Source organism: Phyllobates terribilis, unplaced genomic scaffold (assembly GCF_046119375.1).
Source record: "Phyllobates terribilis strain yellow unplaced genomic scaffold, ASM4611937v1 Scaffold_2__4_contigs__length_985480577, whole genome shotgun sequence".
Classification (NCBI taxonomy): domain Eukaryota; kingdom Metazoa; phylum Chordata; class Amphibia; order Anura; family Dendrobatidae; genus Phyllobates; species Phyllobates terribilis.
The window spans coordinates 885,262,658-885,371,560 of NW_027362762.1; the positions used below are offsets into that span (position 1 = coordinate 885,262,658).

Consider the following 108,903-nt stretch of genomic DNA (forward strand, 5'->3'; position numbering starts at 1 on the left):
GCGACCGTGCCCTCTGCAGAAGGCCATCTAGTCTGGGATAGTGGGCTAAAAATTGCTGGACAACCAGGTTCAACACGTGAGCCATACAAGGCACGTGTGTGACATTGCCCCGGCGAAGGGCCGCACCCAGGTTTGCAGCATTGTCGCACACGGCCTTCCCTGGTTTCAGGTCCAGTGGAGACAACCATTCATGAAATTGGTTCTCCAGAGCTGACCACAACTCCTCAGCTGTGTGACTCACATTTCCCAGACATTTCAATGTAAAAACCGCCTGATGACGTTGAGCCCTACTGCCAGCATAGTAAGGAGGTGTGCAGGATCCCTTCTGCGCAGTTAGAAAGCTTGTGGCATGACCAGACAGGCTTTGGGTGCAGGTGGAAGACCGAGAGGAGGTTGAGGAGGCAGAAGCAGTGGAGGAACTTTGACATAAAGAGGATTGACGCACAACTCGTGGGGACGGCAAGACTTGGACAGCAGCCCCTTGTCCTGCTGTCACCATAGTTACCCAGTGCCCAGTCAGCGACATGTAACGCCCCTGTCCATGCCTACTCGTCCAAGTGTCTGTGGTGAAATGCACCCTGTCACACACAGAGTTTCTCAAAGAAGCGGTGATGTTGTGTGCGACATGCTGGTGGAGCGCAGGCACACCTTTCTTTGAAAAGTAGTGCCGACTGGGCATCTGGTACTGGGGCACTGCGACGGACATAAGGTCTCGAAAATCCTCTGTGTCCACCAGGCGGAAAGGCAGCATTTCTGTAGCCAAGAGCTTGCAGATGGTGAAATTCAACCTCTTAGCTTTCTCATGGCTAGGAGGAAATGGTCTTTTACTTGTCCACATCTAAGGGACCGAGGGCTGGCTATTGTGCTTAGACGGGGTTGATAAGGGTGTCCCCGGCAAACTGCCGGTCTGTGAGGAAGATGCAGGCGGACATGTTAGGTTGCCTTGATCCAAAGGTGGTGCTATCGATGTCGGACAGCGCTCAACACCAGCTGCTGTTACCACCTCCAAAGAAAATGATGACCTGCCAATCACGCTGGCTGTTGCGGGTAAAGAGGTGGCAGGTCTGCGCCCCAAAACAGGTGTGACTGCTGTCCCCCCAGTCACAGAGGATGAAGAGGCCGCGGATGCACAAGATATGGCAGACGGTGGTTGGCCCGGCCGGCTAGGCCGCATTGTAGCACACTGAGCTTCCCACTGCAACTTATGCTTCATGTCCATGTGCCGGTTCATGCATGAAGTACTCAAACTATGTATTTTTTGGCCTCTACTTAGCTTTTGCTGACAAATGTTACAGATAACACGAGTTGGGTCATCTTTATCGATCTGAAAAAATGCCCAGGCTATGCAAGGCTTAGCACCCATGCGACCTGAAGAGCCACCACGACTTGTGGTGAGAGGCAGAGTTGTGTTTGAGGATGCAGTTGTTGACGTGCTTCCAGTACTACGTCTCTGTCCAGAAAGGCGCAACCTGACCTCGTCGTCACTAGCATCTTCCTCCACCTCCTCTGCTGACCTCATCTCTTGGCTGACTGTGGGTTGACAGTAAGTGGGATCTCCAACCTCATCATCATCACCCTGTGTGTTATCACACCCGTCGTCCTCAGAGCCAACCTGTTCCTGCCCTGACAAAAAACTAAAGTTGTCGCTCCAATCAGGTATTTGAGTCTTACGATCGTCTTCCTCATTGTCTCCACCAACAGGAGTTACAGTTTGGGAATGAGGGTCTACATTATGGTCAGAACCTTCTGCGTCTGGTCCTGGATCCGACTCATAAAGATTCTGGGCATCAGTGCAGATCATTTCCTCGTCTGGATTCACAGAAGCGCTGGAGTCGACCTCTGATTCCCAGGCTATAGTATGAGTAAACAGCTCTGCAGACTCAACCATCTGTTCTACCTCATACTCAGACGGGCAGCTGGAGATTTGGGAGCTGTGAGGAAGCAAGTGCGATTTGGGTGACACCTTTGAGGACTGGAGTATTTGTGATGTTGAAGTTGATGTGGAGGAGAGCCCACTTAAAGGAGCACTTGATATCCGTTGAAGCACCTGCTGTTTTTGTGCCTCATCTGGAATTTGTAGCGATTGGCGTGGCCGTAAGAAAGGGATCTTATCACATTGTCCGCTAAAAGAAGTAGACATTTTAGTTTGGCTGGAAGATGGTCTTTCTTCTGCAGATGTTACTGTTGCTTTAACACCTACCCCACGGACACAACCTTTTTTCCCCTTCCCAACACGCCTATTCCCCTTTCCACCAGCAGCAGGCCTTTTTCCACTCATTTTGGTGGTTAACTAATTCACAACTCTGGAGTTGTTTGCACAAAAAAACAATGGATGGTAACCGAGCAGAGCTGAGTGGCCAAACTGTGGTATTAGGCCAAAACTATTGGCTGGGTTAGATGCAGAAAAAAATATATTCAGTTTGCAACCTGATGGAGGTCAGTATAGATGGACTAATACAACAAGTCCCACACACAGCTAGAAGCCCAAATATTTTTTCAGAGGTACTGTAGATGCAGATAAAAATTATTTTTAATTTGCAACCTGATGGAGGTCAGTATAGATGGACTAATACAACAAGTCCCACACACAGCTAGAAGCCCAAATATTTTTTCAGAGGTACTGTAGATGCAGATACAAATTATTTTTAATTTGCAACCTGATGGAGGTCAGTATAGATGGACTAATAGAGAAAGTCCGACACACTGCTAGAAGGCCAAATATTTTTTCAGAGCTAGATGCAGAAAAAAATTATATTCAGTTTGCAACCTGATGGAGGTCAGTATAGATGGATTAATAGAACAAGACCCACACACAGCTAGAAGCCCAAATATTTTTTCAGAGGTAGATGCAGAAAAAAATATATTCAGTTTGCAACCTGATGGAGGTCAGTATAGATGGACTAATACAACAAGTCCCACACACAGCTAGAAGCCCAATATTTTTTCAGAGGTACTGTAGATGCAGATAAAAATTAGTTTTAATTTGCAACCTGATGGAGGTCAGTATAGATGGACTAATAGAATGATGCTATGCCCAAAAGATTTTACTTCACTAGGTGCAGTAAAAAAATTGGTATTCTATACACAGGTGGTATATCTTGCAGCACAGATAGGCTACTCCACTGACTAACACACTCTGCAATATGCCAAAAAGGATTAGCTTTGCTAGATTCAGCCAAATGCTGTGAAAAAAACTTGCACAGCACTGGCACAGACCTGCCTGGCAAAAACTGATAGGAACTGATGTAACCTAGTCCTGAAAAGGACTCCAATTACAATTAGTCTTTACTCCCACAACCTATCTATTTAAGAGCACAGACCTCCCTGATAAAAGTCGTAGGAAATGCTGTAACCTAGTCCTTAAAAGGACTGCAATCACAACTATTCCCTACTCCCAAGCTATCTGTATATTTGTGCGAAAATTGGCTTGAAATTAACAAGGTATAGCGCACACAGCAACAGCGGTGCCGTCTAACACGCAGCTGCAGCAGTGAGAAAATGGTGGCGACGGGGAAAATGGCTTGGTCTTATAGGGCAAGGACATGTGACATTCACTGCCAATGACACATGCCCTTGCTTGTGTGAAAAAAAGCACTTCGCTCCGTGTGTGCGCTGCTGATAGGCTGACAGATTGCACCTCCCCACTGCAAATGCGGGAAAGAGAAAAAAAAATGGAGATCTTCATTGTTCCTGCAGAGATCCATCCCCTGCCCCTCCCCCCACCCCGCTGTACACTCAAACTGCGTATTAACATTAATTTTCATCATTACTGAGAAAAAATCCAGTTATGATTTTGGTGCACGAACAGTTATCGAACATAACCTCGAACAGCCGAATTTTTATCAAATTGTTCGTGTTCGCCGAACGGCTCGAACACCGCCCAAAACAGCTCGAATTTGAGATTGGCGAACAGTTCGAGTAGAACAACGCTCATCTCTACCTGTAAGCTGGGCGGGTGTCAGAAAACTGTCCCAGAACGTTGACAGTGTTCCCCTGCCTCTGCTGGATTGGAGTTGCATCTCTCTCGCCTGTACGCCTTGGTTGGGCAATGAACTGTGACCTCTGCCGCTAGCGTGTTCAGATGGGAATTTTTTTAAGAGTTCTGCCGCAAGGGCCTTCTGGTATTGCCCTATTTTTGTAGACCTCTCCACCTCAGGAATAAGAGAGTGAAAGTTCTCCTTGTAGCGGGGGTCTACAAGTGTCACCAACCAGTAATGACTGTCACCCAACATTTTGACAACGCGAGGGTCACGGTTAAGGCAGCGTAACATAAAGTCAGCCATGCGTGCCAGACTGGTAACGGGCAAGATTTCCGTGTCCTCACCAAGATGACGACTGACCATGCTCTCCTCCTCCTCCTCTTCCTCCTCCCCCCTGTCCTCAGGCCACCCACGCTGAACCGACGGTATGACACTTGTACAGGTACTACCGTCTACAACGCATGATAGCAGCTCCTGTTCTTCCTCCTCCTCCTCCTCCTCTCCCTCATTGTCCCCCAATGCACGTTGGGATGAGATGAGGCTGGGCTGTGTGTAATCGCCGCTACGGCTTCTTGATCCATCTCATCATACTCTGGCTGCAATGCCTCCTCTTTAATTCTCTGCAGAGAGCGTTGCAAAAGACAGACAAGTGGTGGGATGCTGACACTAATGATGGCGTCATCGCCACTCACCATCTTGGTGGCCTCCTCAAAGTTTGTCAGGATGGTACATATGTCAGACATCCAGGTCCACTCCTGAGGTCTTATGTGTGGAGTCTGACCTGAATATCGACGGCCTTGTTGCAGCTGGTACTCCACAACTGCTATCTTCTGCTCACAAATCCTTTGCAACATGTGGAGGGTAGAGTTCCAACGTGTGGGGACATCACACACCAGTCGGTGTGCCGGAAGCTGCAAACGCTGCTGCAACACAGCAAGGGCGGCGGAAGCTGTAGCCGACTTGCGAAAATGAGCTGACAGGCGGCGTACTTTCACAAGCAGATCTGGCAACTCGGGGTACGATTTAAGAAACCGCTGAACCACGAGGTTAAGCACATGAGCCAGGCATGGTACGTGTGTGATCTCACCTCGCCTCAGAGCCGCCACCAGGTTACGGCCATTGTCACACACGACCATGCCGGGATGTAGGTTCAGCGGTCTCAGCCACAGATCTGCCTGCTCTTTCACAGCTGTCCACAACTCACAAGCAGTGTGAGGTTTATCACCTAAGCTTATGAGTTTCAGCACAGCCTGTTGCCACTTGGCGGAGGCAGTACTGCAATGCTTCCAGCTTGTAACTGATGTGGTGATATCTGAGATGGAGGCTGAACATGAGGAGGAGGAGGAGGATGCGCAGGAGCTGTACACTGTGGGGGCAACTCTGACTGACATAGGGCCCGCAATCCTCGGTGTGGGGAGGATGTGTTCCGTCCCAAGGTCCGACTGGGTCCCAGCTTCCACTATGTTCACCCAGTGTGCCGTCAGAGAGATGTACCGTCCCTGGTCACAAGCACTTGTCCACGTGTCCGTTGTCAGGTGGACTCTCCCAGTAACTGCGTTGTTGAGGGCACGGCAGATGCTTTGGGACACGTGCTTGTGTAGTGCGGGGATGGCACACCGGGCAAAATAGTGTCGGCTGGGGACCGAGTACCGAGGGACGGCCACCGCCATAAGTTTGCGGAAGGATTCCGTCTCCACCAGCCTAAAAGGTAGCATTTCCAATGCAAGCAGTCGTGAAATGTGCGAATTTAGGACTGTGGCCTGTGGGGCGTTAGCTGCGAATTTCTGCTTTCGTTCAAAGGTCTGGGATATGGACAATTGAACGCTGCGGTGGGACGTGGACGTGGATGCTGTTTCTTGAGAAACTGCCATAACAAGTGAAGACTGAGAGGAGGGGGCATCTTTACATGCAGTATGGACAGGGGATTGCCTTGCACACACAACAGGGGGTTCTATTGCACGCACAACAGTGGAAGAAGCAGTGGTGACACCCGCTGACACTGGTCGTGGACCCTGGGTTTCGCCCCACAAAGTCGGGTGCTTTGCTGCCATGTGCCTGATCATGCTGGTGGTGGTCAGGCTGGTAGTTTTGTCACCCCTGCTGATGCTGGCATGGCAGGTGGAACATATGGCCTTTTTGGGGTTATCAGCAGTCTTTAAAAAAATTCCAGACTCTGGAAGACCTACCGCTTGTACTGGCAACGTCCCTCGTGTTGGTGTTACGGGGAACGGTTGCCTGCCTTCTGTCTGCGGCCACCACACTGCTTCTTCCTGCCTGTTGGGGTACTCTGCCTCCTTCCCCCTGTGTGCTGCTGGCCTCACTCTGCATGTCCTCCTTCCACGTTGGGTCAGTTACTAGATCATCCACCACCTCCTCCTCTTCCACTTGTGCACCACGATCCTCCTCCTCACTTCCTGGCAATTGTGTCTCGTCATCGTCCACCTCTTGTGACAGATTGCCAACGTCGACTTCCTGTGGCCGTGGCTGTTCAAATATTTGGGCATCGCAACATGGGATCTCCTCTTCCACCACTTCAAGCGTATCAGGCGAGGGGCCCAAATATGGAAATGGACCAGTGAACAGCTCTTCAGAGTGTCCAAGTGTGGGATCACTTGCTGTCTGACGACACTCGGCATGGTGGGAGGAAGGAGCATCAGGGTGAGGAGGAGTATGCGGTCGAGACTCACGGCTACTAAGAGTTGACCGTGTGGAAGACAGACCGGAGGTGGTGATGCCCAGGTAACTGGAAGTATTGTCTGCTATCCAATTAATAACCTGTTCACACTGATCAGTTCTCATTAATGGTGTTGTTCTGTGCTTCCCTAGTAATTCGGTCAAGAAGTGGGAACGAGAAGATGTGGCTGTTGGTTGTGGCACATTTTCACCTTGGCCACGGCCCCGTCCTCTGCACGAACCATCACCAGAACGTCCACTTCCACGTCCCTTGCCACGCGCCTTGCCCATTGTAAATGAAGTAAAATAGCTTACACTTGCACTATCAATGGAAAAAGGGTAATAAAGAGTAGATTAGAACCGTGGAAGAGGAAAACCACAGTTATTGTTTACTGGGGTATACCACACTTTTTTAAATAGAGATATTTGCGGCTGAACAGTGAGCGACACACTCAAACTGCTTTTTTTTTAGATACCAAAGGCCCAAAACTGGATAGTACAGCGACTTGACCCGTGGAACTGCGAAACCACACTGGGATGTCGGGCCTACACAAGACTATTTTCAACAGATATATTTTTGTGTCACAACAGTCAGGAGACACTACTGTTTTTCTTTACGGAAAAAACTACCAAAACCTGAATAATAGTGATGTTTTACCGTGGAACATCAAAACTACAGTAATAATTTACTGGTGTATACCAGGCTTTTTAAAATATATATATATTTGCGGCTGAACAGTGAGCGACACACTCAAACTGTTTTTTTTAGATACAAATGGCCCAAAAGTGGATAATACAGAGGTTTGTACCGTGGAACTGCAAAACCACACTTGTATTTCTCGGGCCTACACCAGACTATTTTCAACAGATTTATTTGTGTCTGAAAAATCAGGGAGACACTATTTTTTTTTTTTTACAGCAAAAAATGCAAAAAGTAGGATAATAGAGATTTTTTACCGTGGAACAGCAAAAGCACACTTCTGTCTCTCTGGCCTACACCAGACTATTTTCAACAGATATATTTGTGTCTGAAAAATCAGGGAGACACTATTATTATTTTTATACAGCAAAAAATGCCTAAAACAGGATAATAGAGATGTTTTACCGTGGAACATCAAAACCACAGTAATAATTTACTGGTGTATACCAGGCTTTTTACAATATATATATATTTGCGGCTGAACAGTGAGCGACACACTCAAACTGTTTTTTTTTAGATACAAATGACCCAAAAGTGGATAATACAGAGGTTTGTACCGTGGAACTGCAAAACCACACTTGTATTTCTCTGGCCTACACCAGACTATTTTCAACAGATATATTTGTGTCTGAAAAATCAGAGGCACACTTTTTTTTTTTTGGGGGGGGGGCACCAAAAGGTTAATAAGATGGGTATTTGTACATTGTGAAGGAGGAAAAAAAAAAAGAGGATTTAGATAAAAAAAGGATTTTTCCTGGCCCCCGGGACCTGGAGCTAAGTCCAGCAATTTCAGCAACAGGAGCAGCACACAGGACTGTAATGCAGCGTTTGCTGGTATAACCACTGCGTCTCCTATACAGCCTGCCTGCCTGCCTGCCTGATATACCTGGGATGGATATTAGTCCTGAGAAGGACTGTTTGTTTGATCTGGCAGCCTTTACAGACCCTACACTAACTATTTTGCAGGATATATCTCTCCCTAAATCAGCAGCGCTGTCCCTACACTGTCTGATCCGGAGCGACTGTGTCCAAGATGGCGGCGCCCGGTTTTAAATACTCGAGGTGACGCTGTGCGGCCAGCCAATCACTGTAATGCCCACAAACAACATGGCTGCAGCATTACAGTGACTGGCTGGCAATCCCTGCATGTTCATTGGCTCTGTAAAGAGCGCCAAACATGCAGGGCGGAGACCCGAGCTCCCGCCCGAGTAACCCGGAAATGCTCGGTGCTCGCCGAACATCTCGAGTAGCGTGATGCTCGGGCGAGTACCGAGCAGTGTCGAGCATGTTCGCTCAACACTAGTAGGGACCAGTAAATTACTTATCTCTGCATAATCCAGCACTGTTCTATTGTTCAGTGTGGTAAGCCAATCTCAGGTACCATTATTGTTACAATAAGCTAGGATAGTATAGACATATGAAGCCAATTTGTATGAAAGTCAGGTGTAGCAAAAAAAAATAGGTTTAATTTTTAAAAAATAACTTTTATTGAAAGTATTAAAAAGTTTTCATATAGAAGAAAAATGAAAGTGCTATAAGTGCCGTGCAAAGCGCTATAAAAGGGAGCAAACAGAGAGGTTGCTAGTATCATATGCACTAGGACAATCCCTTATATAATATTAGACAGGGAAAATGACAATGACAAAATCCAGTATCTCACCTTAGTATATGCTGGAAGCTGTAAATACAGATTCCATCTTTAAACTAAATCTGTATAATAAAGTACAATCATGTTAGGGATATTAAGACCCAATTCAGATGCATCATAAAGATATACAGACATAGAAATGCCCTGGACACCAATGCCAACCTCACTGTCTATGAATATCAAACACCATGTAGATACCATAAACTTAAATAAATGTCTATCAGTATAGTTATCAAAAAAAGGAACAATGGGTGAGGTTTTGTCCCATTTGCTTTGGATGCTGTACCCATTCTTTGGTGATATATCCTGTACTGTTGATTAAGTGCATATCTAAGATTTGCCTTCAGATCGAACAATCACTAACAACTGTACTTAATCAGGGCTGGAATCATCCAGGCCAAACATCAATATGTCAATGAGTGATATCTGACTTTTCTATAGAGGTCATATCTATTTATTTTTATAATTATTTATTCCCTGTAATCCTTTATTAGACTATTCAGTTTCCCTCTAGGTCATTTTCCCTGTCTAATATTATATAAGGGATTGTCCTAGTTCTCGTGCATATGACACTATCAACCTCTCTGTCTGCTCCCTTTTATAGCACTTTGCATGGCACTTATAGCATTTTCATGTTTCTTCTATTTGAAAACTTTTTAATACTTTAATTAAAAGTTATTTTTTAAAAATAAACCTAATGTTTTTTGGCTATACCTGACTACCATAAGGCTGCGTGCACACGATGCGTTTTTCATGCGTTTATGCAGCGGAAACGCATAAAAAACGCATGGTAATCCGCACCCCATGGTCCCCAATGGCATTCCGCAATGTCAATGCCCATGCTGCGGATTTTTGCGCAGCATTTCTGCAGCGCTCATAAATCCGCAGCATGTCCATTAATTTTGCGGAAGCGCAGCGGAAGCGCCGCCATTGACTTGCATTGAGACGCATAGAATGCGCGTCTGTACATTTGTACAAGCGGATTCTATGCGTCTCTATGTGCGGATGGTACCCAGGAGAGAAGACTCTCATCCAGACCTGGGTACCATTGTACCTGTAAAAAAAAGAATAAAATAATAAATAAAGTTATATTCACCTTTCCGGTGGCTTCTCTCTGCATGCCGGCAGCGCTGAAGGACCTTCGGTGACGTCACAGTCATGTGACCGCAGGCCCTTCACCGCTGTGTCTCGCGATCTGCCGGCAGCCGGGAACCAGACAGGAACGAGCGCTGCAGCACACGCCGGGGCATCGGGTGTGAGTATAGCTTTATTTTAAGCATTGTTTTACAGTCACACTATATAAATCCATGCTGTTTGCATGGATTTATATAGTATGACCTAGTTGTCAAGCATTTTCCAAGTGATGCTAATCGCCTGGAAAGCGCTTGTCAATCTGCATGCGGAAACGCATGTGAATCCGCATGTATTCCGCATGTATTCTGCAGGAAAAACGCATGTACAATCTGCATGCGTTTTTTCTGCCAGGGAGATGCAGAAATGCTGCAGAAATTTTCTGCTTCATTTCTGCATCGTGAGCACATAGCCTAAGTGTTAGGCTTAGTGCCCACGATGCAGAAATGAAGCAGAAATTTTCCTGAGCATTTCTGCATCTCCTTGGCAGAAAAACACATGCGGTTTTTACATGCGTTTTTGATGCGTTTTTCCAATTCATTGTATAGGCAAATACGAATGCAGAAACGCACAAGAATTGGTCATGTCCGTATTTTTTCTGCGAGTAAAATCAGAACTTGCAGAATGTCATAGGAAGTCATGGGATAAGGTATGCAATGCGTTTCTGGAGCTTTTCAGCGCTGCAAATTTGCACCAAAAAACGCATCGTGGGCACACAGCCTTAGGTTAGTATTATGTCAATGGATAAATGGGCTTAAGCATTAAGAAATATGGCCTTTAAAGGGTTTTCAGTCTATAATTTTTTCAACTCCAGCTCCAGCACCATATCTCTGCCATTGCTTCATGAATTTTCTGATAGGATGCAGCGGTGAGATCACAACTACAGCACACGTGACTGCTGCAGTCACTCACCATATACAGCAGTAACGCCGATGTAGATAACACAAGCTGCAAGTTATTGGCTGCAGCAATCATGCACACTGTAGTAATGAAGTCACCACTGCAGCCTATTGACTAAAATTGGGAGAGGCACAAGAAATGTGGTATTAGGGAAGGAGCTGGTGAGCATTGCGGATTTCATTATTTTTATCTAGAGTTAGCTATAGGGTTTATAAAGCGATAGATGGAAACCCTCTTTAATGCTTTATTCACAATTCAGCCTTTGATACATATCTTCAAGACAAACCAGGAGTAAATACTTTTAATTTCTCTGCAAATCTGGTGAATTTTGATGCAATTTGGCAGCAAATTTGCAACAAAAGTTTTCTGTTTATTTCACACTGCATTGAAAGGAGTGAAATCTGTAGTGTAGACTCTACAAAAGAAATTGTCATGCTGCGGATTTAAAAATGCAAACCACAAATTTACAGCATGTGTAAGTTAAAGTGTTACTCCTAAAGAGGAGGTATCCCATGTTAAGAACTGTGGACTCCACCTGATCAATGCGCCTTACCTAATCAAAAATCATGAAACTTGCTGCAACTCTTCTGACATTAAAGAGACTAAGCCCATCAAGTGCATGAGTGACCAGCAAGCTGTGTAACTCCTCAGGAACTGTAACCATTAAGCTTGTACTACTTAAAGTGAACATAACCACTTGAGATGATTGAATTGATCCACGAAAAATCGACTTTGAAAACGATTTCCTGAAATTTACTGGTCCCTATGGATTCAGTTTGCTATGTAAATGCTGTGGATCAGTCATTTTATTTTTTTACAGCACAGGGATAGAAGGTCTGAGAGCACAACTCATTCACATAGGGACTGAAATTGGATTGCATTGCACTACCGCACTAATGTTAAAGTGCATTAAAAATAGGTGCGGTAATCAGTCTGTGAATAATAATCCAAAGATTAAATTAAGATAGGGAGGCGCTGTACCGGCGTATTCAGTGTGATTGTGAATTCATTGATCCGTGATATACTGCAGTAATATCACAGCTCTTTAATAATAACATTTTTTTTTAGTCTTTGGTGAACAAGACCTGAGAACCAGACAGGGATGCCGAGGAGGCGATGCCATCACAGGTGCAGAGTGATGGGCTCCAAGATATACAGCGTAGGCGAGGTGTTGCTAAAGATTCATTGGGAGGGAGGCTCTGAAAAAGAAAGGTCTCGAAAATATAGGTGTTGCTTGACTTAATGAAAAATAGAATAGAATACCCCCCTAAAAACTTTATCAAAAATATTTAAAAACGCTCAATGGCGTTCCCACACATCATTAAATATAACACGATAATTTATAGAGGGATAGTATAAGCAAAAATTGGTTAAAATACACCTGGTTTTGCAGCACCTCAAAAGCCTGTTGGCGGTGGTGGCAAGTCATGCGTGTGGCATCTCCTGTGTTGGAGTACTTTTGACCATTGCCACCAGACAATTCTTTGGCCGTCTGCAGGCTTTGCAAGAGAAAAATAAATCTTGAACAACCCAGCGTGCATAGCGTAGGAACTACAGCTCTCCATTGGCACATGATGCTACATCACTTTCTCATTTTGGAAAAACAAAGTGGCCAGCAAGTTGTCCTCCTCTACCTTTTCATTATGCTCATCTTTCTGTTAGCCAACCTGAACCCTTGTGTAGTTCCTGGTTTGTGTCATCATCATCATTGTCATCCACCACTACTGCTTGTCATACTTCGAGTATGCCTCCTCCTTTTTCTTTGTTGCACCAGCTAGGATCCATTCTCGATTTTTGTGTTAAGGAAACAGGTGTATGTTACCAGTCATCTACTGGTTTGCGAATGAAACCCTCAACTGGTCATGTTCCTGGTGACGAAGTCGCTGCTGTACCACCTTGTTGAGTTGGCAACCTTTCAAAAGATAATGGTGTGCACTCAGTCTTTCTGGAAGATATCTAGCTAACATTATTTCTCACAGAAAGAGGTGCTTGCTATCTGCTTTCATGTGCAGGAGAATGTAGGCCATTCTCTTGACTTGCCTTTAAACCCCAAATTGCACTGCACTAAAGACATGTACGTGGAGCTGTAACTATGAGCAGGGACAGTACATGACTTTTACGGCCCACTGAATGTCTGCAGTGACATTAATGCACTACTGCAATCCGAGACAGGTGGTGAAGCTTTGGCAACTTGGAGCTATGTCTGTTTCCACCGCCAGGTGGAGGTTATCTGTCTTCTCCTACATCGTCTATGGATCCTACTCAACAGTCATAACCCCATACCAAAAAGCCACAGGGTACAGCAGTGATTCTACACACACTTTACTCATTTTGTTCATGCATTGTTAAGTGCTGCCAAGCTGTTTCACAGCTTGAAAGGCTGGGAGAGAAAATCCATACAGTGGATGAGTCGCTGCTGTGCATCAAACTGCAACTCTCATGGAATCATAGAATGTTAGAGTTGGAAGTGACCTCTGGGGTCATCGTATCCAACACCCTGCTCAATGCAGGATTCACTAAACCATCTCAGATGGGTGTCTGTCCAGCCTCTGAAGACTTCCATTAAAGGAGAACTCACCACCTCTCGTGGCCGCCTGTCCCACTCATTGATCACTGTAACGGGTCTGGGAGGCGGAACCTCTGAGCAACTATATAAGGGGGCGGTCCTTGTAAGGAAGCGGGTGGCTCCCAGGGAAGACGGGCAGGTAGACACGGCAAGGACAGGGACAGTCTCTGGGTAGAAGGGCAGGTAGTCACGGCAAGTGACAGGGACAGTCTCTGGGTAGAAGGGCAGGTAGTCACAGCAAGTGACAGGGACAGTCTCTGGGTAGAAGGGCAAGTAGTCACGGCAAGTGACAGGGACAGTCTCTGGGTAGACTAGCAGACAGGTAGCAGGTGGACGCTCCCAGGTGAGCGGGCAAGAGTCTCTGGACGGACAGGTGGTCACGGCAAGTGACGGCAGAGCCTCCAGGTAGGCTCCAGGTGAGCGGGCAAGAGTCTCTGGACAGGCAGGTGGTCACAGCAAGTGACGGCAGAGCCTCCAGGTAGGCTAGCAGGCAGGTAGCAGGTGAGCGCTTCCAGGTGAACGGGCAAGAGTCTCTGGACAGGCAGGTGGTCACAGCAAGTGACGGCAGAGCCTCCAGGTAGGCTAGCAGGCAGGTAGCAGGTGAGCGCTCCCAGGTGAGCGGGCAAGAGTCTCTGGACTGGCAGGTGGTCACGGCAAGTGACGGCAGAGCCTCCAGGTAGGCTAGCAGGCAGGTAGCAGGTGAGGGCTCCCAGGTGAGCGGGCAGGCTGGTCCATAGACAGACTGACAGGTGTCGGAAGGCAGACCGTCGGACCGCAGGCTTGCAAGCAGGTAAGCGGATATCAAGCAGGTATCAAGCAGGAATCTGGCAGGTGACTGGCAGGTAACTGGTAACGGGACCTGAGGGCTGAAGCAGAGTGAAGGCTTTGCAACAACATTGCTCGGGCACCTCCATTTTGGAGGAGGTGCCTTATATATGGAGAGGTCCTCCGGCCATTGGCCGGGGACTCCTTAGGACGGCACGCGCGGCCCCTTTAAGAGAGGGAGAGTGCATGCACGCCCTAAGCACAGAGGCCGGGAAGCAGCGCGCGCTGCCAGCAGAGCGGGAGGAAGCCGCCGGGCACGGAGCGGAGAGGTGAGGGAAACGGCGTCCCTGCCTAGCAGGGGGCAGGGACGCCGACGCTACAATCACCATCACTGTCAAAAATTTTTTTCTAATATCTAATCTGTATCTTCTCCCTTTCAGTTTCATTCCATTGCTTCTCGTGTTTCCATGTGCAAATGATAATAAAGCTGATTCCTCTACACTGTGACATCCCTTCAGATATTTGTAGACAGCTATTAAGTCTCCTCTTAGCCTTCTTTTTTGCAAGCTAAACATTCCCAGATCTTTTAACTGTTCCTCGTAGGACATAGTATGTAGTCCACTCACCATCCTGGTAGCTCTCTTCTGAACTTGCTCCAGTTTTTCAGTGTCCCTTTCTGATATTGCTCATAATAATATGTCCCTGTGCCCTGGACCTTATGAACCAGGTATTATTACAACACGGCGATCGCACGTGCGCACCAGCTGTCCGGTGTAACATCCCTGGTGGCGTGCTTTCATGGTGCACCACCTCCCACCATGCAAGACCGCAATCTTACCTGTAAGTCCATGCTGCACTCTTTGCTCCAGTACCTGCTGTGTCCATGTCTCTCGTCTGATTGCTTAGGGCGTCGGCGCAGCTTTCTGCTTGTTTCTTATAGCTACTGTGTGCACAGTCCTAATGCGTCCCCAGCCTATTGCTGTGAGTCCCTGGATACTTAAATCCCCTCCACCCAGTAGGAGGTGCCTGAGCAACACTTTCACTCAGTTTGTCTTTTGCAACTGAGTTGCCAGGTCCTGTCCTGTATCTAGTCTGTTCTGCCACCCTGGGGGCTGAATACCACATATTTGGTATCGCCATATGCGGCACGACCTGACCTATGACACTGTCCCACTAGTTAACCCTTTTTGTGAAAAATAAAAGATAAAAAAAGAAGCAAAAAACAGTGCTTTATCAACATACCGCCAAATAAAAAGTGGAATAAAACGTGATCAAAAAGACGAATTTAAAAAAATGGTACCGCTGAAAAGGTCATCTTGTCCCACAAAAAATAAGCCACTCTAGAGCTCCATCAGCCGAAATATAAAAAAGTTATAGCTCTCAAAATAAAGTGAGGCATGAAAAAAAAAAAAAAAACAATTCCTGAATTGTTGGTTTTTGTTTATTCTGCCTCCCAAAATTTGGAATAGAAAGCGATCAAAAAATGTCACATGCCTGAAAATGGCATCAATAAAAACGTCAACTTGTCCTGGAAAAAACAAGCCATTATGTGACTCTGTCGGCCGAAATATGGAAAAATTATAGCTCTCAAAATATGGAGATGCAAAAACTAGATTTTGCAAAAAAACCCGTCTTTTAGTGTGTGACAGCAGCCACATATAAAAACTTGATACAAATATGGTATCACTATAATCGCACCGACCCAAAGAATAAAGTCGTCTAATCACTTATACGCACGAGGAACAGCGTAAAAAATAAAACCAATTCTTCACCTGCTGCTGATTTGTTCATTTGCCTCCCAAAGATCCATGTGTCATCAGTGTGGGACGTTTTGCGGCCCGTGCAGCGCGAAAAAAAATGGACATGTCAACCTGTTTTGCCCACAGACACATGGTCCGTGGAAATATACTGACATGCGTGAGTATGTGTCTCCGGTAAGTGTAGAAACTGTCACCGCACGTACCGGACACACTGACGTGTGAAAGAGGCCTAACTCTGCTGCCTCATTATAGTGAATGGATCCAGTGGGGGTTCATCTGAATTATGTAAGAGCTATGTATATGGAGTCTGCATACTATTCTAAGAAAATCTGCACGCCAGGAGGCAGATAGCACTCCGTCCGAGTCTCACCGTGTGGCTAAGTCATACTGTACAGCCACATATGGGATATTTCTACATTCAGCAAAAATTGTGTGACAAATTTTGGTGAGATTTTTACCCATTTCCCTGTGTGAAAATGTAAAATCTGGGGCTAAAACAAAACTTTGATGGTAAAAATGTAATTATTCTTTCTTCACAATGGTGTAAAAACCTGTGAGGCATATGGGGTGTCAACATGCTCACTGCACCCCTAGATGAATTCATTGACAGGTGTAAGTTTGTAAACTGTGGTCTCTTATGGGGTGTTCTACTGTTCTGGCACCTTAGTGGCTCTGCCAATGTGACATGGCACCGTCAAACCAGCCCAGCAAAATATGAACTCCAATATGGTGCTTCTTCCCTTCTGAGCTTTGCACTGGGCCTCAAAACTAGTTTTTGACCACAAATGGGGTATCTGCGTACTGGGGCTAAAAGATCATTTTTGTGGAAAAAAAGTGATTTTTTTATTTTCACAGCTCTACGTTATAAACTTTTGTGAAACACTTGGGGGTTCAAAGTGCTTACCATACACCTAGACAAGTTCCTTAAGGGTCTAGTTTCCAAAATGGTGTCACTTGTGGGGGGGTTTCCACTCTTTAGGCACATCAGTGGCTCCCCAAACGCGACATGGCATCTGCTAATTATTCAAGCAAATTTTAGATTCAAAAAGTCAAATGGCGCTCCTTCCCTTCCAAGCCCTGCCGTGCACCCTAACAGTGGTTTTCCCTCACATATGGGGTATGAGCGTTCTCAGGAGAAATTGCACAACAAATTTTGAGGTCTATTTTTTCCTGTTACCCTTGCGAAAATCAAAAAAATTTGGATCTAAAATAAAATTTTTGTGAAAAAAAGTTAAATGTTCATTGTTTTATTCTACATTCCAAAAATACCTGTGAAGCACTTAAAGAGTTAATAAACTTCTTGAATGTGGTTTTGAGCACCTTGAGGGCTGCAGTTTTTAGAATGGTGTCACTTTTGAGTATTTTCTGCCATAAAAGCCCCTCAAAATCACTTTAAATGTGATGTGGTCCCTGAATAAATGATTTTGTTAAAAAAATTAGAAATTACTGGTCAACTTTTAACCCTTATAACTTCCTAATAAAAAAAAATTTGGTTCCAAAATTGTGCTGATGTAAAGTAGACATGTGGGAAATGTTATTTATTAACTATTTTGTGTGACATATCTCTGATTTAATGGCATGAAAACTCAAAGTTTGAAAATTGTAACATTTTCTAAATTTTTGCCAAATTTCCGATTTTGTCAAAAGTAAATGCCAGTCATATCAAATAAATTTTACCACTATCATGAAGTACAATATGTCATGAAAAAACATTCTCAGAACCACTGGGATCTGTTGAAGCGTTCCAGAGTTATTACCTCATAAAGTGACAGTGGTCAGAATTGTAAAAACTGGCCGTCATTAACGTGCAAATAACCTTCAGGGTTAAAGGGGTCAAACTGTGGTGCCCAGAACTGGACACAGTATTCCAGATGGGGTCTGACCAAGGAGGATTAGAGGGGGATAAATTACTTCACGTGATCTAGACTGTATGCTTCTCTTAATACATCCCACAACTGTGTTTGCCCTTTTTCCTGCATCATCACACTGTTGACTCATGTGCAGTCTGTGATCTATTAGTATACCCAAGTCTTTTTCACATGTGCTGTTGCTTAGTTCTATTCCTCCTATTCTGTAGATGGAATTTTCATTTTTCTTGCCGAGATGTAGAATCTTGCATTTCTCCCTCTTAAACAACATTCTATTAGTCACTGCCCATTGTTCAAGCTTATCTAGATCCTTCTGAATCCTTTCTCTGTCTTCTCTAGTGTTAATGAGATCGCTAGCGAGATCGTTGATACGTCACGGTTTTTGTGACGCAATAGCGATCTTGCTAGCGATCTCGTTATGTCTGACAGGTAGCAACGATCAGGCCCCTGCTGTGAGATCGCTGATCGTTACAAAGCTTCCTGGATCATTCCTGGGTCGTTAGGCTCCCGCTGGGCAGTGTGCATCGCTGTATTTGACACCTTATCAACGACCTCGCTAGCAATTCAGAACTGAGACACGTAGGCGTGCATAAATTGGACTTTTCCGCGCCCCTCGTCCCCGATTGGTGGTCACTACAGCGTTCTCATTTTCCGCCGTGCATAAAGAAGGCAACAGAATAGAAATCAATGTGGAGTCACAGCCGAAGAACACTACTACAATCCACAAACCAGAATGCTTGTCAGGAACAAAGCCCAGATGAATGGATACAGAGTCACAGCCGGAGAACGCTACTACGATCTGAAACCAGAACGCAGTCAGGAACAAAGGGACAGAATTGCTACAACGTGGCCTTCTTTTAAACCAAGGCCGCCCAATCAGAAGGCAGTAGCGTCCACCAATCGGAGATGAGGGGGCGCGGAAAAGTAATTTTATGCATGCCTTTGTGACACAGTACAGTCCCTATCAAGGTGTGGATCGTTGAAACAGCTGCTGTGTGAAAGTGTCCCAACGACCGCCGAGATTGTTAGTTAGATCGCTGGGGCGGCCGAAATCGTTGGGAAGTTCTGTATGTTTGACAGCTCCCCAGCGATCACGAAACGACTCCCCAGCGATCCCAAAACCGTGACGTAATAACGATCTCGCTAGCGATCTCGTTATGTGTGAAGGGGCCTTTAGCTATCCCTACTAGCTTGGAATCATCTGCAAATTAGATTAGTTTACCTTCAGTTCCCTTATCTAGATCATTTATAAAAATGTTGAACAACACTGGGGCCAGGCCTTGTGGTATCCCACTTGAAACACTCTTGCAATTGGATGTGCAACCATTTATTACAACTCTTTAAGTACGATCACTGAGCCAGTTATGAATCCAGCTAGCCTTGTCAATCCCATACTTGGTCATTTTTTCAATAAGGATAGTACGAGATACTTTATAAAATGTTTGCTGAAGTCGAGACATACTATATCTACTGCATTTCCCTGATCCACCCAGTGATTCTCTGGCTCCTTGTCAAGGGCAGCTGGGAATTGTCATCAGCAACAATGCCTGGATCATCCTCACTGGCTTACAGTTGGGCAAAGTAACACTTTCCTGTATGGCTCACATGCTGAATTTAATAGTCCAACATTTGTTTAAAAAAATATACATGTTTAAGGAGAGTGGTAGCACATACCCAGAGGACCAATCAATGGATTTCTGGGTCAGTAAACTCCACCAGTGGCTAGAACTGGCCCAGCTTGCTATTGGCATACTGTCATGTCCAGCCTGTAGTGTAATGTCAGAAAGGGTATTGATCATAGCTGTTGGCTGTCACGCTCAATTGGAACATGTTATCCGCCGCAAGAGTGGCAAGCCTCACATGTCAAAATAAATCAGGAATGGATCAGTGCTGACTTTCATTTACCTACTACTACTGCTGCTGCCAGTGTCGATGGTGCACGTTTAGCCTGGCATCTACTTCCTGTTCATCATGTCATCTACAATGTACTGCTGTTGCCAGGGTTGCCATTGCTGGCCTACATTGACAAACGTAGACTTGTCTGCCCATTCTAATGCTCTACGCGCGTCTTCTGCCACTGCACAGCCACGCTAGCCACACATCTCATGGCTGCCTGCCTACTGTGTTTTAGAGTGCTATATTTGTACTGCTGCTGCCAGGACTGCTGTTTGCTAGCCCTACACTGCGAAACATCTTGCCTACCTTCCTAATGTTCTACCGTACAGGTTCTGCTGCTGCCACTGCACAGTCATGCCAGCCACACATCTTCTGCTTCACCACTGTGTTTTAGAGTGCTTTGCTGAGATAATTTTTGGAAGGATTGATAAAATATTTTGTAACTAGCAGCCCAAGCTAGAAAAGTGTGCTCTACATAATAAAAATGAACTCAAATTAGCCATATCTATTTACGTTCAGCCTTTTTACACGATAAACAACAAAGTTGTCATAGTTAATAAATTAGTAAATGGCATTACGGAAAACAAAAATAAAATTTAGAAGATTACAGAGACGTTCGCCAATTCAAAAAGTGAATTGCCCAGGGCAGATCGCGTGGAAATCTCTCTGTATGCTGCCCCTCTGGCCTTCTGAAGTAATAGCAGCTGATGTTTTTCTCGGCCTCACCTCAACATTAACCTCTTTATGTATATAGATTGTGTTTTCTGATTTGAGAAGAGCAAACCTGTTGCTAATTCTAAAAAAAGAAACTATTTTTTCACTACTAGTTGAGAAGCCATTACTGCTTCACTTTCAAAATAGCTGAGAAGACCTGTTTCTGCTCCGTAAAGGGATAATTTTTGGACGTCATGTAAAAAATCGTTTGCTTCTTCATTTAGCACATAAAAACTCCCCAAACAGCGCTAATTTTTGCACCAACCCATGTGAAAAATGGCCTGTCTATAAACAATAAATACGTTGTTATTTACAATTGGATACCATCAGTTTTCCCCTAGCCAGATGGGTTGAAGATCACTTGAACCTTAATAAGACTGTGGTTGAATTAAAGGGTTCGATACAATCCTAGGTGACCTCCGAGTGTTATACATCTTTGTTCAGGGCAATTAAACATTTTGCAGCATTGAGATTCTTGGCAAATTTATTCACCACAAATCAAGATTTGGTGAAGTCAGTGAATTAGAATTTGAAATGGATCGTTCAACCCTAATGACCACTAAGCGTCTGTGACTCTAAGTGATAAAAATAGTTGTTTCTACCAAAAAATGGGTACAATACCCCCCAAACCCAGGTACAATTGCTTCTTTTACATCCCCTATAGTTGTAACCTCTTTGGGTTGTGTCATATCAGACGCTGATGGCACATTATTGTGATCGCCGGCCATTGCTAGAATATGCCACTAGGATTTTTTTGGGCTCTGCTCGGCTTTTGAAGCAGCCATTCAGTACAGCATCTCAGACAGACACAAAGGCTACTAAAACCACTCTCGATGGCGAGGACCCCATCAAACAACTCTTTGCATATTAACTTTCTGTATTCTTGTAAGTATGAAAAAGTAGAGGAGCGAGGTAATGGTGTACCTGTAGTAAAATCAGAATTTGCAGGTATAGTGTGAAATTAGGCTCATGGTGATGGTGTTTGGTTCTCCACTTGGCCAAATGACAGTAGATCAAGGATTGTAATTATTTTTTACATTTTAAAATCAAATTGTACAATAATATACAATAAAAATGTTTTTCGATAAGGAGGATTTTCTCCAATAACTGCGAAGAAACTAATCTTTGAGGATTTGAGAACTAAATGTTGAGCTTGATTCATCACCCAGAGTGGGAAGTAGTAATGGACTTTACTAATGGTTATGTTTTTTATGATGATTTACAGGCTGTATCATGGAATGGACAAAGTGATTTAACAGGGACAGAGCCTGCCATTTTATGGTAAAAGCTCAATCTTATTCCAGAGACAACCTGCATAATGAAAGATCAGCGGTGACTGATTAGCATCATGGTGAGGAAAACACGATAATGATATCAACATGGAGAACTGTTCATACTGAAAAATGTGGATTTATTTCAGGTACAATACGTTTTGCCCATGCATTCACTAAGGATGGAGACACTACAATTTACATGTAATTACACTTTTTAGATTATTGCAACTGAACATAACATTCTACCCTGAAAAACGAGGATCATTCCAGAACCATGTTAAGTTTAATGGCTTCAACAACGACATGCTTTCAGATATGGGATTTCTATTTCTGAGAGACTCAATTTCCATCCTATTAGCATGTTGGAACTATTTCCAAACAGATGGGACTTTTTGAGATTTATTCTGATCTGCTGCTGTCAGAGAGCCTTCGATGTTGGATTAGAAATTCATTCACCCTACAGAACTGGCCTTCGGTGAAATGCACACTGCGTTTCTGTATTAGCTTTCACATACACTCCAGGAAAACTTACACCAAGGGTCCTTCCGGCCTCTGAGTGTCTGGTATAAGCATGAATACCAATTACTAAATTACATAGTAAAGCAGAGCAGACAAAAAACTCTTTAGTACTGTTTGTGTGACAGCGTGGTGGCTCAGTGGTTAGCACTGCAGCGCTGGGGTCCTGGGTTCAAATCCCACCAAGGATAACATCTGCAAGGAGTTTGTATGTTCTCCCCGTGTTTGCGTGGGTTTCCTCCGGGGTCTCCGGTTTCCTCCCACATTCCAAAGACATACTGATAGGGAATCTAGATTGTGAGCCCCAATGGGGACAGCGATTATGATGTCTGTAAAGCGCAATGGAATTAATGGCACTATAAAAGTGAGTAAAACATATACTACTTGTAACACCCCTTTAGGGCTACCACGGTACACTGGGTGTTATGGGGAGTCTCACCTCTCTAGGGCGCAGTGCCTCAACCCGAATCTTGATTGGAGCTCTCTCTCTGGGACTGCAGAAGGACGGTTATCTTCTGCCAGGGGCTGATTCGGGAAGCCCCTGCCACAGCTCAGTACACACACAGGGAACAGGAGTAAAACCGTTTAACAGGTTTATTACTATGCAGCAGAATTGAGGTGGGTGTAAAGGAATAATATACAATACAAGTAACGGTGCCCTTTAAAAGTCATATACACATCACATTCTACTTCTACTCCGACCCTGCAAATATAACGTAGCAGGTTTTCCCTTTTTGTATTAACTCAGTCCAAACGTTGGGGCCCAGTTGCCGCGGATGTTGGCGCGCAAATTAGAACCGTTGGTGCACTTAGATGAATATTAATGTCAATAGTCTGGGTTGTAGTGTACTCACTGTAAATAGCGCTGGTAGAACCACAAGTATCAGAAGGGCACTCACTGTGAGTCTCAAACGGTGGTATGGTTCCCTGGACACCAGCTGGGGGGGCAGGATTCAGGCCTTTAATGGTGGGAGTGCCGGCAGAACTCTCCGAGTCCTTGATGTCACTTGCTTCACAGGGTGACAAGGCCGCGCTCTCTCCAGCAGCGCGGGTATATCAGAGGGGACGGCAACACTCTGCAGGGTAGAGGAATACAAATCCACAGCACTCCGTCTTTCACAGTAGGCTGCCACACTCCTTTCCCTCTGAACTTTTACTTTCACTTTCTGCTCAGCTTCCTCCCCCAAGTCCCTCCTCATCCAATCCACTCTCTCTCCTTCATTCCTTCCAGACTGTGTCATCTGACTGAAACAAGGGTCCCTGGGAATTGTAGTCCACTGCAGCTCAGGGGAAAAATGATTAATGTCTGTAGGTCCCTGTTTAACAGCAGCTGCATAGCTCTTCTTAGTGTCTGTAAGTCCCAGTATACCAGCAACGGCTCTAACAGTTCCCGGTGCAGGTGTTACATTCTCCCCCTGGTGAGCCATTGAAAGTGCCCCATCACGACATGAGGACTCACCACCTGAAACATTAATGGGGGTTAAGGCATCCTGACTAACACCAAATTTACATGCACACAAACCACCTTCTGGACACATGGGAGATACCGGGAAATAAGGCCAAACAGAATTTGAATTAGGGTGTATCAGCCTGGGGACCTCAGTGGTATGTCCCATTCTATCATAGGTCAACATCATGGGTGGCCTAGTGTCCCGTTTGAGACAAGTGTGTACTGAGGGGGCCCCCTCCTCAGCCCCCGACTCTTGTCTCTCAAGAACTGGCTCCTCCAGGTGGATCTCTTCATTCAATAAATGTCCCTCTTCTGAACTTTCCCCCAATTATGGGCAGAGCGCACTCGCCTCCTGGCAAATGTCCTTTTTCTTTGCTTCCACTTCAGGAGTCTGGTTTACAGGGTTCGCGCCCATGGGGCCTGGGTCCTCGGTCCACCTGTGGCTCCATTGACCCCATTCATCCCCAGACTCGCTGTCACTTCCTCCTGAGGCAACCCCAGGCTGGGGTGGTTTTTGACACCTACAACTTCTCCTATTGCACGGAAGGGTTGTATGACCTCCTTGAGCTGGCAATGGGGGTAAAGGGATGTTTTTTCCCACAGGCAACAGATGGTGTTGATGATAGGTTTTGACAGCTCTGCCCCCTTTCTCGGGCTTCACTCTGTAGGCCGGGACCCCGGGCAGCTTCTCCATCACCACATAAGGGTCAGGACACCACCGATCAGCAAGCTTGTGCTTCACAGGAAGGCCCAGAAGTTGAATAAGGACTCTATCTCCAGGCAGTAAAACTTGTTCTCGAACTCTACAGTCGTAGCGAGTCTTATTGCGCTTCCCTGACCGACCAGAGGCCTGCTCTGCCAATCTGTAAGCTTTTGTAAAATCTTCTTTTAGCTGGGACACATATTTTAAGTAGGTCTTCCCATTAGAGCGGTCAATGGATGGCCCAAAACTAATATCCACTGGTAGCCGGGCTTTTCTTCCAAACATGAGGAAATAAGGAGAGTATCCAGTTGACTCATTTGTGGTGCAATTGTAGGCATGAGCCAACTGGCTCACTTGCCTGCTCCAGTGTCCCTTCTTCCTGGGATCCAAGGGGCCTAACATGTTCGGAAGGGTACGATGGAATCTCTCAGGTTGAGGGTCCCCTTGGGGGTGATATGGTGTGGTTCTGGATTTCTTAATCCCACAGAGAGTGCATAGCTCCTTGATTAGTCTACTTTTGAAATCTCTTCCTTGATCAGTATGGATGCGGGCAGGCAGCCCGTAATGTACGAAGAACTTCTCCCATAGTGTTTTTGCCACAGTAATTGCCCTTTGATCTTTAGTGGGGTAGGCTTGGGCATATCGGGCGAAATGGTCAGTGACCACTAACTCATTACTGACATTGCTTTCATCAGGCTCGATGGAGAGGAAATCAATGCACACTAGCTCAAGTGGGCCATCACTGGTAATGTTCACAAGGGGGGCTGTTCTCAAAGGCAAGGTTTTTCTCAACACACACCGGGAGCATGATTTGTAGTATTCTTCAATATCCGCTTCCATGCGAGGCCAGTAAAATCGGTCGGCCACAAGACTTGTGGTCTTTTCGATGCCAAGATGTCCATGGTCATCATGCAGGGACTTCATGACCATCCTCCGAAATCGGGTGGGTAACACCAGCTGTCTGTGGACTCCTCCCTTCTGGCACTTTGCCTCCCGGTATAGTAGTCCATTTCTTACTACTAGAGACTCTAGCTGCCGAGTCAGCAGGACAGACTCCTCTGTTCTTAATGCATTCTTTTCAGGCCTCCAGCCCCTCTTAACCCACCATTGGACTACCCCCACTGATCGATCCTCCTGCTGCGCCTTTCTGACTTGATTAAGAGTCAGTTGAGAGAGAGAGTCTGAATTCACATTTGTCACTCGGCAGTACAACGGGAGCGCTTCATTGGATACTCCTAAGAATTTAGCACAGCACTGCATAGGGAGGGTATTAGTTTGATGTCTATGGTACAGAGTCTTCACCTCAGGGGCAGGGACCTCTATCCATCCTCCTTCTTCTTCCTCATTTAAGGGTTCCCTAGGCAGGCGAGAGAGTGTGTCTGCATCAATGTTACTGATCCCTGGTCGATATTTTAAGCTGAAATTGTACAAAGAGAGTGCGGCAAGCCACCGGTACCCCGTGGCATACAGTTTTGCTGTGGTCCTCAAGTAGGTTAATGGATTGTTGTCGGTATGAACCACGAAGTGTACCCCATAGAGGTAGTCATGCAGCGTGTCCACTACAGCCCATTTCAGAGCCAGAAACTCCAGTTTGTGAGCTGGGTAGTTGCATTCACTGGGAGTCAATCCTCGACTAATGTAGTAAACGGGACACAGACAGCCATCATGGTCCTGGTAGAGAATCCCTCCTAGTCCATCGAGAGAAGCATCTACATGTAACACATATGGTTTACTGGGGTCTGCATATGCCAACACTGGAGTTTGGGTCAAACTTCAGTTTCTCGAATGCCTCATCGCATACAGGTGTCCATCTTTTCCAAAAAATTTCATTAACTCGGAAGTAGACCCTCTTTCTTGACCTTGATGAGTGGGCTGTCCTCCAGGAAGGGGGATACCCCTGGGTAAGGGCAGTTAATGGCTTCGCAATCCGAGAGTACTGGGGTACAAATCTTCGGTAATATCCACAAAATCCTAAAAAGGACCTAAGCTCCCTCAGTTTGGTGGGCTTAGGCCAGTTTACAACAGCCTCCACTTTGGCGAGGTCGGTGGAAATTCCTTCTCTGCTGACTATGTGCCCCACATATTTCACAGTTGTCTGGCAAATCCGGCACTTGTCAAGGGACAACTTCAACTCAGCCTCCTTCAACCGATCCAGCACCTTGAACAACCGCTGGTTGTGTTCTTCCAGAGTCTTCCCAAAAACAATAAGATCATCTAGATAAACCAGGACCTCAAGTAAGTGCATTTCCCCACTACTTTGTCCATACATCTCTGAAAAGTGGTCGGAGCACCTGTCAATCCTTGAGGCAGTCTCTGAAACTCGAAGAACCCAATGGGGCAGATAAAAGCGGTCTTCTCCTGATCTTCTTTTGACATGGGTATCTGATAGTAGCCACTCCGGAGATCTAACACAGAAAACCATTGGCTCCCTTGCAGGTAATCTAAAGCTTCATCTATTCGGGGCACAGTGTACTGGTCAGGGACCGTAGGTTTGTTCAAGGTACGATAATCCACACACATGCGAATAGCTCCATTTTTTTTCGAGCTATCACGATGGGGGAAGCATAGGGGCTACTAGACTCTATGATGACTCCAGTGTCTAACATACCGCGTACACGCTGCCTGACATCTTCAATATCCGCAGGGGCCAATCTTCGGATCTCTCTCTGAAAGGCGTTTGATCCTTCACCCGAATGCGATGCTCTACTCCTTGGGTGAGGCCCATGTCCCATTCGCCTAAAGAGAAAGCTGCCCCCCGCATCATCATGCCATCGATGACCAACCCCCTCTCTTCTCCTTTCAGCTCACTTTCTTCAAAACAAGGGTCAAAGCTTTCAGGCTGCAGTTCCCTCTTCTCCTCCTCCGCCCTCACATAGGCTTCCAGACACTGGGTGGATGGATAGGGTCTGCGAGTAATTTTCTCCCCCAACTTCACGACACCACTGAGCTAACATACGGAAGATGTTGGCATTTGTTCCCACTATGACAGGTGTTGGTCTCTCATCTGCCTCTGCCTCCGGGCAGATTAGCGCTATGATGGGTATCTCTTTATCCACTCCAACAACAGTCTTTGGGAATCGTAGTGTCACGGACACCTATCCTCGGTAGGGGTAGCTGTGCTCACTCAGTCCCTACACCACGAGTCCAGACAATGGTTCCAGAGGCACATTGGATAAATATCTCTTATACCATCCTTCAAAGATGATGGACACTTGAGATCCGCTATCCAGCAATACTGAACAAGGTTGACCATTGATATATGCGGGGACATGTGGGGCTGGTCCCACTAACCCTTCAGGCAGTGTTTTCGATGAGGCACTATTGGATGGGGAGGTAGAGTAGGTCTTAGTTGCTGATGGGGGCTCAGCATGGGGTTCTACTGGCCCCCTTTCCCGTTTCCCGACTGCCTCTGAGGGTGATGGGGAAGATGTGAAGAGTTCTTTGAGCTCCACCTCTTCGGACACTGACGAGCTATATGGCCTGGACTCCCACAGGCAAAGCACCCTTCAGGTTTCCTACTCTCCACTCTACAGAGGTCATCATTCTCTCTTCCTGAAGCCAGGGTTTGCTTCTCGGCTACCTCTGCAGCACTTTGTAGCCGCTGTATTGTCTTGGCTTGGGCACTTAACAATTGTGTAACCTGCTCCCCCTGTTTCTCGATGACTTTCAACAGTTCTGTCTCTCGGCAGTCGGCTGCTGGCTTCAGGGCAACAGTAGTCAGCCGAGGGGATGTCTTCTCTCTAGCGGCCAAAATAACCTCCTCCTTGCGAACTTCCTTAAACAACTCATGAAAAGAACCAGGAATCTTCTCCCTATCACAAGACCTCATCCGCTGGCCAATTGGATCATGAGTGAGAGCTCCTCTGAGTACTTGTTCCAGACGACACTGATCAACTTCTTTAGGGCTGACTTCACCTTTAGATACTATTCTATGAACCAGCTTATCTAGTCGGTATAGATAGTGGGATATCTTCTCATCTGGCAGTTGGTAGGTGGTACGGAGTTTATAGAGTAAATCAGTAGCATCTTCAGGGGATCCAAAAGCATCTTCTGAAGCACTCATATAATCGTGATAAGTTGCTAGTGGCTTGCTCCGCCAAGCAGCCTGCACCACTTCCATAGCAGTACCCTTCAAACTTTCTACTATTCTCTGCTTCTTTACGGCATCAGTGCACTGCCACTTCTAAGTACAGTAAAGTGACATCCCTCCAAGTATCATATCCTTCTTCTCCAGCAGGGGTGGGGAGGGCACCCGAGAAAGTTCTTAGACGACGGTAGTTCCCTTCTGGCTGCATCTTTGCAAACTGACTGACTAACTTTTCCATAGCTGTCATAAGCACATCAGCAGGGGTCGCTGTCTCTTCAGGATTGACTCTAAGTGGAGTAGAGGGCGGACATATATTAGTCTTTCTAGGCTGAGTGGTTGATTCCTGTTGCGGGGTCTCAACTTCGGACTCAGTAGGCCAAATGATCTTCCTTTGTCGACCATACTCTGGGGACACGGCTACCATGGATGGGAAGTATTTTTTCCTCAAGACCTGCCCGGTTGAGATCAGGGCTGTGGGTAACTGTCCCTCCTTTTCCTTCCTGTGGTCGACCACTTTAGGGTGGGCAAGTTCAGTGAGTCGGTTAACTATTATCAGTATCTCTTCATCAGACGCATCACAGAGCTCACCACTCACTGCAAATCTTTGTTTGGCTGTAACATCCATCTCTTCACACCACAAATACGCTTCTTGTTCTGTTAAAGTCTCCATAGTAAATACTCTTGTGCTAGTTCTGAAACTCAGCAGTGCCTCCACTGTAACACCCCTTTAGGGCTACCACGGTACACTGGGTGTTATGGGGGGTCTCACCTCTCTAGGGCGCAGTGCCTCAACCCGAATCTTGATTGGAGCTCTCTCTCTGGGACTGCAGAAGGACGGTTATCTTCTGCCAGGGGCTGATTCGGGAAGCCCCTGCCACAGCTCAGTACACACACAGGGAACAGGAGTAAAACCGTTTAACAGGTTTATTACTATGCAGCAGAATTGAGGTTGGTGTAAAGGAATAGCATACAATACAAGTAACGGTGCTCTATAAAAGTCATATACACATCACAATCTACTTCTACTCCGACCCTGCAAATATAACGTAGCAGGTTTTCCCTTTTTGTATTAACTCAGTCCAAACGTTGGGGCCCAGTTGCCGCGGATGTTGGCGCGCAAATTAGAACCGTTGGTGCACTTAGATGAATATTAATGTCAATAGTCTGGGTTGTAGTGTACTCACTGTAAATAGCGCTGGTAGAACCACAAGTATCAGAAGGGCACTCACTGTGAGTCTCAAACGGTCGTATGGTTCCCTGGACACCAGCTGGGGGCGGCAGGATTCAGGTCTTTATATGGTGGGAGTGCCAGCAGAACTCTCCGAGTCCTTGATGTCACTTGCTTCAGAGGGTGACAAGGCCGCGCTCTCTCCAGCAGCGTGGGTATCTCAGAGGGGCCGGCAACACTCTGCAGCGTAGAGGAATACAAATCCACAGCGCTTCGTCTTTCACAGCAGGCTGCCACGCTCCTTTCCCTCTGAACTTTTACTTTCACTTTCTGCCCAGCTCCCTCCCTCAAGTCCCTCCTCATCCAATCCACTCTCTCTCCTTCATTCCTTCCAGACTGTGTCATCTGACTGAAACAAGGGTCCCTGGGAATTTTAGTCCACTGCAGCTGAGGGGAAAAACGATTAATGTCTGTAGGTCCCAGTTTAACAGCAGCTGCAAAGCTCTTCTTAGTGTCTGTAAGTCCCAGTATACCAGCAAAGGCTCTAACAGTTCCCGGTGCAGGTGTTACATACTTTACATCGATTCTTTTCATATGTTTTTTTGTCCTGAAGAATTATAGTACTTCGAAACGCGTAGACAAAACAGAAGAATGCATATTATCTCAGTGTAGACCTGGATTTACTGTGATCTACCAGCAGCATGGATTTTTCCACTTTTTCCTTTCCACATAATACAATCCTTCATCAGGCACATGCACTACGAAATGTGTGACAGTTCTCCCCCTCTCACATCCAAAATATGTGCCATTCATAATACTGGCGTTTTCCTATGTGGCAGAGAGATTTTTGTGCTGTGTGAGATCTCTTGCCGAAGTGAAAATCTCTCCAATTCACTATTAACCTTGAATCGGCTGAATCAATGCAACTGACATTACATAAAAGACATAAGATAGAGAAATTCAATAAACCAGTCACCTGGAAGCAGGGACTTGGGCACGACCTGAGACGCCTGACCCATAGCTACTGTACATGCCTCATAATATGGGCCTTGAAAGCGTGACCTGCAAAATGCTATAATGTTCTAGTGATCTACCATGATATGCCAATAAGATGGTTCTACATTACAAATTACTAGTTATGGTCACTTGACGACCTTCTAGTAACCTATCCTCCTCTTTTATTGGGTTCCCACTTAAATCAGTTACATAATTAGTATTAAAGTATATTTGTCATTTCAGGAAGTTCAGAATAATCTGTGATGCTTGTTCATATGGGAATTTACATTATTTGTGGCCATTATATGGCAGGCTTCACAAGTTGCTTATTTGGTGCATTTTTCACGTGGGTAAGATCTTCAGCATTTTACCGTACCATCAAAAGTGAGCGAGTTTCAATTACAATTCTCATACACATATTGCATTTTTCCTGGTGTGGAATTCATACAGAAATTGGCTTTTGTTGTGTTTTTTAAAGTCACAGCATGTCACTATCAGGTGCAGAAAAGCACCTTTCTTTTTGGTGCAAATTTCACCATTCATTTCAATAGGACCTCTATATCTACAGGTTAAACCGCTGGTCTGGACTGTTTTCTTGCAATTTTGGTGTTTCCGCAACAAAAAATAACTGCTTTAGTGAGAAAACACACGTGAACTTTAGACACAGAAATGCTGTCAATTTCAGTGTAAAAAAATCTGTGCATAAAAGTTAAATTCACACAATAAATTTTTGCTGTGAATTTTCAGAACAGAAAATTCCCAGTGGATGAGTTTTAACTCAATCTTATCCACATGCTACGCTTTTATTTTTTGCGGGGGACAGAATCCCCATCAAAATAGTTTTTGTTGGCGGTTTTTAAATCCACAACATGTCAAATCTTGTGCAGGACCAGAGCGGATTTCAATTTTCAGGCTGGAGACTAGCGAGTGGAGACTAGCTGGTATGCTATGTCTCCTGTATACAGCCCTCACAGAGATATGAGAGATTCCTGATTCCTTGTCTCCATGTTGCAAGTTCAGAAGCTTCAAGAACATGGAGAACATACAGAAATAGTAAGCAGTGTAGCTGAGAATCCAGCTTTGGGTTGAGCTAAAACACAAACTATAAAGCAGTAGCATGGATCTTCATCACTCTAACTATGCTTCTCATTGTTCCACCTTCCTGCAATCCACTTGAAAGCAAGAAAACAGAGTAGTAACCTGAGTACACACAGGCCTCACATCTGGCCTATATTCACTGGAGAGACATTCACTCGAGAGAAAAAACGGAAACTTGAATCACTAATTTGTATATCGAGACGTCTAAAATTGAAGATTGCAGACTGAAATTGACTACAATTGTTTGAGCTTAAGATGACTACTAGCGATAAGCACAAGTGCTCGTTACTCGAGTTTGCCTAGGGTACTCGGGTATGCACAGATTATCGCGGGTACTTGAATGCCATATTCGAGTCCCTGCGGCAGCATGTTTCACGCTGTTAGACAGCCACAAAACATGAAGGGATTGCCCGTGTTTGTCAGGCAATCCCCACATGTTTTGTGGCTAACAGCCGTGAAACATGCGGCCACGGGGACTCGAACACCCGCAAAACTCAGTGCATACCCGAGCATCTTATGCAAACATGAGTAACGAACACTTGCGCTTATCACTAATGACTACTAACATGCGCAATAATGATTTTTTCCTGTCAAAGGTTAATATGAACCTTTAAGCTTCCCCCATTTGTGGTTGAAAGCGCCTGGAGTATTACTATATCATTCTACAGTGGGTATGGAAAGTATTTAGACCCCTTTAAATTTTTCACTCTTTGTTTAATTGCAGCCATTTGGTAAATTCTAAAAAGTTCATTTTTTTTTTCTCATTAAAGTACACTCTGCACCCCATCTTGACTGAAACAAAACAGAAATGTAGAAATAAATTTTTGCAAATTTATTAAAAAAGAAAAACTGAAATATCACATGGTCATAAGTATTCAGACCCTTTGCTCAGTATTGAGGAGAAGCACCCTTTTGAGCTAGTAAAGCCATGAGACTTCTTGGGAATGATGCAAAAAGTTTTTCACACCTGGATTTGGGGATCCTCTTCCATTCTTCCTTGCAGATCCTCTCCAGTTCCGCCATTTTCAGGTCTCTCCAGAGATGCTCAATTGGGTTTAGGTCAGGGCTCTGGCTGGGCCAGTCAAGAATGGTCACAGAGTTGTTCTGAAGCCACTCCTTTGTTATTTTAGCTGTGTGCTTAGGATCATTGTCTTGTTGTAAAGTGAACCTTCGGCCAAGTCTGAGGTCCAGAGCACTTTGGAAGAGGTTTTCATCCAGGATATCTCTGTACTTGCCCGCATTCATGTTTCCTTCAATTGCAAACAGTCGCCCTGTCGCTGCAGCTGAAAAACACCCCCATAGCATGATGCTGCCACCACCATGTTTCACTGTTGGGATTGTATTGGGGCAGCATCCAATCAAGACAGAGAAGTATATATGCGAATAAAATTCTAGTTTATTCAAAAATTTATATTAATAAAAGGTTCTAATAAAATTACATAAAGGAGAAGTAAAATATGAAGGTACTCACAGTGACAATCGGTATATATAAAATAATATAAACATATGGACACAATGAAGCCACAGTTCATGTATAACACATAAGTTAACCCAAAAATAAGGTGACTAGTGCTCAGTGCATATGAATAAAAAATTCTACAACAAGTACAAAAAATATATATGTTTCATTAGACCAAGTGGTACAGTATAATTATTCTAGGGCTGCAAATGGGTTACCACATTACAGAACAAAAGTTCTAAGACAAGGCTAAACTAAGTCCAGAGTAGAAGCTTCAAATTATCCCAATCCCTAAATCCCACTATTTGCTGAAAAATTAATCCAATCCTAGTAGTAGCAGCAGATAATAAAGACAAGTGTCCGTTATAGAAAATTAGAAGGCTAAGAGAGGATGCAAAAGGCTAACAAGTGGGCAGGAGGCAGGGGACAAGGAGGGAAGCAATACAACCTTAGTCACTGGAGAAGAGAAGACCCCAACGGGCGTTTCGCGTTCCACTTCTTTTTTGTCAGACCAGAGAATCTTATTTCTTATAGTCTGGGAGTCCTTCGTGTGCTTTTGAGTTTTTAAGGATTATGGAGGCCACTGTGCTCTTAGGAACCTTGAGTAATGCATAAATTCTTTTGTAACCTTGGCCAGATCTGTGCCTTGCCACAATTTTGTCACTGAGCTCTTTGGGCAGTTCCTTTGAGCTCTTGATTCTCATTTGGTCTGACATGCACTGTGAGCTGTGAGGTCTTATATAGACAGGTTTTTGCCTTTCCAAATCAAGTCCTATCAGTTTAATTAAATACAGCTGGACTCCGATGAAGGTGTAGAACCATCTCAAGGATGATCCCAAGGAAATGGACAGCATGTGACTTAAATATGAGTGTCTTATGACCATATGATATTTCAGTTTTTCTTTTTTAATAAATTTGCAAAAAATTCTACATTTTTGTTTTTTTAGTCAAGATGGGGTGCAGAGTATAGTTTAATGAGAAAAAAAAATGAACTTTTTAGAATTTACCAAATGGCTGCAATGAAACAAAGAGTGAAAATTTAAAGGGGTCTGCATACTTTCCGTACCCACTGTATGTCTATGTATGGGAACTAGAAGCTTGCATATGAATAGTGAAGCTTCAACAGAAATGAATATATACTATTTGTATACAGTTTATACAAATGAATCAGACTGTTAAGTTCCTTACTCAAGGATGACATATTGCCCACCGCGAGCGCTGATCGATGATGATACATTTCCAACTATTTATAGTGTGTCAAGGATGGGACCAGGAAGCACAGATCCGTGGGCACCAAAAAGCAATGGAAAAGGATGAGGAGGGCATCAGTAAGAATAGATTTTAATTTCATTAGTTTTAACAAGTCTGTGCCCCTATAACCATAAATCTCATGGCTGAAAACCCCCTTTAAAAGTAATCTGTCATGTTCTCAAACGCTATTAAGCTGCAAATTTAAGGTAATCTGCAGTTTAATTGCATTACAATGCTGTCCAGCCGCCTTCCTGAAAGTGTGGCTACAGGGAGAAAGTTAATTTTATTCCTCCCAGGAGGCACCAGCTTTCATTCATGGAGGCGTACCCAGACCAGCTGTAAGCACACCTGGCACTTTGACAGCTCGCTCTGCAAATATACGCTGCATGGCGTGCTTATAGCCGCTGCTCACAATGCTGTTAGCGGTGGCTGTAATGGCAATGTCCACGCCTCTAGAACTGAAAGCCGGTGGCTTTTCACGCGGCAGCCATGCTTTCAATATGAAGTCCAAAGAGCATTTTAGTGCTATTGACCTGCAGATTTACCCTACATCTGCAGGTTAATAGCGTTTGGGGACATGAGAGGTTCTCTTTAAAGAGGGTCTGACATCAGATTTCCCACTTCAAAGTGCACACATTATAGGTAAGACCTCTTAGACCTGATGAGACTGGTGTACTATTTTGAAAATCCATGTCTTGAATGGCTGCATGATCCTTATATTGAGATGAGCATGAGTCCAGCTAGAGAGTGAAATTGTTCATGTGAGCAAGCGTATTATTAAGTCTCTGCACACAGAGGCTGGCTGACAGCTGCAGCTTGTACTGAGCAGTGTGAGATCTCGACATGGAGGAGGGACACTGAGAAGCTGTTTATCAGGCTAGATGGGTGGAGATTGAGTTAAACTTTCATAGGATTATACAGCCATTCTGATGTGAATTTTCAAAGTAAGTACTGCATCTTCATCAGGTCTAAGAGATCTATTTAATAATGTATGCACTTTAAGTCCCTCATGAAGGCTGCCATAATTTGCTACCATCCAGGAACTGTTGAGAAAGGTGATATTCTTAATACAGAACTGATCAACATGTTGGGGCTTTATAGACAATTGGAAGTAAATATTTTAGTTGTCTGCGATATCTATAGATCAAGTCTATATATATTGCAGTACGGTGGCTCAGTGGTTAGCACTGCAGCCTTGCAGCGCTGGGGTCAAACCCCACCAATGACAACATCTGCAAGGATTTTGTATGTTCTCCTCGTGTTTTGAGGAGTGGGTTTCCGCCGGGTTCTCCGGTTTCCTCCCACAGTACAAAGACATACTGATAGGGAATGTAGATTGTGAGCCCCAATGGGGACAGTGATGATAATGTTTGTAAAGTGCTGAGGAATATGATGGCGCTATGTAAGCAAAGCATTATAATAAAAAATAAAAAAAGTCTAGAAAAAGTACATTGTATATGGAAAAGGGCGATGCGATGTGCTATAAAACTATAGCCATGTAATTACAAAGGGAAGAGATACAGACTATAAAGCGTTCCTCATGCTCGGAGGGTTTTATATGCAAAACACAAAGAACACAAAACAATTATTGCTACTAATCATCTTTGGTAATTCAATTTACATCCTGGTACAAAGCGACTCCTTAAAAAAGCAAGAGGAGGAAACTTCAAGCTGTTTTTTTGACATAGTTTAACCTTTCAATTCCTATTTAGTAAATCTGGAAGAGATGAAAGGCAATGTCAATAGAGTCTCTGACCTTTGCAGTAAACACAAGTCTCTCGTTACCAGTAAACAACTTAGCAACTAAGGCTTTTTAGGCTTCCTATGACAGCACCTGAATATAAATCATCATTCGAAAATACAAGTCTTTATGAATTTAAAATGAAAGAAGACTTTATGTTCATGCATGAGTTATACTAAAGCATCTGCAGTTAACGGTAATGTATAAATAAAGCTTTCATTGCTTATACATTCTAAAGACTGGAAACAAGAACGGTAATGGCAGATGGAGACGACCTCTTTGCCGGGCCCCAAAGTGTCATTGTACTGGGGATACAACGTGCCAAGACAGTGTACCGCACCATCTTGCGTAAGTGCCAGTCTTGGTATACACACTGGATTTAAGACCACAGACAGCGCACTCATTAATAAAGGACAACAACCGGCAATTTATACTCATTAGATCCGTATTCGGAAAAACATTTTATTGCTGAGTATTTTAGTTGGTGTGAATTGATTCGGAAGAACCAGTCCGGTGGCCACGTAAGCAATATGAAACCGCTGGATGGAAGCCAAGAGAACTACCTCCTGACACCATCCGTGGCTCTTCATTTGATTAGCCGGCCCGATGCAATATCACGTGCATAATGCTACAACAATGATGTCGCGCCAGGCCGGCTAATCAAAAGAAAACCTGCTGTCACGCAAGGTGAGGGAAGGAACAAGTGTACAACGACGGGAAGAGGGGGAAGGGAGCCCAACAACTAGGGAAAGGGGGAGTGGAGACCACTAGGCAGATCTAATATCACCCTGACTATCCTATTGTCCTTATATAGGTTCCGCATCTATCGCCGAGCAGGAAACCTAATCCCTGAATGTCCCTAGAGTTAGGCCCTAGGTAGGGAGGGGACGGGGTGAACACTAGTCAGGCCCCACTGTAACTAAAGACAACAAGGTAAAAAAACAAAGGGGATACACTTAGCTAGAGAAGACACCAGAGAGATAAAGCCAACTCTCCTCCAAGGGAAGTCCAAGAAGAAACTAGGCAACTACTAGTACTCCAGGCATGTGACGCGCCCCCTGGGCCATATTCTTTAGGGGGAATATCCGGAGCCGGATCAGATGGGAGTTGTAGTCTTCCGAGTGGCTGTGACCCGGTCCGTGCCCAGGGTGTCATACTCAGTTGTATGTGGCAGTCCTACAGATGTTATAAAGTTCTTTATTGTCGACTACGCCACCCGTTGTATTGCGGTCACTATGGCCGCCGCTGCAGCAGGGTCCGCTGAGGCTGATGGTGTAGGTGCAGCTTTTGATGGTGTAACCCCCAACGGGTGGGGTATAGCCTCAGGGGGTCAGGTGCAGAGGATGGGGGTTGTGGTGGTGCAGCATAGATGTTAAAGGAAGACAGAGTCGGGTTATGCAGTTTAGGGTATTTACTCACTGCTGATGTTCCGGTCACTCCAGCTTCAAGTGACCTCCCGAGCCGTGCTGCGTCCACCAGGTCCTGGATCCAGCCAACCCCCAAGCGAGTCCGGAGCGTGACCCTGAGCTCTCCTTCTGTCCTTTCTCTGGCCGTCCCCACTATTGATCCACCCAGGTCCAGCTCCCTCGGGCCTTCTGTTGGGAGACCCTTGGCCTTGGGTTCCCTGACCCTCCACGTGGTATGCCTTCGTGGTGGATGTGGTGGGTGGCCGTGGCAGACGCTGCCCACGGCCTCCGGTCTCTGGCTGGGGTGTGTTTTTGCCCCCACCAGCTTGGGTTCCGGTACCCTGATGCCGACTCTTCACCCGTAGCTTGAATTTGGGTTCTCAGAGTCCTCTCTTTGTCCCCTCTCTGGGTCTTTCCTTCTTTCTCCTCTCTCTCTCTTTGGATCTGCTCTGCTCCTCTTCCTGACTCTGACAGACTGACTGCTCTGCAAAGACTGACTCTGATCTCTGATGGTGCCCACCTTATATACACCCTCTATGTGTGAGCTCAGGTGACCAGCACCCAATGAGCTCCTATCTTTACCCAGGCTGCTCCCCCTATCTGCCCCTACACTACTTGGGATGTACCACCCCCCTCCCACTCCAGCCAGGAACAGACTCGGTCGTACCTGCACATTTCTAAGTGGGAGTACCGTCGGTCTGCTCCTCGGAAATGGGATGTGTGTAGTGCATGCAGCCTACCGAGCTCAGATCCACACTCCATCCTTACCCGGGAGTGGAATATCACACCTCTGGGTTGAGGTGCAATACCCCTGTAGCAGCCGAATCCTCAGGGTGCTACACATGGACAGAGGAACATAGAACTATCACCGGCGACTCTCTGGAGACAGTGAGAGTTTTTAACTACCAAGCAAGGGTGTCAATTAGCAGCAGAAGGTGGAGGTCGCTGCTGGGTCCTAAAGGAAGGATATCACAACACTACAGAGATGAGAGGATCAAGAAGGCGTCAGCAATGCCAAGTGCAGTGACCTTCTACAGCCGGATCCAGAGTGACTGTCTGGTCTGTCACACTTGTTACACCCGTGACACCTGCGGATATCATCATATAAAAGATGAGACGGTTCTCACGGCTCCCGTCTATTGGCCACAGATTACTGACATTGGCCGATGGACGGTGACCTGCGAATTGATTCATACCAACCCAACTTGAGTACCTTCGTATGACAAAGCATACAGTAAATACAGTATAAAAAAAAAAAACATACCGACACACACTGCTCCCCAATTGTGTGACAAAAGGACACTTGTTGGTGTGATTGGACGAATCAATGGCGTACCACTAATAGCGGCAGACACAGCGGCTGCTATTAGGCTCATGAATCTGGGGAGCCCAGTGCAAGCGCCGCCACAGCCTGACTTTCAACAGTATCCGCATCCTGGATGCAGATACAGGTGAAAGCAATGGTGGAGGAGGGAGCCATCAGCTAATGCTCCCTACTCAGTCATTCTCCCTGTGTGTCTGACGTCTCAGCTCTGCGGGGGCGATGATGTCATTACATTGCAACCGCTGTGCTGAGCAGTGCAGGCCACACGCTGCAGAGACCAGAGCAGGTGGGGGAACATGGAGAGATGAGTATTTTTTTTTTAATCAATGAGTACTTTATGGGGCCATCATACTATGTGGAGGACTATTTGTGGGGCATCATACTATGTGGAGAGCTTTTGTGGGGCCATCATACTATGTGGAGGGCTATTTATGGAGCCATAATACTTTCTGGAGGGCTATTTATGGGACCATCATAATAAGTGGAGGGATATTTGTATGGCAATTATACTATGTAGAGGTCTTTTTTATGACTATCATACCATGTAGATGGCTATTTATGGGGCCATCATACTATGTACAGTAAAGGACTATTTATGGGGCCATCATACTATGTAAAGGACTATTTATGGGACCATCATACTTTGTGGAGGGCTATTTATGGGACTATCATAATATGTGGAGGGCTATTTATATGGCCATCATACTATGTAGAGGACTCTGTGTGACCATCATATCATGTAAAGGGCTATTTATGGGGCCATCATACTATGTACAGTAGAGGACTATTTATGGGGCCATCAAATTATGTAGAGGACTATTTATGGAGCCATCATACGATGTAGAGGACCTATTTATGGAGCCATCATACGATGTAAAGGACCTATTTATGGAGCCTTCATACTTTGTGGAGGGCTATTTGTGGGGCCATCATACTATGTGGAAGGCTTTTTATGGGGCCATCATACTATAAGAAAAAACTCAAAAGAAGATTTTATATATACATATGTAGGTAGTATATAATAACTGTAATTCACATAGATACAAGGAAAGTTACCTACTACCACAACATTTGTACATAGGATGAGGAATCAAGACTCATCGGCAAAATTACAAGAACTCAAAAGAAGAAAAACCGAGATTGAGAGCCCATGATATATGTGCAATATAATAATTTTATTGGTCAAGGATTACACAGAGTGGGGGTGGGAAAAAGAAAACCAGATAAAACAAGCGAACACAGTTCCAAGTGACAGTCACAAAGTCACAATATAACTATATATATAACTAATATATATATATATATATATATATATATATATATATATATATATATATATATACAGTAGAGACCAAAAGTTTGGACACACCTTCTCATTTAAAGATTTTTCTGTATTTTCATGACTATGAAAATTGTACATTCACACTAAAGGCATCAAAACTATGAATTAACACATGTGGAATTATATACTTAGCAAAAAAGTGTGAAACAACTGAAAATATGTCTTATATTCTAGGTTCTTCAAAGTAGCCACCTTTTGCTTTGATGACTGCTTTGCACACTCTTGGCATTCTCTTGATGAGCTTCAAGAGGTAGTCACCGGAAATGGTTTTCACTTCACAGGTGTGCCCTGTCAGGTTTAATAAGTGGGATTTCTTGCCTTATAAATGGGGTTGGGACCATCAGTTGTGTTGTGCAGAAGTCAGGTGGATATGGCAGCCACTAAGTATGTCAGAATAATATCACCTGTTCATATAGAACTATGGTATGGCGGTATAAATCAGTCATATTGTGGCACAATGGGGTCTAAGTTCCAGTACCTGTATGGAGGGTCAAGAGTGATTACCACAAGGATGCGTCCAGTAGAGGACGATTTATGGGGCCATCATACTATGTGGAAAGCTTATACATACAAAACAATTACAATGATATTTACAAGGCCATCAAGTTTGAACATGCCCCTTGGTGTGTTCACACAGGTTGGATCTGCGTATTTCACATCTCTATGCACAGCTTGTAGGAGCTTAATCATTGGCAATTATAAGGCTGCAACAACAAAAAAAAGAAAAAAAATGTTAAAACTGTTAAAGGAGTGACTCTCTGGTGGGCAAAGAAAAAAAAATCTGGTGTGTATGTAATACTCTACCACATAAAGGCAGAAAACTGGAACACACGTACAAAAAAAAAGGGTTGGGCATCTTAAAAGTTGTTATTGCATAATCATCACATTTTTATATATAATGTTTATATAAATGAAATAACAACACAGGACAAAAAGAAATTCTGACTTTTACTTAAAAAATGCAAGTAGATGATAAGATATGGTGCCATCTTTGTGTCATGTTTGAGAAAATTCTACAAGGAACTACAGCAGGAAGGAAGAATTTATAGAAAAATAGTAATACTGTATGTCTATAAATCGTTAGTGTTTAGCAACCCCCCTAAATAAATGCATGAACAGATAATGCAATAGCAAATAGCAAATTGGAGGCAAAAAATAATAATAAAAAATAGCATTGTCACGGGTGTATCAGGTTTGACAGTCATTCTGGATCCAGTTGTAGAAAGTCGCTGTGCTTGGCCTTGCAGACACCTTCTTGATCCTTTCATCATCTCTCCCTCTCTAGGACCCAGCGGTGATCTCCACCTTCTGCTGCTAATTAACACACCCTTCCTGGATCTTTAAATACTCTCAGTTTCTCCAGAGAATCGCTGGTCATAGAGTAAATTCCTCTGTTCAGTCCTGGAGTTCTAGCAGTCAGCTGGATTTTCCTTGGAGTTCCTTTGTGGATTGTAGTCGTGATCTCTCTGGTGTCTTCTCAAAGCTAAGTGTAACCACTTGTCTGTTTCCCTTGTTTGTCTTTAGTTGCAGTGGGGCTGACTAGTGCTCACCCCTCCCCCTCCCTTCCTAGGGCCTAGCTCTAGGGACAGCTAGGGTTAGGTATCCAGCTCTCGATAGGTGCGGAACTCATTTAGGGACAATAGGAGAGTTAGGGTGTTGCTAGATCAGCCTTGGGGTCTCCACTCTCCCTTTCCCTAGTTGCTGGACTTTCCCCCATTTCTCATCGTCGTACGCCGGGTCCTTCCCATACCTACCATGACAAGTATGCGACATAATTGCCACATGAAAAATATAGTTCTTGCAAAGTCAATGCAGGAAGATACTTCCCACGCGTATTTCCAAAGAATGGCTTCATCAGGGAGTTAAACGTTAAATAAATTCAGCTAGCTGCAAAAAATGTTTTAATTTTAAAATAAAGTAAAAAAACACACACAATACTTACCTGTTAATTCCTGTATCGATTTTCTGGTGTTCCACAGTCATATTTATTACCTGCTAGCAAAATTGTTAAGTCCGGTCATTGACTGCAGCAGTCACGGAACCCTACATCACGTTATGGTCCCAAAAAAGTAAGCAAAGTAAAGGGGACCATCAAAGCATTGACAGGGATGGGGGGTTCTGGTGAGTAATGTTTTACTCTACTTTGCAACATTTTCTACTTTTTAAATTTCCTAGTTTATTTCTTGTTAGACAACCCCTTTAAGTCAAAGTGAGTTGAGTGCACGTAATCAATTTATACCGACTACGGGAGGCTTAACTATAGTTTTATTAACTTAGATACAAAAATAGGTCCCCAGGCTTTTCCTTTATGTGGAAGAACTAAAAGTCCATGAGTTACATGTGCTGCAAAGGTGAACTCGTGAGATAAGGTATTGGCCATGTCACTCAGGTCCACGGGGATGACATCTCTGCAAGAGTTCAAGATATTGGAAACCACGGCACTGTTTTCTGCCTCCGATAATGTGCATGTAGAATACACTACTGATCCTCCGGGACGAAGGGCATGGATCGCAGACCTGTGTGTAATTAGAAACAAGAGCACAGACAAATTAGTGTTATAAAAAAGAGATTACCCTGAACACAAGGTCAGGGAGGAAATTCCATTATTTGACAAATTCTCAAACATTTATGCTCTAAACTGAAATGGTGGAAGCTTGACCCTCAGTGACCGCTGACCTGGTGCTGAATGTCCTTCAATTTAGAGCAAAGAACTTAGCAAGCAAATAGTGTCATCTAGACACACCATCTCCAGAGAGGATAATGCTACGTCCTTCTCCACTAACTGAAAAGAAACTATGCTGGGACCAAATGTGTAAAGCAGAACACTTCCCGCAGTATATATGCAGCAAATATCAGATAATATTCTCTCTTGGATGGTCTAGCCATTGTATGGAAAATCTGACCAGTGAGATTGAGCTTAAAGGCTGCATCCAATCTGAGCAAGCAGATCTTCAGTGGAAAGTTTGGGCAGGGACCGGATATAAAATTCAGTCTAGAAATATGCATTAACTCCTTAGCGGCAGCCACTGTACATGCTGTGCATCATCACTAAATGGAGCAGGCTCAGGAGCTGAGCCAGCAGCATGAAGTATGGATGCCGACTCTTTTACACAGTCGGCATCCAAGAATAATTGAGGCTCTGATGGCGACAGTTTATACTTTTAAATGTCACTGTGAGCGTAACAGCAACATTTAAAAGGCTTTTAAATGGCAGCCATCACTTCTGATGGCCATCGACCACTCGTGCCTACGGCTGGGCTTCGTGCCTATGGGGTGTCAATTTCGCAATACACTGCAATAGTACAGTTGTCACGGGTTTACCCCGACAGAGGGGAGCCAGAAGACTGCAGTGTCTGATTTCACGTACTCCTGCACTGATTAGAAGCACTACTCCCTCATGTTAAACGGTGCAGGTTTCTGTCAGCAGTGCAGGGGCTAAACTGTTCAGCTTGCAGTCTCTGAAGCTTCCTGCTTGGATGATCTCAGCTGTTCAGTATTGGCCACTCCCCTCTCCTATATATTCTCACCCCTGGCAATCTGGATTGCCAGTGTTAAGTCTTCTACTGCCTGGTGAGGAGTCGGTGTTTGGTAAGGGCGTTTTTGAGAATTGTTCTGTTGCTTGGCGTTTTGGCGGTGTGCAAAGTCCCCATCTTCTCCTATTTTGTTTAACTTCCTTATCTCTCCTGTGTTCCCCTCTGTTGTCTGTGAGTACATATTTGTATGATTGATATTTTCATTTATCCCTGTACGACCTTCCTTGCTTGTCTGCTTTGTGTATTTACATACACTATTACTCCCCACTTCCCTGAGTGGGGGAGGGGACAGATAAGGACTGATTCAAGATTTCAGCAAGGTACGTGGCCCCAGCATCTTCACCATCAGAAGTAACCTGGGGAGCAGGGATAGCTAGGGTGCCCCTGGCATTAGAGACAGGGAAGGAGACCCTGGCACCCGGGTTATCAGACAACAGAATCGTGACAATAATATTGCAGTGTATTTGCAATAAGTGATTTCCAATGTTTTGGCTTATGAAACAAATAGAATCCGGCTCTCTTTATAGTGTGCCAGATTCTATTTCTTCCTTTTATATATTGAATGGTATCCTATCCTGGCAAAGTGTTTCCATAAGGGAGTGAGGTATAACCTAGTGTAAGGTTGCAGCTGGACAGGTTGTGGATGGGAGGTATGTGTCCCCGAGGTGCCAAGCCTCGGTGATGTAGAACCCGGAGAAGCAGGCTCCAGCACACATTTTAACTGGCCCGGATTATGGATCCGGGATTTACAAGCAGCTGAAAGAGTGGGGTGGGATCGGCTGCTCACTTACCTCCAGGTCTTGGAATGGCTGATTTAGGGCAGCTGGTGCTGTCTTACTGTGCCTATGTCTTTGCAAGGTGAGGAGGCCTTGTATGTGCTGCTCAGACCTGCTGAAGTCTGAGAGGAAAAGGACTGATATTTAAACAGCTAAGCCTGTGTGTTATATGGACTGGTTATTTTCCATTTTTCTTCTGTTATTTATTTTTGTACCTGGAAGAGGCTATTGTATTTTTGTTAACCCTGATGGTTTATGAACTCTTAATAAACCGCCTGTTTGTTTGGAGACAACAAACTGAATCCTGTGTGTGTGAACCAAGGTCTACCACAGCAAAAGCCTAAACTAGTTATATAGTGTTTTGGTTCAACTGAGGGCTTGACAAAGGCTTATTTGAGCCAAAACATCGCAGATGTACACATGGGCTATTAAAACATGGTTTAACATACTGAATACAATTGAAGTGCTGCCTTCTTCTTTTGGATTTTAACAACGTAATTAGTTTGGTGACGCTAAGGCTATGTCTTTTTCAGGAGGATTTTTCCAGAAATCAAAAAGTGCTGCAAAAGCATCCCATAAAATGAACATAGTGCACAGCAATGTCAAAATGACATTGTACACATGTTCTATCTTATGTCACTTCTATTAACCCCTTTCCGGCCCAAAGCGTACTAATACGTATCTGCGCCCTGGGCCTTATGGGCCAGATACGTATTAGTACGCCTTGGTGATTTCACCCGCACACAAGCTGTGCGGGGCGATCGCCGCCGGGTGTCACCTGATTGTCACAGCTGACACCCGGTGCTATGTGCTAGGAGCGGTCCAACACCGCTCCTAGCACATTATACCCGAAATGCTGCGATCGAAGTCGATTGCAGCATTCCGGTGGCAAGAGGAGGTAAGCACCGGTACTCACCTCCTCTCCGGCGTCCCGCGGAGTCTGTGGCCGGGTCTCGTGGTTGTCATGTGACCCGGATGTCGTCATGACGACATCCGGGTCACCAGACAGCAGGAAGATACTTTGATCATGAGCAGTGTGCGATCAAACTATCTCCTGCAGCTGTGACAGCCTGTGTAGCACAGGGATGGTGCTCCATTCCTGTGCTATACAGGAGATCAGAATGTAAAAAGTGAAAGTCCCATAGTGGGACAAAGTGTAAAAGGAAGAAAAGTGTTAGAAAGTGAAAAAAAATTATAAAAAAAAAAATTGAAAAAATATTCCCAAAAAATAAAAATATAATGTACCCATCAATAAATATTATCATGGAAAAAAAAAGTACACATATTTGGTATTGCCGCGTCCGGAACGACCTGACCTATAAAACTATCCCACTAGTTAACCCCTTTAGTGAACAAGGTAAAAAAAATAAATAAAAGACGAAGCAAAAAACAATGCTTTATCATCATACCACCAAACAAAAAATGGAATAAATCGCGATCAAAAAGACAAATGTAAATATAAATGGTACCGCTGAAAATGTCATCTTGCCCCGCAAAAAAACAAGCCGCCATACAGCTCCATCAGCTGAAAAATAAAAAAGTTATACCTCTCAGAATAAAGCGATGCAAAAAAATTATTATTTCTATAAAAATTGTTTTATTGTGTAAAAGCGCCAAAACATAGAAAAACAATATAAATGTGGTAAAGCTGTAAACGTACTGACCCGAAGAATAAAGCTGCCTTATCAATTTTACCACATGTAGAACGGCATAAAAAAAAACAAAAAAAACCCCAACAATTCCTGAATTGTTTTTTGTTTATTCTGCCTCCCAAAAATCGGAACAGAAAGCGATCAAAACAGTCATGTGCCCGAAAATGGTACCAATAAAAACGTCAACTCGTCCCGCAAAAAACAAACCATCAGATGACTGTTGGCTGAATTATGGAAAAATTATAGCTCTCAAAATATGGCAATGCAAAAACTAGTCTTTGCAAAGAAAAGCGTATTTTAGTGTGTGACAGCTGTCAATCATAAAAACCCGATATAAATCTGGCATCGCTGTAATCGCACCGACCCGAAGAATAAAGTCGTCTAATCACTTATAAAGCTCGAGGAACAGAGTAAAAAATTAGGGTTGTGCTAGGTTTAGGGTTGTGCTAGGGTTGTGCTGGGGTTAGGGTTCTGTTGGGATTTTTTCAAAAGTAAAGAAAAAAAAATGATGACGATATGGGGACTAGTGTTGAGCGCAAGTGCTCGCTACTTGAGTTTGCATCGGGTGCTCGGGTATGCACCGAGCATCTCGGGTGCTCGAGTGACATGTTCGAGTGTCCGCCCCAAATGATTCGTGGCCAAAAAAACCTAAATTGGGATTGCCTGTGATGCACGAGCGATCCCCGCATTTTTAACAACCGTGAAACATGTGGGGCGGGGACTCAAGCATGTCACTCAAGCACATGCGATACATGGTGCATTCCCGAGTACCCGATGCAAACTCAAGTAGCAAGCACTTGCGCTCAAGACTAATGACAACTTATTCAATATGATGACCTAATGTTATCAATTTCTGTGTCATACCTCTGGGTTCAAGATGTTCTCTATACCCCTTCATAAAATCCTTGAGTGGTATAGTTTCCAAAATGGGGTCACTTGTGGGGGGTTTCCAATATTTAGGCACATCAAGGGGCTCTCCAAATGCCAATTTTCCATTGAAAAAGTCACACAGTGCTCCTTCCCTTCTGAACTCTGCCGTGCGCCCAGACAGTGTATTTTCCCTACATATCGGCATACTCAAAAGAAATTGCACAAAAGTTTTTGGGGTCCATTTTCTCCTCTTACCCTTGTGAAAATAAAAAATGTGGGGCTAAAACATAATTTTTATGGAAAAAGTTAGATTTTTTTATTTTCATAGCTCCATGTTATAAACTTCTGTGAAGCACCTTAGGGTTCAGGGTGCTCACCACACATCTAGATAAGTTACCTGGGGGGGTCTAGTTTCCAAAATGGTATTACATGTGGGGCATTTCCACTGTTTACGCACATCAGGGGCTCCCCAAACATGACATGGCGTCCGCTAATTATTCAAGCAATTTCACATTCAGAAAGTCACACAGCGCTCCTTCCCTTCCAAACCCTGCCGTGCTCCCAAACAGTGGTTTTTCCCCACATATGGAGTATCAACGTGGTCAGGAGAAATTGCATAATAAATTTTAGGGTCCATTTTTTCCTGTTACCCTTGCAAAAATAAAAAAATTGGGGTCTAAAGTAACATTTTTGTGAAAAAAGTTAAATGTTCATTTTTTTCTTCTACTTTCCAAAAATTCCTGTAAAGCACCTGAAGGGTTAATAAACTTCTTGAATGTGGTTTTGAAAACCTTGAGGGGTACAGTTTTTAGAATGGTGTCACTTTTGGGTATTTTCTGACATAAAGGCCCCTCAAAATCACTTCAAATGTGATGTGGTCCCTAAAAAAATGGTTTTGTAAATTTTGTTGGAAAAATGAGAAATCACTGGTCAACTTTTAACCCTTATAGCTCCCTAACAAAAAAAAATTTTGGTTCCAATATTGTGCTGATGTAAAGTAGATATGTGGGAAACATTATTTATTAACTATTTTGTGTGATACATCTCTCTGATTTAAGGGCATAAAAATTCACAAATAAACAGGTCATATTGAAGAAATTTTACCACTATCATGAAGTACAATATGTCACAAACAAACATTCTTAGCATCAGGGGGATCCGTTGAAGCGTTCCCGAGTTATTACCTCATAAAGTGACAGTGGTCAGAATTGTTAAAATTGGCCTGGTCATTAACGTGCAAACCACCCTCGGGGGTAAAGGGGATAACAGTTCCTGGGTTTGGAAACCCTCAAGTGATTAAAAGAAGTAATCTGCGCATTCTTCATGCGGCTTCTGCTCGGAATCTGTCCGCGCTCTACACTTAACATTATTGAGTAAGAAATGTCGATGGCGGAACTGCTGCGAGAACGACCAGAAAGCGGCCAGAGATGCCACTTCAGAAATACGACCACTGGAGCTTTCCTAAAGAGGCTTTGCCAGAAAAAAGTTGGTGGGTACACCGGTGTCTAAAAAAAGCAGTGTACACCTTCTGGTGTATTAAAGCTCTGCAACAAAGGTGAAGAGATGTGACAGAAATGCTATGTATAAGGCCCCATTCAGACATCCGTTTTTCATGCATGTTTTTTCTATCCAGGATGGATCCATCAAAATCTATGCTGCTATTTACATGTCCATGTTTTTGCGAACCGTGTGCTCTCAAAAAAATCATGTTTGTTTTTAATCAAAATCATGGATCAAAATTACCCACACAAGTCTATGGATCCGTGAAAATCACAGACTGCACACGAATGGCATCAGAGTACAAAAATATTTATTAAAGACAGCGCTCGCCAGGAAGAATGAAGAAAAAATGTGCGGTTTTTTAATATATCATGGAGCAATAAAGAATTTTTTATTCATTCTTCCTAGTGAGGGCTGTCTTTAGTAGATATTTTTGGATTGGATCCTAGGGGATTTTTTGTACTTGTTTGGACTGTGTTTCGCTCCATGTCCTCTGAGTGTGTTGAGGACAAAAAACACTTTTTGTATGTTGGCATCTGTGTGCAGTCCGTGTGCTGTCCCATAATTAACATTGCAAAGTATAGGAGAAGTGTTGTCAGTTATTATTTCACTAGATGGTGGCCCGATTCGAACGCATCGGGTATTCTAGAATATGTATGCGGCCGACGGGGCGCAATCAGCAAAGCGGTGTTTAAATTTGGCGGCAATATCAGTGATTGGTCGCGGGCGGCGGCCGCGACCAATCTGCGAACCGTGTTAGTGAGGACTGGAGAGCGTGTTTAAATTTGGCACCAAAATCGCTGATTAGTCGCGACCAATCAGCAGAGCAGGGTTTAAATTTGGCACCAAAATCGCTGATTTGGTCGCGGCCGTCGACCAATCAGCAGAGCGGTGTTTAAATTAGGCGCCAATACTGCTGATTGGTCGCGGCCACCGACCGCGACCAATCAGCAGAGCGATGCAGAGCGGGGTTTAAATTTGGTCCCAAAGTCGCTGATTAGTCGTGTCTGACGGCCACGACCAATCAGCGATTTTGGCGCAAAATTTAAACAACGCTCTGTTGATTGGTCGCGGCCGTCAGACACAACTAATCAGCGACTTTGGGGCCAAATTTAAACCCCGCTCTGCATCGCTCTGCTGATTGGTCGAGGCCGGCGACCGCGACCAATCAGCAGAGCGTTGTTTAAATTTGGCGCCAATCTCGCTAATTGGTCGCGGATGGCGGCCGCGACCAATCAGCAGAGCGGTGTTTAAATTTGGCGCCAAAATCGCTGATTGGTCGCGGGCGGCGGCCGCGACCAATCAGCGAACCGTGTTAGTGAGGAATGGAGAGCGTGTTTAAATTTGGCACCAAAATCGCTGATTAGTCGCGACCGTAACCAATCAGCAAAGAGGTGTTTAAATTTGGCGACAATACTGCTGATTGGTCACGGCCGGCGACTGCGACCAATCAGCAGAGCGATGCAGAGCGGGGTTTAAATTTGGCGCCAGAATCGCTGATTGGTCACGGCCGGCGAACAATCAGCAGAGCGGTGTTTAAATTTGGCGCCCAAATCGGTGATTGGTCGCGGGCAGCGCCAGCGACCAATCAGCGATTTTTAACACAAATGTCGGGACCTTTGTAACACCATGCGGATACTGTGGGGACATCAGCGGCTAGGGAGTGAAGGGAAGACCGGGGAGCGGCGCTGCGGGTCGGGATACTTCTGCTGCGAGCGCCCGCTCCTGTCCTTGGTTCTCGCAGAAGTATCCGCACAGGCAGCGGCGCTCCCCGGTCCTCCCTTCCGCATGGAGGTCAGCGACGCCGGCGGTCCTTCCGCTGCTACCGGCCGGGAGATGAGCGCCTCGCGCCGCTCATCTCCCGGCTGCATCTCCGTCCCGCAGATGGGTCCGGCGGTCGGGTTCCTTCTGCTGGTACCGGCCGGGAGATGAGCGCCTCGCGCCGGTCATCTCCCGGCTGCTTCGCCGCTCAGCTCCGTCCCGCAGATGAGCCGCTAACGGCGGCCATCTTTTTTCAGAAATCCCGCGGCGCTGATTGGCTGCTGCCGGACCAATGAGCGACGCGGGATTTCCTGGACAGACAGACACACAGACAGACGGGATAAGACAATTATATATATAGATACATGAAAATCATTGATGGTAAAAATTGACACAAGGAGCAAACACTGAAGAAACTTGGATCCAAAACACTGATGACATTCGGACCGTTTTTCACGTATGTGAGAAATCTGAAAGAGGCAGTTTCAATGATCTATTAAGACCATGTTCAGACATTGAGTAAATAAGATTTTTTTCCACTGTATTTTTTCATTCAGAAAATCTGCTGCCTTTAACTGTCCAAGCAAAATGGATGTGACATCATGGAAACTCCTGCGTTTAAAGACACCTTCTAACTTACGTTTTTTGGTGCCTTTTTCCCTATGGGCTTCTTAGGGGATCTTCAAAACAGAGCTCCACTTTTTTTGTCTATTTATCACTTTTTTTATTTCTCAAAACATTGCTAAACAGATTGTAAATTGCATTCCTTTTTCTGTAGAAATTATATTTTAATAAATTTAACTTATTTTGTTTTTGACAGGGGTGGAGCTAGAAACTTATTCAGACTGGCAGTATCTCTTTTTTTTTGTTTTGTATTATTCATTCATGCTTTTTTCCCCATTTTAAATTTTGGTTTATTTTTTTTTTTTCATTTATTTTGTACACTGTGCCTGCCATGAGGGCTTAAAAGACCTTTTGGGTGGGAGGTATTTTAAAGATAAAGAGGTACTAGGCAACTTTGGTCATGACAGCTTTTTAATGGGGTTCCGGTTGAAGTTTGCGTAATGTTCTGGTACCAGAACTAAACTGTGAAATAAAGTTTGGGTCGGGTATGAGAACCCAAACATCCACTGGTCCGCCCATCCCTACTCCTGAAGTTTATCTCTGACATATGAAGTAAACAGTGCTTAAGCCTCTTATTCCATCAGTAGACTTATTTTTGGAGAGATCGCTATTCTAACAGTAGAAAAACCCTGAAAAAAACCCATGATTTGTATCATTGATGTCAATGAACAAATGTCAAGAACCAAAAGAAAAGCCAAGTGTTTTTTTATTTGAGTCCATTAAGATAGAGGATATGATTTCCATTGTGATCTATGGGTGATAAGTCGATTGAAACCTGCAACCCAAAATCAGGTTTGTATTTTTTGTGACTCTACTGTCATTGTCTTGTTAGGTTGCAGATCGTCCGGTGACACCACTTACAATCATTAGATGCATGATATTCACAACCACTAATTTTGTAGGTTACAACAGTTACCGGGACAGCGCTGCATCTACGTACATCTGGCACATTTGTGGTCAAATTCTTAACTCTACTTGATTGGGTTTAAACTAGTGAACAAATGTGACAAGCAGAAGTAGTGCTGTTGCAGAGTGTGACATGCAGAAGTAGTGCTGTAGCAGACTGTGACAAGCAGAAGTAGTGCTGTTGCAGAGTGTGACATGCAGAAGTAGTGCTGTAGCAGACTGTGACAAGCAGAAGTAGTGCTGTTGCAGAGTGTGACATGCAGAAGTAGTGCTGTTGCAGAGTGTGACATGCAGAAGTAGTGCTGTTGCAGAGTGTGACAAGCAGAAGTAGTGCTGTTGCAGAGTGTGACATGCAGAAGTAGTGCTGTAGCAGACTGTGACAAGCAGAAGTAGTGCTGTTGCAGAGTGTGACATGCAGAAGTAGTGCTGTTGCAGAGTGTGACATGCAGAAGTAGTGCTGTTGCTTTAAAAGCATTCAGCAACTATTAGAAGTAACACAAGCACAGGAGACAGGAAGTGTTGTGCTCCAGAAGCATCCAGCAACTAGAGGGGTTAACACAGTCACAGGAGAAGGGGAGTGTTTTAGCAGAGCCCCAGGGGGATTGTGGGGAAGTTGTTTACTGTCTGGCTGGAGCGGAAGAGAAAGTTGGTGTGTGTGTGTTCTGCATCTGACAGAAGTGCCCCTGCAAGTGAAAAGGATTCAAGTCAGGAGTGAAACTAAGCACAGGTCAGGCAGAGTTCCTGAACTAGCATTGCAGAGTATTGTCAAGCAGAAAGATAAGGACTGTAAGAAATGGTGTCACAGGGATCATCTCCCTCAGCAAACCCTCCCCCCTCCTCCATCTCACTGTGCTGTAAAGAATGCTGTGTTCATTAATATGCCTTTGCATTAGAACTGTGCTGTCCTGTACTAGTGGGAAGACTGTGAACTACTGTGCTGCTAAGGAAACTGTACTGTTTGTCACTGGAACCTGTTGCTCATAAGACTTAACATGCACTGGCTGTGCGGCTTCTTATTAAATGCTACTGTTCTACCCTTTATGAGGACTCTTGTCAAGTGTGTCTGGTCAGCAAGTGAAACAATCTACGTGTCTGTGCCTGAGGGTCAATGCCTGAGAGAAGCTGCAGCACATGGTCTCTGGTCGCCCTGAGTAACGGTTCCCCCAGGATTCCAAAGAATTCATGTAACCTGTCTCACGCGTATCTGAACCTAGCGGAGTGGGTGTAACACAAGCTATACATGCCTGCCAAAGAGGGACACTTTGGTATATTCACATGTAGAAGACTTGCTGCAAACTGAAAATCAGTTTTAGGTCACAGCCCCACTATCAGTATTTGGTCAGTATTCGGTCAGTATTTTTTCTCAGGAGTGGGAACCAAAACCAGATGAGGAACAATCAGAGAAAAGGTATAATAGAAACAAGTTACCAATTCTGCATTTATCACCCACTCCTTTGTTATTTTATCCGTGTGCTTAGGGTCATTGTCTTGTTGGAAGGTGAACCTTCGGCCAAGTCTGAGGTCCAGGGCACTCTGGAAGAGGTTTTCATCCAGGATATCTCTGTACTTGGGCCACATTCATGTTTCCTTGAATTGCAACCAGTTGTCCTGTCCCTGCAGCTGAAAAACACCCCCATAGCATGATGCTGCCACCACCATGTTTCACTGTTGGGATTGTATTGGGAAGGTGATGAGCAGTGCCTGGTTTTCTCCACACATATCACTTAGAATTATCACCAAAAAGTTCTATCTTCGTCTCATCAGACCAGAGAATCTTATTTCTCATAGTCTGGGAGTCCTTCATGTGTTTTGGAGCAAACTCTATGCGGGCTTTCATAGGTCTTGCACTGAGGAGAGGCTTCCGTCGGGCCACTCTGCCATAAAGGCCAGACTGGTGGAGGGCTGCAGTGATAGTTGACTTTGTGGAACTTTCTCCCATCTCCCTACAGCATCTCTGGAGCTCAGCCACAGTGATATTGGGGTTCTTCTTTACCTCTCTCACCAAGGCTCTTCTCCCACGATTGCTCAGTTTGGCTGGACGGCCAGGTCTAGGAAGACTTCTGGTGGTCCCAAACTTCTTGCATTTAAGGATTATGGAGGCCACTGTGCTCTTAGGAACCTTGAGTAATGCAGAAATTGTTTTGCAACCTTGGCCAGATCTGTGCCTTGCCACAATTCTGTCTCCGAGTTCCCTGGGCAGTTTTCTTACGCTCATGATTCTCATTTGGTCTGACATGCACTGTGAGCTGTGAGGTCTTATATAGACAGGTGTGCGCCTTTCCAAATCAAGTCCTATCAGTTTAATTAAACACAGCTGGACTCCAATGAAGGAGTAGAACCATCTCAAGGAGGATCGCAAGGAAATGGACAGCATGTGACTTAAACATGAGTGTCTGAGCAATGGGTCTGAATACTTATGACCTTGTGATATTTCAGTTTTTCTTTAATAAATTTGCAAAAATTTCTACATTTCTGTTTTTTTCAGTCTAGATGGGGTGCAGAGTGTACTTTAATGAGAAAAAAAATGAACTTTTTAGAATTTACCAAATGGCTGCAATGAAACAAAGATTGAAAAATTTAAAGGGGTCTGAATACTTTCCGTACCCACTGTATATGCAGGAAGATGCACGGAACAGTTTGGCTACACAAAGGGTGCCCCAGTAGTCTGTGCTTGGTTTGGACACAGTCATTTTGAATGGACAGACTTCCTTTAATGCCATGTTCACATGTTCAGTATTTGGTCAGTATTTCACATCAGTATTTGTAAGCCAAAACCAGGAGTGGGTGATAAATACAGAAGTGGTGACGTGTTTCTATTATACATTTCCTCTGATTGTTCCACTCCTGGTTTTGGCTTACAAATACTGATGTAAAAAACTCACCAAATAAGCATGGGCTAAGCATCTGAATGGGGTTATCTCTGCAGCAAGCACATGGATTTATGCCAGTCCATTTAGATAAATGGGATAGTTGCTAAATTATACTGCATGTGTAAATATACAACCTAATTGTTGATTGTGGGAACATGCATGTTTGTATGCTTAAATAATTTCTAATTTATACATTAGCACAAAAATTATCTGAAAATATACATTTTTATTGCCCACCATCTGTCAACTTGTGAAATGTGTGGTTACAAGCCAGAGAGATGCTTTATGAAGCAATATAGAATGTGTATTATTCAGCTGTAAATCCGTTTATCAATTTAAAAAGAGGGATGTTTAAAAATCAAAGAGGGGTGCAGAGACTTGTGTAAAAAGTAGGGATGCTCCAACTGTGCACATGGGACATATGACTTGAGACTATATGAGATCATATACAGTAACTGACACAAAGAACATGGAGAACATCTGTAGGCCACGTTTAATGCATCACTACAAAGTCTATATGTAAGTTTCCTTGCCTTTTTAGTGTATGGAATAGTACAGTTGACTGGGCTATTCTATACAGTGACTTCCAGTAATAAAAAGTCTTTCTGTGATGGAAGTCACTAATCGGCATCCATCAAAGGTCTCTGGTTTTCAAACACTCCTTTTTTTGATTACAGCAAAAAAATGCAGTGAGAAAAGAGTCTAAGGCATTATCCGACCCTATTGTTCATACAAAGTTTTTTAGTTTTTCTTCTATAACACTGCTTAGCTCACTTTATGTATGTCTAGATTTAACAAAAATCTGATTCATAACAATGGAACGGTTACCCACCACTTTTCATTTTAAAACTAGGCCCACGTTGATCTCAAAATAATAAAAAAAAAACCCACATACTTACCTACTAGCTGTTAGCTATTCTTCAGTACCGCTGTCTGTGTCCCCTGTGGGTCTCCTCACTTCCTCTTCTGGCACTGACTGGCTGAAGCAGTCTTCTTGCATCCCCACGAGACGAGACATGTGTAGTAAACACTAGTGCACGCCCTAATCATCTCCCGCCTTGACTACTGCAACCTCCTGCTCTGTGGCCTCCCGTCTAACATTTTCACGCCCCTCCAATCTGTCCTAAACTCTGCAGCCCGACTAATCCACCTGTCCCCCAGCTATTCCCCGGCCTCTCCTCTCTGTCAAAAGCTTCACTGGCTCCCCATTGCCCAGAGACTCCAGTTCAAAACCCTAACCTTGGCATGCAAAGCCATCCACAACCTGTCTCCTCCATACATCTGTGACCTAGTCTACCGGTACTTACCGACACGCAACCTCCAATCTTCACACAATCTCCTTCTCTACTTCCCTCTTATCTCCTCTTCCCAAAATGGCATACAAGATTTCTCCTGTGCATCCCCCCTTCTCTGGAACTCTCTACCCCAACATATCAGACTCTTGCCTACTGTTGAAACCTTCAAAAGGAACCTGAAGACCTAAACCTCCCGACAAGCCTACAACCTGCAGCAACCCTCACTCCACCATACCGCTGAACGACCAGCTCTACCCTCATCTACTGTATCCTCACCCATCCCCTGTAGTCTATGAGCCCTCGCGGGCAGGGTCCTCTCTCCTCCTGTACCAGTCACCGACTTCTATTGTCTTAGATTATTGTACTTGTTTTTTATTATGTGTACCCCTTTCACATGTAAAGCGCCATGGAATACAGTTATATGAAAAAGTTTGGGCACCCCTATTAATCTTAAGCTTAATGTTTTATAAAAATTGGTGTTTTTGCAACAGCTATTTCAGTTTGATATATGTAATAACTGTTGGACACAGTAATGTTTCTGCCTTGAAACGAGGTTTATTGTACTAACAGAAAATGTGCAATCTGCATTCAAACAAAATTTGACAGGTGCATAAGTATGGGCACCCTTATCATTTTTTTGTTTTAAATACTCCTACCTACTTTTTACTGACTTACTAAAGCACTTTTTTTTGGTTTTGTAACCTCATTGAGCTTTGAACTTCATAGCCAGGTGTATGCAATCATGAGCAATCATGTGCAAGCACGCCACAAGCAGAGTCGGCTGAGGTATGCAAAAGCACATTTGGAGAAGCCAATTTCTTTCTGGAAGAAGGTCCTGTGGACTGATGAAACCAAGATTGAGTTGTTTGGTCATACAAAAAGGCGTTATGCATGGCGGCAAAAAAACACAGCATTCCAAGAAAAACACTTGCTACCCACAGTAAAATTTGGTGGAGGTTCCATCATGCTTTGGGGCTGTGTGGCCAATGCCGGCACCGGGAATCTTGTTAAAGTTGAGGGACGCATGGATTCCACTCAGTATCAGCAGATTCTTGACAATAATGTTCAAGAATCAGTGACAAAGTTGAAGTTACGCAGGGGATGGATCTTTCAGCAAGACAATGATCCAAAACACCGCTCCAAATCTACTCAGGCATTCATGCAGAGGAACAATTACAATGTTCTGGTATGGCCATCCCAGTCCCCAGACCTGAATATCATTGAACATCTGTGGGATCATTTGAAGAGGGCTGTCCATGCTCGGCGACCATCAAACTTAACTGAACTGGAATTGTTTTGTAAAGAGGAATGGTCAAAAATACCTTCATCCAGGATCCAGGAACTCATTAAAAGTTACAGTAAGCTACTGTTATTTTTGCAAAAGGAGGATCTACTAAATATTAATGTCACTTTTCTGGTGAGGTGCCCATACTTATGCACCTGTCAAATTTTGTTTGAATGCAGATTGCACATTTTCTGTTAGTACAATAAACCTCATTTCAAGGCAGAAACATTACTGTGTCCAACAGTTATTACATATATCAAACTGAAATAGCTGTTGCAAAAACACCAATTTTTATATAACATTAACCCCTTAAGCCCCGCGGGTGGTTTGCACGTTAATGACCGGGCCAATTTTTACAATTCTGACCACTGTCACTTTATGAGGTAATTACTCTCGAACGCTTCAACGGATCCCCCTGATTCTGAGACTGTTTTTTCGTGACATATTGTACTTCATGATTGTGGAAAAATTTCTTCGATATCACTTGCGTTTATTTGTGAAAAAAACGGAAATTTGGCGAAAATTTTGAAAATTTTGCAATTTTCAAAATTTGAATTTTTAAGCCCTGAAATCAGAGCGATATGTCACACAAAAGCGTTAATAAATAACATTTCCCACATGTCTACTTTATATCAGCACAATTTTGGAACCAAAATTTTTTTTTGTTAGGGAGCTATAAGGGTTAAAAGTTGACCAGCGATTTCTCATTTTTCCAACAAAATTTACAAAACCATTTTTTTAGGGACCACATCACATTTGAAGTCACTTTGAGAGGTCTTTATGACAGAAAATACCCAAAAGTGACACCATTCTAAAAACTGCACCCCTCAAGGTGCTCAAAACCACATTCAAGAACTTTATTAACCCTTCAGGTGCTTCACAGGAATTTTTTGAATGTGGAAGAAAAAAATGAACATTTAACTTTTTTCACAAAAATGTTAATTTAGACCCAATTTTTTTATTTTCACAGGGGTAACAAGAAAAAATGGACCCCAAAATTTGTTGTGCAATTTCCCCTGGGCACGCAGATACCCAATATTAGGGGAAAAAATACTGTTTGGGCGCACGGCAGGGCTCGGAAGGGAAGGAGCGCTATTTGACTTTTTGATTGTAAAATTTGCTTGAATAATTAGCGGATACCATGTTGCATTTAGAGAGTCCCTGTGTGCCCAAACATTGGAGCTCCCCCACAAGTGACCCCATTTTGGAAACTAGACCCCCCAAGGCACCTATCTAGATGCATAGTGAGCACTTGGAACCCCCAGGTGCTTCACAAATTGATTCGTAACAATGAAAAAGTGAAAAAAAAAACACTTTTTCATTTGTATGAATCAATTTGTGAAGCACCTGAGGGTTCCAAGTGCTCACTATGCATCTAGATAGGTGCCTTGGGTGGTCTAGTTTCCAAAATGGGGTCACTTGTGGGGGAGCTCCAATATTTGGGCACACAGCGGCTCTCTAAATGCAACATGGTGTCCGCTAACAAATTTAACGCAAAATTGGCTCAAATTGTTAGCGACACCATGTTGCGCTTGGAGAGCTGCTGTGTGCCCAAACATTGGAGCTCCCCCACAAGTGACCCCATTTTGGAAACTAGACCCCCCAAGGCACCTATCTAGATGCATAGTGAGCACTTGGAACCCCCAGGTGCTTCACAAATTGATTCGTAACAATGAAAAAGTGAAAAAAAAAACACTTTTTCATTTTTATGAATCAATTTGTGAAGCACCTGGGGGTTCCAACTGCTCACTATGCATCTAGATAGGTGCCTTGGGGGGTCTAGTTTCCAAAATGGGGTCACTTGTGGGGGAGCTCCAATGTTTGGGCACACAGGGACTCTCTAAATGCAACATGGTATCCGCTAACAAATTGAATGGAAAATCGGCTCAAATTGTTAGCGGATATCATGTTGCATTTGGAGAGTCCCTGTGTGCCCAAACATTGGAGCTCCCCCACAAGTGACCCCATTTTGGAAACTAGACCCCCCAAGGCACCTATCTAGATTCATAGTGAGCACTTGGAACCCCAGGTGCTTCACAAATTGATTCATAAAAATGAAAAAGTGTTTTATTTTCACTTTTTCATTTTTACGAATCAATTTGTGAAGCACCTGGGGGTTCTAAGTGCTCACTATGCATCTAGATAGGTGCCTTGGGGGGTCTAGTTTCCAAAATGGGGTCAGTTGTGGGGGAGCTCCAATGTTTGGACACACAGGGGCTCTCCAAACGCAACATGGCGTCCGCTAACAATTTGAGCCGATTTTCCATTCAATTTGTTAGCGGACACCATGTCGCGTTTGGAGAGCCCGTGATGTGCCTAAACAGTGGAGCTCCACCACAAGTGTCCCCATTTTGGAAACTATACCCCTCAAAGATTTTATTAAGGTGTATAGTGAACATTTTGAACCCAGAGGTACGGCACATTATTTGTTTACGTTAGGTCATCATATTGAATAAGTTTTCATTATTCTTGAGCGCAAGTGCTCGCTACTTGAGTTTGCATCGGGTACTCAGGTATGCACCATGTACGGCGTGTGCTCGAGTGACATGCTCGAGTCCCTGCTCCGCATGTTTCACGGTTATTAGACACCCAAAAAAAAACATGCGGGGATCGCTCGTGCATGGCAGGCAATCCCCGTAAAGTTTTTTGGCCGCGAAGCATATGGGGCAGAGACTCGAGCATGTCACTCAAATACCCACGATACTAAATGCATACCAGAGCACCCGATGCAAACTCAAGTAGCGAGCACTTGCTCTCAACACTAGTCGCCATATCGTCATCTTTTTTTCTTACTTTTGAAAAAAATCCCAACCCCAGCCCTAACCCTAGCACAACCCTAGCCCCAGCACAACCCTAGCCCCAGCACAACCCTAGCCCCAGCACAACCCTAGCCCCAGCACAACCCTAGCCCCAGCACAACCCTAGCCCCAAACCCAGCCCTAACCCTAGCCCAATCCTAACTCAAGAGTTTATTTTTGACGCCGTTCCTTGTGCGGTATAAGTGATTAGACGACTTTATTCTTCGGGTCGGTGTGATTACAGCAATGCCAGAATCATATGGGGTTTTTATGACTGACAGCTGTCACACACTAAAAGACGCATTTTTTGTAAAATCTAGTTTTTGCATCGCCATATTTTGAGAGCTATAATTTTTCCAGATTTTGGCAGACAGTCATGTGACGGCTCGTTTTTTGCGGGATGACTTGACGTTGTTATTGGTGCCATTTTCAGGCACGTGACATTTTTTGATCGCTTTCTATTCCGATTTTTGGGAGGCAGAATAAACAAAAACCAACAATTCAGGAATTGTTTTTTTTTTTTTTTTTATTCTGTTCCGCGTGTGGTAAAATTGATGAGGCAGCTTTACTCTTCGGGTCAGTACGTTTACAGCGGTACCACATTTGTATCATTTTTCTATGTTTTGGCGCTTATACACAATAAAAGCTATTTTATAGAAAAAAATATTTTTTAGTATCGCTTTATTCTGAGAGCTATAACTTTTTTATTTTTCGGCTGATGGAGCTATATGGCGGCTTGTTTTTTGCGGGACGAGATGACGTTTTCAGCGGTATCATTTTTATTTATATGCGTCTTTTTGATCGCGTGTTATTCCACTTTTTGCTTGGCGGTATGGTGATAAAGCATTGTTTTTTGCTTGTTTTTTTTTTTTTTTTTTTTTTTTTTTTTTTTTACCGTGTTCACTGAAGGGGTTAACTAGTGGGACAGTTTTATAGGTCAGGTTGTTCCGGACGCGGCGATACCAAATATGTGTACTTTTATTGTTTTTTTTTTATTTTTTTTATAATAATATTTATTGATGGGTACATTATATTTTTATTTTTGGTGTATTATTTTTTTTATTTTTTTATAATATTTTTGCACATTTTTTTTTTTTTCCACTTTCACACAGTTTATACACTTTATTACTTTGTCCCACTCTGGGACTTTCACTTTTTTTTTTCTGATCGCCTGCATGGCACAGGAATGGAGCACCATCCCTATGCCATGAAGGCTGTCAGAGGTGCACAGTGTGAAGATTGCTTGGAGATGCACTGCGCATGTCCAAGCAATCTTCCTGCTCTCTGGTGACCCGGATGTTGTCATGACGACATCGGGTCGTCATGGCAACACCCGGGAAGCCTTTGCAGACTGCGCTGGAAGCCGGAAGAGGAGGTGAGTATCGCCGATCACCTCCCCTTGCCCCCGCAATGCCGCGATCGACTTCGATCGCAGCATCGCGGGGGTTAATGTGCTGGGAGCGGTGCGTGACCGCTCCCTGCACATAGTACCGGGTGTCAGCTGTGACAATCAGCTGACACCCGGCGGCGATCGCGCCCGCACAGCCTGTGTGCGCGCGCGATCGCGATGACGTACTAATACGGGTCTGGCTCTTAAGTCCCAGTGCACAGACGCGTATTAGTACGTCAGATGTTATTAAGGGGTTAAGCTTAAGATTAATAGGGGTGCCCAAACTTTTTCATATAACTGTAAATGACACTATAATAATAATTAAGGGCGGGGGTCTTGTAGGTGAGTAAACGTCTTTTCTTATTTTTGGACCACCATGGGTCCATTTTTAAAACAGAAAAAAGGTGGACTGCTGTAATACATAAGGACACTCATTGCTTTAGTCATGCTTATCCCTTTTTTGTCGCAGTGCATTCACAATTCTGAATTCAGCTGGAAACCTTAGTAGTTTGGGACTAAAATTTGTATTTATTTTTGATGATTAATATTATTATTGAACCACTAACTCAATCCAAAAGGTTAATAAACCCAAAACTTTATTAAGTTAAAAGCGAGGTTTTGTTTTTCTTAGGAGAATATCTCAGTGTGCAGAATTATTGGGCAACTAAAGGAAAAACTTACATTTTCCCATCTCAATTGTTTATTTCATCTGTTACACTGAGAACAATAACCAAACTACTCAAAATGTACAAAATACATAAAATACATTTCTCACATTTAAAAATATATATATCAGTGACTGATATAGCCGCTCCTCTTTTCAATAAGTGATAAGCTCCATGCATGGAGTCTGTCAGTTTCTTCATCTGTTGACTATCAACTTTTTGAGCAGCACCATCCACAGCCTCCCAGACACTGATCAAAGAGGTGACTGTTTTCCTTCACTATAAATCACCTGATTAAGAAGGGCCCACAAGATCTCAATAGGGTTTTGGTCAGTGAGGAAGGGGCCGTGTCATTATTCTTTCATCTTTAAGGTCTTTACTGGAAGCCGAGCAGTGGAGCCTTTGATGTGATGGAGCACTGTCCAACGGAAAAATCATGGTTATCTTGAAAAATGCAGACTTTTTCCGGTACCACTGCTTGAAGAAAGAGTTTTATAAAATCTAGCAGTAGGTTTGGGAGCTGATTTTCAGTCCATGTTCAACAAGAAAAAGTCCAACTATCTCATCTTTAATAATGCAAGCCCATAGCAGTACCCACCTCCACCCTGCTGGTGTCTGAGTTGAAGTGGAGGTCTGTGCCAGTTACTAATACAGCCACGGGACCATCCAGCTGGTTCGTCAAGAGTCATTCTCATCTCATCAGTCCATAAAACATTTGAAAAATCTGTCCGAATGAGAAACCACCATCATAAGAAAATACACATACTTAACTGCACAACCTGGGTAAGGTGGGGGCAGGTTCCCCAACACGAGTTTCGCGTCAGCTTCTTCGGGAGGTGTACTGTATTTTCTTATGATGGTTGTTTTTCATTCAGCCAGATCACTTTGACAGTCCTGCTATGTACTGACATTGAGAAAGGATTTTCCTCCTTGCACTAACAGCTTATCTATGATCCATTCTTAAGACTGTTGAGTTAGTGTTTCATGACATTTTTGGCAGTGCATGCCTTTATTTTCTGTGAATGATGTTAGCTCCTTAAGATACCCATATTCTTCTCACTTGGGAATACGATTTTCCATTTGATTCTTGCAATATATATGCTATTCTCATTCATGTTTGAACTTGTTTTTTTTTTACAAATACTGTATATGCACTAGATTTACCCATATCTGCAGACCCGGGTGTGTGGGGTCTCCTTGTTACTTCTCCTTATTTTAACGTGCTATACATTTTAATGATTGAATTGAACAAAGATATACTGTTTCGAATTTAAAGCAGCTTTAACTTCCTTTTTTCTTGTTTTTTCTGTCATTTGAAGTGCTGCATATATAGGCCAGTTGTTTGAATTCGAGAAACCATTTCCATACAGGGAGTATACTTACATCCAAGGGTTCCAACTTTACCACCCGTTGGAATTCCCATATGAGGCACAATCACAACACTATTGCATCCAGCTTCAAACACTCTCTAACTAACTATCATCCTATCTCCAGCTTACAATATTTAGGTCTCTCCCTCATCCCCCCTTAACAGTATATGTACATTCAGATCAGCTCTTCTGTGGGGCTACTCACAAAAGTCACCATATGGAGACCTTCTCTACACAGCTGGATGCTATAACTGGTGCTAATGCCCCAAGCTGGCAGACAATCGCGAGCCTTACATCTTGGGACCGCGAGCCACATGTGGCTCCCAAGCCACAGGTTGGGGACCCCTGCTCTAGAATAACATTTAAGTGGAGATCTACTTGAGGGCAAGGAGACCTGAAGATCGCGGGTTGCACGTGACTTCAATGCTGACTCCAGTGCAAGTTATGTTTCATTGGGACTTGTCGCAAGTTGCATACATTTTGCGAATGTGTGACTTACGGTTGTGTGACCATAGTCGTTACGTAGCCCTATTCTAAATGAATGAGCAACCATGACTAAATAACCGGGATTAGTCCACCACGGCAAGAGAAGATCTCCACTTTGGCCAATTGGATTGCATTCTAATATCCATAGTCCGTAATAGGCCACATGGACAGAGTTGCCGACCCCTTTAATTCCTCAAGCAATACTATGATCTCTTGAAATACTAAGCCGTCACTTTCCACCCACATTCAGATATTACCACTTCAATGTCAAATAATCCTGCAACCGGCTATTTAATATATGCACCCTATTAAGATAAAATATGCATGCCCACACTCAGCCAATGACACAAGAAGAGCTGATGGCTTTAAATGGAGAAGAGATTAAGGCAAAATAAAAAGACAAAAATACTTTTCTTTTTACATAAAAATAAAACCTAGTTTCCATTGTTAGTATTTTGGCTCCTTAAATATACTGCGCGCCCTAATGTAAGAACAGACATGCCGTATTCGGAGAACAGAGTCAGATTTAATGATACCATCATTTAACCGTTTTCAATGTTAAAGGGAAGTTGAAACGAATCACTCCGGCGAAGTCCCAACTGCATTAATTATAAGGTGTTCGTGTGCCAACACTGCCATCTTCTGTTCCATGGGGCACGCTGCCCGCTCGCACGCCAACACTACCTGTACTGTACAGCAGCAGCTCGATACAGCTCATAAACTTGTAGGAAATATTGGACTTTCCACAAAGGCCGATATCTGCAGCAATTCAAAGCTTTCTTTCAATTATTTGTTTAATGCTCATTTTCACGGTTTTATTTTGTTTGCTTTCCAATGCGGCAGGAATGTTACTTCTTTTTTTTTTTCCCATTTACCTTTTCTTTTTTATTCCAACACAAAACATTTCAATCTGCTTCCGAGAGCAGCAGCCGAGTGTGTTCATAAACTCGAAGGCAATTGCAAATAAAATGTGTAAGTCTCGCTTCACATCCAGGTTTTGTTGAAGGACAATGATGTGCCTGATAGGTATACTTTATCTTTACATGGGAGGTCAGAAAAGGGGATAAAACACAGTAATAAAACACTTATAATAAAAAAAGAGATATGTGATAGACAGATTAGTAAATAGATATGGTAGATAAATAGATCAAAAAATGGCTGCTTGCTTCCAAAACCAGTACCATGCCTGCCAATGGGTTGTGTCCGCTCTGCTCCATTAAAATTAATGAAGCAAAAATGGCAAAAATCCAAGAGGGCAAAACAACAAATGAACAGATGTAGCAGGATCACCAGGTGAGGTGGATCCTCTAAGCCCCAAATGGGCACACGGACCCCGGGCATTGATGCAGCAGATGGCACATGGGCAGCGAGGAGTTGGCACACTCGGGAATCTGAGGAGCAGCAGGACGAAAAAAGCGGAACCCAGGAGGGATGAAGCACGGTGTGAACAAAAGATGGAGCACACCGAACGGTCTTGAGACTCAATCCCAAGGCACTGGTGTTTCTCTGAGTCTAGGGAGATGATGCCATTGAGCCGGGCAACTTGCAAAACCAAACATGGAGCACAACACAGGGCAGTGGATCCAGGGGAAGGAAGAGGAGCCCGGGGTACTTGGGGCAGGTGTGTAACAGTTCAAGAGAACCTGTCAGCTGATGAATACCGCCCACGGTTTGGACATCATGTATCAGCAACCGGCTGTACGATCTCATCCATAAATGTTTGTTTCTGCGGCGTTTCAAAGAAAAACATACTTTTAATAGCCGCCGGAAACCGAGCCGCGCTGTTGACTAGGCATACAGACGGGACCCCAGCGACTTCTCCCCGCCTGTACGACTAGTCTTTAGCGCGGCTCGGTCCCCGGTTTGGGCAGCAAGTATCAGCTGACAGGTTTCCTTTAAAACACTCCTTTGGTGTTTTTCAACCCCACTGAATGCTTCCCTTCCTCCCTCCATGCTCTCCTATTTTTAAATGTATGCATAGCTTCATAAGTGAAGCTAGCATAATTGGGACATGCACCCATCAGGCATTTGCATTTCCTTTAAAAAGCACTCTTCATCCACAACAAGTTAAAACTGTTTTGTTTGCACATTCCAGTCTAATATGTGCAGGAACTGTCCCAATTCTCACATTCTGTAACTTCGCATCCACTCTTTTTGAGTGGAGGATTCCTCTTCTTCAGCGTTTTGCTAGCACTACAGGTGCTGGAACTTCCTTTCACAGGCATGCCTAGCATCTTGCATTGTCCGTAGGCAGGTCGGTCCAAAACTGAAAGCCATATCGCTTATGCCTGTATGCAAATTGAGAATCAACAGAACAGGAGCAGAGAGACAAAGTCTAGGCCTCACTGTCTATTTCAGCGTCTCTGCTGCTAAAGATGGATTACACTCGACAACAGGCAGCGAACAGTAAGTTACACAGAACGGACACTTGTAGTGGAGTAATTTTTTAGGGCTGAGATTACATTATTTGTGCTTTGCTAATTTTCGATTTATTATATTATCTATCGAGTCCATGATCTCAATAATTAAACAGAGAATGCAGGAGACGTTCCTATTACCGAGCACTGAACAACTTCCTCCGAGCAAGTCTGATGTGGTAATATCTGCTAATCCAGGACCAGCACGGATTTATTGCTGCCAACAAGGAGCAAATCTTACAAGACAATAAAAGGAAGAGTAAAAAAATTCAAAGAACACAAAAAACGGAATAAAAATGACTGCAGATTTAGAAGATAGAGGAAAATTTATTTTTTTCTGTAACTAATAGAGGATATGGACCAGAGCTCCCCTGACAATGGCTACCACTGACATTTTATATCTCACCTATAGAAAACCTCTATATCCCCCTGCCATGTAACATGTAATGAAGACTGATGTTCCATTTTCCTCAGAACATGTCGCTTTCAGTCATCGCCCTCTAAAAACGTTCAGTGCTGCAAATTAAATGTCAATATACGTCTAGTAAAAAGGAGAGCATCGCCCCCCGGCACAAAACAATCCTTTTTCTATTAATGCGATATGATCCTTAAATTCATCCGTTTTACACTTCTACTCTTCGTAACGGCCCAATAAAGCATCTTTGCACCAACCCCCTGCAGAGACATGAGATTCTGAACGCTCGGCTGCCCCGCCAGTTAGAGGACTTGGCGCCATATTTATACTGGCAGCACACTGGTCTCAGCGCCAGGAGAACGTATACAGTTATATGAAAAAGTTTGGACACCCCTATTAATCTTAAGCTTAATGTTTTATAAAAATTGGTGTTTTTGCAACAGCTATTTCAGTTTGATATATGTAATAACTGTTGGACACAGTAATGTTTCTGCCTTGAAATGAGGTTTATTGTACTAACAGAAAATGTGCAATCTGCATTCAAACAAAATTTGACAGGTGCATAAGTATGGGCACCCTTATCATTTTCTTGTTTTAAATACTCCTACCTACTTTTTACTGACTTACTAAAGCACTTTTTTTGGTTTTGTAACCTCATTGAGCTTTGAACTTCAGAGCCAGGTGTATGCAATCATGAGAAAAGCTACTTAAAGTGGCCACTTGCAAGTTGTTCTCCTGTTTGAATCTCCTCTGAGGAGTGGCATCATGGGCTCCTCAAAACAACTGTCAAATGATCTGAAAACAAAGATTATTCAACATAGTTGTTCAGGGGAAGGATACAAAAAGCTGTCTCAGAGATTTAACCTGTCAGTTTCCACTGCGAGGAACATAGTAAGGAAATGGAAGAACACAGGGACAGTTCTTGTTAAGGCCAGAAGTGGCAGGCCAAGAAAAACATCAGAAAGGCAGAGAAGAAGAATGGTGAGATCAGTCAAGGACAATCCTCAGACCACCTCCAGAGAGCTGCAGCATCAACTTGCTGCAGATGGTGTCACTGTGCATCGGTCAACTATACAACGCACTTTGCACAAGGAGAAGCTGTATGGGAGAGTGATGCGAAAGAAGCCGTTTCTGCAAGCACGCCACAAACAGTCGGCTGAGGTATGCAAAAGCACATTTGGAGAAGCCAATTTCTTTTTGGAAGAAGGTCCTGTGGACTGATGAAACCAAGATTGAGTTGTTTGGTCATACAAAAAGGAGTTATGCATGGCGGCAAAAAAACACAGCATTCCAAGAAAAACACTTGCTACCCACAGTAAAATTTGGTGGAGGTTACATCATGCTTTGGGGCTGTGTGGCCAATGCCAGCACCGGGAATCTTCAGTCCCAGCATCACATGGTCACACAAGATGAGGGACTGAACAAGTGTACAACGACGGGAAGAGGGGGAAGGGAGACAAAAAAAATAGGGAAAGGGGGAGTGGAGAAGCCTAGGCAGATCTAATATCACCCTGACTACCCTATCACCCCTAAATAGGTTTTTCACCTATCGCCGAGCAGGAAACATAATCCCTGAATGTCCGTAGAGCGAGGTCCTAGGTAGGGAGGGGACGGGGTGAGCACTAGTCAGGCCCCACTATAACTAAAGACAACAAGGTAAACAAACAAAGGGGATACACTTAGCTTGAGAAGAGACCAGACAGATCATGCCAATTGTCCTCCAAGGGAACTTCAAGAAGAAACTAGCCGACTACTAGTACTCCAAGCCTGGACAGAGAAACATAGAACTATCACCAGCGACTCTCTGGCAAGGGTGTGTCAATTAGCAGCAGAAGGTGGAGGTAGCTGCTTGGTCCTAAAGGGAGACGGATATCACTATACTACAGAGATGAGAGGAACAAGAAGGCATCTACAATGCCAAGCGCAGTACCTAGACCTTCACAGGGATTGCTGTGGAGCACAGTTGTTTTTATGCTTTAATGATGTTTAATTTTTGTTACATGTGAAACATAACATCTAGGATTTATCACCAGAGCTGCTACAGAATCTCTTTTCTACAAATTTGCCTCATCATCACAACCTCTTTGGAAACCGAAGCGGAGAATGAAACTCACAGCATCCAAATGTTAGCACAAGAAGAGTCGGCCAGATATGGCCATCCATGTGCCAGAGGGGGGCTGCTGATATTCACACACTGGCTTATAGACCCCAGATATGGATTCTCCTACATATGCCCTAATATGTAGAGGTGGGAGAATCCCTTTAAAGGTAATGTGTCACCAGAAAATGACGGTTTGAGTATTATATATATATTTTTTAAATATTTTGGATTTTATTTCCATAATGGCATCTATAAAACTGGCCTACGCCTTATACTAGACTCATGATTCCTGTTATTTAGAAATAAAAAGAGCATGTACCCTGCTGTAAGTAAAAAGCAACAGTGCATATAACTAACATGGACTACTTAGTAAACACTGTTTTTGATCAAAAAAAAAAATTATATGCACTATTGTTTTTTACATTTTGTTTCTATCTTGGGTTTTGTCTGTTTAATGGCCAGTGTGAACATGCGCCTACATATTACATGGATACCAACTTATATTCCAGTTCATTTTTCGTTTTCCTGCTGTGTACAGATGACTTTTCAGCAGTCTCATTATCATCTCAGGCAGGATTACAGTGACATATACAGTAGATAACACATGATCCATCATCCACTATAGCTGATTCAATACCTCCCCTTCTACCTCTCCCTTCACAATGACCTCTGTCCAGATTACAGCACGCTCCGTTAATACTTCTATACAAAGAGCCCGGGTGAGTTAATGTCCTTGTGTAGAAAAGGATGGTGTCCAGTATGAATATTGCATGATTATTTTTTTTTTTTTTTACTACAGTGATGTGCAAAAAATATATATAAAAAATTAGAAATAATGCATCAAACGTGACTTAAATAACCAACAATTTTAAGTCATAATTTACTAGTACACATGAAAATAAGTAAAATCTGAAATCAATGAACACAGATTTTCCCCATTTCTGGATTCTATAGAGAGGGGGGAGCTGGACGCAGACACAGCTATTCTACTACAAGTTCTCCTGTAACTTCATTTACAGTTCTCCATAGAACTTTACGAGCACCAACTGTCATCTCACACTACTAAACTCAGTAATGGCAAAATCCGTAGTCACTGAAGACCGATTTCACCCGTAAATTGAGAATTTTGAAAATGGAAGATCAGTTCAGAATGAAAAAGAAGATTTCTTTGATACAGTATATTACTATTAATTTACGAAGAAGAACAAACTAAAACGATAGTTACTCTTTAAACAACAGGCAATCTTTTGATGATAAATTTAATTACTATATGTCTGTTACTGGATAATGAAAATATTTGTTTTTAGAGCAATGAAGTAATTATTGTATAGTGCACACCATAGCTGCTGCAGAACTGCTTTGCTTTGAAAAGAAAAAGTGGAATATTAAGTGATAACCTACAGTGGAGGAGAGGGACTGTGTATTAAAAAATACGGTAAAATCCTGCTAATGGGATCTCCATGGATGCTGTCAGATTATTGGAATCTCAGTGCATACGATTGGGCTTAGCATGGCAATGACTGATTAGAATTTGTGGTTTATTTTCCACCTTTAGACCTTCCAACGTGTATTCACACAGTGCCGCAACCTCCGTAGCAGAGTAGTACCTTAGGATAACGATCAGCACCATCATGGAGCTGAAGAGATATTCACAGTGACACGTCTGCAGAACACGGAGGCTGAGCACAAGTAACGATGATGTATGCTTCAGCTTTCCCTACAGCTTCACAGATTTGATTTTTCATGTCAAATCCAGAGTGAGAAAATTATAAAGGAGGACTACGACTTGTGATTGATTCCTCCCCAAGAAATAAATGACATGATGCATTACCCCAATAAGACACTCAGGTATTTCACAGATCAATCAGAATGTTCTTTGAACTCAGCATTTTTCATTTTACTAAGGGAAAAAAATCACCATTGTTCAGAAATCCACGGCGGCATTTATGTCCCAGTTTATGAAATATTTTCAATGCCTAAATCACCCTGCTCCATAGACAGCTCGCCACACAGGAGACTAAACGGAGGAGAAGAAAATACGTATCGTATGTCAGCAGCGACCTCTATGTCTAAGACTATTCACATCTACTAGGAGCCATGACACATGGTGAATCCACCACATGAAGGACACCCATTATGCTAATTTCCCCTTCAAATATGACTGAATCAGGAATGGAGACAGAATACATCCTCCAATAGAGTGTCACACTAGGAAAGGGAAGGACCAAGTGTACGACAATGGGAAAAGGAAGGGGAAGCCCAACAACTAGGGAAAGGGAGAGTGGAGACCCCTAGGCAGATCTTACAACATCCTGACTCCCCTACCGTCCCTAAATAGGTTCCCACACCTATCGCCGAACAAGATACCTTATCCCTAACTGACCCTAGAGATAAGCCCTAGGTAATGAGGGGAAGGGTGAGCACTAGTCAGTCCCACTGCAACTAAAGACAAACAAGAAAACAAGAGGATAAACTTAGCTTTGAGAAGACGCCAAAGAGAAGACGACAAGAAACTCGCCGACTGCTAGGACTCTAGGTCTGAGCAGGGGAAAATAGTACTATCACCGGCGACTCTCTGGAGACACTGAGGGATTTTAAATATCAAGCAAGGGTGTGTTAATTAGCCGCAGAAGGTGGACATCACTGCTGGGTCCTAGCAAGAGAAGGATACCACTACACTACATGAGATGAAAGGATCAAGAAGGTGTGTGCAAAGCCAAGCACAGCGAACTTCTACAGCCAGATTCAGAACGACTGTCTGTCAAACCTGATACACCCGTGACAAAAAGGTATAAATTTACCCTAATTTCCTCACATACAGAGCACTCATGAAAGCAAGTAAAACAAGAATAGATTCTTCCCAGTAAAGGACATTGATCACATTTATAAAACGGTTTACTAGGGTTTTGGGCATTTTGAGCTCCAAAAATATTTTTCCCCTTCAAATATTGTTTAATCAGGAATGGAGACAGAATGGATCTTCCAATACAGGGGTGGATTTAGCCCGCCTGTCAAATTCATCAAGCAATGTTGGGACTGTGCAAGCCAGAAATGTTACTCCAGTCCTTGACTGGAGTAGCCTTTCTGGCGCAGTGCATGGAAGCATATGCCATTTGGTGTGGAATGCTGCTTAAAGGGGTATTCCCATCTCCAAGATCCTATCCCCATGTGTAGTAGGTGTAATAATAATAATATTAGCAAATACCTCCAATTAGAAATATAGTATAGTTCTAATACGTTGTGTGCTTACCCCATGTGCAGGGCATTGCAGTAGCTTAGATATCCAAGGTTGCAACCACTAACACCTGACTGTCACTATAAGACACTGTATATCTAAGCCTACTGCAATGCCCTGCACATGGGGTAAGCGACATTGAATCAGAAGAACTATACTACATTTCTAATTGGAGGTATTTGCTAATATTATTATTATTACACCTGCTACATATTGGGATAGGATCTTGGACATGGGAATACCCCTTTCATGAATCTGGCACCTTTTATTTCAGCAAAACTGGCGTAGCGCAATTGTACTCTCATACACCGTTGGTACATTCTGTAGTTATTTATTTTTTTAAGATATTGGCTTTTTTTTATATGAAACAATCAAGGGGGAGACTAATGTTGACCAAAACTCAATGGCCCTGATTTATTAAGACCAGCAATCTTCTCGCCGGTCTTGAGAGGGCGTGTAAGAGTCAGACATACAGTGGGTGCGGAAAGTATTCAGACCCCTTTACATTTTTCACTCTTTCTTTCATTGCAGCCATTTGATAAATTCTAAAAAGTTCATTTTTTCTCATTAAAGTACTCTCTGCACCCCATCTTAACTGAAAAAAAACAGAAATGTAGACATTTTTGCAAATTTATTAAAAAAGAAAAACTGAAATATCACATGGTCATAAGTATTCAGACCCTTTGCTCAGACACTCATATTTAAGTCACATGCTGTTCATTTCCTTGTGATCATCCTTGAGATGGTTCTACTCCTTCATTGGAGTCCAGCTGTGTTTAATTAAACTGATAGGACTTGATTTGGAAAGGCGCACACCTGTCTATATAAGACCTCACAGCTCACAGTGCATGTCAGACCAAATGAGAATCATGAGCTCAAAGGAACTGCCCAAGGAGCTCAGAGACAGAATTATGGCAAGGCACAGATCTAGCCAAGGTTACAAAAGAATTTCTGCAGTACTCAAGGTTCCTAAGAGCACAATGGCCTCCATAATCCTTAAATGGAAGAAGTTTGGGACCAACGGAAGTCTTCCTAGACCTGGCCGTCCAGCCAAACTGAGCAATCGTGGGAGAAGAGCCTTGGTGAGAGAGGTAAAGAAGAACCCCAATATCACTGTGGCTGAGCTCCAGAGATGCAGTAGGGACATGGGAGATAGTTCCACAAAGTCAACTATCACTGCAGCCCTCCACCAGTCGGGCCTTTATGGCAGAGTGGCCCGATGGAAGCCTCTCTTCAGTGCAAGACATATGAAAGCCCAGATGGAGTTTGCTCAAAAACACATGAAGGACTCCCAGACTATAAGAGATAAGATTTTCTGGTCTGATGAGACGAAGATAGATAGTGATAATTCTAAAAGGTATGTGTGGAGAAAACCAGGCACTGCTCATCACCTGCCCAATACAATCCCAATAGTGAAACATGGTGGAGGCAGCATCATGCTATGGGGGTGTTTTTCAGCTGCAGGGACAGGACGACTGGCTGCAATTGAAGAAAACATGAATGCAGCCAAGTACAGAGATATCCTGGATGAAAACCTCTTCCAAAGTGCTCTGGACCTCAGACTTGGCCGAAGGTTCACCTTCTAACAAGACAATGACCCTAAGCACACAGCTAAAATAACCTGACGGAACTGGAGAGGATCTGCAAGGAAGAATGGCAGAGGATCCCCAAATCCAGGTGTGAAAAACTTGTTGAATCATTCCCAAGAAGACTCATGGCTGTACTAGCTCAAAAGGGTGCTTCTACTCAATACTGAGCAAAGGGTCTGAATACTTATGACCATGTGATATTTCAGTTTTTCTTTTTTAATAAATTTGCAAAAATGTCTACATTTCTGTTTTTTTCAGTCTAGATGGGGTGCAGAGTGTACTTTATTGAGAAAAAAAATGAACTTTTTCGAATTTACCAAATGGCTGCAATGAAACAAAGAGTGAAAAATTTAAAGGGGTCTGAATACTTTCCGTACCCACTCTATGCCTCTCAATGAATGATGAGTGGTGTGAGCCTCCATGCACCATGCTGGAAATCTTACTCCAGTCAATGACTGGAGTAAGATTTCTGGTGCAAATAACAGCACATCTCATCATGAATTATACGAGCTATGGCATCATGCCTCCACCGCACCCCAGTCATGTCCCAGCTCTGCTCATTCTGGCAGAGCTGTGAGAGACTGTCGTGAAAACACCAAAAGTTGCAAAAAAAATTGGCAACTCCGAGTTGCACAAAAAAAATTGTGGCTTTTTAAAGCAATTTTTGCCAGAATTCTGGTGAAAGTGCTTATAAGAATCGGGGCCTATAAATTAGTTTTATAATCTACATAAGGTAAGACATCAGGGGAGACAGGTTTTAATTAGATCCAGAACTCACAACATATTCTATCTTGGTACAAATATCCCAACCCATTTCCATACAGCTGTGCTGGCTGGATGACAGAAAGAGAAGTGGACGGGATAGAAGCTCTCAAGAACGTTAATGGATTTAACACAGTCCAGTAGGAAAGCATATTTCAGAGAAAGACAAATGCAGGAACAGGAGGTCAGCAGCGGGGCAGGAGGCTAGAAGCCACAAAACAGAAAACTACCTGGGTTAGAAAAAGAAATATCACAAATTTACAGCAGACATAGAGAATGCAAGTCAAGCAGAACGTAAAGCAAAACAAGTGAAAGACACGAGAAGCAGAAAAGTCACCAAGTTTCAGAACTTGTGCATAGTTTACAGGTTATCGGATTTCTTAGAGAACTGTCTGAACGCGGTTTTACAATATTATGTTGAAGTTCTGCAACTTTCTAATATATTTATAGCTTTAAAGCATCACTAATTTTGCTGCTTGTCATCAGTGAATGAGAATATTTATTGTTTTTAAAGGGAATCTGTCAGCAGGTTTTTGCTTTGTAAACTGACAGCAGCTTGATGTAGGGGCAGAAAACCCTGATTAACCAATGTGTCACTTACTGTGCTGAATTTTGCTGTTTCAATACAATCAGTTATTTATCAGCTGGAGATTAACAATCGAGGACTAGGTGTCTCGTGCCTCCTGGTCCAACCATTCCAACATCACCGATTAGCAACTTTCTGTCAATATACAGTGTCAGGAAAATATTAATGTCAGGGACATATTAACAGAATATTAGCCCCTTCTCCCATGCCCTCTGCTGTAGTGTTTGCCCAGAGGTGACAATTATACAGTGTCTACTGCAAATTATCACCACTTGTCAGCACCGAGATGTCCCATTTTCCTCAGCACAAAAGCCCCAATTAGCACACGCCTGGGAAATAGCTTATGCAAACGATGCCAGGCAAGGAGTGTTATACCTTTGTTAGGAAGCAAGCATCTTGTCTCTGAAAGATGCAGGAGGTAATTAAAACGCAAGCTTGCACTAATTTGCGTGTACCCGTGAGGCTGCTTCCCGAGCCTCAAAGGGAAATTTGCAGACTAACTGACTCCGAGATGAAATATGAAATATTATGAGTTCCATACGTCTGACAGTAACAGGACCCATATTTTTAGTGACCAAATTAGCCCAGGAATGTATAGGTAGTTTTCCATGGCTGTAGGCAAAATCAGGGAGCTGTAGCGCAAAAACACCAGAATAGCAGACTGCAGCTATGTGGAGTGTGGTCTCTAAATAAAGATAAAATCATAAGGGAAAAAATGGCGTAGCTTGCAAGCTTCTGCGATCAACGAGCGATGAGTCATCACAGAAGTTAGCGTTTTCAATAAAAATGTACAGGCTGGAGACCGGCCCACATGATGTCACCACAATCATGTGGGCAATCATGGAGCATCTTGATGCTAATAATCTATTAACCCCGAACCAACATGGATTCATGAGGAATCGCTCCTGCCAAACAAACCTGATTGACTTCTACGAGGAGGTTAGCTCTCGAGTAGATCAGGGGGAACCAGTGGATGTCGTGTATCTCGACTTCTCAAAAGCGTTCGATAGCGTGCCACATAATAGGTTGGTATACAAAATGAGAATGATGGGGCTGGGGGAAAATGTCTGCAAGTGGGTAGCTAACTGGCTAAAGGATAGAAGGCAGAGGGTGGTTATAAATGGAATATACTCAGATTGGGTAAGCGTCACTAGTGGGGTACCACAGGGGTCTGTACTAGGCCCAATGTTATTTAATATCTTTATTAACGACATAGTCAACGGGATAAATAGTAAAATATCAATATTTGCAGATGACACAAAGTTATGTAAAACAATTAATTGTCACGGGTGTGTCGCCACGAAGATCGTCACGATTACACAGCCTGACTTCTCGCAGCTGACTTTTTGGTGCTTTGTGTTTTCGGCAGTGAGGGAGTTAATTCTCTCTCTCTCTGTGCTAGACGAGGTCCAGCCTCGCCCAGCTGCAATCAATGCTGCTGTAGTGAGACTCCTTCAAATGCCTGCTGGTCTGTTTGGGAAGTGTCGGTGAAAGCATTTCATACAGACTAACAGAGCGGATCGTGGTATTTGGAGTTTCTGAGATGAGTGTATTTGGAGTGTTTTTTCCCTTCCTCGCTTTATCATTTATCTCCTTTCCCGTTGGTGTTCCCTCTGTTGTAGTTGTGTAGTTTTTGTATGCAAGGTGGTTTTGGTTCTTCCCTTGTACTGTCTCGTTCGTCTAAGTACTGTGTGTGGGCATATTATTACTTGTCCTCTTTTGTTGTGATCGGGGTCCTTCTCAGGACTAGATTACTTAGGTGCAGGGATCCTCAGGAGGTAGGGGTTACGCTGGCGGCCTGGACCTCTGTACCTTTAACAGTACCTCCAGGTTGAGGGATTAGTCAGGGCCCCAGCTTAGGGTCAGCTTAGGCCCCCTACCTCCAGTATACTGAGACAGCGTGACATTAATACAAAAGAGGACAGTGCAGACCTACAGAGGGATTTGGATAAGCTGGGTAGGTGGAGCATTAAATGGCAAATGAGGTTTAACGAGGAGAAATGTAAGGTCATACATATGGGAAGGAAAAATGGAAGTCACCAGTACTCACTGAATGGGAAATCATTGGGGCATTCAGAGATGGAGAAGGACTTGGGCATCTTGATTGATAGCAAACTAAATTGGAGTGCCCAAAGTCAGGCCGCTGCTGTAAGGGCAAACAGGGTAATGGGATGTATCAGAAGAGGTATAGCTGCAAAGGATGAGAACATTGTTCTTCCACTGTACAAAGCACTGGTCAGACCACACTTGGAATACTGTGCTCAGTTATGGGCCCCAATATATAGAAAGGATATAAACGAGCTTGAAAAGGTACAAAGGAGGGCAACAAAATTAATAAGGGGAATGGAGGGACTGCAATACCCAGAGAGGTTGGCAAAACTAGGACTATTCAGCCTGGAAAAGAGAAGGTTGAGGGGGGACATAATAAATGTGTACAAATATGTTAGGGGACAGTATAGAGACCTTGCCCGGGATTTGTTCAAAAGGAGGGATATTACGGTAACAAGAGGGCACTCACTAAGACTGGAAGAGAAAAGGTTTCAGCACCAGCATAGGAAGGGGTTCTTTATGGTAAGAGCAGTGAGAATATGGAATTCACTGAGTGAGGAGACGGTAATGTCGGATTCACTACACCAGTTCAAGCGGGGACTGGATGCATTTCTAGATACCAGGCAGATTTCAGCGTATACTTAAAAATAAAATAAAATAGTAGGTTGATACAGGGATTTATTCTGACTGCTGGTTTCAGAGTCGGGAGGGAATTTTTCCTCAGGTGAAGATTGGCTAAATCATTTGGGGTTTTTGCCCTCCTCTGGATCAACTTTAGCAATTACAGAACTAACAGGTCGAACTTGATGGACGCAAGTCTTTATTCGGCTTTACTAACTATGTAACTATGTAACTATGTAACAAGGGGCGTGTGGCCAGATCTCCCATTAGGTATAAGAGAATCTATGGAGAAGACAGGAGCACTCATTGCCAGGGGGGGAATAAGAATTATAAGCAACGGGTCCTGTTCAATAACAGCATAATCTAACTGGAGAGCCCCTCCTCCAGCTATATTGAATCGCCTCAGTGATCGTATAGTGTAAGTAAAGTTATCTTCTTTCCTCCTGTTTATTTTATGTAACTGAATATGCATTTTAATGTCTCCTTTGTAACATCCTTGTATATATTTTTCCTAAACACTGCCTCCCTTTTGGATTAAACATAAAATTTAATAGTTCTGTTTCTTTTGTTCTGTAATTGTTCCCTTCCCCGAAGCTATATACGCTACCAAAACGCAGGCGTCCAGCCAGGCCTGTATGATATTTCAAACTCGGCCGGTGGTGGCAGAGAGTATTAATAATTGGGCTATCGTGAAGCTGACAGTGACCGTACGGAGGGAGTTAAACATGGATTCCAGGCTGTGGAACCCAGGGTGTTGCACCATACGCTCACTGGTCACTTACCGATACCTATGTAGAGAGTAGTCTGGATCGCGTGCTCGCGACTCCGGACAAAATACGGACAGCGTGACGGCGCGGTGAGATATTGCGTGATCTCCCCGGTGTCGTCCCTCTGTGTGTGTTGGAATTCCTGACAAATTGGTGGCAAGCGGTGGGATATTACAGAACATCAGTGGCTGGATTGAGCAATCATTCCTGTCACTGAAAACTTGCACGGTTCTTGTGAGAATTCTGTGCAGAGTTTTAAGAAATCAGTCTCAGTGTTTTAATATCTTTTTATCTGGGTCATTACTATACGTGTAGAAAGAAATGTGAATATGCCAGTGATCTTAAGCGCTAGGGTGATGGATAGGGATAAAAAAACGCTGAATAAGACAGGGGTAAATGGTCAATTGAGACCTTTTATTAGAAATCCTTGTATAATCCACAACGCGTTTCGACAGCACGCAGGCCGTCTTCATCAGGTGATACAAGGGGGTGGGCTTGGAAAGTTTAAAAAGGGTCCAAGAGAAACTGATTGGACCATCAATTAATGACATAAAAACAAGACAATTAACCCCTTATATTAAGATTAAAAACAGATAAAAGACTTCAACATTTGAACAACATAATCAAATAACCCTAAATAATAACCACAAATTTATAATTAAACAAAACAAATATCCCCAAAAAATATATCAACAAAATACTAAATAATAATAAAATTATTATCGTAACCGGGGATTCCCAGCCAGTCTCCCATGCCGGTACTTGCCCGGCCACAAGCTGTATAGCGGCAGCAATCTGACAAGGGCAGGCACATTGAGCTTAGAATGGCCGTTGACAATGAATACCCTAAAAAACTATAACATTATAAAATTTATAAAAATTTATTTTGCCAAATTCTCAATAGTGAGATTGTGGCCTTCGGGTGCTAATTTCACCAACTTGAAAATCCAAAAACTTTCTTTTTTGATAAGATTCGATAAGCAGTGTGATTCCTTTTTGTCTATTTGGTCAATAATTTTAAGGGTCATCTTATTGGGATGTGCAGCATTAAAATGTTTAGAAAGACTATGCATTAGATACCCGTTCCGAATATTTTGCCTATGCTTATTGAAACGGGCATGCATAGTTTGCACAGTGCGGCCCACATACTGCCGGCCACATGTGCATTCTAAAAGATAAACCACATAAGTGGATTGACATGATAATCTATGTTTAATCAAAAAACTTTCCCCAGTCGTACTAGATGTAAAATTTAGTGCACCATCAACGATACTGTGACAACATAAACATCTGGGGCTGAAACATTGGTAACAGCCCATATTACCAATATTAGATTCATGTGCCGTAACTGTCTTAATAGTCGTGTTACTAGGTGCCACAAGATTTTGTAGACTCCTATTCTTCCTATAAATGACCATTGGCTTCTCAGGGAGAGTGTTGGACAGTATTGGATCAGCTCTTAAAATGTACCAATATTTCTGTAATAGTTTATATATAGTATTGCGGGGTTGGCAAAAAGTTGTTACCAAACTCCACTGCGAAGTATCATTAGATGTACCTACAGATGATCTAGAATTCAGCACCTTATCAACACACAATTCTTGTGTGAGGCTTTTTGTTTTATTAAAGGCATCTTGTAGAAGCCGCTTAGGGTAACCTTTTTCAAGAAAACGTTTTTTTTTTTTAAAATGTGAGATTCATTGAAAAAAATCAGAATCTCGTGTGCAATTTTTGCGTATTCTCCAATATTGGCCATATGGTACGTTTCGAATCTAACCGGGGAGGTGTCCACTGTCAAACCTCAAATAGCTGTTGACATCAACACACTTAAAAAAGGTTGACGTGAACAGACCCCCCGTGTCATCGAACCGCACCAACAGGTCCAAAAATTGGATAGCTGAAAAAGACAGGGTAGCCGTAAACGATAAACCCCAAGGATTCTAATTAAGCTCTTACTATATGTGTAGCAGTTGCATCCCCTCCCTTCTCTTGTTTTTCTGTCCTATCTTTTATTTGGCAATAATGGCTACACGTGGAGAGCCCTGGTATCACCAGCAGGCGAAGACCACTATCACTGTCCTCTGTGAGCTGAGGCAGATTGACCCCACGGGCAAAACCAAGGCCCAAATGATTGCTGAACTGTTGCAAGGTGATGCAAAGCCTGTCCGACAGCAGAGCCCTGATGATGGGGCGGCCAGCCAAGGCCCGGTGGCGCTGCTGCAGGGGTCCCACCTGTGATTGCCAGCCATACCCGCAGCCAGGGTAGTGCGGACCCCCACCTGCAGATGGCCTTGGAGCAGCTCGCCGCAGATGATCATGAAGGACGACTGCAGCGGATCCTGAAATTCCAGGAGCACCAGGCCCAAGCTGACCGAGAGGAGCGCCAGGCCCAAGCTGACCGACAACACCAGCTGGAGCTAGCCCGGATTCAGAAGGAGTCATCCTCCATGCAGACCCGTGAGTCCAACACTGCCAACTGCTTTAAACCCCGTCCTGAGCACTTCCCTGTGATGGAAAAGGATGGGGACTTGGACACATTTCTGCGAGGCTTTGAAAAGGCCTGCAGGCAGTATCAGCTGCCCACGGACCAGTGGGCCAGGTACTTAACTCCAGGGCTCCGAGGAAAAGCCTTGGAGGTGTTTGCTTCCCTCCCTCTAGAACAAGATGGAGACTATGAAGCCGTCAAGCAGGCCCTGATAAAAAAGTACCAGCTGACTCCGGAGGTTTTCCATAAAAAGTTTAGAGCCCACCAACGTGGACCTCATGACACCTTCAGTGATGTGTGTGTTGGAATTCCTGACATACAGTGTAAACAGAAATCAGCCAATCAGGGGTGTGGGAGGAGTTATACAGAGCTCAGCATTAAGAGCTCTGCTAGGTCTGCAGAAGAGAAAACAGTTATTCTATCACAACTGCTGTACCGAGGTAATACATCGCTGGAATTAGGATCTCTACCCCTGCATTGATCCAAGTTATTACTGATCCCGCCTGCTGCAGCAGAGTGTTAGCTGTAGTCTGTTATCTTGACCAGAAAAATAGCACAGCATGTTGTCAGTTCTGACACATTTGACAGAATTTGCACTAAAGGCTCCTATCAAAAATGTGAGCCCTTCGGATAAATAATGAAACTTAAAAAATAGGAATTAGTGATGAGCGAGCGTGCTCATTTAACCCTTTCGCCGGGTGCTTTCTGAGTATATTCGGCGTGCTCGTATATTAAGTTTAGGTCCCTGCGTCTGCATGATTTATGGCTGTTAGCTATCCTCAACACATGCAGAGATTGCCTGTTTGTTAGGGAATCCTCACATGTGTTTAGGATGACTAACAGTCATAAATCATGCAGACGCAGGGACTCAAACTTAATATATGAGCATGCCAAAGATACTTGGAAAGCACCCGAGCGTGCTTGAAGAAAGGGTTAAATGAGCACGCTCGCTCATCACTAATAGGAATGATTTCTCTTTAATTGAGAGAAAATAATACAGATGATTATACAGAAGAAGAAATAGAAAGTGTCCTGTACCTGAGTAACTCTGTTTGTATTTCAGGGAGGATTTTCCTTTGGGATATTCGCTCCGCTGCTTGCTCGGCATCAGATGAGAACAACCAACTTCTGTCATTGGAACACGGGGCATCGACTAAGACCTGTGGCACAAACACATTCCATAATCTGTCTAGGGGAAACTTGCAAAACATGAACAACATATTAAAGCGGGAAATATTAAAGTGTTTCTCCTTCTAGGAACATCACCTTCTTCTTGGGTCCAAAATTCTGTGATTCATTTTAGAACCTGAATAATCTGTATAGCCATAGCGTTAAGGAGGGTTTCCCATTTTTTGAGAAAATGACAACATATGCACATATGGGGACGCCCAGATATCAGAATGGGGTCTCCTGATCCTTGTTCAACCCAGACAGACTTCTAAAGGAATAGGAACAGATTGTCTGGGACTTTAACACTGATTGCATATCTTTAGGATAGGTCATCAATGTCTGATCTGTGGGGGTGCGACACTCGGCACCCCCGCCAATCAGCTGTTCCTGCTGCCGGCAGCAGCCGAGCTGCTGTGTTACGGAGTTGCACAGCTCTGTCGATGGAATAGTGCCCGTGGCCAGGTACTGCACATCTGCCCCCTAATGTCACGGGTGTGTCATGTGTGACAGACAGTTGTTCTGGATCCAGCTGTAGAAGGTTATTGCGCTTTGCTCTGCAGGCACCTTCTTGATATTTTCATCTCTGTAGTGTAGTGATATCCTTCTTCCTTTAGGACCGAGCAGTTACCTCTCCCTTCTGCTGCTAATTGACACACCCTTGCTCGATGTTTAAATACCTTCTGTCTCTCCAGAGAGTTGCCAGTGATAGCTCTATTTTCCTCTGTCCAGGCTTGAAGTACTAGTAGTCGGCTAGGGTCTTCTTGGAGTTCCCTCGGAGGATAGTTGGCGTGATCTCTCTGGTGTCTTCTCAAGCTAAGTGTTTCCCTTGTCTGTTTACCTGTTTGTCTTTAGTTGCAGTGGGGTGCTCACCCCAGTGACTAGAGCTCACCCTGTCCCCTCCCTATCTAGGGCCTATCTCTAGGGGAAGTCAGGGATTAGGTTTCCTGCTCGGCGATAGGTGCAGAACCTATTTAGGGATGTTAGAGGAGTCAGGGTGTTGTCAGATTTGCCTAGCTGTCTCCACTCCCCCTTTCCCTAGTGTTTGGGCTTCCTCCCCCTCTTCCAGTCGTTGTGCACTTAGTCTTTCCCTCAGCTTGCATGACGCCTAATGTCTGATTGATGGCTTATCCTTAGGTCCTCATTGATGACCTAAAGATAAGCCATCAATGTTAAAGTCCTGGACAATCCCTTTAATTCAGGTCTATGTAAGTTACCGGAAAGTGCAAGCAATCTTTTCATAACTTTCTCCAACTCTCAGTCTAAAATGGAGAGAGCCAGAGTCACGCACATGTTTAGCTATGTCTCCATTTATTCTGAAGCTGAATGTGGTTTGCCACAAAGGGACTGAAAAATTATGTTTCTGACATTTCCATAAAAATTATCAGTGAGCAATACAGCCACACTTTTTTCCATAGTCTGGTTTTCGTAATCAGTTGACCATCAACTTTTTGGGCAGCATCAACCTCAGTCTCCCAGACACTGATGTGAGAGATCACACCCCAATATCTTAGCAGTTGCATGAGTGCTGCACCCTCTGTAAAACATTTTGACTTTTCAGAGTTGGTTAAATCCCTTTTTGGCCTATTTTGACCCAAGCTGTCTAATGATTCTGCACACCTTGATAAAGGGTATTGTATCCTTAAGCCTCACCCTCCCTCATTACACAAATACACATCACCTGATCTGCTTCATCCAATAAACGTTCAAGTTTATACAGTTTAGAGATAAAAAATCTGCAAAAAAATGAGGATATGGACAAAATCCTCACTGCCTAATAATTCTGCACACAGTGCACAGTTAAAAGTCATGCAAGCCAAAACCGGACATAAAACCAGCTCACTGAGGGATCAGATTACAGATGCCTATTGAAGTCTATGGATAGGGGAAAGAGGAGGAGCAAAGAGAGTAAAGACTCAAACAGATGGCACTGCTGCTTTCTAGTAAGTGTTTATTATACCACAGCTACACTGCTCAGTATGATATCCTCCATGATGATGCTTGTGAACATGTGCTACCTAGAGACAGCAGAGCAGGAATTCCTCATGTCCTGTGTACTATATATAGTAGATATCACAGCAGTTAGTCTTCACCCTCTAGCTCAGAGTCAACTGAAATTTAAAGTAAGAAGAGGGAAAACCTGGTGAAAAATGTAGGATACATACAAGAATGGTCAATAATAGTGTTATTCCTCATGCACACATGACAGCGGATTCTGAAAAGTCACCTGAAAAGACAGCCGTCCTATAACAATACAGACCTTGTCATAGGACTTGGCATGTAACTTTCCTATAAGCCTCCCGTCCAGTTCAGACGTGGTGATGGCATTCACATAAAGCGATGGCACAAAGGATTCCAAAGTCTCTTTCATCCATCGTGATCTGTGGATATCCGGTTCGTTACAATGAAGATGCCCTGGGCAATAATGAGAATAACGTGCACAATAAATACAGACTGTTTAGATATGTCTAACAGAGAAATCATTGTTGTGCAATTTTATGGTTATTTTTTTTCCTCAATGACACAAATAAGGAAGCAGTTAAGCAACATTTTATTCCATATCGGCACCCCCACCTGGTACCACGGCTCAGTCCTACTCAAGGGAGAGTGAGACTGTGCTGGTGTTGTGTAAGATCAGGCACAGCCACTATTTAAACAAGCATCAAAGTTTTTATCCTCTTAATATATTGCAGTCATCATGTTATATAGTATTGTGTACTTAAAATTGCTCATTTTGCCTTTCTACCCATTTACCGTACTTTGCGGATTATAAGATGCACTTTTGCCCCCCAACAATGAGGATGCATCTTATATTCCGAATGTAGATTACCGGTTACCGGGGGGCGATGGCGCGGGGTCACAGGGTCGCCAATGCAGGAAGTCGGCGTGGCAGGAGTGGGGCGATGCAGCGGGTCCTGAACTGGGAGAAGGGGTTGTCCCAGAGGCGGGCTTCAAGAAAATGGCGGCGGTGCAAGGCAGGAGCGGAGTCCCCACTCTGCACATTGATCTCCCAGTGGTGGGCTTCAGGAAAATCTGAAGACACGTGTCTCTTCTCTGAAGATGAGCCGAGAGTATTGCGAGTTTGAGAAAGCCAAGAAGATGGACAGCTCTTCTGACTAAGAGACCATTTTTCTTGCCACCACAGGGTCGCCACGGTAAAATTCCCCAGAGTGGCCAAGGAAGCGGAATCGCTGACAGTAGTGATCCAGTGGGAGTCCACACCGCAGACGCGGGTGGGTCTGATCCAACACGAGGTCAAATTCCAGAAAGGCCACCCTCTTTTGGATTCCAATGGCCACTAAAGTTGCCGGAAATAGTGGAGGAGCGCATGGAAGCTGACGCTCTAGCCCGGGAATGGGTGGCCCGCCTAAGGAGAGCTACTTTCGAGAAGCAGAGTAATAATAATAATAATAATAATAGTTTATTTTTATAGCGCCAACATATTCCGCAGCACTTTACAAATTTTAGGGGGGACTTATACAGACAATACAGAATAAGCATATCTCATATCGAACGGAGTGAGGGCCCTGCTCGCGAGCTTACAGTCTATGAGGAAGTGGGGGAGACACAAAAGGTAAAAAGTACATATATTGTATAATGCAGCCTTCATATACTGAATAGGATAAATAATAATACATGGACTGGTCGCCAGCCAGTATGTGTGCAGTCCTGACAGAGGCTTTTATGTGCATGGTTGGTTTGAACCCGAAGTTGAAGAAGATTTTAATATGGGGGAAAGCTGGGATGGACAGAGTGTGTTTAGGTGATACGCCAGTCTAAAGAAATGTGTTTTTAGGGTTCGCTTGAAACTGTGGGTACAGAGGGCCGGGTGGTCGATTTTAATTACATCAAGAGGTACGGTTTCATAAAGGAACTGAGGATGAAATGTACGTTGACTGGGCTATGGTAAAACGAGAGACGTTGCCCTACCATCTCCATAGTCTGTATATGGGCGAAAAAAGTGAACTTTTGCAAAGTGTGGTGTAGAAAGGGCTTCGAAAGAGCTCATTGCCACCAGTGCCGATACCCACCTTCACAGCCCATGTTCAGGAGACCGGAAGAAGAAGAAGCAGAGCACCAAGATGCAAACCCCATTCAGGCCAAAGATAGGCAGCACCTTGGTGCCGAAGTGTCCCCAGCGGCCCGGGGCAGGCACTAACATCTGCTTAACCGGCAAAGCCTCCGAACATGTTTTTGTATCCGGGACGGGCCTGCTGGAAAATTATCAAGGTCGACAGGAACATCCAGACCACCCATGGAGGTGGGACCAACCTCCACCCAGGCACCCGGGAAGGCTGGAAAAAGAAGACAAAGTAGTTGAAGGTTCTAGGTGTTCCCAGGTATTCCTTCTCCTGTTTTTTTTCTGTTTGGCTGTGTTACAGAGGCCATTCCCTGAGTCAGTGTTATCTGGACTCAGCAAGTGTTCTAGTTTTTCTTCGGCAGCCGCTTGCTACATGGGGGCCTGTTGCTCCATCCACAAGGGACATTAACACTCTGGTCAAATCACTCAGTCTATACGACCAATAGTTGTTAAGAGTTGAGGAAGTCGTATCAAGGAGAAGAAGAGAGGGGTTTGGACTGCTTCGTGAGTTGTGTTTTATGTGTTATGTTTATGCAGTTTGATGGTCGGGGACGACCATATTTTGCCATGGGGGCATGTAAGGGGGTAGAAGACGTCATGTCAACATGGGGTTAACGTGAAGTGTGATATGTTATATGTTTGATAAAGAGTGTTACATTTTATCCTAATGGCTGGTTTGTGTCTCAGTTTTCCTAAGAGGTTCTACCTCAAGGCCGTCCCCGGAGAATGGGGAGAGCTGTCCACTAGGGGAACCATTACAAAACATAGGGATACAGTTTGCACCACTTAGGTAAGTATACAGTTAATACATTGGGACTAGCCCACTAGTTGGGAGGGATTAGATTAGTTAAAGGGAACCTGTCACCAGAAATAACGCTGTTAACCTGAAAATATGTGGTTAATCTGCAGATTAACAGTGTTATTATGGGCGGCACCGATTCAGTCACCGAGTTGAAGCAGTGGAGAGTCAGTGAGGAACCTAGGAGAGTCAAGTGTGAGTGGAGTTCTGAGGAAATGCTAGATAAGACAGAGTTCAATGGGTTCTAAGAAAGTGGATGCAGCAGAGGCAAAAGGGTACTTTTAGTGCAGGACTCCCAAACAGTATAAGGACACACCCAAAGCTTTGTGTGGACACCGGGGCAGTCTTGGGCCTTGGGCCGGGAAGAGGCATTGAGTGTCATGTCTCTGTCTTCCCTGTGAGGAAGATGTCAGCCGGGTCACAGCAAAATGGAAAGATGGTGGGCCTCAGGGAAACTGTTACGCCGGATAGGAAACTCCTGGGACCAACAGAAGATGTTGAGGCGGGGGCAGGTTGGGCAGAACGGAGACAAGGACTGATAGTACACTGGACAAAGGGAACATCATCCGTAGGGAATTCCGTCTCACTGTGTGTGCTGCAACTGCATGTATCCGAATTGCACAGTGAACCTGTTCAACCGGTCCTATGGTCTCCTGTCATGCTTTTAGCTGAATCCAGTCCCATGGACGGGGAGGTAACAAGGACTCCCAAACTACAAGTGAGTAAAGAAAGATCCCCACAGCACATCACACACCACTCGGATTCCTGTTTAGAAGAGAGGTTTCAGGGCAAAGAGAATTCAGGATTACAGGGTGTTGATGAGTAGCCATTACAGCAGGGGGTGTCCGCCATCGATGTTCTTCCGTAAATCTCAGCCACAGAGTGGGATTTACAGGAGATAGTTATTTTTATAAAAACATGTTTGGCATTTCCATATCCATAAAAAGTCCAATCTATGAACTTCTAAAAACATATTGAGACAGATGCTAAACGTGGTAATGAAAAAATATATATGTTTTTCGATTACTGCACCTCCTCTAAAAGTGCAATATGAGGCGATCAAAACTTCTTATGTAGCCCAAAATAGTAGCAATAAAAACAATATCTCATCAAGCAAAATAACAAGCCACGCCAGAAATAAAAAATAGTTTTTGCTTCTGATTTTTTTTTTTTTAACCATAAATAAAAAAAAAATTATGGTCTTTAGAAGTAGAAAAGGAAAAAAATGAAAGCATTAAAAAAAAAAATAAAAAATGGTTTGGTCATGAAGGGGTTATGAAGACTTCAGATATCAGTAATTAATATTAAAAATTAGTTGATGCGAAGCATCTAATATAATTCTGTTGACGCTGAAGTTTTTTTTTTTTTTTTTTTAAAGAAATGCAAAGTACTTTGGAGCCAGCGGGAGACCTATCAATACACCTCGAAACAAAAAATAAAAGACAACCGAAAACAATTAGCTGAAGGTAAAACGCTTAGGAACTTACTGGTATATAATTACAGAGCAGAAATATGGAAAGTGCTGATGCGGATGCTGAAAGTGGTCATGTCTCTTTCAGCTCATTTCCCCATAACGTCCTACTAAGCAGTTCCTGCCTGACACTGTGTAACATTAATCACTGCTGGAGAGATGCACTTCAGATGCAGTTATCAGCCGCTGCAGAGCAAAGATTCTGACAAGTGAGTTGATCTTGGCAGCTAGATAAGGACTATTGTCTCCCCTGCGCCCGACTGACTCCACTAGATCTCTCGCTCTTTCTAAAATGTCATCTCTCAAGATTTCAATATGTCCATAAAACCGCAGCGTGAGGATAGCCGGTAGAGAGGGGTAATCGTCACAACCGTGAAAGATAAATTAGGGAAACAGCTGAAAAATGGCAAGGTTTGAGCATTAAATGCACATAATGAGCTCCTTCAGTAATATACAAATGATCATGATTGCAGAAAGATGCAGAACTTAAGAGCTGATTTAGAATACGGTTTAATTCTGAATCCGTCGACATATCCGGTCTACCAAACAACTACCTAATCAGATTACCATAAAAAGCACTGGTCCGGCCCGGCCCGCATCGTCAGACTAATTCTGGATAATTTAGGAGAAATCCATCCAAATTCTGAGCTTTTTTGTCCAAATTGTTCCCATCCTACAGCCCCAATTCCAAAAAAAGTTGGGACGCTGTGTAAAATGTAAAGAAAACAAGAATGCGATGATATGGAAATCTCTTCGAACACAGATCAGGAGAATGTTGGACATTTTTCCATCTCATTTGAAAAAATGACCTAATTTCGAAATTGATGGAGGCAAAGTCTCAAAAAAGTTGGGACAGTGCCGTGTCTACCATTGTGTAGCCTTCCCTTTTATTTTATCATCAGTGTGTAAAAGTGGAGAGACTAAGGAAGCGATTCATCAAGACCGGCAATTCTCTCGTTGGTCTTCATGAGGGGGCATGTTGGAGAGGACGCTCCTGATTAACTAAGAGCTTTTAATGAATGAATGAATCAGGCGAACCACGTCGTGGTATGTGCCACTATGGGTGCCTTGCCACAAATCTTACTCCAGCCTCCGGTGGAGCAAGATTTGAGGTGTAGCAAGCCCCACCACTGATCATGACTTTGATGGACGGGGCCACCGCACCGAGTCATGCTCGCATCCAGCTCACTTTGTTGGAGGTGGGGACGAAAATGTCATGAAAACACCAGAAGTCATATATTTTTTTCACAAGCTCACTTTGCGCAAAAAAAAAATTGTGACTTTTCAAAGCTGGCAAAAAAGTTTTGATGAATTGCCCCCTAATTGCTTTATAAATCATTGCATGCCTGTTTTCTTCACATTTTATACAGGGTCACAAGTACTTGCGAATTGGAAATAGATGGTTGCCAGCTCACCTGTTCAGTGTAAAAGAAGCACGGAAATTTGTCCTGAACAGACATTCTTTAACAAAGGACGCAGGAGTGCGTCTGAAACACGCTGCAGCATGTCTGTCATTCTCTGACCTATCGTCACCAAGATTTTTCATCGATTTGTATTTTAAGCTTTTCAATAAAGCGTAATCATTTTTAACTGGAGCTGGGATCTACCCATTTTTCACTTGGAAATTGGGGCTGTACAAAAATATTTTGTAAAATGTATTGTATATTTTTCTCAGACTTCACAAAAAAAAAAGGGCTACAAGTGATCCCCTAAGGTTATCATAAAAGGTAACGCTAAGCATACTCCTGAACGGCCACTTCATAATGCTACACTGCTGGAGAAATGCATATCTGCTAAATCTTCTCCTGCTGACCAAGGGTCCTCAGAAGCTAGACGTGCATCTCTCAAGATTTTCAAAGGGTTGTCTGTGATGAGGTTTTCCAACATTTTGGGTAATCCCACAAGATAAAGGGAGTCCGTCAGCTACAGAACTGACAGTATAAACTAAGCACACAACCTTGTTGGGGATTTAGACCCTATAAAAAAATCACTTTTAGTTTTTAATCATTAACTTCATAAACAGAAACTTAATCAAATATGCTAATTAGAGCGTTTGGAGCACACTAGGTGTGGCCAAGAGGCTCAGTGACTTGTCCTACCCACTGATTTTGCATGTCCACGCTTCTCTCACTGGTGATTGGCTTGCCTTAGCTTTTTCTGCAGACAGTGCATGCCTCAGACGAGCCAGCGCTGTCAGTCAGTGCGGGAGCCAGGGACATGCAAAATCAGTAGGTGGAAATGTTTTCCATGTGTTCGCTAGACCAATCATCAGCTTGAAGCCCATTGTCATGCAAACATCTGATGGTTTGGGCAGACGCTGTTTGATGGCTTTGGCTTGGTATGTGATGTTTGATTTCTCTGGCAGTACAGAATGGATCAATTAGGATATTATACCCATTTCTCCAAAGTGTCCCAGGAGTCGTTTTTCAACACTAGGCCGCGTGTTGCTCATGCTACTGTGAGCGGCTTGTGTGGCCTAAATGTGCTGTCATGACCTGCAGCATCTTTGGATTTGTCTCCCAACAAGCTCATATTGGTCAACAATTGCAAAGGGAGCTGCCAGCAGCAGATCTTGATGATTTGTGGGCCCACGTGCATTCATCATGACAGAACATTTCTTAGACCATTAATAACCTCACTGATAGCAGCCAAGGTGTGCAAGTGCGGAGATTTTTGCACGTTGCGCTCATACTCGATACTGAATAGATTGTGATGTTTTAGAAAAAATGTTTCCAATTTTTCAGCATCTGCATATCAGTAACGTGTCTATCAATCCTGCGATTTCCATAATTCTTTTTTTTCTTGGTACTGCAATTTCAATGTTGAGGAAAAGAAACAATACAAAACTTTTGACTTTAAAAAGTCATGATAGTAAAATGTAACGATCAGATTTATAGTGCTTGCCTGGACTCCGCATAAAATTTACAAGCGCCAGGCAAATAATAAAACCGGGCACACTCACGAACACTAAACCATGGAGATCCAGCGTAATTTACTTTGGTGGTCTGCACAGGGAGAAAAGGCAATGACATCCCAGTCTTTAAAGGTTCACCTGACCGCTGTGGTCTGTGATTAGCTGCACTGGTCAGATGACTGGAAAAGCGCAGCCGATGACACGTTACAATCACCTCACCACTGCAATCAATCATAGACATCAACTGACAGATGACCAAGGACCAGGAAGTCCTTGTCTCCTCTCCCACCACACACTACCAGTGGGATCTATGCAGGTTTGATTAGGAGCCTGATTTCATCCCTAATGGTTCTAAATTTTGTGAAGATGACGGACAACTGCTATAACCTGGCAAAATCTTTGTATTTACGGCACCTCAAGAAACCAGAGACCAGGCATATAACTGAGGCCTTCATGTGCCCGCCTGCATATACCAACTCCTCAATGTTTATGCTTGTATTGTATTGTACAGAAAGGTAAGTACTGGACAAAAATGGTGACAGAAAGAGATCAGAGAAGTAATAAGAATGCGATGTCGCTTATAAATCCGGTTATGGATGACAGCACAAAGACTTGCTGAAAAGTGAAGACGACAGAGATGTGACAACGAGCGGCTGAATAATCTGTACTGATCTAAAGGAAAAACCAACAAAACATCCTTATAAAGCACCTCTGTATCCTACTGCACATCGCCTTGTCACATCTTATCCACAAGCCTTAAGCTGGCTTTCACAGTAATAAAAGCACTATATCAGACCTTTAAAGCTTCAAAAAAATGTAGCATTGGGACACAGGTAAGCCACGCGATACTGATATACTGAACGTAAGGAAACATTTTTTTTCAATTTGTAACTATAAACTATAAATAGGTGCAAAGTTAAAAAAATGTGTACTTTTTTTTTTTTCCAGTGGGGTACCATGGGCATTGTACACTATTGTATGCCTACATAGAAGCCTCCTACAGGTTTCTATCGGAACAACATGATGTGAACAGAGCATTAACGGGAAGCAGTCTCTAGATTTGTGCTCCCATGGGTAGCGTGAATCAGAGCTTGTCTGCATGACTGCAGCTAGAGCCCAGAAAAAAAACAAGGTGAGCATGTACCCTGTAGTAAGTAAATAGTAATAGTACATGTAAATAACATAGGGTACTTAGTTAACACGATTTTGATAACAAAATGGGTAAAAGCCATCCCACCACAACAAGGTGACCCAGTCGGGGCAGTCCTATCCTTTCTCCAGTATTAAAACTTGACCTTGACGATCTCAATGTGAATAAAGGCAGAGCAGGACAGGGGCCCGACTGTTCAGACACCGGTCCATGGGAAGCTTTATAGATGAGATCCCTAGCTCAAAAGGGGGGGGACACTTTGTTTATACAAAGTACATGAAACTATACCAGCTAGTGCTCCAGCTCATTTATTTAGTTTTGCTGTAGTTTCTTGTACTATGTACAAACAGGAATGTGACCCCCTTCTTGAGCTAGGCATTTAATCTGTATAGTTTCCCATAGACAGGTGTCTGCACAGTCGGGCCCCTGTCCTGTTCTGTCCTTATTCACATTGAGGTTGACTGACGCAAGGTCAGGTTTTAATAGTAGAGATAGGATAGGACTGTCCCGACTGGGCACACCTTGTCGTGGTGGGATGGCTTTTACGCTTTTTTGAACAAAATTGTGTTAGGTAAGAACCCTGTTATATACATGTACTATTACTAGTATATGCTCAATTTGTTTTTTTCTTGGGTTTTGCCTGTAAAATGGCCACAGTGTGCAAATGCTCTTACATGTTGCACGTATACCAGCTTGTGCTCCAGCTCATTTCTTTGGTTTTGATGATTACAACTAGGTATATCTTTCAGAGAAAACAAAGTTTATAAAGCTAGTCGAGGACTATAGGGCGAGACTAGACTAGTCTGGATCCGCCTCTGGGCGGATTCTCCCCAACCCTGCTCCAGGTGATTGACAGGTTTCTCCCTATGTACACACATGTGAGAAACCTTTCAATCACCTGGTGCGGGGCAGGGAGAAGCTGGCCGGGGATGCAGCTGGGACTCAGCAGGCTCTTCAATCTATGTTTTCTTTTCTCTGGAGCGCTTCAGAGAAAAACATACGTTGCTGCATTAGTGCATCCGGGCTCTGATTCATGCTGCCTGTGGTTTCAGCACCACAAATGTACTGACAGATTCCTTTTAAAGAGGTTTTCCATTACTTTACTCGATCAAGCACCTGTATGAACAAAATTCTGTCCAAATGTCTGCTCCAATCGTGCTCCTGGTGACCTGATGTCGTGGCCGAGACTCTCCTGAATTCCTGCAATTGTCACTTCAGATCCACCCCTTTTCCGGGCTCTGGATTTTGACATGACGTCTTTGCCGTGTGGGCATGCTCACTTCACAGGTGAAACCAGAGCCAGAGTAAAGAACCATGGGACTGTATTAAGAACGCCAAGGAAGCTGTGGGAGCGCCAGTCACCGCAATAAACACTAGAACTGCGGCCAGTGGAGCAGAAATGTCTCAGAAAGGACAAAAAAAACCAAGAAAGTGATGGAGAACAAGGTATTTGGAGATGTTTAGGGGGAAATCGGAAGGCATTCAGGGTAGATTGGATAATAGTTTTGGGAAGTAGATAACATTTTAAGGCTATGTGATTTTTTTTTAACCTTGGGCGAACTTATTAGGCTGTGTGCAGTGGTTTCAATACAAACAATGTTTTATCAGCAGGAGATTATTACTGCAGGACTAGGTGTCTCGTGCAGGACAGTCAGGCAAATCTGTGTAATCCTGCCCACACCACTGATTGGCAGCTTGCTGACAACATACACAGGAAGCTGCCAATCAAGGGCCGGGTTATACAGAGCTCAGATGCCATGGGTGTGTCAGAAGTGACAGACAGTCGCTGTGCAGTTGCTTGCAGGAGATCTCTTTGTTTGGCATTACAGACACCTGCTTAGAAGCTGTCTCTCTAGGACCCAGCGGCTACCTTCTTCTTGCTGATTAAAACACTGGCCTGGGTGTATGAATACCTGCTGTGTGCTAGAGGGAGGTGCCGGCGATATTCACATGACCCTATGTGAAGGCTTGAGCAAGAGCAGTACTTATTCCTCTCTGGAGCTAAGAGGACGTGTGTGCATCTCTCTGAAGTCGACTAAAGCTAAGCTATTTTCCCTTGTTTGCACCCCCTTGTTGTCTTTAGCTGCTAGTGCTCATCCCCACCTTCCCTAGCCAGGTCCATGCGCCAGGGAAAGACAGGGCGAGGTTCCTGTGCGGCGATTGGGGCGGAACCAATATAGGGACGTTTAGGGGAGTCAGGGAGATATCAGGTCAGCCTAGGAGGTCTCCACTACCCCCTTTCCCTAGAGTCTGGGCCCGCTTCCTCCCTTCCCTTTGTGTCACTTAGTCTTTCCTACACCTTGCGTGACATCAGAATTCTGACCACCGCTACATCTATAGCAAACAAAACAGGGATGCTATCAAAACTACAGCAAGCAGCTCAGTAAGTGATTCATCCCTGGAATCAGGTTCTCTGCCCCTACATCATGTAGTTCTCAGATTCCATGGCAAAAACCAATTAACAGATTCCCTTTAATGTTTTTAGACACCTGAAGCAGTTCAAAGACATTCAAAAGACTGATCATATGAACAGCAAGTCGTCTTTACATTGAACATGTGCATTTCTTTCTTTAGAATTTTTACTGACATGTTTTCCACGCGATTTCCGTGTTGGAATACGCATGAAAAAGTCGTTGTGTGCACATACCCTAAGGCTGACTTCAGGGGGGTTTAAAAATGACACCAAAATGACGTATTTATCTCATGTCACAGGATCAGCTTCACATTTGGCTCCATGCTCCTATGTGCACTTACACTTCTCACACCTCTGATTGATGATGAAGGAGTTCTCACCGAAATCAATAAACAAGTTCATAACCGCTCCATTGATTTCATCCTGTACCCTGGGAGCATTGCTCAAAGATACGCAAACTTTGAGCATGGCAGCCCCTTCATTCTTACATTCGGAGGGGGACCAGCTCACAAATTATGACCAGCCCTATGTCCTCTTGTGCCTGAAAGATGACCTGTCAAGAGCTGCATCAAATCTGGTGCATGTGCCACCATACTACGTGAAACAGAAGGGAGGGCATCTCCATGTAGTGTCAAATATGGCACGTGCCCATGGGGCACATGGGGGGCAGTGATGGGGGTGGATAATAATGTGAAACACTGTTTTTTTCTACTGTGCTTTTCCTGCACAAAAATATGGAATAGCAACCTGCTCCGATTGTTGAGGTTTGGTTTTACTGTTGTGCGTCTCTCATCTTAAAAATCTGACTGCGGTTTTTTCTACATGCGCTTTTTTCAGGCTCTTCATAGAAGCCTCTAGGGGAAAAAAAAGCATAAAAAATGCAGTTCAACAGCACCTTTAAACACACAGTTTGCATGAATGTTCGTGAAATCGCACCAACTTTGCTTGCACTGTTAAACACAGCTGATTTCATGCAAAAAAAAGTGTAGTAGAAAGAATGCAGCATTAATGCTGGGTGTGAACGTAGCCTAATAGAAATCCACAGGAGAGGTCATCAGTATAAGATTGGTGGGGGTCGGATACTTCCGGGGCCAGCCGTGTGTGAATAGTGTATGGAGCTGAACGGCACAGGTCTGTCACGTTAGAGGCCGCTGCCGGGTGCTGCCGATCCAACAGTATGTAAGATAATGGGAGGTGATCGGCAGCAATCTGCTCCCCTGTCGTCACTGCTGCCGCTCTAACAGTCTTGGGTGGTCCGGAGGAGAAGATGTCACGACCAGTAGTGACCTGAGGTCACTAATTGCCGGCAAGCTCACTGACTTGTGGTCAGTAGGACATCATCCAGTCCGGCTGAGGCCATGGGAGCGGCAGCAGTGAAGAGGCGAGGAGCGGATCCTGTAGTAAGGCTATGTTCACACATCATAGTTTTTTTGGTGTCACAAATCTGCAGCAAAACTTGATCTCTGGCAGGAAAGAAGCTGCGTCAAAAACGCAGGTTTTGCTGCGTTTTTTGGTGCGCTTTTTTCACTACCCATTACTTGCTATGGGTGAAAAAACGCTGAAAGAAGTGACATGCTCCATTTTCCAAAAAAGGCTACAAGGCACAAAATACGCAAAAAAAACAAAAAACATGATGTGTGAACATCCTAAGCCTAAGTATGGCTTTTTTTCTTTTGTTAGGATGATTTTTCAATGGTAACTTTCAAACCACAGTGGTAAATCCTACTACTAAGCATAAAGCGCAGGTTTTATGACAATGGCAGCCAGTTACCTGGTGATGCACACTGCAGCAGTGTGACAGATTTGCCACCGGGGGCAGCACACATATCCAGGACTCTCTCTCCATGCCGGACATCCAGCGCCAGTACTGGTAGGAGGGAAGAAGCGTTCAGGATGTAATACCCTTTAATCTGCCCTCTTTGGTGGCGCTGTGAAGGAAATTTCCCAGGATTCCTGTTGATGTAGCACTTCAGCGATGCAGGAAAGGTTTGATGAGTGATCTGGTGGTAACCGCACAGCGACAGACGCTTCTCCGTCTCCAGACTGCAATGGGAATTATTTAGCAACACGGCGTACTGCCAGAGGCCGGGCGACGTCAGCACCGCCCTGTGGAGGTCACACATAGCATTACATCCACATAGACCTCAAAGCATTATTAGTCTATTATTATTAAACCCCCTTTTATCTAAAATCATGCTTCCTCAATCAAAAGTAGAAAACTAAAGTTTCCCTATAATTATAATTTATAGCATAAATCAGTAGAATGTACGAGATTTCTCTCCGCTTTCCGGAGGCTCCATCTGTCCCGCAGACTCCCTGTAAATGATCACACAGACGTGGCCAGACGCATTAGACTAAGGTCGGCCATTGTGTAAAGTTTGGGAGGTGCACTTGTTTAATGAAGTAGTAGAGAATAGCTGCTGGCGGAAAAATATGTTGTGTGCAGTATAGGATTCGGGAGGGCTTCATCTTCAGACAGATGGTGCCCTGTACTCCAAATGCACTTTTAGGGGCATAGGAAATGGGGGTGAAATGGGGTCGGGGCATCCATAACGTGGATGTGGTGTGGAATAAAGTTTCTGTTGCGCGCTGTGGTCTTCTGCGCAAACCCTTCAGAGAGCGGCCCTGTATGCTCCAATATGTGCTCGTCTTTCTGCAAACATTTTGTAGATTTTGATCAGTAAACTTACCTGACTGTTTGCCACTGATCCCCCAGCTCACGGGAATACATTTTATCAAAGTGATCCAGCACGACATGGCAAATCTGTCTTCTCAGCCATGCCATCTACGGAAATGTAGAAAGATACAGTTTAGGAAGTGCCAAACAAGTGGCGCCAGGACCCTACTGACGGCACTGCCTCCGCCGAATATCAGTTAGTAAAGTTTTAATAGTAAGGGCATGGGGCACAGCGGTGGTGTTGAGCCCGTATATTTCACTAGCATTATAAACTACTTTGCTTATCTACATTTTTATGCAGACCGTGTTTTACAAAGATTCAGGCTCTAAACATAAAAACTATTGAAAAAAAAGGGGTATTCTCATCTCAATAGTGTATTAATAATAATATTAGCAAATAACTGCAATTAGAAATGTAGTATAATTATTTTGATTCACTGTGTTGCTTACCCCATGTGCAGGGCATTGCAGTAGCTTACATATCCATGCTTACAACCACTAACAACTGTCACTATATAAGTGGTCGTAAACTGGAGTTATTTGTGAATTATTATTACACCTACTACATATTGGGATTGGATCTTGGAGATGTGAATACCCCTTTAATGGACCAACCAAATACAGTATTATACATTCATCTACTGGAGGTAAGCAAAATTTACAAATGTGAACATGCAGCTCTTAACATTTTGATCAAAATGTATCAGCTCACTGTCACATCATGTGGTAATGTGCCTGGCTGGCTTACGAGAGTCGGGGATACAAGGGAGAAAATTAACATATATCCTCCGAGGCTGCTCGCTTCCGGCCGTAGACGCGGAGCAAAGAGCGGTTACAGTCACTATACAGTGAGCGCGCTGTAATCACTCCCCAACACTTTGATTGACAGCCTGATCCTCACACACACACTGCAGGACAGGCTGTCAATGAAAGTGCTGGGGAGTGATTACAGCGTGCTCACTGTGTAATGACTGAAGCCCCCGGCGTCACCCTATTGACAGACAGTGAGCGGCTACAAGGAGAATATTACTTCCTTTTTCTCTCTGTAGCCTCCAGTAAACCGTCCATTCATTACTCATTATTTGCCTGCAGATTACCATTATATCTACAGGTAAAGAGCATTTTAGGAGAAAGCGGGCTCCCTTTAAGAGAGTCCCTACTCTATTAGCTGCAGCATTGCATGGTGACGGCCACTTCCAGAAAACTGCAACAGCAGGGCCGGTGACCTGATGCTCAACAGCACCCGGCTTCCTGAGTACAGTCTTAGGCCACATTCATACGCTCAGTATTTGGTCAGTATTTTACATCAGTATTTGTAAGCCAAAACCAGGAGTGGGTGATAAATACAGAAGTGGTGACGTGTTTATTATACTTTTCCTCTGATTGTTCCACTCCTGGTTTTGGCTTACTAATACTGATGTAAAATACTGACCAAATACTGATAGTGTGAACATGGCCTTAAGCAAGTGAAGTATCTTCCTTATTCGTCATCCAACTCCAGGAAGCGATCCAGCTCTATGTACAGACCGGGTAATGACATGAGATCTCTGCCAACAAAGAATTTCCATAATTGTGGGTTGCACATGACAATAAGGATTCGTCAGCCTCCTCTACTGAATGCAGATACTGCACACGGACATGATGGGTACTTTGGTTTCTGAAAGATTTTACCATGAAAATACAATGAGCCGGCATCTCCTATTTTATTATTCCTCAGGTTCCAGAGTGAATAAACCTTTGGCTCTCCGCTTTGCTATCTCTGGATATTTTTGGATTACGACCTGTGCATATTTACTAGTATTGCCACTACAGTACCAAACAAGAAGCCCATAGACAATGCCGGCCACACAGCGCCCTATCCACAGAAGACAGAGCTCACGTCACCTCCACACGGCCCCCTATCCACAGAAGACAGGGCTCACGTCACCTCCACACGGCGCCCTATCCACAGAAGACAGGGCTCACGTCACCTCCACACGGCACCCTATCCACAGAAGACAGGGCTCACGTCACCTCCACACGGCGCCCTATCCACAGAAGACAGGGCTCACGTCACCTCCACACGGCGCCCTATCCACAGAAGACAGGGCTCACGTCACCTCCACACGGCGCCCTATCCACAGAAGACAGGGCTCACGTCACCTCCACACGGCGCCCTATCCACAGAAGACAGGGCTCACGTCACCTCCACACGGCGCCCTATCCACAGAAGACAGGGCTCACGTCACCTCCACACGGCGCCCTATCCACAGAAGACAGGGCTCACGTCACCTCCACACGGCGCCCTATCCACAGAAGACAGGGCTCACGTCACCTCCACACGGCGCCCTATCCACAGAAGACAGGGCTCACGTCACCTCCACACGGCGCCCTATCCACAGAAGACAGGGCTCACGTCACCTCCACACGGCGCCCTATCCACAGAAGACAGGGCTCACGTCACCTCCACACGGCGCCCTATCCACAGAAGACAGGGCTCACGTCACCTCCACACGGCGCCCTATCCACAGAAGACAGGGCTCACGTCACCTCCACACGGCGCCCTATCCACAGAAGACAGGGCTCACGTCACCTCCACACGGCGCCCTATCCACAGAAGACAGGGCTCACGTCACCTCCACACGGCGCCCTATCCACAGAAGACAGGGCTCACGTCACCTCCACACGGCGCCCTATCCACAGAAGACAGGGCTCACGTCACCTCCACACGGCGCCCTATCCACAGAAGACAGGGCTCACGTCACCTCCACACGGCGCCCTATCCACAGAAGACAGGGCTCACGTCACCTCCACACGGCGCCCTATCCACAGAAGACAGGGCTCACGTCACCTCCACACGGCGCCCTATCCACAGAAGACAGGGCTCACGTCACCTCCACACGGCGCCCTATCCACAGAAGACAGGGCTCACGTCACCTCCACACGGCGCCCTATCCACAGAAGACAGGGCTTATCTCATGTCCACACGGCGCCCTATCCACAGAAGACAGGGCTTATCTCATGTCCACACGGCGCCCTATCCACAGAAGACAGGGCTTATCTCATGTCCACACGGCGCCCTATCCACAGAAGACAGGGCTTATCTCAGATCCACACGGCGCCCTATCCACAGAAGACAGGGCTTATCTCAGATCCACACGGCGCCCTATCCACAGAAGACAGGGCTTATCTCAGATCCACACGGCGCCCTATCCACAGAAGACAGGGCTTATCTCAGATCCACACGGCGCCCTATCCACAGAAGACAAGGCTCACGTCACCTCCACACGGCGCCCTATCCACAGAAGACAGGGCTCACGTCACCTCCACACGGCGCCCTATCCACAGAAGACAGGGCTCACGTCACCTCCACACGGCGCCCTATCCACAGAAGACAGGGCTCACGTCACCTCCACACGGCGCCCTATCCACAGAAGACAGGGCTCACGTCACCTCCACACGGCGCCCTATCCACAGAAGACAGGGCTCACGTCACCTCCACACGGCGCCCTATCCACAGAAGACAGGGCTCACGTCACCTCCACACGGCGCCCTATCCACAGAAGACAGGGCTCACGTCACCTCCACACGGCGCCCTATCCACAGAAGACAGGGCTCACGTCACCTCCACACGGCGCCCTATCCACAGAAGACAGGGCTCACGTCACCTCCACACGGCGCCCTATCCACAGAAGACAGGGCTTATCTCATGTCCACACGGCGCCCTATCCACAGAAGACAGGGCTTATCTCATGTCCACACGGCGCCCTATCCACAGAAGACAGGGCTTATCTCAGATCCACACGGCGCCCTATAAACAGAAGACAGGGCTTATCTCAGATCCACACGGCGCCCTATCCACAGAAGACAGGGCTTATCTCAGATCCACACGGCGCCCTATCCACAGAAGACAGGGCTTATCTCAGATCCACACGGCGCCCTATCCACAGAAGACAGGGCTTATCTCAGATCCACACGGCGCCCTATCCACAGAAGACAGGGCTTATCTCAGATCCACACGGCGCCCTATCCACAGAAGACAGGGCTTATCTCAGATCCACACGGCGCCCTATCCACAGAAGACAGGGCTTATCTCAGATCCACACGGCGCCCTATCCACAGAAGACAGGGCTTATCTCAGATCCTCACGGCGCCCTATCCACAGAAGACAGGGCTTATCTCAGATCCACACGGCGCCCTATCCACAGAAGACAGGGCTTATCTCAGATCCACACGGCGCCCTATCCACAGAAGACAGGGCTTATCTCAGATCCACACGGCGCCCTATCCACAGAAGACAGGGCTTATCTCAGATCCACACGGCGCCCTATCCACAGAAGACAGGGCTTATCTCAGATCCACACGGCGCCCTATCCACAGAAGACAGGGCTCATCTCAGATCCACACGGCGCCCTATCCACAGAAGACAGGGCTCATCTCAGATCCACACGGTGCCCTATAAACAGAAGACAGGGCTTATCTCAGATCCACACGGCGCCCTATCCACAGAAGACAGGGCTTATCTCAGATCCACACGGCGCCCTATCCACAGAAGACAGGGCTTATCTCACATCCACACGGCGCCCTATCCACAGAAGACAGGGCTTATCTCAGATCCACACGGCGCCCTATCCACAGAAGACAGGGCTCATCTCAGATCCACACGGTGCCCTATAAACAGAAGACAGGGCTTATCTCAGATCCACACGGCGCCCTATCCACAGAAGACAGGGCTTATCTCAGATCCACACGGCGCCCTATCCACAGAAGATACGGCTTATCTCAGATATATATATCATAAACTGGCAACATTAATTGTGAGCTGCAAATAAGGGATCCAGGTGAGACCAGCCAACAACCGGGTCTGAGATTTGCCTAAGAATTTAGCAATGGGACAAAGAGAAGCCATTCAATCTGCCTATTGTCATCTCTGCTGTATTAGGCTGGGGTTAGACGGTGACTTTGGCTGTGACACAGATTGTGCGGTCAAACATCACAATGGAAGTGAATGGGGTCACGCTACGACCATTAGGGTACTAAAAGAAACAAGTTTAAATAAATCTAACCGGTTCCGATTTATAGCAACTAATTTCTAAAAAAAAGCTACTGTAAGTTTATTGATGAGAGGAAGTCAGGTATCCGGTCTCATCGGCTGTGGCTTTTGGACTTCGGAAAGGTTTCGTTCTTCATAATTAATAGGATTTAAAATTCTCCCTAAATCTGAACAAACGGAGATATAAGAACCCGAGTGCGATTCAGAGGAACGTTCTGCTGGAGGAAAATCAAAAGATACAGCTGTAGGAAAACCGGGAGATGTAGACGACTTGAAAGAAGCTAAGCAAGAAAGCTCCCACACGAGGCCGGTGCACGGGAGAAGGCTGCTAATGGGGGGAACTAATGGCGTCATCTTAGCAGCAGAAAAATGCAGGTCAAAAGTGAATCACCAGAAAAACACCACCGAAAATGCTTGTAAAATAAACAAAAGCAGGGCATGTTTTATACAAGCACCAAAAACAAGCCACAAAAAGGGTGTGAAGAGAAAGCCATATAGTAGGTAGTAGAGAACCTCCTGGTTACAAATACAGAGGTAAAAAACCGACCAAATATTGAACATGGCCTAAAGGGAACCTGTCACCAGCCAAAACGCCATTAACCTATAGATATGGGGTTAATCTGTGGGTTAATAGTGTTACTAACCTGCCCGGCGCCTGCACTTAGCCAAACGCTGCAGGGAGAAAATGAACTTTACACCCCCCCCCCCCAGAAATTGCACGGGGCGCTGCCAGCACTGGATGTTGATGATTCTCACGCCAAGTGCAGTCAGTGCGGCAGAACATCCCTCAGACCATCACTAATATCCTCATCAGCAGCAGCTGAGGCTGTAAGCACAGGGATTTCTGCGTCCCACGCTCACACTCCAGACTGAATAAATCCAGACGTCTTTTCCAGGTCTCCATCCTGACATCTCCAGAATATCACACTCTGATAGTGGAGGGAGGAGCCTATTGTGGGCGTTGCTTACCGATAGTGGGCGTGGTCATGGATGAGATCAGTCAGTTGTCAGACGCCTCTGGTTGTGCCCATACACATAACAATGATTAGCACCACGACCAGTCTGCGTCACCCCGATCTGTGTATCCCCGGCACAGCTGCTATGTTACATACAGACCCATCTCTGCAGAGAGATCACAACATTCACAACCGCATGGACCAAGCCGAGTAATGTGAACGCGGGTATATTATGCGATGACTCACCTAACATGCTGCGATACAATCACTGACAGGGCAGACTCACGCCTGAGCCGTAACCACGTGTACTAAGGAAAGCATTCCGGAATAGAAAGGGTCAAGTAAGTCAAGCGAGCGCACTAGTGATCATGTGACTGCTGGCTGCGCACACGTCACTTCCGGAAGAGGCGCATTGTGGGATCTGTAGTTGAGTTGTTTGCTGCTTCTCATCTTCCTTGTTTTGGCGTCTGTCTCACTTTCCAGCCCTGACTGTGTGTTATTAGCATCATGAGCTCTGCTACATATCAGTAATGTAATAGTATACTGGTAGCAGTGATATGAGTATACGCCTGCTGTTATAGATGAAACGAACCAGGGAACCATCAGTGGCCATGATGCTACACAGCAGCACAGACTACAAGTCCCAGCAAACCTGTTCTTCCAAACTAGGCTGATTTTAGGAGCAGACAAACTGAGAACACATTCACACTATCAGTATTTGGTCAGTATTTTACATCAGTATTTGTAAGCCAAAACCAGGAGTGGGTGATAAATACGGAAGTGGTGACGTGTTTCTATTATATTTTTCCTCTGATTGTTCCTCTCCCGATTTTGACTTACAAATACTGAGGTAAAATACTGAACGTGTGAATGTGGCCTTATCAGAAGCAGATTTGTTGCAAATGTGATGCACACACTAGCAGAGGGTCCACACTCATTATTACACCAGAACTTAATGCAGCACCCCATAATAATCAGTGGCCCCTCTGCTCCGGTGCCATCAGTAATGCACCCATCTGATTTTTGTTCCCAAAAATGGAAGCGTCAACAGAAGTGTGAGCGCGGTGTAAGGCCGTGATTATGGTAATATTACATTTTCCTCTGATCGCTCTTATCATCGCCAACATTGTAAGAAACATATAAAAAAGGGAACAATAAGACGCCTCTACGTCTGTGACCGCAGTCTGCTGCCACGTGTGCTCCATGAGGAATAATGCACACCTACAGGTCTACCACCACATGTGAGGGGGCTGGCGTCACCCTGGAGGGGCTTATTCTCCTCTGCAGTATTACTGCACACCATTGTCCTTCCATCTCAGCCCCGGTTACTCCGGCTGGTGACGCGTGTTACTAGCCACATTCATGATCCTTGTAGCACATAGCGGTTTACTTTATATACATTGCTCAGAACTTTGTGGGGTTTTTACTGTTGTCAATTATGTGAATTATCTGCTTGATTTCTCTTCTTTCTCTGTAACGATATATTGATATTAGCTATATCTAGACTAGACTATTCGATCCTACGTCGTGATTTTATGTCTCCTTTCACTCTTTTTTTTGTGGTTCCTTTTTAAACCTTGGTCTGTTGTAAATCAGTAAATTATATATTCTTATCTTTACATTTTTTGCATCTTTTTGCTATAAGCAACTTAGAAGTTGGGGAGAGGAGGGGAAAAAAAAAAGTATCAGTCTTTGCTGGACTCACAGCAATTCAGTCCACGGTGATGTATTAGTCCAAAAATGGACAGAACATTAACCATGAATAGTCAGTGGCACAGTTCTCACATTGGGAAGAAATCTCAGCTTGCACTTCAGCGGATATAAAACCCTATTCACACAAGGCGGGAATAAATGTTTTTTCATGGCTTTTTTACTTTAATGGGTAAATGTAATTTCCCGCAACCACTTCCCCAAAACTCATCAGCATCATTATCACCATGTAAGTGTTAGGCTGTGTTCACATGTCCAGTAGTGATGGGCGAGCGTACTCGTTTAACCGAGCACGCTCGGGTGCTTACCGGGTATCTTTGGCGTGCTCATATATTATGTCTGAGTCCCTGTGTCTGCATGATTTACGGGTGTTATTCAGCCTCAACACATGCAGGGATTGCCTGTTTGATAGAGAATCCTCACGTGTTGAGGCTGTCTTACACCGTAAATCATGCAGACGCAGGGACTCAAACATAATATACGAGCACGCCGAAGATACTCGGTTAGAACCCGAGCATGCTCTGTTAAAGGGTTAAACGAGTACGCTCGCTCATCACTAATGTCCAGTAATCATCCGTTAGAACGGATCAGGCAGCAATCCATTGGCAAAATAAGTTGTGCAGACACAACGTTTCAGTCCGTTTTTAAAAAACTGATCTCTGCTGGATCCATTTCTTTTTTTTAGATTAAAGAATGTGGAAAATGTATCTGTTAATTAGCCATGTTTTCTTCCATTTGTTTCGGATCCAGTAAGCAAAAAAACAGCTAGGCAGGCACATATTGAGGATGACTACCCTAGTGGATGCAATGAGCTATGTAAGGTGCACTATGACTACATATAAATGGTTTAATTTGATCACTGCAAAACAGTCCAACAGGAGGGAGGGTTAGGGAGCTGCAACGCTGAATCCAAACAGGGTGAAGATAGTCCACTGGAGGGTGCCGGTCCCGCTGGTGAGCACAGCCATATGAAGGAAAGGAGAAAATCGGCATTCCAACAGGTAAAATATGAAAAGACTTTATTAAATCATTTAAAAAAGGGGAAAAATGTAAAATTCTTACGCGTTTCTGGTGCTACAGTTGCGCCCTTAGTCATAGCGCCGATTTTTTTCCTTTTCTTCATATGGCTGTGCGAAACAGTCCACTGGCCTTGCTACTCAGCATTGGTCTGCAGACATTGTGTGTCAAAAACTCTATATAATCGTGCCAGACATCAAACGATGGCTTCCTGAATTTGATTGTATACATCGTATTTTTTTTTTTTTTTACTTTCTTTTTCAATGAGCTCTTAGGTACAGGCAGGAAAACATGTACGTGCCCACGATCAGGAGCAGCAGCCGGTTTGGACACTCACCCGCGCTGCGTCCAAACCGCTGTGTTGTACAGTAGAAGCACAGTGGATGGATTTATAGGAATCTCATGCCCACTGTGCTTCTACTTAACGCCATGTAAACTCATCGGCGGCTTTACGAGCCGCAGCATGTCAATTTCTGTTGGGGAGACGCTGGTCTCTGCAACTGAAATTTCCCCAATAGAATGTATAAAATGTGATAACTCTGCATTGTTTAATGAACACATGTGGATTTACCTGCGTAATTTTCGCTACGTCCAAAGCGCTGCTATAGCCTGATCGTGGGCACGTAGCCTTAGACTTATTGAAATCTACTTGGGAAAAATATGTATGAGCCACAAACTTTTTTTTGGACGACTAAAGAAACCTAGTCAACTACAGTGGGTACGGAAAGTATTCAGACCCCTTTTAAATTTTTCACTCTTTGTTTCATTGCAGCCATTTGGTAAATTCTAAAAAGTTCATTTTTTTCCTCATTAAAGTACACTCTGCACCCCATCTAGACTGAAAAAAAAACAGAAATGTAGAAATTTTTGCAAATTTATTAAAAAAGAAAAACTGAAATATCACATGGTCATAAGTATTCAGACCCTTTGCTCAGTATTTACCAAATAGCTGCAATGAAACAAAGAGTGAAAAATTTAAAGGGGTCTGAATACTTTCCGTACCCATTGTATGTTTTTTTCTAGGTCCAAAAAAACCTGCAATACAGTATAAACCTGACAAAACATATCCAAAACAACAAATTTTTTTTTTTAATTGTTTTTGCAATTTAGGCGTATACATCTAGCAGAATGTAATGTATAAATGTGAACTTAGCCTTAGGACTCATTCAGACGTCCATTTTTCGTGTAGGAGTGCTATCTGTGTTTTTCTTTAGACTATAGGGTCGTTCACGTGCCCAGAATTTTCTGTGGCCTGCGCAAAATTGTGGAGACATGTCTGAATTTTGATCCACGTGTCGGACGTAAATCGGCAATGGGTCTGTGAATAAAATCGGACAGCACTCGGATGGCATCAGAGTGCGGTAATCACAGAGAGATAGGAAAGTTTTTTTTTCACTAGAAAAACTGATAACACTCAGACCAAACCGTGATAAAACTTGATTTGTTTTTTTTATTGCACGTGAAAAAAACGGACATCTGAATGAGGCCTTAGCATCACCTCCCACCAGGATATTCTCTGGAGTAACAGCCATGACTGCCACCTGGGTTTCACGACATAACCTTCTATTTTGAGGCTGGCGTTATGTGTTTTGCTTCTCACACATACTATAAAACACACAACAAGGCTACTCGGTGACTTGTGGCAATTACTAATTGCAATGTTGTGCAACCATAATGTCAGTAATCAGTGCACAGGCAGCACGGTGGCTCAGTGGTTAGCACTGTAGCCTTGCAGCGCTGCGGTCCTGGGTTCAAATCCCACCAAGGACAACATCTGCAAGGAGTTTGTATGTTCTCCCCGTATTTGTGTGGGTTTCCTCCGGTTTCTTCCTACACTCTAAAGACATACTGATAGGGAATGTAGATTGTGAGCCCCAATGGGGACAGCGATGATAATGTCTGTAAAGCGTAAATTAATGGTGCTATATAAGGGAGTAAATAATGGGATGCTTTGTGACCCAACAGCTGTCAGAAGGTGAACCCCATCCACCATCATCTCCTGGGGCTTGTGGGGCAATCTTTGGCCACAAGTCGCTGTTTTGCCCAAACCTAGAGAAATAAGCACAGTGCACTTTGTGATATTCACACAGCTTTACTTCAGGTTTTGTAGTGTACCAATAATGTTTCATAAAACTATATACAATTATTATATACAGGAGCAGTGGAGATTATACCAAGCAGTAGAAAGATAGTGGCCACACATACAGTAAAAGGCCAGGAATACTGGAATCACCTGGGCTAGTACCTGCCCTAATGACTCGGAGCTGCTGCCCCCATGGCAAAGACCAGAGA

The 108,903-nt window shown here is 44.2% G+C and overlaps 1 protein-coding gene across 2 annotated transcripts; it reads right to left on the reverse strand.

Moving 5' to 3' along the window:
- Positions 1-40,283: 40,283 nt before the first annotated feature.
- On the reverse strand, positions 40,284-104,286 carry NSUN3 (NOP2/Sun RNA methyltransferase 3). Of its 2 annotated transcripts, none has more exons than XM_073670803.1 (6): positions 103,573-103,856; positions 97,910-98,004; positions 96,991-97,325; positions 84,652-84,806; positions 82,263-82,384; positions 40,284-42,932 (listed from the first exon to the last, which is right to left on the reverse strand). In XM_073670803.1, exons 2-6 carry the CDS (start codon positions 98,002-98,004, stop codon positions 42,674-42,676), a joined length of 966 nt encoding a protein of 321 aa, XP_073526904.1. In that variant the 5' UTR covers positions 103,573-103,856; the 3' UTR covers positions 40,284-42,673. The 2 variants fall into 2 exon arrangements, with proteins under 2 accessions (XP_073526904.1, XP_073526903.1); XM_073670802.1 differs by lacking the exon at positions 103,573-103,856 and adding an exon at positions 104,131-104,286 and having other exon boundaries at positions 40,287-42,932.
- Positions 104,287-108,903: the final 4,617 nt, after the last annotated feature.

What these genes read in the sequence shown, in the direction of transcription:
- NSUN3 (XM_073670803.1), bottom strand. Translation starts at nt 98,004, where the DNA reads ATGGCATGGCTGAGAAGACAGATTTGCCATGTCGTGCTGGATCACTTT. An exon ending in ATGCCAAGTCCTATGACAAG is followed by an intron (nt 82,385 to 84,651) that starts GTCTGTATTGTT and finishes TTTGTGCCACAG; the next exon opens with GTCTTAGTCGATGCCCCGTG. An exon ending in ATACAAACAGAGTTACTCAG is followed by an intron (nt 42,933 to 82,262) that starts GTACAGGACACT and finishes AATTACACACAG; the next exon opens with GTCTGCGATCCATGCCCTTC.